General features: G+C 40.3%; 1 protein-coding gene and 1 pseudogene across 2 annotated transcripts; both read right to left on the bottom strand.

Annotated features, from left to right (window-relative positions):
- Nucleotides 1–34,745: 34,745 nt before the first annotated feature.
- LOC308535560 (V-type proton ATPase subunit e 1-like) lies at nucleotides 34,746–34,990 on the bottom strand (annotated as a pseudogene). The gene has a single exon. The product of its transcript is annotated as a V-type proton ATPase subunit e 1-like (transcript).
- Nucleotides 34,991–39,511: 4,521 nt separating this feature from the next.
- Nucleotides 39,512–128,314, bottom strand: ARMC3 (armadillo repeat containing 3). Its single transcript, XM_081104012.1, has 19 exons — nucleotides 128,228–128,314; nucleotides 123,612–123,660; nucleotides 108,086–108,203; nucleotides 103,247–103,372; nucleotides 92,976–93,044; nucleotides 92,561–92,736; nucleotides 89,760–89,954; nucleotides 87,117–87,300; nucleotides 76,523–76,675; nucleotides 76,323–76,428; nucleotides 62,549–62,798; nucleotides 61,003–61,139; nucleotides 60,029–60,197; nucleotides 57,284–57,381; nucleotides 56,483–56,584; nucleotides 55,968–56,084; nucleotides 48,879–49,079; nucleotides 46,574–46,736; nucleotides 39,512–40,678 (listed from the first exon to the last, which is right to left on the bottom strand). Exons 2-19 carry the CDS (start codon nucleotides 123,657–123,659, stop codon nucleotides 40,469–40,471), a joined length of 2,622 nt encoding a protein of 873 aa, XP_080960138.1. The 5' UTR covers nucleotide 123,660; nucleotides 128,228–128,314; the 3' UTR covers nucleotides 39,512–40,468.
- Between the last annotated feature and the right edge of the window lie 15,865 nt (nucleotides 128,315–144,179).

Below are 144,179 nucleotides of genomic sequence, written 5' to 3'. Positions count from 1 at the left end.
AGCAAAACTTAAATCCTTGACATTTCTCTCAACTTTATAAATTCCTAATGTTTGTATTTAAATTAGATTTTATTAGTCATTGTAAAATGGTGCATTTACTTTGTTACACGTTGTTTTTAAAAGCTGGAGAACTGGAATCTTAATTCTGTGTTGACACATCCTATATAATAAAAAGTTAATATGCAAATTGTCCCCTCTACCGGGAGTTGGACCAGGAGTTGGACCAGGGGATAGGGCCAGCCAACCGTCTGTGGCCCCTCCCCCGATCCAGTCCCACCCCTGATCAGCCCCCCTCACCCTGATCAGGGGTGGGCGGCTGGCCAACCTCCCATGCCCCCCCTCCCCGGCCGGCCTGGCCTGATTGGACCCAATCAGGGTGAGCAAGCTGGACCCCAACCGTGCATGAATTTGTGCACCAGCTTCTAGTGTGGCACAAAAGTCTTTGCAATGACTGTTTCATGAGACTCGCCATGAAGGGGGTACACTGTAAATCTTCTGGTTCCACAGTTTATAGATGTCATAACAAACCATGTGGAGGTTAAGTCACAGGTGTTCATGCTACAACAGCAGTAATGGAATTATTATTATTATTTAAAATTATTTGTGAGAGAGAAAGAGAAAGAGAAAGAGATTTGTTGTTTCACTTACTTATGCAGCTGTTTGATTCTTGTGTGCCCTGACCAAGGATCAAGCCCCAACCCTGGCATATCAGGACAATGCTCTAACCAGCTGAGCTACCCCACCAGGGCAGCAGTGATGGAATTAAATCTGAGGCATTATCTATCAAGGAAGAATTTGCCTCCATATGTGAAGCCCAGAGCCCCTCAAATGTTTTGGCAGAGAACAGTGTGGAAAGGAGAAAGAGAGTCTGTGCATGGGTCTCAATTCTGTCCCATTGGATGCCGCCTGCCCCTTTGGAGCTAGCAGTGTCCTTCGTCTTGTTCACCTGTAAACAACAGAAGAAGGTCCTGGGTTCCTCCTTAGCACAGCCCAAGCAGAATGGCAGTTGTTAAAGAGCCTAATGCAAAAGGAAAATCAAAAGGAAACAAACTGAGAACTAAGCCTCCCTCATTCACCTGTCCTCTCCCATAATCTGATGTCACTGAGCCCCGATTCCCCTTCCTCCCGGCTTCCTTTCCACATAACCTCTTTCAATGTGCCCTCTGCAGCTCTCTCTACGATAAACAAACTCCCGCTCTGAGGCTCAGGTTACTATGTCCACAATACTGATGACTTGTTCCTCAGTCCTGCCATCGGTCAACCTTTGGGTCACTCTCGTACATTCACTGAGGATATCTGCTCCTGGCTCATTGTCCTTCTCTCCAGCCCAACTCCTGGGCAGCCTCGGAGGTCATGTAGAGGACTGTTCAGCACCCCAGTGGCAGCTCTGTTTGGCCCCTCTGTTGGCTTTTTATGTTGTTCCTCTTTGGGTTTTTTGGTGTTGCTTTTTTTTAAATAGTTTTTATAAAGAGTACCACACACAGCCTTAACTTATCACAGGCTACTGTACCAATCTACACTAATAAAAGAGAAAAATGGTAATTGGCGTACGACGCTACCCTTTTCATTGGCTAATCAGGGCTATGCAAATTAACTGCCAACTAAGATTGGCAGTTAACTGCCAACTAAGATTGGCAGTTAACTGCCAACAAGATGGCAGTTAATTTGCATATGTAGGCACAATGTAGGGAGGCGAAAGGGAAAGCAGGAAGAAGCCCCCTGCCACTGACAGTGATCGGAAACCCAGGGGGGAGCTAAGAGCTGGGGGGCAGGGCAAAGGCGGCCCTGGGGCCATGATCGGAGAATCAGGTGCCTTTGCCGCCCTGGCCAGTGATAGCAGGCAGTAGGGGTGGAGCCAGCAATGGGAGCTGGACACGGTCGAAGTTGGCAGTCCCAGGAGCTAGGGGTCCCTTGTCTGGGCCTAAAGTGAAGCCCACGATCGTGGGGCTGCTGCAGCTGCGGGTCCCCGCTGCCCGGGCCGGACGCCTAGGCCAGAGGCGTTAGGCCTGGGCAGGGGCAGAGCCTGCAACCGCGGGGAGCTGGGGGTCCCCTGCCCAGGCCTGACACCTCTGCCGGAAGCCTCAGGCCTGGTCAAGGGGCCGATCCAGTGATTGGTGATTGGAGAGTGATGAGGGTCAACTCCTCTGGCCGAGGCATCAGGCCTGGGTGGGGGGCGGAGCCGGGGATTGGGGGGATATGATGGTCCCCTTGCCCAGGCCTGAAGCCTGGGTCAGAGGTGTCAGGCTTGGGCGGGGGGGTGGAGCAAGCGATCAGAGGGAGATGGGGTCCCCTGCCCAGGCATGATTCCTGGGCCAGAGGCCTCAGGCCTGGGCGGGGGTCAGAGCCAGTGATCGGGAGGAGATGGGGGTCCCCTGTCCAAGCCTGACACCTCTGGCGGAGGCCTCAGGTCTGGGCAAGGGGCTGATCAGGCGATCGGAGGGTGATGGGGGTCTACGCCTCTGGCCGAGGCATCAGGCCTGGGCAAGGGGCAGAGCCAGCAATCGGAGGGGTCTGGGGGTCCCCTGCCCAGGCCTGACGCCTGGGCCAGAGGCATCAGGCCTGGGCTGGGGGCAGAACCAGTGAGGGGGGGAAATGAGGGTCCTCTGCCCAGGCCTGACGCCTGTCAGAGGCGTCAGGCCTGGGCAGGGGACTGATCCTGCGATTGGAGGGTGATGGGGGTCAACGCCTGAGGGCTCCCAGTATGTGAGAGGGGGCAGGCTGGGCTGAGGGACACTCCCCCCACACACACACCCAGTGCACGAATTTCATGCACCGGGCCCCTAGTTCCAATATAAAATATTAAACTATATCCATCCAATTAGCACCCTCTCACTTTATGCTGTTGTTGTTATACTCTTCAATGTAGACTACTGGGGTGGTCAAAAGTAGGTTTACAGTTGTTCATGTGGAAAATAATACAGTAATTAATAATACAAGAATAAACTGTTCTATATACTCACACTGTAAACCTACTTTTGACCACTCCTGTATACTCCTCATAGCATTTTTTTTCTTTAAACAGTCAATTTACCAGTAAATAATTTTTTTAAAACAAACAAACAGAAAAGATTTTTTTATATTTACCATTTCTGATATTCTTCATTCCTATGTGTCACTCTGAATTTTCAACTCATATTATTTCCTTCAGCCTGAAGAAAATTCTTTAATATTTATTGTAGGGCAGGCTTGCTAGCAACAGTCTCTCAACTTTTGTTTTTGAAAATCTCCTTTTCACCTTCATTTTTGAAAAATATTTCTACTAGTTATAGAATTCTAGGTTGACAACCCTCCCTCCACCCCACAACACACACACATGCACACACCAGCACATTAAAAATGTCATTGTGTCTTATGGAAGTCAACAATCATTTTTATTTTCATACATGCAATGTGATCCTCCTGTCACCACAACCTACTAATTTTAAGGCTTGGGGTTCAGCATTGTTACTATGGTGCGTGCGGTGTGCCTAGATATGGTTATCGCTGTTAATTCTACTTGAGATTTGTTGAGATTCTTTAATCTTTCGGTTAAAAATTTTGTGTAAGTTTGGCCCTAACCAGTTTGGCTCAGTGGATTAGAGCGTCAGCCTGCAGACTGAAGGGTCCCAGGTTCTATTCCGGTCAAGGGCATGTACCTTGGTTGCGGGCACATCCCTCGTAGGGTGTGTGCAGGAGGCAGCTGATCAATGTTTCTCTCTCATCAATGTTTCTAACTCTCTGTCCCTTTCCCTTCCTCTCTAAAAAATCAATAAAGTATACTTAAAAAATTTTTTTTTCTATAAGTTTGGATATATTTGAGCCATTAAGTTTTCAAAAATTTTTCTGCCTCATTCTTTCTTTTTCCTCTTCCTCTGTGACTCTTATTATGTGTGTATTAGATTACTTATGCAGTCCCCCAGGTCACTGAGGCTCTATTAATGTTAACTTTAAAACTCCTCTCTCTCTCTCTCTCTCTCTCTCTCTCTCTCTCTCTCTCTCTCTCTCTCTCTTTCTCTCACCCCCTCTGTTTTGAAGTTTCTATTGTTTTGTCTTCAGATTCTTGTGCCATGTGTAATCTAATGTTAAAACAATGCAGTGTAATTTACACTGTAGATATTTTATTTTTCAGATCTATAGTTTCCAGGTGGTTTCCTTTTTTATAGTTTTCCTTTCTAAGCTGAGAGATTCCATATCTGTTAACTTTTTTAAGTTCATTTTTTTCCCTTGATAACCTGGAGCAAATATATAAATGTCTTCGAAAATCCTGTCTAGTAGTTCCAACACCTTTCATCTTTGAATCAGTTCCTATTAATATTTTTGTCCAGGTTATGGGTCACCTTTTCCGGCTTTGTATCACATGTAGTAAGTTTTTTAATTATATGCTTTGCAAAGGCTGCTTAGTGCTAACTTGGGTGTTTCTCTGTGAAGACTGTTGGGTTTACTGTTGCCATGCCGGTGACTGACTGCTGGGCCAGTTTGATCCTGCTGAGACATATTTTAGGCTTGGTTGCAGCAGGTGGTGGGCCTTCCTTGCTTTAGAGGTGGCCTTTCTCGACCCTCAGCTGGATGCCTGAGGTCTTCAGCAAGTTCTCTCCACACAGGCCAGTTGGAACGCCAACGTCGTCCAGCCCTGCATGGCTTCTGGAAACTGTCCTCCTGACATCTTCCCGTAGCTATGCTCCGCCCAATAGGGTCTTACTTTGCACCACACCGCTTGGTCTTCAGCCAAAGATCCAAGATTTCTGACGCTCCTTCTCCATGTAACTCCCTCCTCTGTAAGTGTCCTATCCCCCCAATTCTAGGCACGTTAACACCCTCGAACCCAATCTCTGTCTCCTCAGCCCCCACATACCACTGCTGCCTGCTTGGGCTCCGTTTTCTTGCGCCAAAGTTTAGAAAATGCCCCCAGGGTGAACGTGCTGTTTCCTTTTCTTGGAAGATCACAACCTTTGCTGTCTGTTGTCTACTGCTTGGACACAGTGGCTCCATATATTTTGTCCAGTCTTGTCATTTTTATGTTGGGAGGGTGAACCTGATACTTTTTGCCTCATCATGACCAGAAACAAAAGTCAGCTTAGGTTGTTTTTGTTTTTGGTTTTTGTTTTTTTAGAAATATAAACCTTCATATTTGGGAGATGAAATGCTATACTTTCATTTGTTCATTAGTTTTCCTAAGGTGTCTCTAAAAAACTTCCATTCTTTTATTTTTCTCTCCTTTCCCCTTCCCTATATTTAGATCTTTCTTTTAAAAATTCTCCTTAATAGGAGTGTCCAAGGTTTGTTTACATGCAAGCTGGAATTTTGGCAACTAAAGTAAATTGCAGTAGTAAATTAACATATATTAAAGGGAATAAGAGAGTGTGTTACCATATGTATATGGAGCATATAAACAGCTGGGTTTAGAAAACCAGGTAACCGTAGCTCCCAGAAAACCTGTGTATCTTATTTTCATCCTAGTTCCATATAAACAGCTTTATTTCTCACTGTTCAAATTGGTCTCAAAACCATGTCTTTTGCCTGGACAAGGCCAAGGGACTCCAATTCGAGTTTCCTAAGTTCCCTGAGACTTTGGGTTCATTTTCTAGTCTAGGAAAGCATCTTGATCCCAAGCAAATAGCAGGACTTTTATGATTTATACTCTGAATTTGATCACAGTTAAAGTGAAACCCCACCTTTAAAGCTACCCACACTACCACCAAGCTAGAGGGTAGCCAACCCATTTCCGATTCATGAAATAACGTTTTAAAGGTGCAATCATCTTCACATGCCTAATAAAGAACACATAGTACAAGTAGTTTATCCTTCCAAAGTTATGCAAGAATATTAGAGTAGGAGGGCCCATATAGGTCATCGGATTCCAGCTCTTCATTTTAGTCTGATCAGTCCAGAGAGGCTGAGGTTTCCCCCAATGTCACACACGACATGGATCAGAAGCTAGTTGACAGCTTATGTTTTCTGAACTTTAGTGTAGATTCTTTATGCTTCACTTTGCAAATGAATGAGTCACTCATTCTGGCTTCCTTGTTTTATTAGCAGTAGATCTGCTTTTCAGTAAGTTCTAAGCACTAAAGAGCCCAGTAGGAGGGGATGGTGAACTAGAAATGACTAGAATGATCATATCTATTTTGTCTTGAATATACTGATCATTCCAATTTTCTTAATTCTTAGTTTATTGCTCTAAAGGCCTATGTTTTCATTGAATATATTCATTTTTGTTATATTGAATGCACACATTTTATTTAAAAGCATCCATTTTACTGCATATCTTAGCTGAATAAGCAGGTCATTACTGCCTCTTTTGATTACATCTTCCCTCACTTCTCTTGATTTACCCAGATCTGTCTGGGTTTTGGATGACTGAATTGCAAACTACGAAGCAGAATACCACACACCATTTCTCTGAAAGTAAGTTCATGTAAATCTAGTAATTACCCACATGGGATGTCATCTATTTTTATACCTTCATAAATAAATAATGTTCACTTAAATAAAAAATAGCTTGCCTCTTGATTACTTTTTATTTATAATTTTATAGAACTTTACAAGAGGCCCAGTGCATGAAAATTCATGCACTGGAGGTGGGGGGGTCCCTCAGCCCAGCCTGCCCCTTCTCACAGTCTGGGAATCCTCAGGGCGGGAAGTGACCCAGTGATCAGGGGAAGACGATGCTCTTATCACACCTCTGCTGCTGCCACTGCCGGCAGCACAAACCTTGGCCAGCTCTGGTTACCTGAGCCTCGGGAGGCCGTGGGCAGCTGAGCAGCCATCACCCGAAGCTTTCCTGTGCCTCGGGCTCACCATGGGTGGCTGAGCAGCCGCCATCCAAGGCTTGCCTCAGCCTCAGGCAGGCCCTGGGCGACTGGGGGGCTGATGGTTGGTCTAACTGCACCGTGTGCCTGTCCCCCTCTCCCCCCCACCGATGAGGCTGAAAGGACTGGGGGACTCTGGCCAGGCTGAGAAGACTGGGTGCCTCCATCTTTGTGATGGCGTGATGGTCAATTTGCATATTCCCTCTTTATTATATAGGATATGTTCAAATAATGAGTTAAAGAGGTATCATCTGTATACTCTCAGACTATAGCTGTCACCTCATTTAAGGATGTAAGTAAACAAGTATTTAGTAGGGATTTGTGGAAGGTCATAAAATCACGGACAGGATATTATTCCTATCTTCCTGTTTCCCACCAAGGTGGACAGTGAAGATGTAAATCCTCGTGAATGAAAACATAATTGTGAAGAAGCAGGGAAAGCCAGGGATGGTTTTACAGAAGTGATATTGAAGGTAGGTATGGAAAGAGTATTTGTGAAGCTAAAGGGCAAACATTCAAAGCAAGAGGAACAGAGCAAACAGAGAGAGCCAGTGGGCTGGCTATCTGTGGGGCTGCTTTAGGTGAGATAATAAGTAAGAATGAATGAGATCTAACAGTCTGTGAATTCCAGGCACTGCATCGGTCCCTGTGCACACCTGACCTTCTTTAACTCCCCAGTGATGAGGTAGTAGTTGTCATCTGACTTCAATAGGAAATAGATATGATTCCTGTCCCTCTTTCATAGATGAATAAATTGAAGTTCACAGAGGGAAGTGACTTGCCACAGGCATCATACCCAATAGTGGTGGCGGTGATAGTGATTAGAATTTGATATTCCAAATACCTAGCTGCATTTCACGTGCTCTTAACCACTGTGCTCTAATACTGATTCAACAAGGGGATTAGAGATGGTATTTTATCCATTTTCATTAACTGTGAGCAAATGGGACTGATTCCTATTTAAGATTTTGCAAATAACACCAACCTTGTATACTTTCACCCACCTTGTAAACCAGGCTGTGAAGACTTATGCTTATGTAATATTACATTTCAGTTTCTATTTAGTTTCTTAAATTCAGCCTCACACCAGGTTCTAGTCTTAGGTTTAACTCTGACCTATATTATTTTGAGACAACTATTTAGTTGTGGATAAATTTTTTCATTGACCAAACTATGTAAGTCAAAGTTTTTGACACACACACACACACACACACACACACACACACACCACTAATGAAAAGCTTTAGTCATGCTGCATATTAATTAATTTCTCCCTGAGGAATGTTCCATCAATTGTAGCATACTAATGCCTGACAAATCAAGCCAGCTAGGGATCTTTTGGGGCCATGAGGTAATATTTTCCTGTGTTGCAAGGCATGATGCATAAGGGGCTTTCTTTTGTAAGGCTAAGAGATAGTGTGGCTCACACAATTAAAGAGCAGATCATGACTTACATAGTGATAAATGGAAATCTGGAAGGTCACGAGTACCAATGTATTTCCTTTCCTTCTTCATAGTCAACTTTTTAGGACTTACTCTTTCTCAGAGAGTGAAACCACCTTCTGGTTCTTTTCCTGAGGACTTTTATTTTAGTCCACTTATTGATTGGGTCAAATATGTTCCAGAATAGGATTCAAGCAAACCCTGCCTTCCTTTTCTTTAACTTAATTCTCTCCTTTTCTGCAATAAAATTCTTATTTTAAAAAATATATTTTTATTGGTTTCAGAGAGTAAGGGAGAGGGAGAGATAGAAACATCAATGATGAGAGAGAGTCATTGATTGGCTGCCTCCTGCATGCCCCTACTGGGGATCCAGTCCACAACCCAGGAATGTGCCTGGACCAGGAATCGAATCGTGACCTATTGGTTCATAGGTTGATGCTCAACCACTGAACCACACCAGCTGGGCTTCAATATAATTATTTCCAGAAATAAGAGTGCCTGCAAGAAGGGGAGACTTGCCTCTGATCCCCTGGCTAGAGGCTTCACAAGTTGGAGCAAAGAATGGTAAGAGAAATTTTAAAAATACTTGACATGAATTCTCTGGAGTTTGAGGCATACAGACACATGGGAGCTGTTGCTAATTTTTGGTCTAGAGCAAGCATGTCAAACTCAAGGCTAACATGGGCCAAATAAGCAAGGTTTAAGTTTATGTGGGCTGCAAAAAAACAAAAGCTTCAATTTTCATAGAAATGTAGGTTTATTTCAATAGAGACATGCTGAATACAAAGGCTGAAATAAATGAGTAATTGTTAACATAATAGAACATTTTTTTATATTTTATTGATTTTTTTACAGAGAGGAAGGGAGAGGGATAGAGAGTGAGAAACATCAATAAGAGAGAAACATCGATCAGCTGCCTCCTGCACACTCCCTACTAGGGATGTGCCTGCAACCAAGGTACATGTCCTTGACCAGAATTGAACCTGGGACCCTTCAGTCCACAGGCCGACACTCTACCACTGAGCCAAACCGGTTAGGACAATAAAAACATTTTAATAAAAATAAATATTTTTTCTCGAACATTAACTAACCAGACACTGAATAACTCTGCATAAATTAAAAAGTGTAATGCAAATAAACCTATTTTTCTTGTTCTCAGAAAGTGAAATATTTCCTGTTGCGCACACCAAATAAGTCAGTACAAGACTAATGATGTGGCAATCGGCTGCTAAAATATTCGCTGCTAGTATTAGTGGAGAGAAATGGTGCGCCTGCACATAAAGTAGGTAAGGGAAATAGATGCAACACGATTAAGTAATCAGTCATTAGCGAATGTTATAGTTCATTATTAATAATTATATATAACAGGATATTGTAAAAATTAAGTTATGAAATTTTTATGAAAATGTTTCTTACATACCGTTATATTGGCTGGGCCACAAAAATATTTGTTGTGAGCCGCATGTGGCCCGTGGGCTGCAAGTTTGACATGCTTGGTCTAGAGTAGTGGTTCTCATCCTGTGGGTCGTGACTCCTTTGGGGGTCGAATGACCCTTTCACAGGGGTCGCCTAAGACCATCGGAAAACACATATATAATTACATATTGTTTTTGTGATTAACCACTATGCTTTAATTATGTTCAATTTGTAACAATGAAATTGAGGGTCACCACAACATGAGGAACAGCATTAGGAAGGTTGAGAACCGCTGGTCTAGAGCATTCTGAGGGAGGAAGTTCTGGTGAAGTACTCTGCACCAGTAAGTCTTGAACCATGGGTGCTGCCTAGGAAGAAGTGGAGTACAGCCCCTCCCCAACCAACTTCTCTATGCGTCATAAGAGAAGGAAAAAGTGTCCTTGCTATTCCCATACTCCACTTGAAGGAGTATGGAACCTAGAGGAAGGGTGGGAGCTGGGGGGCTTCCTAAGAGGCCACCAAGCCAAATGATGGGGTGCTCCATCCCGAGAAAGTGTCAGAACTGTGGACTGCTGCAGAGGCTAAAGGGAGGTTAGACTATTGTTCTGAGGGGCCTTCACTGATCAAGAGGACTGAAAGGGCATAAACCACCCATGTGGCATCTACACCATTAGTCTAAGCCAGCGATTTTCAACCTTTCAGTTCATGGAACACATCCTATATAATAAAAGGCTAATATGCAAATCAACCAAACAGAGGAACAACTGGTTGCTATGATTAGCACTGACCACCAGGGGGCAGACACTCAACACAGGAGCTGCCCCCTGGTGGTCAGTGCACTCCCACGGGTTTACAGCTGGTGAGCGCAGTGGTGGTGGCCGGAGCCTCTCCTGCCTCTGAGCAGCGGGGAGTGGGTCTAAGCCACCAGGTGGACATCCCCTGAGAGGTCCTGGACTGCGAGAGTCACAGGCCAGGCTAAGGGACCCCCACAAGTGCACGAATGTTGTACACTGGGCCTCTAGTAAACTATAATCACGGACTGATTCCACATACCAAAATATATCTTTTGCCAATCTGACAAAAAAATAGGTATAATTTTGATTCATTCACACCAACAGCTATTGTGTAGGCTGCTGTGATTTTTGTCACTTGAAAGTCTAAGGAAAAAGTGGTCGATATCCCTGACTAATAGTCGGGCATTGCATGTTTTAAACATTCTGTGCCACACCAGTTGAAAATCGCTGGTCTAGGGGACCAGTTTTAGACCAAACAAAGGCCGGTCAGAGAGCTGTCATTCTGAGTTCTACACCACATGCCAAAGTCATCTGGTCACTTGCACCTGAAGGTCCAGCTATTTACAGCGTTATTGCAAAGTCTTCAAACGTCAGCTCCTGAAAAAACATTTCATTGTCGTAATGCTGCTTATCAAGTGCGGTGAGCACAGTGCTGCAATGGTACTTCCCTATCCTCCCTCCACCTGCCCACCGACAGCAGCCAGACCCAGGAGTGGGGCCAGCAGCCCTTCCACCCCCCAGCCACATCCGACGTGCTACGGTGGGAGAAAGAATGAACAAGAAAACCAGCCCCCAGCCCCCAAGCCTTTGGCCCCAAAACCTAGCCTGAAATGGGGACAGAAGGAGCTTTAAATTTATCCAACGATGTTCTTATAACTAAAGTAACCAGAAATTATGGTTTCTGCCTCAGATATCATTAGGAGAAGGGGAAAAATCATGTGACACAACACCTTGAAAGTTGTGGTTGAGGGGAAAATAATATCTTTATACCCTCAAATAATTGACATTCTTGGTAAATAATTTACATATATAATTCATTTTAGAAAGATTGCCATCCAAGGTGGTGTATTTCTTTCTAAGTTTGGGATTTTAAAGAAGCAAGGTTATTCTATCTAGAAAATTAATTTATGAGATATCAACATTTTTTCAGACATATGAAGTATTGCCATACTTTCTTTTTAAAATATATATATTTTACTGAATCCAGAGATGAAGAGAGAGAGAGAGAGAGAGAGAGAGAGAAATGTCAATGATGGGCTGCACACCCTCCACTGGGGATTAAGCCTGCAACCTGGGCATATGCCCTGACCAGGAATTGAACTGTGACTTCCTCGTTCATAGGTCGACACTCAACCACTGAGCCACACTGGTCAGGCCATACTTTCTATTTAATCTCTTGTCTTCAAAAATAGAAGGAAATTACTGGAATCTGGGATGGATATTGTCACACGTAAAAGAAATGTCTTACATAGAAGACATCTTGTCTCTTTAAGCATGAAGAAAGTGCCACTTCTATTCACCTATGTTCAGCGCCTTGGAATAGCATGCTGTTCCAGATGCTGACCTCATGGATAAAATGCACTCATGTATCTTACAAATTCATCTGCAGAACCTGTCCCCAATATGTCATGAGAAGAGGAAGTAGAACTAATGGAAAATTACAGAACAAGAAGTGGATAACCCAATTCTTTTTTCTTGCATGAATTCCTTTGTTTTAGTAAAGAAATTCAATCATCTTAAGTCACCACCACCAAGACCAACATCCAATGATATTAGCATATTAGTTACAGGTCTGAGTCTATTTTTGATGGTCATTTGATGACATTTTCACCTTGGTTTTGTAACCTTTTTTTCATAAATTGCATTTTTAAAAATTTGTCTTTATTGTTGAAAATAGTATAGATGTCCCTCCTTTATCCCCCCATTGAGCCCCCTCCTCCCCATTTCTGTCCTCTCCCCAAGCCTTCACTCCACCATTGTCTGTGTCCATGGGTTATGCATATATGCATACAAGTTCTTTGGTTGATCTCTCCTCCTCACCCTCTCTTCCCTCTGAGGACCCTCAGTCTGTCTCTGAATTTATTTTGTCAGTTTATTTTGTTCATTAGATTCCACATATAGGTAAGATCATGTGATTCTTGCCTTTCTCTGATTGACTTATTTCACTTAGCATAATACCCTCCATGCTGTCTCAAAGGGTAAGAAATACTTCTTTATTAAAGCTGCATATCTTTGGTATTTGGGGATTTAAAATTAAAAACAGTCTTTCCTTATATTGAACCTTTTAAAGTAAGCAATGGACATCATCTTTATGTGGCTTTAGGGACAAATGAATACAATTCTATTTTTTGTATAAATAAATACAATTTATTTTATTTTAAAATGAGTTCACAAACTAAAATTGTATTTATTGTCACTGCTCTGCTTTGGACTTTGCCGTGTGTGCAGAGCCTTTTGAGATGTGTTTCAGGCTGCACCATGAAGGATAGATGGTGAGAAAGGACAGATGGAGTGAGCTGGGCAAAAAAAGTAGAAATTGTGACAAATGAACACATAATGGGTTCCCCAGATTAATCTCTGACTTGCTGATCGAGAATGAACTTGAGAAGGACTGTAATAAATCAGGGACTGCTCACACTTACTGATGACTGAGCACAAGGCCCCAGAGTGAATCAGCTCTCCAGGGTGTAGGCTGGTTTTGAGTCCAGAGACGGAGAGTGTGTGTGTGGACTGCTGAGACCCAGGAGAAAGTGCGAGAGGGCAGACATGACTTTTATGGCAAGGAAGGTTAAAACCAAGGTTAAAACCAAGGTTAAAACCAAGAAAACAATTTTAAATCGCCTTACCTTCAGACAGCACTTTGTGATCTTCATTTACCTCATAGTCATTCTCATGCCAGCTGTGGAGTCTATCTTACTATTTTAAAGGAGGCAAGTGACTGACTCAAGGTCATCTAACTGGAACCACCAGCCAAACCCAGGCCTTCTGGCTCCAACTCCAGCATTCTTTCCTTGATGGGCTGCAAGGATGAGGTTAACCCAACATGGCCAGGGCATCTCCCACAGGAATGTGCATGCAGGAAAGTTCTTTCAACCAAGGATTAGCAGATGAATTGTATGTTTTGTTCTTGAGAACAATATAAATTTTGCATTTCTCCTGTTTTTCTTTGATTTCTGAAAAGCCCAGGGCCCAATTCCTGGCTTAGTCTCCAATTTGGGAAATTGCATAAGATCTTCTGGTCATATCATCTCATTCCACCTATATTATCACTCACCTTGACTTTCAATTCACATTTTTCTTATTTTAACGTGGCATGCATGTTATAAGCCTCTTAAAATTATTTATGGAACAAGGTAGAATATAAATATATAAACAGAAAAGGGAAATATGTGACATTTGACAGGTTTAGGTTTCTGGAGATAGAGATATGATTCTGAGTCCTACAAACAACATCTAACTATCCATCTTCTACCTGCACTTGGATGAATAACCAGCTATAACTAGTGATATTGTGAGCCATTCAAGCGTCGGTGTCTGACAAACATTTCATTATAACAACTGCTTTTTGTCGAGTGCTGTGAGCACAGTGCTCCAACTCCAGCATTCTTTCCTTGATGGGCTGCAAGGATGAGGTTAACCCAACATGGCCAGGGCATTTCGACAACTCCTTTTTGTCGAGTGCTGTGAGCACAGTGCTGCGGCAGCTGAAGGTGGGCTCACGTTCTTCGGTTCGGACTGAGGAAATCCCCACTGGGAAGAGGTATAAGTCTGGACTTTCCAAATAATCACCCCATGGGGGGAAGGGGCACTCATTGAACAGAGTCATTTCATCTGTAGATTCTTATTCCCCTCTCCCCCATACTTCCGCCCGCAGTTCCTGCCCAGCTCAGAGCTCAGAGCTCCATTCATTCCTTCTTGAATCCTGAGATTTCTTCTTTTCCCGTCCTCCTCTCAGTCCCGAAGCACTTGGACCCCATGCTTCATAATCTCTTTAGACCATCCAATCTCACCATAACATATAAAGCACAGCACATGATATATGTTAAATGTGTTGAACAACATAAAGTTTAACTGTGAAATAACAGGGCAGGATTTTTAACACATACCAGAACTTATGCCCACAATTGAATTTGGATATGTTCATTCTGTCATTTAAAAAAACAACCAAATAATCCAGTCACTGAGTCCCACCTAGGCTGTTGTAGAGGTGGTCCTTGGTATATTGTTGCCATCATTAACTATGACCACGAAAAGTAATCATTGAATGAATATGGATTTGGTCTAAGTTCTTTGCTTAGGGTGTCAAATCTTCAAGACCCTGGCTGCAGAACTCATGGTTAAGGGCATCTTCCTGAGACAAAAGACTCAGCTAAAGCTGTACCCTGAGCATATCCTATATAATAAAAGCCCAGCGACCAAAACGGTGGAATGACCAGAATGACCAGAGACGAGAACAACTGTGGCCTCTCACCCTGGCTGGCCCCGCCCCCCAGCAAGGACCCCCAACCCAATCCGGGGCCCCCATCAGGGCAAGCCAGCCAGCCCCCACCCATGCACTGAGCCTCTATCCTATATAATAAAAGGGTAATATGCAAATTGACCCTAATGGTGGAATAACTAGAATGACCGCTCAACCATTCACTATGAGGTGCACTGACCACCTCTCGGTCCTTTTCCCCGGCCGGCAGGCTCCAATCACCCAATGGCGAACAGGGACTGGGGGGGGGGGGTGGCAGGGGATGCAGGCGTTGCAGGCCAAGGCCCCTGCCCCACTGGTTGCCCCACACACAGAGGGCAACCAGCGGGTGGGGGCAGGACTGGTGAGAGGGGACCAGGGATGGGTGGCAGTGGGGGGTGGGGCTGGCTGTGGGCAGCTGGGGAAGATGGTCCTGATCACAGGCCAGGCCTAGGGACTGTACCCACGCATGAATTTCATGCACCAGGCCTCTAGTAATTACAAAGTAATCACACATTAATTATGCATATGATTACATATTAGCCTACCTGTATCGTCAGTCTACAAATCTGGGGTCCCATGAGTGAATGGAGAGTCATTTTGATACAGATATAGGTAAAATTTTCTCTTTTTCAACTTAAATGTCCTGTGCTAAAATGGACAATTTAGTATAATAAAGCTACCACATGCTTCTGAATCTCTGTACTTGCTTTTGTATTGTTGCATTTAGATCATAACTCTTTACTTTCATTCTTTGTCCCAGACATCTCAGAGATTCTGCTGACTTGGTATATAATTTAGTGCATAGAATAAGAAAAAACAGTTGATTATACCTTTCTTTGGCTCAAATGCCCTCAGTGTGGTGGGAACTGCCATTGGAAGATGACCTATTTCTGAATTTAGTGTTTTCCTGGTTCTAGTGACAATCTTTCCAGGGCATGAAGGAAGCTAACATGGATATTCCATAGGTTATTAATGAAGGGACTTTAATTTAGACATTCTCAAAAAGGCTTGTTTTCCTCATTTGTAAGTCAAGATGGTAGCTAACTTTTCAGGAGTGACTGGTATCTGCTGCGTGTCTTGCTACACAAATGAAGGGAAAAAAGAGTCCAGCTAGATTAGGTGGGCAATTTCTTCAGATTCTAGGTTGGTGACTCTCAAATGGTGGCCCCAGGCAGCAGAGTCAGTGCAACCTGGGAACTCATTGCAAATGCAGATGCTCAGGTCTCATCCCAGATGTGCTGAAGCAGAAATGCTGAGAGCGATGTGCAGGATCACCAGGTTACTGGTGCTTCTGATGCCCGCGGAGGTTGGAGCACCACTGCTCTATCTGTCTAGTGTGAGGACAAGTGTCTTGCCTTAAACCACGCCACGAGAGCATGAACGCACTTCAGCTTCTTATACCAGAATGTATCCAGGCTTAGCTAATGCAAGGTAGTAGGTAATGGATAGAATATTAGGAATTACTTTTTTTTTTAAGTGGCTTGTGGTTTTGTGAGCATAACTCCTTGGCCTTAGTTAATGGTGTCAGTAATTACTTAACTGATCATAATTAGACAATGATGTCAACAAATTGAGTGGTTAGTAGCCAGTCTTCTGGAGAGTTGCCTGAACATGGCACAGCCCACAGCTGATTGCCCTGCCATACCCAGGGGCACATCGCAGGCAAACAACCAGATCCTGGAGGGCACATTCTTTCTTAAATGCAGTAAACTCAACACATCCAATCCCTGTCTCCTCTCTGTTTGTCATGTGCTTAAACACAGCCTCCATGGCCCTCGTTTTTAAATATGTCTGTGTCTGAATTTTACAGTGGTTCCTGTAAAATTGTGACAAGAACTTTATGTAAGTGCTGGCATCAACACTTATCCCCCAGGAATAGCCACAATAGTGAGTATACCCAACCTGCCAGGAAGAGCTTTCCCCTTCTTGAGCTTCCTTCAACTATCGAGATGTGCAACTGCCAAAAAAAAAGTTGGTGCCAGGATTGCAGCCCTTCCACCCTGCCCTCAGTTTCCCCGGGTACCTGGAGCAGCCGCCAACACCCTGCCCCAACGATGGCTTGTTCTTCCTCTGGGACATATGTGGGAACTGCTGCTCTTTTGTGGGAAATGTCACCATTCCTTTTTTTAAAAAAATATATATATATTGATTTCAGAGAGGAAGGGAGAGAGAGAAACATCAATGATGAGAGAGAATCATTGATCGGCTGCTTCCTGCACACCCCCTAATGGGGATCATGCCCACAACCCAGGCATGTACCCTTGACTGGAATCGAACCCTGGACCCTTCAGTCTGCAGGCTGACGCCTTATCCACTAAGCCAAACCAGCTAGGGCACCATTCTTCTTAATTTCTCTGTTGTCACTATGAGACCCAGGGACCTCAAATCAAATCAATTTGAACACGGTAGAAATTAGCATGTATCAAATCAGACCCAAGAATAATTACTGCCTGTGTGAATCCATTAAAAACAGTCACACTGGTCACATTATTATGTCCTGCCATTGGTCAGGAATTTGTAAGCCTCTACTAATGTTACCTTAAAATGTCTAAATGGAAATACTATCCCCAACCCACCCTGAACTTGAGCCTGTAGCTGCAGCAAGGCCTCCCAGTCTCCCAGAACAAGCAGACAGTTATTAATGGAGATGCCCCACCAGCTCTTGTATGCACTAACATCTGTTAGAATAGCATCTGTACAGGATTGCATGCCTGATTGATACAGGAACATATCACTTTGGCCATATACAAGCGTTTAAGATTTCACGATGATGTTTCCCAGAGTTCTAGGTTATGACTATCTGACTTTCAATGTTACAAGTTGAAGCAATCTGCTTTCATCCCAGGGGACTGTGCAGGAGAGGTTTTCATTTGGAACAATCTGCTATTTAAAGAGAATGGGGTCTTCACCAGTGGAGGGAGCCAGAATCTGTGGTTGGGACTCCTTCAGAGTCTCTGAAAGCAGTGGGGTAGCCTGATACTCTGAAGGTCTTCAGAAAGAAGGTGTTATGCTCAAAATAGAGAAATTTTCTTTCCAAGTTTATGGTTTGTAGCTCTACTTCCTGGGGAGGGGGAGTGTAGTGAAGCAGTGTATAAAGCCAATAATGACTGTTTTTGCTTGCATATTCCGCCGATGAACATTCTTAATGCTCTTGAACTTGCACTCACTGCTTTCAAACTTTCATGTACTTGGACTTACATTCTTGTATAAACTAGCAAGCTCACAGACAATGTGCAGAGGCTCTTCGCTTAACAAATTCCTTTATTCTCTAATTTCTTGGAAAAATATTTTTGGAAGTGAAGGAACAGGAAAAGTCTCTATGGTTTTATGTATTATTAGAACGGGACCATTATTTTGTCAACCTTTTTGGTCCTAACTAAAGTCATCTATCTACTCCTGTGGATATGATTATTGTGTCTGTGGGATTTGGCATAAATCACCACTAGGGGGCGCGAGGCACCTCAGAATAGTTCACCGCTGAGCAAAGCGAGGCAGGCTGCCAGCTCGGTGTTGGGAGGCCTCTAACTGGGGGAGGCTCTGGAACTGTTCCTGGAAGGCCTTCATCTGTCTATTAATTGGTTTGACAGAGAAGAGCCCTTCCAGCCCCCAGATGGGAGGGTGAGAAGGGGGATCAAGGAAGAGGTAAGGGACTGAGTAAACTGGTGAAAGGAGGGAGGAAAGGAGGAGAGGAGGACTGGAGGAGGGGAAAAAAGATTAAAGGGAAGGAAAGGGAAGTTGCTTTTTGTAGAGGGGAGGGGGCTCCAGAAATATGGGGATATGGTATTTTTGTGGACCATATGGCCTGGCAGGGGGACATGGAAGGAGCCAGGTTTGCACTTAATTAGGAGACAAGGATGTCTCTTAGGTCTAGAAGGTCTTAGCCATCCTATGGGCCTGGTTCTTCCCAGAATCCTCCCAGGCACCCTTGTCAACCTCCAACCTCCATAATTTATCTCTTCCCCGAAGGGAAAGTGAGTGACTCTTCACCACATATTTTCTATGGGTTAGATACAGGGGTGGGCAAACTTTTTGACTCGAGGGCCACAATGGGTTCTTAAACTGGACTGGAGAGCCGGAACAAAAGCATGGATGGAGTGTTTGTGTGAACTAATATAAATTCAAAGTAAACATCATTACATAAAAGGGTACGGTCTTTTTTTTTTTAGTTTTATTCATTTCAAACGGGCCGGATCTGGCCCGCGGGCCGTAGTTTGCCCACCCCTGGGTTAGAATCAAGGCCCTACCATTAATTACTCTATGACCCTGGGCTTGGCAAGTTATCTAACTTTCCAGCCACAGGTTTCATCTCTAAAGGGGAGATAATAATAGTACCCTCAAAGGATTATAGAGATAATTAAGTGAATAATGTATGTTAATGCTTAGAACATTACCTGGAATGTAAGTAAGTATTCAAAATGTTAGTATATTGCCCAGCTGGTATGGCTCAGTGGTTGAGCATTGACCCATGAACCAGGAGGTCACAGTTCGATTCCTGGTCAGGGCACATGCCCAGGTTGCAGTCTCTATCCCCAGTAGGGGTGTGTGCAGGAGGCAGCCGATCAATGTTTATCTCTCATCATTAATGTTTCTATCTCTCTCTCCCTCTCCATTCCCCTCTCTGAAATCAATAAAAACATATTTTTAAAAAATGTTAGTATTATTGCCATTTAAAATGATTCTTGGCATCCTTTATATTCACTATAAATCATATGCTCCCTTTGGCTTTAATATCTATAGTATGTTGGTATGTTTAATCTTTTTAAATAATGTTTTATTTTTCAATTATGGTTGACACACATTATTTTATTAGTTTCAGCTGTACACCTCAGTGATTAGACATTACATAACTTAGTGATCATCCTGATAAATCTCATACCCATCTGATACCCCACATAATTATTAGAATATTATTGACTATATTTTCTGCATTGTACTTTATATCCCCATAACTATTCTGTAACAACCAATCTGTACTTTATCTCTTCACCTTTTTCACCTATCCCCCCCCACCCCCCTCCCTTCTGGAAACCATCAACATTTTATCTAACTATGAATCTATTTCTGTTCTGCTTGTTCATTTATTTTGTTTTTTAGGTTCAATTGTTGATAGATATGTGCTTATTGCCATTTTATTGTTCATATGTTTGACTTTTTCTTCTTCTTAAAGAAGAAAAAACATTTTCAAAAACTTAAACACTTTATATAATACTGGTTTGGTGATAATGAACTCCTTTAATCTTTTCTTATCTGGGAAGCTCTTTATATTTCTTTTGATTCTAAATTGTAGCTTTGCTGGGTAGAGTAATCTTGGTTATTGGTCCTTGCTTTTCATCACTTAGAATATTTCTTGCCAATTCCTTCTGTCCTGCAAAGTTTCTGTTGAGAAATCAGCTGACAGTCTTTTGGGATCTCCCTTATAGGTAAGTAACTGCTTTTCTCTTGCTAGTTTTAAGATTCTCTCTTTATCTTTAACCTTTTGCATTCTAATTATGATGTGTCCTGGTGTTGGCTTCTTTGGGTTCCTCCTGTTTGGGACTCTGTACTTCCTGGACTTATATGTTGACTTTCTTCACCAGGTAGGGGAAGTTTTCTGTCATTGTTTCAAATAGGTTTTCAATTTTTTTGTGCTCTCTCTTCTCCTCTGGTACCCCCATAACATGAATGTTGGTACACTTGAAGTTGTCCCAGAGGCTCCTTACACTATCTTCATTCTTTTGGATTCTTTTGTTGTTGTTGTTCTGATTGGATGGTTTTTGCTTCCTTATATTGCAAATCACTGATTTGATTCTAGGCTTCATCTACTCTACTGTTGACCCCATGTAAATTATTCTTCATTTCAGTTAGTGTAGCCTTCATTTCTGACTGGGTTTTTTTATGTTGTCAAAGTTCTCACTAAGTTAACTGAGCATCCTTAAAACCAGTGTTTTGAACTCTGCATCTAGTAGACTGCTTGTTTCCACTTGTTTAGTTCTTTTTCTGGAGTTTTGCTCAGTTCTTTCATTTGGGACATGTTTCTGGCAGTCTCCCTGTGTTTGTTTCTATGTATTAGGTATAGCTACTATACCTTCCTGTCTTGGTAGAGTGGCCTAATGTATTAGGTGTAGGGTCCAATGGCACAGCCACCCCAATCACGCAAGCTGGGCAATCAAGGTGAGCCCCCCATGTGGGCTATGTAAACCCTCTTCTTGTAGTTGAGCCTTGATTGCTGCTGGCACATCAATGGGATTTACCCCCAAGGTCAATCAGCTTCAAGGACTGGCTGCAACCACTGATCACTGACCTCTGAGCACAGTGGAGGATCAGCTGTACAGGGACCCACCCCACAGAGCAGGCCTTACTTTGGCTGGCCTCTGGTATCTGCTGAATCAAGGGACCTCCAGTGAGGCACCTTGAGTGTGTCACTTGTGAAGGTGGTTGGGTGGTGCACCAACATGGTCTGAAGCTGTCCACTGGGTGTGCTGGTTCTGAGGCCTGACAGGGGGTGCAGTCCAAGGTCAGCTGCCACCTGTGTTTTGCCTGGGGTTACCTGGCAAAGTGATCTGGAGATGGCTGCAACTTCTGCTAGCCTTAGAGGTGCCCAGATGAGGCCAAGCTGCGAACCAAGGCTGGCTGCTGCTAGTGCTGGGTCTGAGGCCACTTAGTAAGATTTACAGGGCAGGCAGAAGCCAGATGCTGCTTGTTTGAGAGATTTTAGAAAAATCTGAAGCATAAGCCTAGATAGGCAATTCATATGGAAATGCCATAGCTTGGTGTAGGCCTGCAAGTTGAATGGGGCTAGGTCTCAGGGAATCACCAGGGGGAAGTGGGGGTGGTGAACAGTGTGAGCCAGGTTGATCAAGATTCAGATATGGTGCCTGCCTTCTGGCTCTGTGTGGGGGAGGACATATCAAAGGAATGATGGCCTCTTCCAGCACTTCTGTTTGGGAGAAAGCTTCCCCCACAGCTCTCATCCTGATGCTGGACAATTCAGTTCCTTCCATATGTCTCTGTTGCTTTTTGAGCTGCTACCCTATCACTGGAGCTCAGAATGAGTGAGTCTGCATAAATCCATGTACAGGCCTTTTAAGAGGAACTGCCTGGGACTCCAGCAGCCCTTTGTCTCATTCAGCCTCAATCCCTGCTGGTTTTCATAGCCAGAATTTATGGGGACTTCTCTTCCTGGCATTGAAACCCTATGTTTGGGGGCCTGGTGATGGGCTGGGACCCCTCGTTCCTCAAGGAGGACCTCTGCAGCCAAAGTATGCATCCCCATTTTTATGTCACAAAGGGGTGTGGGACCAACCTGTGCCATGTCTCTGCCTTTCCTACCAGTCTTGGTGTGGCTTCTCCTTAATTCCCTAGTCGTAGGACTTCCATTCAACCAGATTTCAGATGGTTCCGAATCATGGTTGTTCTTGGTTTAGTTATAATTTTAATGTGATAGTGGCAGGAGGTGAGCACTGCATTTACCTATGCTGCCATCTTGACCGGAAGTCAGTATGTTTTATCTTAAATAACCAGGCAATTCTGGAAACAGAGATAACACCCTGCCTGATACAGTGTGTTCTATCCCAGAAGACCATGATGCCTATTCTGAGTATTATCATTTGCAGTTGTGTTTCCATACAAAGAGTTTCTGATATAGGGGTCAGTGGACTGACTAACTGGGGTTAGAACAGAGAACACATGGAATTTGTGGCCAGAGACAAATGGCTGGGGCTATGGTGCCAGCATAATATTTCCTTGCTCCTTAAAAAAAAAAAAAAAAAGGCCAGATACCCGAGGTTCTCCATCAGTGGTCTTCTCACAGGGCCATGGGTCTCTGCAGATCAGTGACCACCCAGATGCCATCTTGGGGAGATGTGGGGTGAGAGGCAATGTGAGGAAGAAACCTGCCACATCCAACATTACCGGAAAGAAGCTGTGTCATTCCAAAAGAAATATCAAATGACAAGTGGCACATGCAAGTTTTGTCCTTGCTACCTTACTCTGGTTATCATGGTGCATGCTCTTAAGAAGTTTAAACCAGCTCCTGGGTCTGGTTTGTTCTTTCTTAGAACCGCCTTTTTTGTAACATTGTTTCTCTGTTTACTCCAAGTGGTAACAAATATCCGGTTCTGGTTTGCAAAGAGAGACTAACATTCCATGACCCATCTAAGACTTCAGCACACATCTGCTCACCACTACCAGTGAGAGCGTCTTTCTTCAGCTGTTGGCTGTCAGCAGCTCTATGCAGGCTGGTTTCAGTTGTACAGGAAGGACTGTAAGGGAGGGCCATGTGGCATCACCCATATGCTATGTAACCAAAATTGTATTTTCACGGCAGAGAGAACAGAAACAGGGCTCCAAGTGGATTTCGGATCAGTTCCTGATTCTCAGGCCGATGTCCCATATCTGGTTTCCTGGTCCTCGTTTTACATTTCAACAAAAGGCAGCGCCTTACAATCTAAGAGTTTATTTGGCCACCGTCATCTGAGAATGTAACAGGGTGATTTGTGGTGGGAGAGACGAGTTAACTGGGCCTAAACTGCTATCCAATACCCCAAGCGAAAACTGCTTCCTGCAGGGTTGGGAAAGGAGCTGAGTTTACCTTTCATTTTCTGAGGCCTTCCAATTTCTTGGTTGCAGCTGGACATGCTTTCAGAGAAGAGGAGATTCCCTGGGAAAGCAAAGAGATGCCCCGTTGTCCAGCCCAGCCGGGGGCAGTGGGAGCGGGAGCCTCCTGGGTCAGTGTGGCTCTGCCTGGCTCCCAGTTCTGGGGGCAGCTCTCAAAGCCCAGAGATGGAAGAACGCTGCGTTGATTGGATTCTCCAGGAAGAACCTCCTCAAACAAAATTACCTTTCAGCTTCTCTGCATGTCCTCTTCCCAGCTAAGCACTCTTTCCCAAATGTTTATTAAGCACCTCCCAGGCGGCAGGCACCGTGCTGGGTACTCAGGACCCATTTGCCATTATTTACTTGGAGGTTGTTTACCAGGCAAAATGAAATGTGGATGATGAACAACCCTTGCTTTTCTGTGCAGTGCTTCTTGCTGAAAATGCCTGTGACTTTCCCACACGTGCCCAGGGCATAAGTGTGATGGACAGAGCTCTTGCGATTTGTTCCAAATAAAGTTGAGGGCTGAAGGGAGTTGTGAGAAAAGTAGTTTCTACTTTTGAGGTTTCCCCTCAGTAATCGGAAGGAGTTCTGATTGGCAAGGAGGAGTCTCCCCAAATGGGAAAGAAGTTAATGGGGGTGGAGGAGACCTAGGCTTACAGCAGGGAGACCGAGCAGCCAGGGCATGCCTGCAGATTTATCTCCCTGAACTACCAACTCCCATCTGTTCTAGCCCCTATTCACAAATGCGAAAAATAGCTAATTTGCAATGGCATCATTAAGAGGGAAAATATAAGTGATTTAAGAGCTGCTCTATGCTAAATGGTTCGTGTTGTACACACTCACCCAGGCAGAGAAATTGCTCTCTCTCTGAGTTAAGAGAGTTCCCTCACATCAGCCAGTTTCTGATTTGGCAGGACTGCAGGACAATTCCCATGAGGATGCAAAGGAGGAGGAGCGAGCCCCAGGACAGGACACTCCCCAGGCGACTCTGCCCAGGCGAAGGGGCAGCCTCAAGGCCAGTTGTTTCAGAATTATCCTAAACTCTTCCGGGATCTACATGTGTACACAGTACTGTGAGTCTAACTATAATTACTATAAATTATTTTTTCCAACTGTGCCAGTGATGAAATAAGGGAGAGGGTATCATGAATCATCTTGGTAAGAAGAGGTAGGAAGGTGTGTACGCACACAAAGCCATAGATTTGAATTCCTTTTTTTTTTTTCTTTTTGGCTCCTCCTCCTTCCCCTGTCCCTTGCCCTCCTCTATCTTCTGTCTCTCTCTGTGGAAGACCTTCGGAATCACCTGGAGTGGCAGCAGCTTGGGATTGAGGAAAGAGCAAAAGGTTTGGAGTCAGGGGCTGCCTCTGGATCCCTGCCATGCTGGCACCCAGTAATGATGTGAAAATGGGGCAGGTGACAACCTCTCTGAGCCTCACTTCTCTTAGCTGTGGGTAGAGATGAGAGGTACCTGCTCTGTCTCCAAGGTCTTCGTAACCATCCCGTGGATCCCGATGGGACCGTGCTTAGGAAACCAGAAAGCGCTTGTGGGAGTGTGTGCTCTCTGACCCAGCCCTTCCATTCCTAGGTGAGGCAGCAAGGCCCCTGCAGTGCTCAGATGAGAGCCTTCCCCTTCCACCTGGTCCCAGCACTCACCTGCTCACCCAGGATGAATTAGACACTTTCATAGCACCTGACTGAGCTGGTTCTGGGGGAAGGGGTCGGGTGGGAGGCACAAGCTCTGGTGGAGGACATAAAACAGAAGATACTTTCTTTGCTTTTGAGGAACTAGTGGGTCGGGTTTCAGGCCTCCCTAAGGAGTGAAAAGACTACTTCCCTCAAAGTTCAGAGACCTGTACCCAGAATCAGCATTGCCAGAAACTTTGGGCATATCACTCACTCTGTTCCCTGGGCCTCAATTGTTCCCTGCCGTAAAATTAAGAAGTTTACACAAGATGTTTCTAGGAAGTCTTTAACCTCTAAAACTGTACTATTATGATACTATTCAATCTAATTGGGCACCAATTTTTGTTTTATTAACTGTAGATTTGAAACACTCATTTGCTCTGGGATCGTTTGGTTGCTTTAAACATACTATGACTTGTTATTTCCATCTCTAATGATCTTATATGTGTAATAAGGACAACAATACATAAAGTTGGTTCTGAAAAAGTAAACACAAAATGCCAATGGATAATTCATACAGGTAGGCTCTACATAAGCTTTAAGTAGGAGCTTACTTGGGAGGTGCTAGGAAAAAATTATTCTGACATTTGTTAAAATGGGAAGGAAGACTTCATTCAGGACTACTGCAATAGGGGAGAGAGATTGAGCGTAACTCCAACTACAGAAAAGGCATCTGGGAATTTGTAGCAGAGGAGCAGAATGCGGGGGACACTGGTTGGAAAAATCACTGAGAGGAGACGTCCAAAGTAGGGGGATTCTTGCTAAACCCATTTAACAGGATTCTTGCTGGAAGGAGGCCAGAGTGAACAGGGACAGGGATCGGAATTTGATCTGATTTTGAGGGGATCAGATAGCGGTGGAAGGGGTCTCAGTAAACTGACTTCCTACAACTGGACGAGGCCCAAGGACGAGTCCTGGTTGAAAAGAAGACTGTCTAATGCTTGGTCAAGGAAAGAATTCTTGTCAGTGAGGGGAACTCATCTATTTTCTAAGACGATGTAATAAATTTGTGGGTGAATTTTAAGTAATTATTGGATAAGTAGTTCTTGATAATTGTTTTCCAAATGAACGATGGAGTTGGGGGAAGGAGGATGTAGAGCATCGGTTCTCAACCTGTGGGTCGCGACCCCTTTGGGGGTCGAACGACCCTTTCACAGGGGTCTCCTAAGACCATCGGAAAACACACATATAATTACATATTGTTTTTGTGATTAATCACTATGCTTTAATTATGTTCAGTTTGTAACAATGAAATTGGGGGTCACCACAACATGAGGAACTGTATTAAAGGGTCGCGGCATTAGGAAGGTTGAGAACCACTGCAAAACCATCTCAGTTCCCATTCTTCCACTTGGTAAGCAAAGCACCAGGCTCCCAGGATTCGTGCGTTGTGTTTCTGTCACACTTCCTGGGCTGGGAGAAGTTTCTAGGTAATTAGCATGCAAATGTGCATTTCATTGCGAGGAGGGCCCCCCGCCCCCCGCCCCCGCATGCGCGCGCGCGCGCGCGCACACACACACACACACACACACACACACACACACACGCGAGCTCCACTCCCCTGCTGAGGCGTTGATTTTGTTAGAGGGCTCAGGAAGGTGTGTTTTTCCTGGAGACATGCTTGTGTGACTGCGCACAGAGGCTAAATTCCATCTAGGCAGTCATTGATAAGGAGGCTCGTGAGAAATGAGATCCATCCCCACAGCAAGGCAGCCAAACGGTGCCCTGTGCGATCGCCGGTAGATGCGAGCGGCTGGAGGAGTGTCCATTGTGAGCGATTCCGGCTTTTTATGTACTTAAAATGCTGTTGCAAAGGAATTGTTTAAAAAGCTTCAGTGATTATTCGCAGAATAACTAGCAGAGCACTGTATTAAGTCACACGATCTCAGTTCATTTATTATTTCTAAGTGTGACTCCCGAGGGCCTTTGTTCCGTCTTTTCTCCCTCGCAGGAAGGAGGCTCGCTGGAAGGAGGCCTGGCAGGCTTTTCTCTGGTGATACTCAGAAGGGCGGCTTCCTTCTCTCTTGTGAACAGTGCTGCTTGGAGCACTACTAGTAAAATGTGCATTTTTAAGACTGGGTTTCCTGGGATTTCAGTCTGTTGGTATTTCGTGGCTGGGATGACATCTATAGGATTCCAGATGTCTCCCATTTCCCCCTGGGATGACACATCTTACAGCACCTGAATAAACTGAGCAGGGAGAATTGAGCATTTTGGGCACCAAGGCAGTTGGAAGCTTCTGGGGTCATTTTTGGCCAGACACCCATTGCCTGAAATGTGAGCTCCCTGCCTTTGGAGCTGAATTGGCCCCACGGTGAGGGGAGGAGAGAGGAGCGTTGTCCTTGAATGGGTGGTAATGGGGGCAGAGGATGAAAACGGGAAACTTCTTAGCATCCAGGATTATGGGCACCTTAGCTTTTAGTCTATAAGGGGACAAAATGGCTACAGTGCTAGTTATCTCTGTCATGGGACTGTGTGTGACATCTGCTTCTTTACATATTTGTCCTCATGTTTAAAACCGTCTGCAATGAGACTGTTACTTGTAGAATTCAATTAGTTCTAAAGCTCTCCATTCTGAAGGAGGTCAGGGGCTATCATGGAGCTGGGAACCACGGGAAGGCACTGAGGCGGAACACAGCCCCATTTGGGCTAAAACCCCACCCAAGGCTCCCCAAACCCTGACACTGGCAAGCAGCCTGCCTCCTGCTGGGGTGCTCCAGCTGCAATATGACCAGGGCGGGGTGTCTGCTCCCCAAGAAGGAAATCTTCCATTCTCTGCAAGGTGCTCAGAAGGCCACCTCTGCTCCCCATCCCCACCTCGGAGGACAGGACGTGGGGCCTGCGTTCCCTTAGCGCTGCCCTTGACTGTGGTACCAGCTTCTAGCACATTGATTTATGGAGCTATTTGGTGTCAAGTAATTGCCCATCAATATCCTATTTATCACCCAGCTTGTCAGGGATTGTGGCTGCTATTCCACAAAGCCAAGGCTTTTGAGAAAGAGCCAGTGACTCAAGACAGAAAAAGAACGTAAGAAATGCAACGTGTCCAAGCTCTTGTCTGCTTCTTACCGCTGGGCCTTCCCATGAGCAGGGACAGGCCTGTCCCAGGGCAGGAGCTTTAACAGGACTCCTGGAATCCTGGAAGGGAGGCACCTTCTCGCCCCAGCCCTTCTCCCCAGCATCCTTCCTAAATAAATGTGCTCTATGTTGGGAAGAACAACAAAAATCTGTATATGCAGTAGGTGATTATGTTTTTAAAAATTCCAAGTTAATAGACTGGAAAGAAATATATCAAAACATGAATACTCTGTGGCTGATAGAAAACTTCTTTCTTCTTTGCTGTATTTCCCATATTGTCTCTAATGAGCGCATATCTCTTAAAAGGAGAGAATGCGTTTGCCTATGTTTACTGGCTCTTGATATTCCACAATTAAAGAGTCGTTTATTCAGCTTCAAGTTTTTCTTGCTTTTAAAATGCAGAATCTTTGCGAAGGTGTTTTTAGCCTCCAGCTGAGAAGAACATCGGGCTAGAAAAGAGGCTTTGGAATTGGCCCCCAGAGATCAGGCTCTGAGGATCCCCCGGTGAGTGGGGCGAGGGGAGGGGAGGGGCTGAAAGACAGGCCGAAGTGGGCTGGGACACCCCCTTTGCCCGCAGCAGGACTTGCCTGGGGTGCTCCTGGTGACCCGGCACACTGGGGTCTCAGTGCAGAAGTGAGGCTCCTCCCCACTTTGAGTACTGAATTCCTGGAAAGCCACCAGGAGCCCGAGAGATGAGGAATCAGATGGCTGGTATTAAGAACTCTCCAGGCCCTTCCCCTGCCCTTCAGCTTCCAGGGCTCAGTCCAGGGGCCTGGCTCCGTGGGGGAGAAAAGGAAGCCTGAGTAGCTGTGTGTTTCACAACTGAAAGTCCCAGCTGCTGAAGCTGAGTGATTCAAAGTGATTTTTCTTTTAAGAAAATAAAACCACAGAGCCTTTTGTCATACTCCTCGGGCCCTCAGAAACTATTTGGGTAGATTTTCCTGGTCTTGTTTTCACATGCAAAGGTGGGAGAACATACCTGTCCTCACACTGACTCACCACACACACACACATGCACACACACAGAGAGAGAGAGAGAGAGAGAGAGAGAGAGAGAGAGAGAGAGAGAGAAAGATTTTTGGTTCTGTTCCTTCCAGCTCCACCCTCATTTGTGGAAGGGGCTGTGCATGGTATCTGTCCACAGATTCCTCCTTCTGCTGATTTTGTCTAAAATCTAGGTCCCAGAGCACAGGTGTGGCATGAATGCGGTGAGGAGAGCTCACATTCATTGGGTGCTTTCTCTGTGCCAGGCAATATTTTGACTACTTTCTCCATCCATTTAAATCTTACAATCCTAGGAGAAGGGAGCAGCTATTCTCATTGCCATTTTCTGGGCAAAGAAACGGAGGAGGGCCAGAGAGTCACTCTCCTGAGACCACTCACTCAGTGAGGAGCAGAGCCAGGGTATGAGCACGCCTTCACCTGAAAACCATGACCCAAGTTATCTATTTGCAGGTGCTTATTTCAAATTTGCCTACATCTGTGCATAGAGGTTTTAAACAATAATTATAGTGAAATACCTTTCCAGGCACTATGCTAATTATAATGTGCTAACAATTCATATCTGTAATTAGCAGCCTGGGGACTTGCCTAGGAGCCTGTGTTTCTGTTGCTTGAAAAGGGAGGGCACTAATATCTCTCCTTGTGGAAACACATACTCATGGTCCAAGAACAGAAATAGCATGCCAACAGGTACTGATGCCCAGTGGGAGCCCATCATCTAAATATTCTCAAGACCCAAAGATTGCAGTGATTAAATATCCCCACGGCATGCGTCTATAAAGACATGAAGGTGGGCCAAACAACTCAAGTCTGCCCCACTTCAGTGAAAGAGAGAAATAAATATTTTGTACTATCCCTCCTACGTTCTCTGGCTGGGGCCCTGTAAATTGGACTGACAAAATTCAGATTAGCAAAAGAAAAGCATACAGATTTATTTAATGTAAGTTTTATGTGACTCAGAAGTCATCATAAGGAAATGCAGACCCCAAGAAAGGTGAAAGCTGAGGGTTTTTATACGAGGCTCGATGAAGTGTGGAAAGCTGCAGAAAATCACAATGGACAAAAGGCCATGAGCTCATGGTAGTGAGCTGGGGAGATCTAGCAAGGCCTGTTCATTCGAATTCCTCTCCTGGTGCCTCTGTCTTCAGAGATAAGGATGCTCCTTTTTTCTGGGTGTAGGGAGGGCACCTCTCATGTGAGAACCCCAGGATCTGCTTCAGGGGAGATGGAGGAGGTAAGGGAGACCTTTCCGCACATACCATTCCTCAAATTCCTTCAGCTAAACATAGTCAATATGGCAAGGGGCCGTATTTGAAGTAGCGTGTTCTAAACCCTGTCATTAGCAAACGATGAAACGTTTAAGCTATTCACATCTTACAATCAAGCTATTCAGTACAACACAGGCCTCAAATTTCTGAGACAATATCTCTATATATAAAAGCCTAAGTGACCATCCGACTGCAGACCATCCAACCGGTAGCTATCACGCACACTGACCACCAGGGGGGCAGGTGCTCAACTCAGGAGCTACCGAGCTGCAGTGACTTGGCAGCTGCATTTCTCGGGTGACGCACCAAGAACCAGAGAGGAGTGAGCTCGCAATCTGGGACCCCTCGGGGGATTTCGGAGAGCTAGTTTCTGCCCGATCCCCACAGGCCAGGCAGAGGGACCCCACTGGTGCACAGGCCTCTAGTATTTAATATAATTGTCTTTTATAGAAATGAATACACTCATTAAAAAATATTTGGTTCCAAATTTTTTTTAAAATTTTAAAGAACAATAACTTGCAAGCCTTTATATGGATTAATGCCTTAATATGTGGCCTTAACCTTGGACATGGAAACCTGAGCTGAGGGAACACTTCGGATCCACTCTGGCCTTCTCTCTGGAAATTTCTAATTCATCGCTGTACTCTGTGGGGTTTTGCATTCTTTCTACATAGTATCTTTGACAGAGATGACAACTGTACATGAAAAATGGTAACAGAATGTGTCCTTGGGGGAGCCACTCTCAGGCGTCCCCTCCCAGACCTCTGACAGCAAGGGCTCTGAAGCTTGGCCAGGGCCACCAGGCTGAACGCAGACCTGGCTCCTGTCCTGGAATGATTTACATTAAGGCTCTGGGCCAGGTTCCCAGCCTGATGCCACCCCCCTCCCCCTGCCTAGCCCAGGCCTTCTAAACTGTGCCAATAACACGGTTTTAGGTAGCCCTAAAACTAAGGCTAAAAGGAATCAGACAGTCAGTATTAAGAGATTTACCAAGGCCTTCCTCATTTTTTCATTTCCTTTCTGTGGGATTTCACATTCATGGGCATAGTCTCTGATTGTGATGGTGTAGCCGTGTTAGACACGGCCATCCTGATTCTCACGGCACTCATTTTATAAAGAGCATGTGCAAGAGAAAGCATTAGAGGTATCCTGTAAATGTTTTCAACTCACGAATAATGTTTATGCAGCTAGTGAACATGGCTCCGGGCATGGAGAGGGCTTTCCTGTTGCTAAATATGGTGCTACTCCTAAAGCCAGGCCAGATGGGCTCCATATTATCACTTCTGAATGGGGCTCTGAAGTCCATTTCTGACCATTCTAAGCTGTCTTTTTAACTTATTATTGTCTTATTAGCAAAGGAAAATAACAACTGCATAAGGGAAATCTCATATCACTCAGTAATGAACTTTCCCCTCTCATCCTGATTCTCAAAGGAGTAAATAATTGAATAGAAAAGTTGAAAGTCAAGCTTTCTATTCTGTAAGAGGTTAAGGAGTCAGCATATTTCTTTCTCTTTCTCTCCCCCTCTCTTATTTGTATTAATAAAATGAGATCAAAATGTTTTCCCGGAAAGCTGAATAAATGAAATCACACGGCTAGAAAGCTGTGCATACAGGATAATGACTATCAATGATTTCGCAAGATAAATGATTTGATAATACAGACATGAATGCATTCATCTTTTTTCAGAGTTTTCCTACAGTAAAGACCATGGAATCAAGAGAAAATGTACACACTAACTCAGATTTTTCAAAGAAAGGAACCTATAAATAAACTAATTGGACTATCACTTGATTTGTATGTCAGATATGTAAGTACTTAGAGAGACCACTGTTTGCTTCAGCTGTTCTCATCAGGATGATTGATGACTACTTAAAAGTGCTTGCTTCCATTTGTATGCCAGCTGTTCTTGTGTAGAACGAATGGGGACTTGCTCAAGACAATCAGAGTCGGACTGTAGGCAGGATTTGGGGCTGATACCTAGGAGCTGGAAAAGGTTACCAATGGCTCTTAGCTCATTGCTCTGAGATTAGACCACACTCGTGATGAAATGCAGTTGACCTTGAACAACATGTATTTGAACTGTGTGGGTTCATTTTTACACAGATATTTTTAAATAAAGACTGTAAATGTATTTTCTCTTCTTTATGACTTTCTTATCATTTTTCTATTCTCTAGCTAACGTTACTGTAAGATACAGTATAGAATACATATAACATACAGAATATGTGTTTATAGTATTGGCAAAGCTCCCAGTCAACAGTAGGCTATCAGTATTAATTTTGGGGGGAATCAGAAGTTGTATGTGGATTTCTAACTACACAAGAGGTCAGTGCCCCTGACCCCTGTGTTGTTCAAGGGTCAACCATATAACTAAAGTAGATGCTGATTACTGGGACTTGTGAACACAAGATCCTGCTTCTTTGTAGGTTTGGTTGGTGGAAAGGTCTTAGCCAACGTTGAGCCTTTGTTAGCAAGTTAACAAGAACCTAAGTAGTCTTAACTACACGCACTAATAGTCCTTTTAAAGGTAAAATTGCAAGATGAGTCATTCAAGTCACAGACAAGTTGGGCCAAGCAGCAATATGAAAATCATCAAACCATGGAAGCGATGCTATGTCCTTTCATAGGGAAGCAGCTGCCACGGGTTACACCTCTGGGTAGCAAGGTGCTGGCGGTGGGAAAATGCACACACGCACATGGGGGATGGTTTCAAACATAAGCTCCAAGATAGTGGCAGGTCTGCATTTTCACTTCCTGTTGCACATGTTCCAAAGCAGCTGCCAATAGATGAGAGTGATTTTCTTTACCACAAAAGAATTTTCAAAGGCATCCAAATGCAAATAAACACTAAGAACAATCTCATTGTCGTTTTTAAGGTCAGTTAATTTCAGGCTTAAAGACAGTCAGCAAATGCTGCTCAAGCTACTCTGTACTAGCGACTGTACCAGTAGGGTATACACCAGACCTGAAATAGCTCTCCGTCTTATTGGGGGATCAAAGCATAAATGCTAATGGTTGTCAACTGCTTACTATGGTTAGTTAGCCCTGTGCTGAGCATGTTATATGCACAATCTTTTTTATTCCTCAGACCAACTTTATGGGGCGGCTACTATTATTATCACCCCATTTTAGAGGCAAGAAAACCAAGACGTTTTCTCAACATCCCATAGGTAAGAAGGGAGGGAGCAAGATTCAAACCCAAGTTTCTCTGATGCCAAAGAACACCCATGCTCTTTACCCCCACATGCTATATGTGTGCTTTAGGTAAATGGCAATGCCAGGCAGTCAGCTATGGGAAAATGCCAAACTGACTGACAAAAAGTGTCACAGAAGGTCATCAGAAGAGCAAAAGTCATCTGGAGAAGCTTAGGGAGAAGGTGAGGCTTAATCTGAATTTAGATTTGAACTTGTAGACAAAATATTACTAGGATAATATTGAGGGTAACTACCATATCTTCTCACAAATATTCCTTTGGTGCTATCAGACAAAAAAACATTGGCCTCATGAATCATTAAACTGATGTACTGTGACCTTTCTTGTATAATTATATGTATACATATAATTTTATATGCATGTAAAGTATATATAAAATTATAGAAGTACTGGTGAAGGCAAGTTCACATAGCCAGGTGTCAATCATCTCTTTTATAGATGAGAAATTGCGTAGTCTTGTGTACTGTATGAATTGCATAAGGTATTGGGAGGCAATTCTCCAGGTCTTTTTTTTTTTTTATAGAAATCAGGAAAATAATTTATTCCAAAAGATGGCAGAAGTAAGAAATTCATCCTGAAAATAGACTTTGTGTAATTCTGTCGGGACATATCTCCCCTCGAATATGCTCTCCTATGGCTGCCGCACTGGAGTCTTATTGTCTCCTGACAGCTTTTGAACACATCACTGGTCCCCTGTCATGAGCAGGCAGGAGCCACCTTCAGGTCCACAGTCCCGAGGAGAGTGCCGTGTTTCCCAGAGCACCTTCTGTCTCAGAGGAGCACATTACATTTGGTGGCGTCGGCAGCGTTTAGATTGAGGAGGCACGGAATTCATCAAAGTGCAAAAAGGCTAACGGGAGAAACCCTGCACTGGAGAATCAGGTAGTCACCTGTGCCGGGCATGTGTAAGGCAGGATGGCCAGAGCAGGCGAGCCGAGGGAGGCGGCCCCTGTGGAGGTGACTGCACATCTAGAGGGATTCTCGTCGTGACCTCGATGGCTGGGCAGCGGGCCTTCCTCCTCAAGGCCAGTGATACTTGAAATACCAGGTGGTTTCATTTTTCAACTGTGGTCCAAAGAGAAGGCTGAGTTGGGCCAGAACTGCAATCAGCCAAAAGAGATAGCAGCAAACTGAACAGGTCACCAGCATGGTGATGATAACTCCCCGGTTGGGACCCTTGGAAATGAACCAGGGCAGCAGGAGGCCGATGACGTCCAGAACACGCTCATCACCATCAGAGGCCCCGGGAGGCCGCTGTACGCCATGGTGGCCGCGGAGCTGCCAGCCCCTGCCCCACTGCCACCTTTGCATGTCTTATAAACATGGGCTTCCTGACAGCCCCTTGCTCAGGACTGCCTTTTCAAGGTTGTTAGCAAACAGCCTCAGAGGATATAATGTCTCCTCTCTGGTGAAAAGGGCAGGCATGCTTACTCTCCATTATAAAAGATTGGGTTCTCTTAGCACAGGGTTCCTATCCTGTAACACAACCTGCTGCGCTTGTAGGCATCTGTCTGGGTCCATTCACATTGCCTCCAGGAGACTTGAGAGCCCGGAGAACTGACAGGTAAGCTGTCTCATGCCACTTGCTGTGCCATGAGTGATAAAGCTCGTTGTCTCTGACCCAGAAATCTTCTGGCTTCTGGCAGTTAACTCACGAGTAGGGTAAAGCCTCAGGACACTTCACACTTTAGAAAACAGGAAAATTTATTTTCTTTTTTCGATAGGCCACGTCTGTCCTCATGAAAAATAAGGCACCTGCGTTGGTATTCATTAGATGGATGTCAAGTAGATCCACCTTGGAGCCTGGAGAAACCAGGGAAGATAAAATGCCCGTGTGAGAGTCTGCCCTGCATGCTTAGACAAGGTGCCCAGGGAGGAGTTTCAGGAAAGCACAGTCCTTCTGTGTCCACACCCTCAAAGTGCTCAACATCCGAAGAAGCGCTGACAAAGGGGCCCCTGAGCCAAATCGGGCTGACCTTTGTTTCAACACATAAAGTGTATTATCTAGGTATTATCTGTGGCTGCTTTTGTGCTACAATAGCAGAGTGGAGTGGTTACAATAGAGACTGTATGGCTGGCAAAACTTAAAATATTGACCATCTGGCCCTTTAAGGAAAACATTTGCTGACTTCAGATCTAAAAGAAGAGACAGATACATAAAGAATAAAATATTCCCTCAAAACATGCTAACAGCAGAGGCATGAACAGAACATTATATGAGCATCAAATGGAAAGCTGTAAACACACACACACACACACACGGATATATACACATGTACACCCACATGCACACTTGCATACTTGCATCTAGCATTGATTTGCATGGTCTTATTTTTTCCTCACAGTACCTTTTTTAAAAAAAAATAAATATATATATATATATATATATATATATATATTATTGATTTTTTACAGAGAGGAAGGGAGAGGGATAGAGAGTTAGAAACATCGACCAACTTCCTCTTGCACACCCCCTACTGGGGATGTGCCCACAACCAAGGTACATGCCCTTGACTGGAATCCAACCTGGGACCCTTCAGTCCGCAGGCCAAAGCTCTATCCACTGAGCCAAACCGGTCAGGGCCTCACAGAACCTTTATTAAGCATATAGATTGGTTCAAATTTAAAGCTTTGCCACTACTAGCTGAGTGATTTTTGGTAAGTTACTTAATTTCTCTGTGCCTCACCTGCTAAACATGAGAAATGCTACTTATACATCAGAGGGTCACCAGAAGGATTAAGCGAAGGCATCACTAGCCTCTGACACATAGTAAGCAATCTGTAAATAGTCCTTTTTATTTACCCCGCTTTCCAGAAGAGTAAACTGAATGTCAGAGAGGTTGAGCAATTTTGTCAAGATCACACAGGTAGAAAAAGATAGATGCAGAAATTAATCTCAGCGCTGACTCCAAACCTGGGCTTTTTACCTCTGTGATGATACTGCTTCTCAATTCTAAAGGCTTAGTGACTTAAATCAAATCACCACAATACAATCTTTTTACCTTTTCCAACAATTATTTTTATTTTTAAATTATGATTTGGGGTTTATTTATTGGCAGATCCTACAGGTCTCTGGTACCGTGTGAGTTCTGGAAGAGCCTTATTTAAATTCACTATATTAATACATTCACACCGAACACTCAGATGGGTATTGACCAGTTTTATATTAAAATTTTTATATTCATAATTTTAAAAGCAAAGCTTTTGTTAGTAACCTATATAACAATATCCAAGTAACTTTAAATACAGAATAGTACTTTTAAATACTAAGTTCTAGATAAGTGATTTGATACCACTGTCTTCCTCTAAGAAATACCAAAGTGATGTCTTCCATGTAGTTTTCATAGAGTCTGTTTATCCTACTCTTAGTATTTAGCTGAGTTACAACAAAAAAGCACCATCCGTGTGTGGACTACAGCCTTCCTGTGCATGGCTCTAAGGGAAAAGGGGCCACCCCCTGACACACCCGCATCTTATCTCCCGATTACTGCCTTCAGCAGAGGACTGCTATTGACATATCTTGCTGGAAAAAAAAAAAAGGTTACTATTTAAGGAATTGTATGTCAATAAAGAAAAAAGGCCAGTATCCATTTGATTGTCTTTTGAGCTTCAAGAAAAGTATTTTTCATGGATGACAATGCGGTTTCTTTGACCAGGGAATAATACTTCTGAAATCTGCTATGTACTCGCTAAAAGTGCAGTGCAAAACTGGAATCCTCATTTACGATACCTGCTCAAAGGCTGAAAGCCTGTGAAAAGGATTCTATTTAAATGTTCATTTCTCCATTTAATTAATAGCTATTTTTTGAAAGTTAGATATTAACTTTAATGAAATAGTTTGATTTCCAGAAGAGAAACTGTAGCTTTTGAGTCTAACAAGAAGCTTTATATAAATTGTTTTGAAATCTCAAACTACAATAATTGCCACAGTTTCCACAGTTTTTAAGTGACAGGACTCTAACTCAGCTCTCTGTAGTTCTAGACATTGCCCCATATTTCCTAGATCCAGTGCTGACTAAATTCACTTGTTATTCCAGCCCGAAGCTTGTCATTCCTGAAGGAGACCCCTAGCACTTCGTCATCCCACTGCAGTGACCAAGGTCAGGTGTTCCAGCTACAAATGGAGGGGCTGCTCTCAGCTGGGTCCCTGACTGACTGTGTGGAGCAGAGCCTCCCCTATGGACCTGTGTTTGACATGTGATGTGATAAATGACTTCTAGGTTAAGCGACTGATATCCAAGGATTGTTTATTACCATTGTAATAGATGTTCTATTCAAATACAATTTTCTTTGCTTCTTCTCCAAGTGGATCATCTTCTTCGTTGGACCATCTCATTGGTTTATAGAAGCTCTTTGTTTGTTAAAGATATGAACATTTTATTTGTTCTGCAATTTTTGTCCCTATAATTTTGCTTGCAATTTATTTTGCTGAACAGAAATAATTTTGCTTATTCTGTATTTTTCTGAACAAGAATTTAACAGTTTTATGTAGCCAAACTTGTCAACTATGTTCTATGGCTTCTTCTTCTTTTTTTTTTTTTTTTAATCTTATATAGAAAAGATCTTCACTTGCCCAGATCATAATTTTCTGATTGTCATTTCCCTGAGCAGGAAAGCTACGTCTGGACTTAATATTTTCTATTTTTATGTCTGTTTTATACTAATTTATTTATTACTGTGTTTTAAATATATGTTCTGATATATTATGGGGCTAATTCCTCTATATTGTTGTATTTCAAAATATTATTGGCATTCATATGCACTCACTCTTCCAGATAAAATTTAGAATTTGTTAAGTTCTAGAAAAGAAAATGTCTTGGGATTCTATATGAAATTATAGTAGTTAAAAAAAAGAAATTATACTAACTGTATATGTTGCTGAATCTTCTATCAAGAAAATTGTGTGTATCCTCATTTAGTCAGTTCTCTTTAAAATTTTATGTTTTTTCTTGTGTATTTTTTGTTAAATCTATTTTTAGGTATTTTATAATTTTTGTTGCTATTGTGAATATTTTATTTTTATAGTGGATTGTATTATTATTAATAATAAATTTTATGACTGTGTACTTAACTGGTAACACAGAATAGATAAACTTTAGAGACGTGAGAATTTAAACTCATTCCTGTTCAATAATCACCTAGAACCTAGTTAAGACAGGCAGCATACATAATGTCTCAAAATGGAAATGAAATGTCTCTGGCCTGTGCCAGACTGAGAAATGTGGTGCCCACCTGGGCTGTGTCACAGGGGCTCTGCCTGGAGCCTGTCTCATCCCATTGTGGTCTTAGGCCATTGCCCTGTGAAAACTGCTCCCACAACTTACTAGGAGGTTGTTTTCCAAAGATGGTATTTTCTGTGTCACATTTGTTATCTGTACGAAGCTCCAAACAGGAATTCCCCGGTGTTTGCTCCTCCTGAGAAACTGTTTTGTGCTTTTATCTAGTGGCCCCGACTATAACTCATGTCACTTACAGCATTTCCTTCTGCATTGGCTGCTGGAGGGCATAGAGTCAAATTTTCACTCAGCTCCAACAAATGCATAAGTTTTTCATGGATGCATTTGAATTCTACGCTTATTCCTGGCCTTGTTGAGCTTTCTTTACTACTCTTACGCCTTTTTTTTTCTTCATTTATTTTTATTTTGTTACGTCTTGTATATCTTTGTAATCCACTTTAAATATTTTCTGGGTCCAAACAGACTTGAAAATGCTTAGACGAGTATGTATCCTTGGACCCATGCTCTAGTTCATGAAATTGCATGATAAATATAATGACCACACCATTTGACATACAGAACTTTATTTTGAAATAAAGAATTATACATTCTTTGAATTTACAGATTGGTTCACATAGAATAATCTTGGCCTTAATTTCTAAAATAAAATTCACTTTTAAAAACCTTCTAGTAAAATGATTACACAGGAAAACTTTAGTCTTAAAGCCTGACCAAGGAATAAGCACTTCATGAGACTCATCATATTACTTATCTTTATCTCTCTTACCATTTAAAACGTGTGTTTGCTTCATTTTGTGCTTAATACTGAAAACACAACTCAGCAAAGATTTATTATATTTCCATATTTCAAACTTTCACAGAAAAGAAGGTTTTTTTTTAACTGAAGGTATATTTCCAAGTCAACATAGATAGAACAAATACAATTTATGGAAATAGTTTTTAGAAATATTTATATTTCAGTGAAGTATATTAAACAGTGCTCTTAATAAGTCTCAAAAAATGTGAACAAAGTCATTTTAGAAAATAATTTGTAATACTAGAATAGATCTATAAATAGTCAAACTCTAAATAATCTTACTTTAAGCAAGTGAGAAAGGTGACTGAAGACAGTAAAAATCATTGAATTTGCTTAACCAAATGTTCCTGAGGCCTCTGGACGTGAAGAATGCCAGTGAAGAGGCCACAGAATTGCCTGGGATCAGCAGCTGTTTTACACAAGAATCCCAAATGGCAGGGATGCTCCTGGGGGAACAGTGGGCTGGGATAATTTTGACAATAATAAGCTTTTCACGAGGGACTTTTCACAAGCATAAGATGATCTAAACAGACTACACTTTTGCCAAAAGCCTGAAGTCAGAAGCACAACCATGTCAATCCAAGTACCTCATTCTCACACAGAGAGGAGCTTTCTAATACTTTTGTTTAAATAAATAAAATTAACGGGGAAATTTCATAGAAAATGTGTAGATTAAATGTCTTGTTTGAGCCACTTCTGTATTTGCTACTCTAGAGAAATCTGTAACGATCTGCTTCTTTAGTTTTTAGCTTCATCAGTACTCCTGGATGGAACATGAGGTCAACGACGTATTCTTCAGGAGGAGGGAGACCCCCAATCACTCCTTTTTGAGATTCATTCATCAGCTTAACTTCATTCCAAGCTCTGCCGTACTCCCCTCGAACCAGAGAGCAGCCGATGCCAATTCTATCAGCCAGAGCCTGTGGGAGAAAACACAAGATCAACCAAGAGTGAGGAGGGAGACGAGGTGGAAAAAAATTCTCAGTTGTAAGACCCACCTTGGTTGAAGGTGAAATATAGAAGTCTTGCAAAGAAGTGCTTAGAAAGGAGGCTGAAAAATGTGGAATAATGTGATACGAGCCAAGAAAATGTGATATGTTCCCTTGTTCCTCAAGATCCTGTAGATTTAAAATCTCTGTGTAGGTCCTGCTGGGAAGTGACATTTTTCAGGCAGTTACACCGCATTGTATCAGGACAAGATTGATAACGCCATTGGAGAAAAGCTATTCCACAGGCTTTCAGCACTAGTGCATCTATCAATCTTTCCAAGCTCCTAAGGCTGCTCTCTGGGTGTGAATCACAGTGGGACTGAAGGAGGGACCAAATGGGTGGGGACCGGTTTCTAGCCAATTTCTTCTGTGTGATGCACATAGACAGATGCTGTGGAGCAGGAGGAAATGTATGAGTGGTTGGTCCTTCTTGGGCTGCCTGCTGCCATCTCCTCAGGGTCTGTTTATGTTTTGGGGGAGTTGTTTCTTTAATTTGCCTTGACATTGGGGTTTTTTTTTAAAAAAAAAGTACCCTTGAAATAATCTAGAAACTCCTTAGCCACAGTATAGGCTCAGATTTCCTGGGTTTGAATTTCAACTCGTCCACTTTCTAGTTGTCACCTCAAGCAAATGGCCCGGCCTCTGTGTACTTGCATTTCCTCATCTGTAAAATGAGGATAACAACAGTCTAAACCAGCGGTTCTCAACCTTCTGGCTCTTTAAATACAGTTCCTCATGTTGTGACCCAACCATAAAATTATTTTCGTTGCTACTTCATAACTGTAATGTTGCTACTTTTATAAATTGTAATGTAAATATCTGATATGCAGGATGGTCTTAGGCGACCCCTGTGGAAGGGTTGTTCGACCGCCAAAGGGGTCGCGACCCACAGGTTGAGAACCACTGGTCTAAACACGCTCCTCATCGGTGGTTACACAGATGAAGTGAATCAATACATGTCAAGTGCTTAGAGCCGTGAATGCTGGCACACAGTGAGTACGCAGGTATTCCTAGTGCTAGAGGGCGGGAATTGTGTTGTTTCAATAATCTCTATATTCACTTATTAATGTGATTTATCTGAATGTATAGCACTCTGTGATACTGAGATTTCTAATAAGAAATATATTTTAGTCTTCATCAGGGTTTGTGGCACAGAGCTCCTAGAACCCTAGGAATTTCCTAAATGATGAGAAGCAAAAAGGTGCCTTTTGTTATGATAAGGAGGTGACCTGGACGCACCTGAGGATGGGGGCTGGTTGCCTGGAGAATCAACCGCTTAATTAGATGTTTGGAATTTTTGGTCCTACTCCCTCCCCCTACCTCTGAGGAGAGAAGAGGGGCTGGAAGTGGAATCAATCAATGGCAATGATTTAATCGACCATGCCTATGTAATGAAGCCTCCACAAAAACCCGAAAAGACAGGGTTCAGAGAGCTTCTGGGTTGGGGAACAGGTGGAGAGTTGGGGTGAAAGCTCCACACCCTTCTCCCATACCTTAACCTATACTCTTCTCTCCATCTGGCTGTTCCTAAGCTACATCCTTTTAAGATAAAACTAGAGGCCCAGTGCACAAAATTTGTGCATGAGAGGGAGGTCCTCTCAGCCCAGGCTGCACCCTCTCCAATCCGGGACTCCTCGGACAACCCTCTCACAATCCGGGACTGCTGGCTCCTAATCGCTCACCTGCCTGCCTGCCTGGTCGCCCCTAACTTCCCCCCACTGCTGGTCAGGTCGCCCCCAACTGCCCCCTCCCACCAGCCTAGTTGCCCCTCACTGCCCCCACCAGCCTAATTGCCCCCAACTGCCCCCCCTTCCAGTCTGGTTGCTCCCAACTGCCCCCCTTGTTGGCCTGGTTACCCCCAACTGCTCCCCCCACCCTCCCCCCCGCTGGCCTGGTCGCCCCATGCAGCCTGCTTGTTTAGTCGTTTGGTTGTCCCTCACTAACCCCCCTGCTGACCTGGTCATAGGCAGCCATCTTGTGAGGGCATGAGGGTTAAATTGCATATTACCTATTTATTATATAGGATGGTAATCCAGTACGTAAATGTTTCCCTGAGTTCTGTGAGCAGCTCTTGCAAATTAATCAAACCCAAGGATGGGGTTGTTGGAAGCTTCATCTATAGCTGTTTAGTCAGAAGCACAGGTGATAACCTGGGCTTGTGCCTGGCGTCAGAAGTGGGGGAGGAAGCAGTCTTGTAGGACTGAACCTTTATCCTGTGGGGTCTGACGCTGTCTCCAGGAAGAGAGTGTCAGAACTGATCTGAAGTATAGGACACCTCGCTGTTGTTGGAGAATTGCTTCAATGTGTGGAACACCATCCCTCCCATGTTGAAATTAGTACTAGAATAAATTTTGCACTCATAGTCTTGTGGGGTAGAGAGACAAAAATAAACATATAATTATATTTCCCAAAATAACTTTTACTGATCTCTTACTCCATGTCAAAGCACTTTAAATAATCAAAAACCAAAAAATCTGTGAAATACTTTGTATTTTCTGCTTTATAGACAATAAAACTGAGGTCATACTTAAACTGATGGAAAAAAATAGATACAGATGAACAAAGAAACATTGAACAGACTGTCAAACTTCTGGGAAGAAGTGGGAAGGCAGGGGAGGGTTGGGGAGGAGGTAAGAGATCAACCAAAGGACTTGTATGCATGCATATAAGCATAACCAATGGGCACTGACAGTAGGGGGTGAGGGCATGTGCCAGGGAGTGAGGGAGGAGGGGGTAGATCAATTGGGGGGGGGGAGGAGACATATGTACTACTATTTGTAATACCTTAAACAATAAAAACAAAAAACAACAACAACAAAAATACTGAGGTCAAGAAACCATTTGGTCTGGCTCTGCTAAGGCATTAGGGGTGAGTTAATTGAATGTTTGACAAATATAGCAGGCTAATTTTTAAGCTGATAATTTTGTATGGCCCAGGAATGATGTTATAAAGCTCCAATTTTTATGGCCCTTGGCATAAAAAAGGTTCCCCACCTGTGGCTTAGAGAGAAGTTCAGATGTGGTGCACAGTGGCTGAGGAAACTAGAAGCCTGGGATGAGGAGCTGGAAAAGGGTGGCCAGGCTACCCACATGTCACACACGGTGGACACCTGGATCAGCTGTGGCACTCCGCACTGTTATGTGCCGCAGCCTGAGTGTCACTAATGGAAAGGACAGGCAATCAGATTGGTGGCCTGGCCAGGCAGAGGGGTGGAAGGATGGGTAGCAAAAAATGAGGGAAATTAGTGAGCAAATTATAAGTCTGTGGACAATTCATCTAGGCTTCCAAAGGGGCAAAAAGACAAAACAAAAAAGAGCCAAACAATTGGAAGGAAATGGAAGAGACAAAAAATATACGTAAGAGGAGTGAAAGATTTAGGAGGGGTGGAAGGATAAGAGATTTCATCAGCGAGTTAAATGAGTGTTCAGGATTTCAGCAGTGGCCAAGGCCTGGGTAATTAATTGCAAGACTCAGTTGAGGTGTGCAGATAAAGAATTCAGTTTGGCATAATGTTATAACTGAATCTCTCCCCCCCCCAAATTTATATATTGAAGCCATAACCCCCAGTGTGAAGGTGTTTGGAGGTGGAGCCTTTAGGAGGTAATTAGGTTTCGATGAGGTCATGAGGGTGCAGTTCCCATGATGGGATGAGTGCCCTTATAAGAGGAGGAAGAGACCAGAGCTCTGGCACTCACTCTCTCTGACAAATGATTATATGTGAAGAAAACAGTGGGTGCAAACCAGGAAGTGGGCCCTCACCAGACACTGAATCTCCTGGCACCTTGATCATGGAGTTCTGCCTACAGAACTATGAGAAATGAATGTTTGTTGTTTAAGGCAGCCAATCTATGGTGTTTTGTTACAGAAGCCCAGGCAGACTAATACAGTGCCTATGAGATACTTAAGCGTATCCAGCTCAAGGGTTTCAGACATACAGGGGTTTGAAATCAGGAGAGATTTGTGGGACAGAGGAAGGGGTCTGGAAACTTTAGGTGTATTTAAGGCCACATGAGGGGATGTCCTCACACTGTGAAGTACATAAAGGGAGAAAAGGAAAGAGCCTGATGAGGACCTTTCAGGACCCCAACATTTAAGAGAAGGACGGAGGAAAAGAGGTCTCCAAAGGTGATTGAGACGAAGTAGTAAAAGAGGGCACATTACTAAAGAGACTGATGTCAAAGAAAAAGAATGATCGATGACAAATTCTTCAACATATCAAGTAAGATAGACAATAGATCACTCTAATCCTTATTGAGAGGGAGCAAAAGCCAGACTGCAATGAGTTGAGAATAAAAATGAGAGGTGTCCCATTGGAAGAACACGGAGTTGAGATGACTCAGAATTTTGACCAGGAATGAGAATTGTATGGATAGAAGTATTCTGATAGGTTTTGATTCAGATAGGCATGGGCTCAAATTCCAGTTGTACCCCTGGTTGACCTTAGGCCAATTTCTCCTCTAAATATCTGTCTTCTTATCTCTAAAACAAGAAGTCATTTCACTTTGGCATTTTTGAGACTCTTCACAATTACATTTATCAAGTGCCTGGCACATAGCTCAAAATGGTGATGGTCTTGAGAATAGGAGCCACTATAGTGGTTGTGGATGTTATGAGAAAAGAAAAGATACTTACTCTTTAAATATTATAGATTTAAGTTTAGACTTAAAAGGAGAAATAGCTAAGAGAGGAAGAGATTAAAGACAGGAGAGAAGAATTAAGAGAGCAAGACATCCAAGGAATTAGGAAAGACTGACATCTGGATTGTAAATAGAATTAGCTAGGAGCTGGAGGCAAGATACCGTACACATAGATGCAATGAGGCTTATAAGTATTTGGGGGGAGGGTAAGACTTTTATACATTCAGTCTATAGTTTAGAAACCATTTTCTTAGCTCCTATTATATTACAGACACTGGACACAATGGAGAAAAACAATGATCATTCCTTTTCTTAACCCTGATCCTTTTAGTGTCCCTCACTTCAGCCAATAATGCCTTCATTAGCAGATGCCCTGCCTAGAACCTTGAAATCATTGTGCTCTTCTCCTATAATCTCTCACACCACATCTAGGCAGTCACCAACTCCTTTCAGATTTACCTCTTAAATCACCCTCTTTCACATCCTCGACTATGGCTTCAGTATAGGTCACCCATACTTCTGCTCCAGTAGCCTTCCAATTGGTTTTCCTGTCTCCAGATTTGCTCCTGCTCGAATCCATTCTCCATTCTGTTACCTGAATGGTCTTTGAAAATCATGTTACCCATTCAATTCCCCTTAATAATTTTCAGTGACTAATCACATGGTGCTTTATGATCTGGTTTAACCTCATCCAACCCTTCCTCTTTCTTCATCCAAACTATTCTACATCTCCCAAATGGCCCATTGACTCATACCTGTTATTTTGTTTAAAATGTTTACTTTGTTTAAAATACTCTTGTCTTCCTTCCTTCCTTACCTGTCACCTCCACTATATCATTTTCTCTCCTGAAATTTTCCCTGACATCACCTTAGAATCCACAAGTCTGGTTTTGGTATACCTTGTATACAGGAACTGTCACTTTAGAATCTCTATATTCCCAAACCCTAGAAGAAGGCTTAGCCCTCAGTTGGTATATGATAAATGTTGAATGAATATGCTGTCAGTAGTCTGTGACTATATATGTACCAGTATATATGTATATACACATACATATATATCTCAAATACAAGTACATCTAAATGATAGGATTAATATTATCCAGTTAAATACTAGCAGCTGGCTCACTCCATTATGATAAAGAGAAAACATTTTTACCTCATGGCAAATGAAGCAAACGTTTTAAATACCTTGAAAAGCAAAGCTCGATGGTAGAAGATTCCTTTTTTGATCTGTCCAATTGGAACAACATTGGATTTAAGTTGAAATTTTAGTTCACTTATATGAAGTTCCCAGCTGAAATCCTGTAGTTTATCTTTTGGAATTTTACCACCCATTTTTTCTGCCACATACCTGTGTTAATTACATTGAGATCAAATCAATCAAATTTAATCTCACTTTAGACAATTTGAGTGTAACTATATGTAAAATTATATATATATATATTTTCTCTGATTTTATTGTTTACTTTAAAAAATGTACTTACTATAACTAGGTTAACATTCTGCTTACTAATCCAAAGTATCACTTATAAACAGATATTCTAACAATTTCATTCAATACGTGGCAATAAATGAATGCTAGTTTTCCCAATACTTACAAGATACAAATCAGTATCACTTAATTTGTCTCAATGCAGTTTTAAAATTTTATCCTACTCTTGAAAAATATTTGCAAATGATTCAACCTAAAATCCAAGGCATTGTAATAACATATAGTCCTTTTTTAAAGAAATTTAAATTCAGAGATAAGATGAACACAGACATTTTCCCATTAGATCCCCAAATATTTTTAAGTTTTATAATTTTTTTCTTTTAATGTTATTATTTTTAAATTTAGAGAAGGACATGGTATTTATGTAACACTGACATTAGAGGGGAGAGGAAGAGGCAACAAGGAAAAATAAGTAAAAAGGTGAGCAGGTGGGATGGATGTATACTTTGCCTGTGGGCTTCCCTTAATATTAGGCTCTCACTGAAGAAGTCAGTAAACACACTGCAAAAATTCTCTGTAGATTAAGGTTACTACATCTTGGAGTGAGGGTAGAATTGCATTAAAGAAAGAATTTCCCTTGTTGTCTGTAGAACTGAGCAAAGAACAACAGTGACAGACAAGAGAAAGTTGGGAGAGAGTTAATTAGCTGACCTGCAGTTGCCCCTGGCCAGGTGTGCTGTAATGAAGGGTAGCAACCAAAAGCATGGGGACAAATCTCTGTGTCTCTATCTTCATGTGGGCTCAGGGTAACAAGGCAATTATTTGGGAAATGATGAGAAGTATTTCTGATAGGAACAAAGCATGAGGAAATTTGACAAATGTCGAGATACGCTAAATCAGAGTTCTGCTTGAGTCATCACTTCTCAACATTAGGAAAACTTTAGCAGCCAAAAATGTTCTATTCCAGGGCTGGCTGAAACGCAGTCAATGATCTGGCGGCTGTGTTTCTTGCAGTTGTTGCATCCAGGTTTGATGACTGCAGCTCACTTCTATTTGGAGTAGATACGAGCTCCCTTGGAGGCCACAGCTGTTGCCAATCCAGTAGCTCAGCTGCTGGTTGGTGTCAGTCAAGGAGGCTCTCTGCTTCTATCTAGTGATTCCTAATCCCTTACCGCTACCACGTTAAGTTCTCAGCTTCCCTTAGAGCAGTGGTTCTCAACCGTGGCTGCACATTAGAATCAACTGGGGATCTTTTTAAAATCCTGATTTCTGGGCCTCATCCTCCAGAAAGTCTGTTTCTTTGTTACTAATGTTGTGGCCCCACCCCATAACAAAGTAAAAGAATTTCTGGAGGATGAGGCCCAGAAATCAGGATTTTAAAAAGATTCCCAGATGATTCTAATGTGCAGCCAAGGTTGAGAACCACTGTTTTAGTGGAACCAGATTAAATGCTCCAATTAAGAAGGTAACTTCACTGCTTATGCAGAGCGCTGAGCCTGCCCAAACATTTTAGATTACTTACGCTCGCACTTTAGAGCAATGTGAAACATATAACATAAAAGTAAGGGTTGGTTATTTGTATTAGAAAATAACTTGTGGGTTTACAAGTAATTCACAATAGAATTTCTTTAAATTGTGAGAACCCCATATATCCAGGGAATTGTTTCATTTTCAAACTTTTGATTTATTTTAACTTCTTCAAGGTCAAGATTGAAAAGATACTTTTCATGGTTTACCTGGAAAAAATGACAGGAATTTTTTGCCTATACTTATTTATTTATTTTAGTAAAACATAGTTGGCATATACATAGGTATTTTTCTCTAGGCAATTTCCAGCTACTAGTTCTGATTCTTGGCAGAAATCTGATCTAAAATAGAAATTGAGAAATTTCCGCCGACCCCCCCCCCCAATTCATTGTATTTCTGTTTCAGAGTCAGAGGTAGGGAACTATAAAGTTCAATTTTATTATGGCATAGTTGTCTAAAAATTGGCTAAAAAATGCAAACCACCAAATTAAACATATTTTCCACAAATTGCATATGTGTATATAGACAACTTACTTTGCAAGAGCCTCAATCTGTTCCCTTATATTGGTTATGGGAAGTATTGATTTGGTCACTTCATACACATAAGCACAGAAGTCAGGATCAGCGGGAGGGGACCATTCTTTATCTTGGTTTCCTTCTCCAGCCCATTTTAGTACCACTGTAACCTCTTCCTCCTCCTTCTGTTTTTCCTCTTCTTTTTTACCTTTGCTTTTCCTTTAAGAGTAAACAACAATCAAAATCATAAAACGAATAAGCACAAACTGCTCTGAGTTCATCTGAAGAACATCCAGAAATACAGTGTTTAAACCTCAATGATGATTCCATATTGTTGTCAAATTTTCAATGACAATGGTAGATTTTTATAGAGTTTCTATGCTTTCCAGGAGATATTAATTTCAAGAGAATACACGCACACATATTATGAAAATTATCTATTGGTCTTCTGAACAATTGTGTAGCAAGATGCCTGGCCCATCATAAGTATGATATAAATATTTATTGAATTGAAAAAATAGGTTGCCTTCTCATGGAGTCTTTGCCAATTTCATATCATCTCTTGCTTCAGTTGACACCTTCTGAAGGAAGAATGCAGATCACAATTTTTAAGAAAAATTATTGAAAACATAGAAAAACAAAACAAAACAAGGATGCTATAGAATTCTTGTCATGCAGGGACAAAGGCTCACCAAAAGTTTATCTGGGGAAATGTACTTAGTTATTTATTTAAATTAAATTTATTGGGGTGACATTGGTTAACAAAACATACAGGTTTCAAGTGTACAACTCAATAAAACATCCTCTGCACACTGCATCATGCGCCCATTGCCCAAAGACAAGTCTCTTTCTGTCCCCATTTATCCCTCCTTTGCTCACTTCCACCTCCCCCCACACCCCTTGAAATGTACTTAGTTCTGTACTTAGGAAAAATGGCAGATACCTAGTAAACAGTGAAGATGCTACTTAATTAAAAGATAATATTAATTAAAATGTCCAGATTTAGAGAAATTACGAGTTATCATAAAGGTTTTTGTTTACTAAAGATGCAAATTATTTTGTCCAGTGGAAAAGATACTCTCAAAGGTTACAGTTTACTGTTCTAGTGGTTAATATCCTACAGTATGTTTTGTTATGTAATTTGTCAGTCTTTTTCTAACATTTCTTAATTAAATACCTAGCTTCTCAAATGTTCTTTGAACCAATATTAACATCTTACTGATTCTCTCTAATTAATGAGTTGAACAAAAACAATGGCATGGGTTCTTTTTCCAGGTAACATGGAGTAAGCACACTTACCCTGTCTCTCCCACGGAATATAGTCCTAAAACCTGCACAGAATGTATGCAATCACTATTTGAAGATTCTGAAAAGTATTTAGGAGCAGAAAGATCAGAGAAGACCCTGAATCACTAGTGAACTGTTGGTGAATCTAACCCTTTATTTTATAAGCTGAACTAGACGTAGCCCCCAATCTGGAAGTGGGCATCGGCACAGGCAGTGAAAGCTCAAGGAGAAGCCTGTTTGAGAAACAGGGAAGAGACGGGGTGGAGTGGGGAAAAGCCCTGTTTTTTTCTTATTTTTCTCATTCCTTGTGCTCCAGCCCCTAAGGAATCCCGTCCTGTGACAGTGGTGACAGTGGTGTTGCCCAGGTCCCTAGGAGCCTAAGACTGCCGTAGACTCAGTCGTCCTGCTGTTTGGCTGTGTATACGGATGCAGTCATGGCAAAGCTGCATCAGGACAGAGTCTATAAAGGGAAGCCCCAGTGAACCAGCAAAGACAAAGGAGATTATGCAGAGGAAGGCGCTCAGGAGAGCCACCATATACATTTGTTTGTGGATTCCTAGGCTTACTCCCAAGCTGTGTGTGCATGGTTCCGACCCAAAAAACACCTCCGCAGGTTTTGAAGACGGAACTATGAGATAGACCACTGCCCAAGTCCCAAACTGGACACTAGTTGGCACACAAGCAGGGCAGATCCAAACAACACTGCAAAATCTTTGAACCTGAGACTGACTGTGGATGACAGCTCACAGATCACTGGTTGGAATTTGAAGACTGGAAGCAACTGGGTCAATTACCTACTGAAACATACACACACAAAGGAATATCCTCCTTAGAATGCAAAAAAGACGCATAAATAAAAACTGCAGCACTCATAACAGGACATTACAATCTAATTACTCAGCATACAAAGAACCAGGAAAACCTCAACTCAGATGAGAAAAAACAATCAACAGACATCAATGCCAAGATGGCACAGATATAAATGCTGCAATTAGCAACAAATATTCTTGAAATGAATAGAGAGTTAGAAAGTTTTAGAAAGAAATAGGACATACACAAATAGAATTTTGGAGCTGAAAATATAATACAGAAACTTAGAAAAATACAACTTCCTGAATGTGTTTAATAGAGATAGCAGAAGAATGATTCTATAAACTTGAAGGCAGATTAATAAAAAGTAACCAATCTAAGCAACACAAAGAACAAAAGATTGAAAAAAACAACTGACAGAGTCTCAGGGACTTGTTGTAAGATTTAAAAAGACCTAATATTGGTGTCATCAAATACCCAGAAGAGTAGGAGAAAGATGAAGTACAGAAAAAAAATAATTAGGACTGAGATAACTTCCTCAATTTCGTTAAAGACATAAATCTACAGAGTCAAGAATTTTAGTAAATGTAAAGATAAACCCAAAGAATTTCACTCCCAGACACACCAAAATAAAACTATCAAAAACTAAAGACAAAGCAGAAGGCATAATTGTCTATGTAGAAAACCCCAAGGAATCTACTAAAAAAACAAAACCCCAAAAAACTCCTATAACTAACAAGAGAGTTCATCAAGGTTTCAAGATATATGCTCAACATCCAAAAATTGTGTGTCTATATAAAAGCAACAAACATGTAAACAGTGAAAAAGTTTTGGAGCACTTAACAATTGCTCCAAGAAAGTTAAACCCTTAAGTATAAACTTGCCAAAATATGTAAAGAATCTGAGTGCTGAATATTAAAAATGCTATTGAAAGCAATCAAATAAGATCTAAATAAAGGATGAAACATACTGTGTTCATAGATTTAAAGATGCAACATATTAAAGATGTCCATTCTCCCCAAAAAGATTTCTAGGTTTCGTGTAACTCCTGTCACAATCGAGGCAGAGTTTCTTTGTAGACATAAAAATATCTTATTCTAACATTTATACAAGAAGGCACAGAATAGCCAAATCAATCTTGACAAAGAAGAATAAAGTGGGAAGAAACTCTACTTGATATCAAAGCTCACTATACAGTTACAGTAATCCAGACAGAACAATATTGGTGGAGAGAAAGGCACACAGATTAATGCAACAGAACAGAGGACCCAAAATAGACCCAACAATATGCTCAACTGATTTTTTTGACAAAGACACAAAGGTAATTCAATGAAAGAAGTACTAGTATGGCCTTTTCAGCAAATAGTGCTGAAGCAATTAAACATGTACGATCCTTGTGGTGACAGAAATGTCTATTCTCTTCATAGAGACATGAACTTACAGATGTATTAAAATTGTACAGAACTACACACACACACACACACACACACACACACAGTAAAACTGGGGATATCTGAATAAAAAATCATTGGATATATCAACCTAAGATACAATATAATCTAAAATCTCTAAGCAAAATTTAATATTTCTCAGCTGTATCATCTTTACCCTTTCCTTTTATGTAAAATAGATAAACTGAACATATTCACATACATAGTAAATTAGGAAACAAAACTAGGAACCAACACTAGGAAGGTCAATTAGAATGGTAGAGAGCATAGATAGGTTTCATTGCTTTCTAAAATTACAGGCTAACTTTATAAGACTGAAGAGCTCCACCCTGTGATTACACAGAGCCACCTATAAAACAGAGAGGTGTACTTCTCACTGAGTGTGCTGCCTGAAATTAGAGTCAATTGGCATGTAGAAGATTTTATCCAGCACAGGGGCTAAGCATGTCAGGGAGGGCTGTCTCATTGAGTGATTACAAATAGATAATTTACTGGAACCCCGGAACGCTACTTCCCTGCGGATATAAATAGAAGTATTTCATTTGGACTTCTTTCCCATGAAGGCTGCCAAGTTGTGTTATAAGGGATTCAATACCTACATGAATTTCATTTCTAAATAAATATGGAAAAAAGCACTTGGAAATTACAAAATTAATTCCTCTAAAAATAACTTCCAGAAAGAACATCAATTTATGAATAAAGGTAGCAGAACTTTTACCTTTCTTGCAGAGACTTTACCAAAACAAGCTCAGATAGCAGAGACTTACTGTGTGGATCCAAAACAATTAGGATATTATCTATTTTCATAAGAGATGAGTAGGTAGGCAGTTAAGTAGGTAGAGAGAGATTTGTCTGGCCCCAAATTGTATACTGATATTTTCAAAGTTTAATCACTTGCTCTTTTTTGATATCATCAACTAGATAAATACATAAACTATAGGACAAGGCTATAGGAAGAAATAAGTCATGAATCCAATCCATTTGGGGTTTTAATTGAGGTGGGAAGATTTTTGGTAGGTGAAAAGTAATTGCAATACCAAGTAGCAATCAATGAATTCCATTTGAGTGAAAAAATAAGAAATTCAAGGAGTTCAATGTCCATTGGGTGTCCTATTTCCACCCAGTCTATTCCAACAGGATGAGAAGGGAGTATTGTACCAAGTGAAGATATGGTTTATTTGGATTAGGAGGGGATATATATATATATATATATATATATATATATATATAGAGAGAGAGAGAGAGAGAGAGAGAGAGAGAGAGAGAGAGATTAGAATATATAATATATAATATATAGATATATAGATATATATAGATATATATAGATATATATATATTAGAATATTATATATATATTTTTTTAGAAGCCCAATGCATGAAGATTTGTGCAAGAATAGGCCTTCCTTCCCCTGAATGCCAGCATGCTGTGGGCTCGCTCCGGCAGCCTGTGCAGCAGCAGCGGAGGACTGGAGAGATTGGGTGCGCAGTGCGTTTCACTTTCCCATTGTGAAAGTGGGATGCAACTGGCCCTCTTCCTCATCCTCTTCCTCCTCTGCCCTCCGCCTCCTGCCCACCCGCCCTCCCTCCATGCCCATCGCTCCTCCCCTCTTGATTTGGCGAGATAGGGAGGAGGGAGATCTGATAATTTGGGTTACTGTGTAGGTGGCCCCTTTCATCTATTCAAAACAAAGCTGAGCCTCCTGCCGCTGCTGCCACAGCCACCACCATTGCCTCTTGGCTGGCCTGGGGCGCCCGGGGCGCTTACGGTGCACCAAGTGAGCTCCTGCAACTTCTGGTCCGTGCCTCTGGGGCTGCTCCAATGCGAGAGTTTTGTTTACCAGAGCAGTGGGGCAGGGGTGGGGTAGAGGGAGACGCCAGATACCAGGAGCTATGACCTCAGGCACCAGAGGGTTGCCTCTGAGGCCGGGGGCTGGGCCACAGGGAGGCTGCAAGGACGTTTGACAGGTGTGGAGTGTGGCAAGGAGGCCCTGAGGAGGCGTGCTGCCCAGAGGCCCTGTGCAGCTTGGGCGGGGCCACCGCCATCTTTGTCAGGTTAATTTGCATACTTGCTCCTGATTGGCTGTGGGTCATTGCAAAATGATGGTCAATTTACATATTTCTCTTTTATTTTATATATATATATATTGTTTGTTTGGTTTGTTTTGTCTGTCTCCCCACTAGGATTTAAGTTCTATGAGGACAGAATTTTCACTGCTATTTTCCCCACACTGGAACAATTCCTGGAACCTAGTGTAGGGTCAATTAATTTTCTTTTTCCATTTTACTGATGAGGGAACTCAGGCAAGGATGCCAACTAAGCACTGTGCTAAAGAGTGGGGATGAAGAGAGAAATTATTCAATCAGAACATGTTCTTGTCCTCAAAGAGCTCTCAGTCCAGTGAAGGAGAAGCAGAGAGGCCCCATGGGGAGGAGAAGGGAGGTGAAGGGCATAATTGTCAGGGCTGGTTAGAAGCAGAGATCAGAATACTGAGCAACAGAGACTGACAATACAAAACAAGGTCAGAAATGGAAATCAATAGCTCTGAGATCTGGGGAACCTAAACCTTAGGGATCTTAGGGGACAGTCTCAGTTTAGAAAGTAGCTGGTTCAGATGAGTGCCAATACACTCCAATTCCACAGTGGTTTTGAGGGCTTACGTCCTCAAAAGTAAAGGGCCATGGAGTGTGGCAGGAGGTCCAGGTGGATTTTGAAGAGTCCAGGAGAGTGCTCACGAGAGAAATAATGTATTTTAAAATATGTAAACAAGTAGGAAGCATGTTTAAAGTATGGCAGGCCTGCAAAACACACAAGCACAGTCTATAATCAGTGGTTCTCAACCTGTGGGTCGCAACCCTTTCACAGGGGTCACCCAAGACCATCGGAATACACATATATAATTACATATTGTTTTTGTGATTAATCACTATGTTTTAATTATGTTCAATTTATAACAATGAAATTGGGGGTCACCACAACATGAGGAACTGTATTAAAGGGTCGCGGCATTAGGAAGGTTGAAAACCACTGGTACATGTTTCAGCCAAAGAAGAAATTGGTCTTGTTTGCCTTGTCTTCCTCTTGGAGCTCCCTGTGGGGTCAGAGACCTCAGTGAGCAGCTCGGTGGGTGGGATGCACGCAGCAGGGAGAGCGGGAGGCCCCAGCCTGTGTGCTGCCACCTGCAAAGGCAGCCACTGGAAGAGGACATAAATGTTCCTTTTCAATTGATTACTATCCTGGGTTGGACTTTTAAATGACTGACTAGAGACTGCTTCCGTCGTCATTTTCGAATTAAAGTGACTGTAGGACTTAATAATGATGAAAGTGACCTGAGTTCTCACCCGGAGGCAGGAGAAGAAATCCTTCTGGGTAAATTTGAGAGATGGCGAGAGACAAAAATAAGGTTAATTTTAATTGTATGAGTCCTGCTTAGTTCAACATACTGATGCCACAAGAAGAGCTTCCCATTTAAAAGCCACCCCTCCCTTTCACCAACATTTTTGGGTAATGAAAACTTGATCTGATTACAATTAGGAGAAGAATAAGTACCGCATTTCTTACCTGGATCCTTTCTCTTTAGCGGCACTTCTGCTAACAGCAGTATTTCGTCCAGAAGCGGGTTCCGATTTCTCTTCTGTGGGAGATCCAAATCCAGCACTAAAATAATAACTAGCTTTTCTTGTCATATGTAAAAAACCACAACCGCTTTCAATCATATGGAAAATACATTGCATTTAAAGGCAATTAATAATTTATAAGGCATTTTCACTTCTTTTATATGCTTTGATTCCTTTCACAATTACAAAGCAGGGCACGAGGCATTAGTTCATTTACAGATGAAGAAAGTAAGCTTGCTCTCAGACTCTTAACTCATGTGCTCAAGATCTCACTGTGGGTTCACAGCAGAGAGAATGGCAAGCCAGGTTTCCTGCCTCCTTTCCCATAGCTATTTAAAAAACAACTGTGAAGTTGTATTACTCCAAGAAGAATCAAAGACTGGTTGCCAAAACCTAATTTTTGTACTCCCAAATTAAGAGGAGAATTATCTGAGTATAGATAAAAGATCATTTTCTTACCTGGCCTTTTCTTTACTAGCTCTTCTTAAAGAAGAGGAAGAAGAAATACTTCGCCCATAACCAACCTCTGAGGATTTATCTTCCGTAGATGGAGGTGGAGAACTGCAATTTTACATATTTGAAAGTATGGATGAATTAAAATAATTTACTCATCAATATTGGCTTTGTCCTACAAAACAGATTTCTTCCCTGAAAATCATATTTGGAGTTGACTCTTAACAGTGACATTAATTTAAAAGCATAAAGGAGAGGTTAAAATAAGACAATAAATAGTATAAAGCTTTCCATGAAACAGAATAAGACATATTTTTATAAAATGTGTCCCATAAAATGTATTATAGAGATAGATGTGACCATTTAAAGAAGGATGTTGATGCTTCAATTTTTAGCTCTCCTATTTGCCTCTTAAGATATATATATATATATATACACACACACATTGTGCAGTAGTTGGACACCTGCATACAGTTCTAGAGAGTTGTAAACATCACTCTTCTTAGTTTGCTCCTATCTAGTTATACATTCTTCAATTACTTCATGTCACCAGAAAAGTAAGAAGCCCTGGCTGCTGAAATACACATGGGGTTGACTGGTAACACGGAGTCAGAGGGAAAGCTATGGAGATATTCCTGACTTTACTATGTCAGGCTATGAATTTATGCATCAGTGTTTATTTTCATGGTGCTTGATATGCAGGGGAAAGGAAAGATAGCATACTGGGGATCTTTACATAGTCACATGATCATGGGCAAGCAAAAGTGTATGTGCTTCCCTACATCCCTCTTTCCCCCAAAGACTCACACATCAGATTTACTGTTAACCAAGAGTATAGTACGTAGGTCATTTGGTTCTTGTAAGCAGAGATCCTTCAAAGGCCAAAGTTTGGTACCAGGATTTATCTGTGGATAATTTAAAAATTGTAAAGTAATATTGGCATGGGTTATATTTTTTAATATGATTGCTGTTACAATATGTTCTCAACAGTTTGAGGTGTCTGATTTTACACACACACACACACACACACACACACACACACACACACACACTTAGAAATAGGAACCTGGAGTTGTGGACATCTTGCCTTTGAGCGGGATATATCTCTCCAGTTCCCCACAATCTCTGTTGCTTTATTCTCAGCTATTTCACACCATAATTATCAATTTGACCCCTGAAAGTATCTGAGTTTAAAAATCCACCTATATACATAAGGGAGAACTTATTGTCTGAAAGAGAAACTAGTTACTAAACAGATTACAAAAAAATTTGTGAGGCTATCTGAAAAGAGGCTAGACAAAGCTCTACACTAGCTATTTTATGAGCCTGGTGAAGATTAGATCAGATCACCTGCTGAGGTCATTTCCAACTATATAATAGTTAGATTCCTCTCTCACCCAAGATGCTTTTCATGGTCCTTTTAAAATAAGACAGATCATTTCATCCTTCTGCCAAGGTTTCCCAGTTCATTCAGAGTAAAGGCCAAAATCCTTCTGATGGTCTACAAGACTGACATGACCTGGCCCCTCTTCATCTCTCTGACCTACTCTCCACTCTTCTGCCCCTTGGTTCCCTCAGCTCCAGCTGCACTGACTTTGCTATTTCTTAAGTACGCCAAGTGTGTTCACACCCGATGGCTTCTGCACCAGTTTCCTCTGCCTAGAAAGCTCTTCCCCCAGATATCCTCATGGCTAAGACCAGCACCTTCTTCACCTTTTTGCTCAGGTATTACCTCTTGGTGAGGCCCCCCTGACCACAATTTTGAAAATTACAACCATCAACCCCAGTCCTCCCCGGCACTACAGAGCCCCCTTATCCTGCCTCTGCTCTACCTACCTCTCCCTCGTAGCTCTTATTTTAATTATGTGATGTAATTTATTTAGTTGTGATGTTTATTGTTTATTGTCCGCCTCTTCCCACTGGTGCCATGGGAGTAGAGATCCTTGACTCTTTTGTTCACTGACATATTCAAAGCCTACAATACTAGAAATGTAATATTTACTGAACGAATGAATCAGAGAATTCTTCTTTATAAAGGATATTGTTTCCTTAACATTTTAAAAAACTCATGAATAAGATAACATTTTATCATCATTTTCTGATCCATGGCAATGTTTTTCTAATATGTTGTTGATTTTTCTGCTCTTCTCCCTCAAAGCATCTTTATACTACTGTTGTGCCAATTTTTAAAAAATGAATCATCAATGAGATGAGCTTTCTCAGAGCAGTGACTTCTCAGTGGTTTGTACGTGCATTGTAGGGGTTTGTGCCATGTTATGGTGGTGATGGTGGCCAGGGGACGCAGAAGCAAGAGCTAGAGTAAAATTTTAGGCTAGCTATTTTTCATTATTCAAAATACCTCTAATTCTGTTATCATGATAGAGTGTTTCCTGCAAATGTGACTTAGCTATGGGGTTCTTGTTATGGCCCTGTCTCCTCTGCTTCTTTGGACCAACTTGGCCCAAGAGGGCATCTGCTGCCAGCCTTTCCCACCCCAGCTCCTGGTCCTGCACCCACCTGGAACAGAGTTTTCCATTTGTACTTCTGCATTCTCCCATCACCTCAGGAAGTAGATTTAAATATATATATTGATTTCAGAGAGGGAGGGAGAGAAAGAGAGAGAAACATCAATGATGAGAGAGAATCATCTGCACACCCCACACTGGGAATTGAGCCCAAACCCAGGCATGTGCCCTGACCAAGAATCGAACCATGACCTCCTGATTCCTAGGTTGACACTCAACCACTGAGCCACAGAGCTGGGCAGGAAGTAGATATTTTTGATAGTATTTTCTGAGATCTGCTACCCCTAGCACTCTTGTGCTTCCTTTTTCCCTTTCATGCTTCCTTTTGAACAGCTTCTGCCTGATTTCAGGGATTTTTAGTAACTTTTAAATTTGTTGGAAGTCTGAGGATCATATACGTTTCCTAGTTTTGCCTAAAATGGAATCTGTGGATTTTAAAATGTTCTCAATTTTTCTTATTGCTTTTGCTTTTGGTTTCCAGAAGAAGCAGAAAACACTGGCTTAAGCAGCAATGACAAAAAGTCCTCAAGATTCTAATTTTTAGCTTCCCATTTCTCTCAACATTAACACTGAATTGCTTGTTTTAAAAATCATAATCGGAAATGTAGTTAAGTAAAACATTATTCTTCTACATCACATTTTAAAATCCAGTACTACAATTTGATTAATTTCAATTATATGACGCTAAAATTGAAAACTTATACTTATGTCCTTATCACTAACATTGAGCCCTAGAAATAACAGAACCCCAAACTGAAAATGTGGTTCTTTCCTATCTTCTCTGAAACCTGAACTAGCATAGCAAGCTGATTTAAGTAAAAGTAATCATGTTCTAGCTAAAAGTATATACAAATGCAAAATCTTATAGCCACACAAAGTCACAGATGAAGTTCTGATTCCCAAGTGTCAGTCTGTAAAAATTAAACATGTTAGGTGGTTACGAAATTGCAATGTAATGGCATCATGATTAAGGAAGAGACCCTTATCATACATACATACTAAAATACAAGTCAGTGCTCCCACTTACCCGGCCATAATCATAGAAGCCGTCACTGATGATGTTACTTGATGACAAGTAGCCAGTCTGGCTGTATTTCAGAGACAAGTGGTTGTTGAGCAATTTGTTATAAGCTACCTCACTGAATTTATTTTTTCGAGTTACTGATAGGTTGATTTCTTCAAGGATCTCTAAAGCCCTGTCAATAAAAGCAAAAGGCATTATTTGCTTTATATAAGCTACCCAACATTAAGTTCTCACTTATCTACCCAGCCAAGATCTTGAATGCAATGGAAAGGGTATAGCCATCCAACCCTTTTAGATAAAGTAATACTGTCAGTTATGAAGACAAATCAGTCTTTCTGAGAACATATATACCTTGTAGTTAGTCATGTTCAAAGAGTTGAAAAGGACACTTTTTTTTTGGGGGGGGGGGGAAAGGTTCTTCATTTAAAGCAAAATTAATATTCAACTCCAACTTTTGCAACTAAGCAGACAATATATACAGGGAATAAAAATGTTCAGAAATAGGGTAATCTGGTCTGTGAAACCTAACAAACCTATTTGCTGATGTGCTAAAAACCCCATCTGTCGTTGGTAAGGGAACGGATCTGGGGAGGCTGGCTAAATGTTGGGTTCTGATGAAAAGATTCGGGTCGGAGAAGGAGCAAAATGGAGTGGTCATCAGGGCTCACCCATTTTATTTTAGAAAGTTGAGGGACAGACAGGGTTGAGGAAAATGAAGGAAGCATTTCTCAAGAGGAAAACATGGAAAAGGAAATGTTGGACATGATTTTATAAAGGTGGGGAGGAGGGAAGGACCTTCCTTCCACCAGGCAGTCCCTCCAGAGGTGAGGCCCTTGCTGTGCCCTGCAGCACCCTGCGCGCTCTGTAGACCTGAGATGGGGAGTGTAGACTCTGCCTGACCTTCCTTTGGCCTGAAAAGTGTGCTCTTCATCTTCTGCTCTTCATCTGAGCCGGAAACTTGAGACAGCTCCACTCACCCAAGCCTGCACAATTCAGCGGCCATCAGCTCATCGCCGGCACAGACCATCACAGCCCAGCTGGCGTGCCTTCTGACTTCGTCATTCTTGGAGCGCAGGAGCTCTATGAGGGGCTCCAATCCACCTGAATTTCTTAACTAGAAGTAGACATCAACACTGTATGCATTAGGAGTCCAGAATATAAGCATTGTGATTTTAAAAAAACACACACACACAACTCATTATTTGATTGTTTAAAGGCTGTAACTATGTAAAAGCATTTAAAGATGTGTCCATATTAAATTTATTAAATTCAGGGGGCAAAATCAATCACAAACCCTTACAAACAAAATCCCAATTTTCTGTTCAAAGTCAAGAAGAGGCCACAGTAAAGTAATCGAGGGAGGTCACGGTGATTTTGCACAGCGTGGAGGCTGGGGAAAGAGCCGTCTTCTCACTGCCCACACGTGGGATGCCCTGTGGGCTCCTCAATACTGAATGCTCATTTGGCCCTGAGGTAGACCTAGAAGTCCTTGTTTCTGGAAGGGGTCTTGCAAATATGATTACGTTAACAACGATGTCCTGTATTATTAGATAGGCCCAATCCTGTATAATAAAAGCCGAGGTGGCGTCACACAATGTCGTCACAAGATGGCTGCCCCTACGTCTTCACAAGATGGTCGTCACAAGATGGCCACAAGATTTAATAGGGTCAACCACAAGGACTAAACACACTATTATGTGCTGTACTTGTAGGAAATGCAATTCTATGTTTTAAAAATTTGCAATATGAGAAACTAGAGTGTATGTATATAACTCATATGTGTAATTCCAAGAATCACAGTGAAAGGCATACCTGTTCATCTACCACCAGCTTAAGAAATGGCACATTTCAATATCCTTGAACCCCTGGGTGCTCCTCTGAATCACATCCATACCCTTAGTCCCCCAAGAGGAAACCACTTTTTTGAACTTGGGGTTAATCATTCTTTCGCTTTTCTTTATAGTTCTAGCTGGTATGTATGTATGTGTGTATGTGTGTGTGTATATGTGTGTATGCCTAAACAACTTCTTAGCTTCATTAGCACACTTTTCAGCACATTTCTGAATGGTATAAAAATAGAATCATAAGATACATTCTTCACAACTAGCTTTTGCTTAGCATGAAGCTTGTTGTGATTCATCTCTGCTGTTGTCTGTAGCAACAGTTCATTCATTTTTACGGATGTGAGATCCCATTTTTATGAATATGCCATAATTGATTTACCCACTCTCTTAACAGCTGAACAGCTGGTTTGTTCCCAGTTATTTAGATATTAGACACAATGCTTCCTGGAGCATAGAGGCAAGGAACTGTCTTAGGAATACATACTTAGAAACAGAACGGCCGGTCTATAAGGTCTGCTCACATTCTTTGCTAGATAATGCCCATTTGTTTTCCAAAACGTTGTACCAATTTTGAAAGACTTAAATGATGGACCAGTTCAAACATCTGAAAATGTTTCACATGAATCCACCCATAAGTAATGACCAGAAAAATGAGAGCACATGCTATGAAAATACCCACCTCTGCCCGGGCCTCGGCGTCACACGCAGTCGCAGCGATGGTGAGAGCGGCTTTGCTCTGCACGACCATGTTCGCGGAATGCAGCGGGCCGATGAGGGCGTGCATGATGTCGCGGCTCTGGATGCTCACACGCAGAGCCTCCTGCATTGCCATGTTCGTCAGCACAGTGGCGGCGTTGGCCACGGCTCCGTCTCGTTTACTGGACAGGATGTTGACTAATGGATCAATGCCGTCAGCTTCGGCGGCAGCACTGGGTAAACGAAGGCGAAATGAGTGTCATTCGTCCAAATTCAAGAAATTGTTTTTGGAGTGTACAACTGAGCTTATGAAACAAATGAGTACATAAATGCAGTTTTGGAAAGAAATTAATTTACAATGCGAGGAGCCCAGAATTGAGGCTCCAGTCGTTTAAATGAAGTCTGGGGAAATGTCAGAAATGAATGAATTTAAATGATTCTTTTCCTGTATCTACAGCATTGGTTATAGAAAAATGTATGACTACTTCTTAGAAAATCTACTGCTGTTCATTTTTTAAATCAGTGATACATATAAGATCAGGCAATTCTATTCAAATAAAGTCTCTTGAAATATTCCTAACCAACAGGAAAATAAAGCGTTAAATAGGATGAATCAGTGAGCATGGGAACTCTGATTCAGATAAAATACTTTAGTCCATCTTTCCCCTTTTCAGATTAGGTTGCTAATTATAAGCAGAAGTTAACACATTTGAAGGCAGCAACCATTTTGCTTTTATAAGTTAAACAGCAAAAATCAAAGTCATGACATTGACATAAATAAATATATAATTTCAATTATATAGGCATATTCAATTGCTAAATTTCTGATTTCTAGTATAAAAAGACTACATTATCCATTAACATATTAACATTTTCTCACAGTTAGAAAGACTAAATCTCCTTTGAAGAACACCATGTTTTCTATAATCCTTGCTTCATAAATAGTTAAAAAGCTCATAAAATAGAAAAATAAAAAAGAGATCATTTTAATGAGTGGAAAATGATTTAATTATGTGTTATAATGTTTAAAATGGCTTCAAATAAGAGATGTTCCAAGCAATAAGATATATAGAGCATCCTGGTTTTAAAGGAATTCCCAAAATTGTGAGCTAAAATCCAAGTAAGTCATCACGGGAATAGAGGTAATCAGGGCAATAAAAGCATACTTGAGACTTTAATAATATCAACATCTCTTTTAAGTTTATATTTGACACATTTCATTTAAGATCATGTTAATAAGCAACACTGAAAAAAATGTGAGGCTATATGATGTAGCCCATCACCTGTATGCTGATTAACTGATTTTAAGTTGGCACTGTCACTTAAATTTGCTGATTGTAAAGAAGAACTGAAAACTTCAAGAATAGAAGTTATCACAATTGTCCAGAAAACAAATTCTCGCTAAGGAGACTGGTAGTTCTCGGGGAAAGAAGCTATGATGGTGGCCCAAGTCAGCTCTGCAGGAGCCTGAACAGCAGAGACTGGGGACAGAAGTGACAGAAGGTGGCAGCACTGGAGAGTAAGTCTTGGATGATGTTAACCTTGAAGGCACCTCCCACCCTGGTTTTTATAAATCCACCCAGAAAACACACCATACTGACACCAAGGCTAAGCCAGCGCCTAGTTCCATTTCTCTCACATTTAATGTATATTTAACTCTTCTTGTGACATCTCAGACAAGGCATCCCTGAAAACTAAAGTTTGGTTAGATGACTTTTAACCCCAATTTATTGATATAAAGACATTGGGAGGAAGGCCCAGCATCTCACTATGATGACCTGAGGGCTAGCATTTAATTTCCTTTCTTAGGGGATAAAATAAACACATTTAAGATAATTTCACTTTTAATTATCTCTCCTAGTATTAATTGACTTGGCAGTCTTTTGATTTTATAAATAAGGGAAACTTTGGGAGTTCTAATACATTTATTTATCAGAAACTTATATTGAACTTACAGTTGAAACACTGAAAAAAACTTCCAGCAAGAATTTCAAATGATTAATGTTTTCTGATTAATTAACATATACTTAAACCTTTCCAAAAAATCATTTTTCCTTTGACTTATTTTTCAGGTACTTAATGCAATCAATTCCTTAGACCAAATACTTTCTTAGGTTTTATTAATTATTTATTATTGAGTGAAGTTGTAAGCAATCAACTAGAAATCTTCAACTGTGGAATTTTAATATCAATGAACTAATCATCTGCTCCCTTACATCCCTAACAAAATCACTTGGAAAACACTTACATTAGAATAGGCACATTTTCCAAAAAGATTTTTATTTTTTGTGTTCTTCTCTCTCTCTCTCTCTCTCTCTCTCTCTCTCTCTCTCTCTCTCTCTCCATATATATATATATATATATATATATATATATATATACACACACACACATATATACATATATATATTTAAATTCTTTATTGTTAAAAGTATTATATATGTGTCTTTCTTTACTCTCCAAGATGGTTTATAAACAAGAGAAATTAAAATGATGCAGCGTAACCCTATGAACGCCTTCCTTTCCCCCCATTGACCTCTACTCAGTCGCTCTCCCCCCAGCCCCCCAAGCACATGCCCTCACCCCCTACTGTCTGTGTCCATTGGTTATACTTATCAACAGCATGGATGGACCTGGAGAGCATTATGCTAAGAGAAACAAGCCAGTCGGATAAAGGTAAATATCACATGATCTCACCCATTTGTGGAATATAATTATGAACAAAAGTAGATCCAGAGACATAATGGTAGAAGCATCGAACAGACTGGGGGGAAGGGGTGAGAAATCAACCAAAGGACCAAATATTTTTTAGTTGTTAATCTTTATAAACATACTTTGGCTAAAATGCACGAGACCTTTGTCACGGAATAGCTTTTCCTTTGACAATGTTCACCTTGTAAGCCATCTTGGGGAGTAAAAAAAGAGTACACATGCATCCACCACAGAAGTGTGCCAGGTACACGCATACTGAGGAGTTCGCAAAGGCTGTCTCTTGTGTGGACCAGGGAGCTTTTGGGAAATTTAAGGGAGTGCACAGGGTCATGCTGCATTGTTTTAATTTCTCTTACTTATAAATAAACAGCGTCATGGAGATCAGGGGTTTTTCCTCAGGCGTGCCTGTGCTCAGAGCCTTTCTGCTTGGCTTCGTCTCTGCCTTTCTCCTTCACAAAGCCGTGTTTGGCTTTGCTTCACTTATACTCTACCTTCGGCTCTTTTCTTTGCTCTTTATGGAGGCAGTAAAGGGAAGTACATAAAGCCCAGCTGTTTAAAAAAACAACGCTTCTAGTAACACAGTGGAGTAGAACGTTTACTAAATCGAACATAACTGCCAGCACAGAGAGACAAATCACAGCGCACAGCTGGGAGAGCCACTTGCGTGGTCCGTACGTATCTGCCCATAATTCGTGTGCAGTTCTGTTTACGTGTGAAAACCATCACTGCAATTAAATTATTCTGGTAAAAATTCAAGCCCTTATTCTTACCTGAAAAAACTAGTTTTAGCTATAAAAGACATTGTTTTATTTTTCCCTGTCTTATATGCACACAAGCTGACGTCTGTCATATTCTAAAACACATTTCCGTTTCCCAGATAGCGCAGCGTTATCCAAATGAACGGGACAGAAGTCAAACTGCTTTGTTACAAAATCCAGAATTACAGGGCCATATGTCATCACAATAATCTGAAAATGTTTTCTGATATTTAACTGTTATTAGTCTCCATCCAGTTGGAGTTTAATCAAGTCAGAGTTTAAAATGTAAACTGGAAGAAGAACCAAGCTAAAATAAAAAAGGGAATGCACAAAAACATCTGTTTGTACCATTTGATATATGTAAAAAGAAGTCAAGTTTGACATGTCATGTGTATCCAATCTATTACCAAGTCCTGACTGTTTCCCACCTCCATATTTCTCAAGCCTCTCCCGTCTCCGTTTCCATCTCTCCCACTGAATCCAATCCGCTATGCTCTCTGGTGAATTAGTATAGATACTGTCCTGACAGGTCTCCCTTAATCGTCTGCAATTCTTTCTCCATCTTACAGCGAAAGTGACCTTTTAAAATTATAAACATCATCATATTGCTTCCCTGCTTAGAGCTTTCTTGGCTTCCCATTGCTTAGATGAAGCTCCAGGTTTCTCACAAGGCCTCCAGGCCCCGCCTGAGCCAAGCCCGCCTGCCCCACCTGCCCACGATCCCCACACGCCTCCAGGTTTGCCCTGTGCTCGGGGCCTCGCCAACGGGCCAGGCTCTGTCTCACCTGAGGGTGTTCCCATATGCTGTCTCCACCTCCTGACACTCTTCCCGCTGGATATTCCCATTCATCTTTCAAGGTTTGCACACATGACTCAGGAAGAATGTCCTGATCTCAAAACTCGGTTAGGTGTCTTTTTTTAAACATGAACTCAGAGTATTTATTTGCTAAACATATATACAATTATTTTTGTTTTAAAAAAATGATGTTTGGCACTAATGTTCACAATCAGAGAATAGCAGCAACCTTGAAATATTATTTTCCAGCACTTGTTATAGAAAGGAATTCAGCACAAAGTTTTTATATAAGTGCCCTTACACCCTGGGCACTAAGAACATCATTAAGGAAAAACTCAATTACAAAAATAGTGTTCATTTATGGCTCACTGAAAATACTGTGTGATTTCATGTCTGTGAGCCTTTGCATTCACGTTCCCTTTGCCCCAAACACCCTTCCCTACTCCTCCCTCACTTCTGCCTGCGGAAGCCTAGTTCACCCTTCAAAACCTGCTCAACCACCCTTTCCGCTAAGAAGCCATCTGTGGCATCACCGCCTCTCCTTGTTAATCACTCCCTCCTCTGGCTCTGTCTGCACCTCTTACTTACTTCTTAGAGGCAGAGTTTGAGTCTTATTTATATCCCAAGTGCTGACAAGTCAATATATTTTAATTGACTTGGATCAACTCAAAGAAAGTGACGAAGAAAACCTCTGTGGGTGTTGAGAAGGGGTCAGGAAAAAGTACTCAGCTCAAATTTAAGTTTGCAAGAAGGGAGAGGACCCAACAACATTGCGATCCCCACTTTTACCCTTTACAACTGCTGTTGAAATCAGACTATTTCCTCTCCACTCCCAATGCTCTGCAGTTATATCATGAAGTAACTTTTATATGAAGTTTAATAAATGAAATTTTTCACTTTGAACAACTTTTTAGGAATCCGCCTATTTCATATATCAAGGGATGTCTATGTTTTGTCTTTGCAGACATTGTTGACTCCGTTTATTTTGGTTGTGTCATCAGACGACACCGTTTGGTACCTCCCAGAATTTGACCCTTGCTGCAGTTTTGAGGTTCCCATTTACCACATCTGCAAAGACTGGTTACACGAATCAAGGGTGACCTTGGGCAGTGTAGAAATCTGTTTAACAGAGCCCACATACAGGGTAATACGTGGAACCTGGTGGAACAGATGGTAATATTGGCAATCAGAACCTTGTTTGCTAACAGTGATTGCAACCATTCCCACCAGCATGGATTTTCATATGTCTCCGTGAGTTTTGTCACACCAAGGAAGACACATTGGCAGCAGACACACTGCAAGTGGTCAGGAGAGGTGCATGTGCAGCAGCCACTGGGGGTTGGTGTGTTTAAGCCTGCGCACTCCCAGTGTGTCTATACAGGTGTGTGTGTGTGTGGGGGGGGGGCACAGTCGTCATGAGAAACAGGTCGCCTGCTTCTCACAGCCAGATTTGGAATGCTGTAAACAGGATTCCTGACTCTCATCCCAGCCAGTTTTTCAACAAAGGTAATGATCCAAGATGTCTAGTGTGTTCCTTAAATTGATCAATTTCAGAGTCCAAAACAGCTCTGACCCCACTGCAGCCCCACAGCTGCAGAGACTGGGATATGTGCCCCTGAACTCTGGCTGAACTCCAGGACTGACAAAAGTAGCCAGGAAACTTTCTCCTTTTTAAGAAATATTATTTAAAGAAGCTTATCGGTAATAAGGGGGAGAATCACAATTGGTTGCAGGCAAATGCTTGAAGAGTGTTTAAGTAACATAATTAATAAAGTAAAGCCTAACAAAAGAAAGAAATGCATGAAGTTTTCCATCCCACAGCAAAATGAGAAAAATGTAAAATTATTTAAAAGTCTGTGAAACCATACTGTTTCTATCATATTGATTCTCTGTAGTGGGCACGACTTTGAGACTTTCAGAATGTGCTTTCCTGTTGTAGTTGCTGTGACTTTTCAACAGAGAAATACTAGCTTTTCAACACTGGCTTTTCAACAGAGAAATACTAGCTGCAAAGAGGCTAGTACGTGCTAACCTCCACACACAGCATCCAGTTTTTATCTAGAGAAATCAAATGTAATTTTCTTACAAGTGACATGGAATCCTTATTGACCTATCTGTTCAATCACAATACTTCACATCTATACACACCACCTTCTGTCTCTAGAGCTGGAAATCCTGCCAATAATTAACCAGCTGCCATCAGGAAAGAACAACTGTCTTCATTTTACATGGCTGACTTGTCTCCTGATAGAATAGATATAATGGTTAAGGTGTTATAGTCATAATAAATGGCTTGTGCAGTAACCGAATGTTTCTGTTCAGCTTGGAAATCAGTCTATTTACATATCTGGATGATAAGGGACACAATCCCAAAGTAATTAGAGATATCCTGTTGCTGATATTCTTAACTAAATAATAAGGACACTGAATGCTTTAGTGAGGCAGCAAATAAAACCCCCTGGGTCCTTGCCAGGACTGGCTTAGCCTCATCAGCTGTAATGTCACTTCTTCAGAAAGGCCTTTTTTGATGAGCTCCATGCCATTCTCTACGACTCCTTTCATAGCTTCAGTCTCATGCATGCCCTCCCTATGACACTGTGCTGCTTTATTAAATCTACTAGAGGCCTGATGCATGAAAATTCATGCAAGAGTAGGCCTTTCTTCCCCCGGCTGCCAGCACCGGCTTCCCTCCAGCACCCGGGACCTGGGCTTCCCTCCTCTGGCCGCCTGCTAGCATCCGGGACCAGGCCTGGCTTTCCTTGGGCTGCCCACAGGCACCCAGGACCCGGGACCTGGGCTGGCTTCCATCCGGTGCTGGCTTTGTCAGGAAGGACATCCGGAATGACATCCAGAAGATGTCCAGTCTAATTAGCATATTACCCTTTTATTATTATAGACTAGGGGCCCGGTGCATGAAATTCGTGCACTGGGTGGGGGTGAGGGGGAGAGTGTCCCTCAGCCCAGCCTGCCCCCTCTCACATACTGGGAGCCCTCAGGCGTTGACCCCCATCACCCTCCGATCGCCTGATCGGCCCCTTGCCCAGGCCTGACGCCTCCGCCAGAGGTGTCAGGCTTGGACAGGGGACCCCCATCTCCCCCCGATCACTGGCTCTGGCCCCCGCCCAGGCCTGAGGCCTCTGGCCCAGGAATCATGCCTGGGCAGGGGACCCCCATCTCCCTCTGATCACTTGCTCCACCCCCCGCCCAAGCCTGACGCCTCTGACCCAGGCTTCAGGCCTGGGCAAGGGGACCATCATATCCCCCCAATCCCCGGCTCCGCCCCCCACCCAGGCCTGATGCCTCGGCCAGAGGAGTTGACCCTCATCACCCTCCGATCACCAATCACGGGATCGGCCCCTTGACCAGGCCTGAGGCCTCCGGCAGAGGTGTCAGGCCTGGGCAGGGGACCCCCAGCTCCCCGCGGTTGCAGGCTCCGCCCCTGCCCAGGCCTAACGCCTCTGGCCTAGGCGTCCGGCCCAGGCAGCGGGGACCTGCAGTGGCAGCGGGGGGTACCGCGATCGTGGGCTCCGCTTTAGGCCCAGGCAAGGGACCCCTAGCTCCCGGGACTGCCAGCTTCGACCGTGCCCAGCTCCCATCGCTGGCTCCACCCCTACTTCCTGCTATCACTGGCCAGGGCGGCAAAGGCGCCTGATTCTCCAATCATGGCTGGGGGGCAGGGCAAAGGCGGCCCCAGGGCCGCCTTTGCCCTGCCCCCCAGCTCTTAGCTCGCCCCTGGGTTTCTGATCACTGTCAGTGGCAGGGGGCTTCTTCCTGCTTTCCCTTTCACCTCCTTGCATTGTGCCTACGTATGCAAATTAGCCGCCATCTTGTTGGCAGTTAACTGCCAATCTTAGTTGGCAGTTAATTTGCATATAGCCCTTGATTAGCCAATGAAAAAGGTATCGCCGTACGCCAATTACCATTTTTCTCTTTTATTAGTGTAGATAATGTTATCACTTCTGAAATTACCTTTCTAAAATTTCTCAAGTATTGATTCTCTCCCTGACTAAAAAAGTAAGTTTCATGAAAACAGTTTCATGGAACCTTTGTCGTGTCCCCTGCTATAACCCTACAGCCCAGAACGGTGCCTGGCACATTAAGAACACCCAAGTAATGGTGAAGGGATTACGAAAGAAGCCTGTGTTCAGAGGTAATGGGTTTCTTGGCTTTAGGAATAAAATGATGACAGTGGTAAAGTTCCTGGTAGGTGTGCTCTAGGCTCCTTGTGACACTGAGTAGAGGGCAATCACTCAGGGGCACAGAATATAACAGATAACCTAGATTCACTTTTTATTGTTTGTTTTATCGTTAAGAAAGGTAAAATTGAGAGAGGCTAAGAACTTATTCACCAGGCAATTCCATCAACAGACACAGGATCCGAACTATGGTGTTCTATCAGCACATTACCTTTTTCATGATTATCAATCTCTTAAGCTTTAGAAAGTAGAGTGTTTTCTAGAAGAAACAAAAAGGCCAGAATCTACTTGGTTCACGTCATCATTCCTCAGGGAATGAGAAAGGAGGCAGACCATTTTAACTTACAGTATAGTGGGAAATTTTTACTAGTCATGGGATGTATTTTTTGCCTTGTCTTACTCTCTGTAAGAGGGGGAAGAGGCAATAGAGGGAGAGAGGAGGGACGACAGGGAGAGGAACGGGAAGCAGAGTGGAAGGAGGGGAGGAAGGAGAGGAGAAGGAAACTCACTCCTCCAAAGGTGCTCATTGGAGTTCAAGGAGCCAGGACCTTCCGCTCTGGAGAAATTCAGAGAGATTAGGAAACCAAAGGGAAACATTTTGGTGGGAAGGATTTGGAGAAGTTCAGAGTCAAGGAGGCAGTGAGCAGAAGGCAGAGAGAGAAGTTGCAAAGGTGAAACTAAGAGCTTCGACCCCTGCAGCTCCCTAGGGATGTGCAGGGCTGATTCCCTGGGTTTGAGAGTCCATCCCACCTCTGTGACCTTGAGCAAAGGCCGTGCCTCTGTTTCCCTCTCTGCAAAATGGAGGTGACAATAATATTCCATACCCCATAGGACTGTTTGAGGATTTAATGATATATTCCATTTCAATTACTTAGCTCAGTGCCTGGCACACACATGCCAGCCATGATGATCATCATCATCTGCTCATACTCTGTGAGCCACAGGGCAGAGATTTCCCTATATCCTGTCACAATTTCTTGGATCATGGGAAAATATGATCATAATTCAAAATTTGCATGTGTGTGTGTGTGCAATTTTCATTTTCAGACAACTCAGCTAGACAGCCAAATCTCCAACATCTGCAGGGCTAGAGCTGGGGCATTTCCTCAGGAATTCCACCCAAGTTTTTCCATTTAGGTGAAATCATTGAGCAACAAAGGCCATTTCCGGAGGGAAAACAAATCTTGGGAAAAGGCAAATATAAAAGGTCAAAGATGAGTAAAAATGGGATTTATGTAGGTTTTTAAAGTACTGCTTCAAATTGAGAGAGTGAGAGAAAATTCACAAAATGTAAAGAGAGGCAAACTGATCATTTCCTCTAAAAATTAGTAACAATGGAAATTAAATCTAAAAGAGGTACCAGCAATTTAAAAATAGTATTATGCAAATGTCAGCCTCTGAGCTCTAATAAGAGCACATGGATAATTTTCTAATTGAACATTTCAAGGGATTCACCTAGCTTCACAAAATGGGTAGCTAATAAAGTTCAAATTGAGAAGGTCAAGTGGGCATCAACTGACACAAAATGGGGATGTGGAGTCAACTTGCTTTAATTGCAAAATCCAGCTTTTCATTTTATATATTTCTTCAAATCCAGAATAATTTTCTTAATCCAGAATAGTTTATGTTATGACAAGATTCCATCAGGCAGAAAAGGAATAGTAACCATTCAGTAAACTTGGCTAGAAATAATGCAGAAATAATTCTTAAATTTACCATGATGACTGTGCCCATCCATTTAATCTGTTCATTTCAGAAGCCTTTTAAAATAATGAATAACACTTTGTATAGTTCTTCGAGGAATCATCCTTATACAAAAGTTTGAAACATCCTTAATGTGAACCTGAACTTCCTGAGATATTTTGGAACTAGCTCAAATGATCTCGTAGGGCACTTAGATGGTGAGCATTCTAATTCAAAGAACAAAGCATCTTTCAACAAAGCAATATACCTAGAAATTTTAAAACAAAATAATCTTTTCTGTACAAAGTCAAGAGCAAAAAAATCAACCCTAGGATAACTACAGTAACAATAAGATTAACCCACAACAGATATTCAGCCACCAGAACAATGAACGTGTCAACACATTTTGAAGTGGTTGGACCTTAAAAAAAGGACAAAGACAAACCCAAACAGCTATTAATGCACATGTAGCAGTAGGATATTATCTCTCTAAAGGCATCACAATTAAATGATTTCCAGATCATTATCTTTTAATAATGCTTAAAAATATTATTTTAGGCACATCGGAGAGTGCTTCCAATTAAATCATTGTGCGGTTCACCAAAATGCAGAGCAAGCAATCTTCCATTACCTTTTTTGCCCCTCCCCCAACTTCCTCCCAAACTGCCACTAGGGGTCAGTATAAAGACACAGTTCCCCTCAAACATTCCCCTGTGAAAAATCCTAGGCAGCAAAGACAATACACAACTGTAGCATTACTAAGTCCAATTGATACATCACGTCTATAACATGAGTTTACACTTACCATAAGACTGCATTTTAATTTTGTAAACCACCCTGGATTATTTCTATGGTAAATGTTTCTTTAATAATAGTTTAGAGAGCATTCTAAATGACAAGACTACTTAGCTAAGTGAATCTTGGCCTATTGGCCAAGGCCTATGATCTGGAACAGACATTAAAATTTATTTTCAAAGGATGATAGTACACCTCTCTAGTCATCTCAAAGGTAGATATTCCATCTCTTCCTCGAGGAATGAAGAGTAGGGGAGTAAAATTGTGGTGTTTTGCCAACTTTAAGAGAGGTAGGGCTTTTTTCCTTCAAAAGGACGATCAGTTCACTGAACTACATACAGTCTTAAGTGCACAATAAAATGTAGGCAACTCTAAGGAATAACATTAGTCTATACTTATATCTACAGAATGAAAGAAATGAAAAGAAACAGTAAAAATAAATATATACTATCTCTTCCCAATTCTATTTAATGGGGTGGGGATGAAAAACAAATACACACAAAAGCCTTGAAAAGCGCCTTCTGTACACATTAGAGAGATTTAACATTTCAAGAAGTTCATTAAGGTCAGGCCCTTTGCTGACGATACTGAAATGTCCTAGAGAGTTTGGGTTGCTGTGAATAAATAAAGTACTGCCCTTTCTTAAAGTGCTTACTGTGTGAAGTGCTGTATGCGGCATACCTTGTAAATATTTTTTTTCTACAAATTTCATGGCTTTCCTAGGCATGGTACTCCATGAATAATTCTAGTAGGTATTAAAATTTAGTTAATGCTTTATTTTTATAATGAGGATATTCAAACGTTCCAAAAGCTCTCAAATACACATCCACGTACTTGGGGGGCATTCTGCCTCTTTCTGGGGTCCTTTTGGGATATACTCCTTTCTGACTCTTCACTTTCTTTGTTGTGGTACTGACCTTATATCACAGTAGCGGGACAGTCCCCAGAGAGAAGCTCTTTGTCTTTGCTATTGTGGAGGCCAGCATTGGCCCAGCAATCAATCAATTTTTCCCCAGTAACCAATATATATGCTGCCCTCAGAACTATATTGAGTCAATACTGTTATGGGAAATCAAGAAGGGGTATAAAAAATAAACAATAAAGAAACAAGGACATTGAGATAAAAGGAGTCAAGATTTCGGGAAATCATCCAGTTTTTCATGGAGATAATGTAGAATAAGGATGAAGAATCTGAGCTAGTATGATCTATATGTAAATACTAGACTTGATTACTAGTATTTTCTATAGCAAAACTGCAGTTTTGATTTATCTATAGGCATTAAAATAATTATAGGTATTACTTTTTATATTTTTTATTTTATTCATTGTGCTTTATTTCCTAAAATATTCATCTCTTTTGAAAAACATCTAGTTAATAATTATAATATTTTGTAGTTTTTTCATAGTTTACCAATAGCCAAAATTTAGCTAGTGTTGGCAAAGGGAAATGAAAAACACTGACCACTTTTCATTCTTGGGATAACTTAGAAACTCTAATTCTGATCAAATCCAACAGATGGCGGTGATGTTATAAATTAATAGTTTAAAATTTTCTTATAATATGTAGGATCTGCCCCTTAGATGAATGTCAATCAAGAATAATTCTCTTATTGCATAAATAGTGTAAAACTTTGATATGATGAATTGGATAGAAGAGTATAGATAAATATAATATGAAATTTAGCTGACAATAGCATTTTCTCTTTTAAAAAGCATTATCTTTTTCCTTTCCAAAAAGCATTACAAATTGAGAATTGTCAAAAAGGTTAGCAGTGAGTCAAGAAAGGATAAAGGATAAAGGATAAAGGATAGATAAAGAATCCATACTAACTGTGTGGATTATATTTTTACATAAAAGTCATTATTGCTCTTGGATTCTATTTTTATTTTCATCTATTTTTTTATAGAGAGTTGTTTTAGCCTCCTCACTTTTTATTTACTAACTTAAAAATAATTTTACTTTTCTTTCTCTTTCTATCATTTTAAATAAGTGAATCTAGTTGTTTTTACCCTGTTTTCCTATTTCCTATTTCCTTTTCACACTTTTATCCATTTTAAGTGATAATAAAGAATTCTGCAGATAATAAAGAATGAAAAGTATGAATAGAAGACTCCCAAGACCTTCAGACTTGGACTGAATTACCCCACCATCTTTCCTGGGTCTCCAGATTACAGAGATCAGATCATGGAACTTCTCAGCCTCCATAATCAAATGAGCCAATTCCAATATATAAAATTATCTATCTATCTATCTATCTATCTATCTATCATCTATCTAATTACCTTCCTCTTGGTTCTGTTTCTCTAGAGAACCCTGACTAATACACATATCAATTAAGATTTAGGGATGATAAAGAATTATTACTAGTTTATTTATAAAAGTTTCCTTTAAGAAATTCTTCCTGTTTTATAAGGAAACTAGAGGCCTGGTGCACGAAATTTGTGCGGGGGCGGGGGGGGGGGTCCCCTCAGCCCAGCCTGCACTCTCTCCAATCCAGGACCCCTCGAGGGATGTCCAACTAGGCAATGGGATTTGTGTAATAGGAGCTCCATTATAATCTTTGGAGACCACCATTATATATGTATGTGGTTGGTCATTGACTGAAAAGTTCTTATTGGCACATGACTGTGTCTTTGCAAAACAGGCTTATCTGATGACTTATTTTCACATGGGTTTTGAAGGTTTCCTAAGAGTTTATCCCAAGGTAGATCATCTGAAAGAATGTAAACTTCCTTGAAAGCCAAAATATTAAAATGTGCACTTCTTGCACTGTTAGATTTCCCATACAAGGCAGTGTTGAGTCTTTTTGTACTTACTTTGCATTAGTGGGATTGCAAGTGGTCAGATTAGCCAGGGCCAGGGCTGCAGCTTCCCTTACCTCTTCATTGTCACTTTTCAGCAACTGAACTAACTGTGGGATCCCTAGGGAAAAAAAAAGAAAGGTAAAATGTAACTTTGTCGGCAAAGAATATGGTAACCTAAAAATGAACAAAATGGTTTTTTCTAGTTTGCTTACCCTGATGATTGAAAAATTCTTTGCTGGCTGAATTCTCACACATTACCGAAATAGCTTGGGAAGCAGCAATTTTAGTTCCATCGCTTTCAGAGCCCAAAAGGGTTATAAGGCATTTTTCAACCTCTTGCTCATGAAAAAATTTTCTGTTTTCAGCTTTCATTAAAAAAAATAAATAAATCAGAATTTTGCTGCAAAAAAAAATTGTCCAAAATATAATAGGAATTCAAATTATTTGCTAGCTTTAGTCACAGAGAATCTAAACTACACAAAAAATATACCTATTTAACCTTTAGAACATAGCGGTTACACAAAATGAGTCGGGAACACTGATTGCTCTTTTTTCTATCTCCTTATATGATATCACTTTGGGAAAGAAGATTCTATAATAAGAGAGAGGCGAGTTTTAGATTTAGCAAGAACTTACTTAATACCAATTATGTGCCTGGAATGGTGCTGTGTTCACATACACTATCGTCTCACTAAGAACAAATACCTGTTTATTTGATGTCTGTTTTAAATAAAATCCCAATATTTGAAGAATAGCTAAGATGTACAAACTGGTGAGCTAGAGAAGGTAAAAATGAAAAATAAACTATGATTTCAAGTCTTAGGAATTTATAAGCTTATATTAAAAATTGTAATCATCTTTTACTTAAGTTACAATACATAGTGACATCGCAAAAGTTAAAATAATTAAATTGCTAAATTACTATACACATAATCTAAACATATATCAGCATAGTTTTCTTTATCTGAAAACAAGTAAAGTTACCAATCTAAGTACATACCATGATAATTCACCCCATTATAAAATAGTAAATTAGCCGAGACCGGTTTGGCTCAGTGGATAGAGTGTCGGCCTGCGGACTGAAGGGTCCCAGGTTCGATTCCGGTCAGGGGCATGTACCTGGGTTGCGGGCACATCCCCAGTGGGGAGTGTGCAGGAGGCAGCTGATCGATGTTTCTCTCTCATCGATGTTTCTAACTCTCTATCTCTCTCCCTTTCTCTCTGCAAAAAATCAATAAAAATATATTTTAAAAAAAATAGTAAATTAAAAACCAAAGTAGTTTTAATGTTCTTTTCATTCTTTAATGTTTTTTCTTTTTTTCCATTTTATTTTTTAAAATAAATTACAACCTCATTACTATACTAAAGAAAATATTTTATTCAACTAAATTAGAACATTAAAACCTAATTTTTTGCTTTATGTTTATAGTTCATTCTAAATAAGCTGCTATCTATTAAAAAGCGTGTACTATAAAATATATATTAAACCAAATTCAGTTTTAATGCCACAAGAAGTACCAGAGACTACTCTGAAAAGAAACAGCTTACAAATAATTTTTTGCTAATTTATTTAGCTCCTTCGTTAAACTTTGTTGTAGGTTTGATTCTCTATTTAACCTTTATAAAGTCAATTTACATGATTAAAATGGAGGAATGTGAATATATGTTATTAGGATGCTGATAAATAAGAGAATATTCTGTTAAAATAAAAATCTCTGCAAAAAAATGCTGATGCTTATATTAATTGAAATAACAGCTACTAGTACATGTGGAATTAATTCATTACTTATACATATTTTAATTGTGTTTTTCAGAAATGACTGCAACTAGGTTTTCATTTAAAAGTTAATATATGATTTGTCTTTTTTCAACCATAACTTTTAAATCACCCCTTTCACAGAAACAGTGTCACATTTAGATGCCACCATATTTGCAAATACTTTGGCCTTTCATCTGGGTATCTGGCCATAATAAATGGCACAAGCTAAATTTCTAACACTTCTGTTCATTCGTCTTAAACCATTCATGAACCATATCCTGTAATCCTATCATTTAAATCCCTTGTTCCTTTCATTTAAAATTAGAATTCAGGCAGTCCATAATGGTTTCAGTAAAAAGCTGCAATTAATAGTTACATCGAAAGTACGTGGCTTAAAAATATATATGATCCTTATTTGTTTTTCTGAATAATCAAGATCTGAAAATTTTCCAGTCTCTGACCTAAAATGCTTAGAGTTATAATTAAGACTTCTCTGACGGCTCTAAGTCAACTTTACTAAACACAACAGGAAAATCTGCCAAAAGAATTAATTTGAAAAGACTAAGTTTGAAGTATGTGATTGTTGCATTAAAAGAAAAACAGTACATATGCAATTATTGGAGAGATTTTAAAAAATAATTTAAATAATTTAAATGGGCAATTAGTTTCTCAACCCTGCTGATAGTGTTCTCAAAATCCAGCTGTGTTCACCAAACCTCAAAAGTGCTGACTGCAGCGTGGCTATAATAAATTTAAAAGATGAATTAACATAGTAACCACGCACCTTTATTGAATTGCTACACGGAGAAGTGAAGTATTTATGTTTTAATTATGCAGATAATAAAGATGGGAAGGTAAATACGCTATTAAAGAGGAACGTCCTTTAAAAATTACATTTGTTCAATATCACTAAAATAAAAAGCATGAGGTTTTGTAACTGAAAATACATCTGTATGTAAGGCTGCTTTTCTTCACCTCTTCTCCTAAGTCGCTATGGTGCCACCTCTGCTCCTGCTGAGATGTTAATGCCAGTTCATAAACCTCCTGGCAACGTGGTAATTCACACCTTCCTCCTCCTGATGCCAAGTCGCAGGCATACAAATTTGGGCTTTCCATGGTTAAAATGCATGTTAAAACTTTATTTAACAAGCAAAACTTAAAGAATGTGTGCTATGTGTTTTGTATTATTGAGCCTACAAATTTTCTGATGATGATGAAAAGTAAAAAAAAAAAAATGTTATACATAAGCACTGATGGGTACATTGTTCTTAACAAAAGTATAAGGAATCATATTTGTTAAAACTTAGTTAAGAATGGAATTTTCTATAGGTGGAAAATTATTTTAAAACTCATGATTATCTACTTTCAATACAGAAATATTAGAAGATAACTTTGTTAATCCTTATAAGCTTTTAGAGTTTATCTTTGTTACTAATGTCAAATAAGGCATGTCTAAAATAAAGCAAGGCATGCCAACCTGGCTGGGTCTGCGGGAGCGGGCAAGGCAGGCAATGGCTGATATAAAAGGGGGGAGACAAGAAACACAGGTAGGGCCTGAAAACAAGGTACGGTCTAGCATGGAGGCGGAAAGGAAGAGGTGGGGATTGTGGAGCTGGCCCGGTAAAGAGCATTACAAGGTAAGTAAATCAACAAAAATAGAAGAAAATAGGTAAATGAGGAAGACACCAGTCTGTCCTCCTGCACGGGCCTCGGGGAGAGGATTGGTTTTGAGCACAGTGGGCAGCTCCACCCACAAATGCTATGGCTAAGGCAGTTCAGAGTCCTGAGGGGAATTCTGCTTCTGCGGAAGTTTGGAATAGAGAGATGTTCTCAAAGCCCTGTCCTGCCAATCAGGAGAGGCCTCACTCTTCGGGATGTGTACAGAAAGGAAGCTTGGATCTTTGTGGAATCATCTCTTTCTAGAGGCTCCAAGAATCAAGTTGCCAAACTCGACTATAAGAAAATTAAGCCACCTGTGCATCCATGAGATTTGCAGATTCATTTGACTCACTTTTCCAGTGTTTGCACAATAACCAAAGGTGGAAACAATTTAGGAAGGAAGGAGACCATGCCAGAAATTATAGAAAAGGTTTCCAACTGTAAGCTTTTCAGTAACAGATGAAACCTGTAAGACAAAGTTGAAGGATCTCTACTGCAATACACATGGGCAGTGGGTCAAATGATGTCAGGGTAGCTGTAAATCTTGTTCCATCTGGAAGATGGGGGTTCTACTAAGCAATGGAAGTTAATTTTTGTCTTGTGCTTGGTTGATATTCCAAAGGATCAGGTCAAACTACCTGAATATAGCACAATGGAGAGTATCTGAGCAAGAAAAAAATGACAACCAGTGGCCATATCATAGTACAAGATGGAAAAATCTCTGATTCCAAGCTAGGGCATCTGGACTTGATCCTATTTATTCTAGTTCAAGAGTTACTAACTGGAGTCCTGAATCCAGAAGGCATAAATGAGCTTCTGGCAGCCTATGAACTCCCTGAAGTTATAGGCAAAATGTTGAGTACTTGTGCATTTGGGAGGTGAGTCTCTTTCATTAGATTTTTCAAAGGAATTAATGACCCCTCAAAAATTGAATTTGGGTAATGTAGTTGAATGTGCTTGGAAGTCATCAGAAATATAAGCTGCAATTCAGAATACAGGTCATAATTAGACACAGATTCGGGATTAATAAGCAAATAAGGAGTCAGCTGAAACATGAGTTACAAGTATGATTACTCGAGGAGATTTGAAAGACAAGACAGAAGTTGGGAAGGCAAGTTTAATATTGAAATGATAGGCAGATGAGAGAAAGCTGATAAAGGCAAAGGGTTGGTCTGATGATTAGAATCACACCAGGGAAGAGGAGTGCTATGGAAGTCAAAGGATATAAGAGGTTTCGGGTGGAGGGGGCAATCAACAGTGTGGGATGCCACAAAGAGATCAATAAAGAAAAAACTGAAAATGTATCTGTAGGATTTAGGAGTTGGGACGTTAATGGAACATTCTACAAGGTCCGTTTTTGCAGGATGGTGGAAGCAGGATGTTAAGGGATGGAGATAAGATGAAGAGGTGAAATTATTTAAATTGACTAGTCTTTTTTTTTTTTTTTTTAATCCTCACCCAAGGATATTTTTCCATTGACTTTTAGAAAGAGTGGAAGAGAGAGGGAAAGACAGAGAGAAATACTGATATAAGAGAAACACATCAATTGGTTGCCTTCTGCACAAGCCCTGACCAAGGCCTGGGCCAGGGAGGAGCCTGCAACCCAGGTACGTGCCCTTGACTGGAATCAAACCCGGGACCCTTTGGTCTGTAGGCTGATGCTCTCTATCCACTGAGCCAAATCGGCTAGGACTAAATTGACTAGTCTTTTGGTTGAGAGGTTGATTGAGAAGAAAAGAGGGCCCTAAAGCAGGGGCAAGAGAGGAAGAAACAAATTTCCATAAATACCCCTGGTCAATGAACAATTATGGGCCCCACCAAATGTTCCAAATTTACATCAGCTTCCTCCTATATAACCAATGGGGCCAGGAGGAAAAGAGCACATTAGTGTTGCAATGCCGCATTAGAGAGGAGCTTCATCATCATCCAAATCTGGGCAAAAGTATTCTATTATCATCTGAACTGATGAGGGAAAGACAAAGGACACCCCTGTCTGTTTATTAAAATCAGGTGTAGGCAGAGCACTCCTCATTTTGGAGTGTGGAGTAGGTATAGAAGAAAGAGGACAGAGGTGTTCTAAAGTTAATAAATATTCCTGGGGAAAATATTAAATAAAACAAAGACAATAATCAAAAGCATAATAGAAAAACAAACAAAACATGATTCTGGAGATCAAAAAGCTTTACTATGTAATAGGCAAAGAGATAGAATCTCAAACATATTTTGGCAAAAAATTTTGACTCATAGGATAAAGGATTCTACTCAAATACAAAAAGAAAGCATCCTATATAGCAAACAGGCTGGCCTTAGACTCAGACTCTACAAAAACAAGGTTCATAGAACTTTGAGGAGAAAATGTTATGGCAGAAGAATTCCAAACTCAGCTACACTGTCATAAACAGGGTCGGGCAAAAGTAGGTTTACAGTTGTGAGTAGAAGTAACAGGGTTTATTCTTGTATTATTATTTATTAACTAGAGGCCTGTTGCATGAAGAGATTCATGCAATAGGCCTTCCCTTCCCCTGGCTGCCAGCACCAGTTTTCCTCCGGCACCCGGGACCCAGGCCTTCGCTCCTCCAGCCAGAGCCTTCCGTCTTCACTGCTCTGGCCGGAGCCTTCAGGGACGGTCGGTTTGCATGTTTGTCTATTATTAGGTAAGATTATTGTATTCTTTTCCATATGAACAGCTGTAAACCTACTTTTTCCCCACCCTGTATGTATAAAGGCAACAGACATTCACAGGTAAGGACTAAAAAAATATGCCACTATTGACTATTCCTAAAAAAAAAAAAAAATACTGAACTGAAAAAAATATACTCTGGTTAATTGAGAAACAAATGAAAAATAAAATCTTGAAATCTAGCCCTGGCTGGTGTGTTTGGTAGTTAGAGCATTGGACCTCTCACTTGAGGGTTATGGGTTCAATTCCTGGTCAAGGGCATGTACCTGGGTTGCAGGTTCAATCCCCGGCCCCTGTCGGGGTGCGTGCAGAAGGCAACCAATCAATGTCTCTCTTACATAGATGTTTCTCTCTATCTTTTTCTCTCTCCTTCTCTTCCTTTCTCCCTCCCTCCCACGCTCTGTAAAATAAAATTTAAAATAAAATAAAATAAAATAAAAATCAATGGAAAAAATATCCTCAGGTAAGGATTAACAATAAATAAACAAAATCTTGAGAAATTCACAATGTATACTGAAAGAGATCTAATATGTATAAAACTCTAAAATTGTAAATGTGAATAAAATTGAATGTAATGGCAAAGTGATTCTTAAAAGAAGAAAGGTTTATATAGATTTTATTTTATTTTTTAAATATATTTCTCTTGATTTCAGAGAGGAAGGGAGAGGGAGAGAGGGATAGAAGCATCAATTATGAGAGAATCATTGATTGGTTGCTTCCTGCACAGTGGGGTTCGAGCCCACAACCCGGGCATATGCCTCGACCAGGAATTGAACCATGACCTCTTGGTTCATAAGTCAATGCTCAACCACTGAGCCATGCTGGCCAGGCTATATAGATTTTAGAGAGGAGAAGCTATAACCCCTATGAAATGTACAAATATCAGGAAGAAAAAAAGTTTCCAAAGCAAAAATGCTAAATATATTAAGGTAGAAAATTTATCTTTAAAATAGCCATGATTTTAAAAATCTGTGTAACAAAAAGAATTAAAAGGAAATCAAGGAGAGAGCATAGAAAAATAAAAAGCAAAAAATCATAAAATGTGATGTCAGAAATAAGGCCAAATACAATAATTGTAAAAATAAGTCTAACAACGTTTTATCCCTTGCCTTTGGATCTAGTGGTGAGGATATCTCAATATTGCTAATTTCTGGGGACCTTACCATCTCTTGTTTATTCCCTTGACTACTTGTAAAATAGTCTCTTTATTTTCTCTTTATTTAAACCATCTGGAGTTTGCAAAGCTGTGTTCTGCCAAGACCATTTTTGATAATAAAATGGCAATCTTTTTTTTTAAGTGATTCTTTTTAATTTTTATTGCTTTCAGAGAGGGAGGGAGAGGGAGAGATAGAAACATCAATGATGAGAGAGAACCATTGATTGGCTGCCTCCTTCACACCCCCTACTGGGGATCAAGCCCACAACCCGGCCAAATGCCCTTGACCGGAATCAAACCCAGGTTGATGCTCTCTCTATCCACTGTGCCAAACCGGCTAGGGCCATGGCATTCTTAATATATATTATAATTTAAAGCTAAAATCAGTAAGTGAGGTTTTAAAAAAAATGAATAGTGGATATAAAATAATATTAAATTAAGCAAAGTTAAAGTTATAAGGAAGAAAATCAACAGAAACAACATAATGGGAAGCCTCTAACATACCACTTTTCATCAGTGATAGATCAAAGAAAATAAAATATAAAGACAAAAAGGGCTGTACAATATAATTTATTAAGTGGAGCTGAAAGATAAATAGCAAGCTCTACAAGAGTGATCTTTCTTTGAAAAGTGAAAATCTGCCATGTTCCCTCCTCTTTCTATGTCAATTCAAGGCTCTTTGTTGCTATCAATATAAAGTTCAAAGTCCTTAACTTGACTTATAACATCCATTAGCATTTGGTTTCTCATTACTCAACAACCTTAACACTCAGTTTTCTGCTGCATTCTATTCACTAGCCATTCTGAAAACGTTCAGTTCTGGAACTTACCAGCCTCTGTCCCCCTCTGGCTTTTACACACACTGTTCCATCAGCTTCAAGTGCTACTTATCCTACCCCCTTCCACCAGCAGCTCCTTTGCCCAGCCAATTTCTATTATTTACTCTAGGTTCTAGCCTGAATAGGTCCTTTCTATTTCAGGAAGACTTATCTGATCCAAGTCTGCCTTAGGTGGCCCTCCTGGGGTGACCTCATTCTTCCATCATCAAATCCATTTACATTGTGATTGCCTATTTATTTGCCTGTTCTGCCTTTATGGACACCAAGGGGCTAAGCTCAGTAAATCATTAATAAATGAATTAATAAAGAAATTTTTTATTAACATTTAATATGCCCAATAAATATGAACCAGAGTAAATAAAACATTAATGTATCCTGGGGAAATCACAGAACAGCTATGACCAAAAGGCCTTCCAAGTAACCAGAAAGAAAACATTGCTTTCAAAAGAGTGACAATTACCTGACATCTGACATCTCTAAACGATTTCTGTAGGCCATGCTCACGGAGGGAAAAAACATCATCAATCAAGAATTCAATTTCTGGCAGAAACATGTTTACAGAATGTAGGCAAAATATAGAACACATTCAAAATACAATGGGGAGGAGGAGGTTTCTCTGTGTGATATTGAAATGGTTCTCTTTCCTTTTATTTTATTTTATTTTTTCAGGAGATTCCCAAGTCCATAGCTGAGACAGAAAGATCTGAATCTCATAGTTGGTGTGGCAGATCCTTACCCATAGCGAGGGCCCTGAAGATGCTGGATGGCCCAGAAAGGGCAGCAGCCACAGAGGGCCCCAGTGGCACACAAGGCTCCCCGACCAGAGGAGGAGAATCCCAGGGCCTGTTCTCCCCCAGTTGAAATGCAAGATCTGTGGGAGCTTTGGGCACAAGGAAATCAGCCTCAGGTGTCCCATGAAGCGTTGAGATAGGGCTGAGCACCCCCAGCCCCGAGGATCCAATAAGATGAAGAAGAATCAGAAACCATTGGCTCCCCAGGATCCTCAGAACCCGTGTCGTTCTTACATGACTGCTAGGGATATTGAACAGAAATCAAGGCTCAATGAAGAACAGAGCCTGGATCAGAGCGAGAGAGACAAAAAGAGGCCCCAGGAAACCTGGGAGGACGAGACAGAACTCTGTGGCTGTGTGAGACACCCAACCCGGCCGATGCCCATCCCCACAAGCAAGAGAAAGTATGTGCAAGACCCAGACATCACCACTGAGTGACCTGTCAGAAAACCTGACGTGACATCCTCAGCAACTGCGATCAAAACACTGAGGGAAGCACCCGCTCACCTCCTTGACTAATCATGGGCAGGGAAGGCCTGTAGCAGACACTCTTCACCCAGCAGGCACGCTTTGTCCAGAATCCCACCCACAGTGTCCACCAGAGGAAGAACAGGCCCTATTTTGCCTCCGGCATCCCAGGCTGCCACATGCTCATCCCTCAGGAACAAGCCAGGTTCCCTGAGGCCCAGAGAAGCTGTCGCTCACTCATAGTCACACATCGAGGCCAGTGCAGTGCCAGCAGTGGAACTAGTAGTAGAACGGAAACACCAGGAACTCTCCATGCGGTGTTCTTTCCCCTACTGTGTCACATGAAGGTGATAAACTCATGAAACTCACTACCCCAAAAGAGGCTGACACAATCTTTGAACAGCCCAGCCATACTAATCCAAAGAGAAGTTGAGATATCCACAAATTTTAAGTGTTTCCTGTCTTCCAACTACCCTCTCTTTGGGTCTCAAACAGCTAAGGTCTGCAATAGATAGAAAAAAGAACTGACCAGATATGATAAGGTCTAGTTCCATCGGACAGAATGCAGAATCAACCAACTTTTGCCAATATTAAAAACCTTGTTTTTTATAGCCAGTCTTTAGATATGGCACATATACTAGTAACGTAACTCAAAAGCCACTCTATATCGACTATGTACTGGACAGTGAAATTTGGCTTACTGTATTAAAACCTCGCCTGAAGAAAACCAGTATGGGTTGAAAAGGAAATGTTTCCCATAATATACACAGAGGCATATATACAGATATGAGTATATTTGTTTAGAATATAACTCACTTAAACTAGTCAAAGTTGTTGTCATTCATTTGAGGAATGATGTGGAAGGGGAAAAATAAAGTCACATCTTTTCCTAAATCATATACTCCAAATATACATAAATTAAAACTATAATTTCATCTTTGGTGCTTGTGATATAATTAATCTCTCATATTTTACAGATTTATGTCAACATAGCTTGCCACTGAAATGAAATTGTGTTATGTATAGTATGAGCATATTATTTTTCACAGCTCTATAACATGGCACTGACTCAGCTGAAATCTGAAATTACTATATAGATATCACTCTAAATGTGGATTTATTGAAATAATGTTTTCAGGATCACAAGCAATGTGCATATTCTGCATAACTCCAAAATCAAGAAAAATAAAGACTTAAAACTTAATTTAGGACTTATTCATTTAAAATAGATAGGGTTATAATTAAATCATGTTCAGTTTAGTATATCCTTGACAAAGCAATATCTATTTTAACTCACTGGCACTGAGATGAATTTTGGTCTTAAATAGTAAGTATAGCACTATTCTCAAATGGTCATTTAAAAGCAGACAAATACTCTAGTGTTTGCTAGTGCTAATCAAAATCAAGAATACAGATGGAATATGTGTGCTTAGATTACATAAATTGAGACATACGTTCATAAGCTGCTTTAGTAATAGCTTTTGCTGCATTCTTCTGAATATCAGGAATTGTAGAGTTTTCTGCAAATACTAAGAGCTTCTTAAGACCCCCTGTCTGTTGAATCTGCACCATGGTATCCATATCTTCAAGGCAATTGGCTATCACTGAAAGCGCTTCTATATGAAGGTCATTTAGTTCCTAATAATAAAAGCAAACACAATTTTAGAAAGTTGTACTAAAATAAATTTATACTTTCCAAATTCTACACAAGAGGAACTACGGTCAGTCAGAACATAATGTAATTACTTTTGTTGGGACAGAGGCCCAAGGAAACAGTTCTGCTTATTAACATAACATCACTTACCCTAACCCAGTGGTCGGCAAACTGCGGCTCACGAGCCACATGCGGCTCTTTGGCCCCTTGAGTGTGGCCACGAAGTTTTAATCGCACTGTACGTGCGTGCCTGCACTTGGTATTTTGTGGAAAAGCCACACTCAAGGGGCCACAGTTTGCTGACCACTGCCCTAACCGTTTGCCCCGTCTTTTCTCATCTCCCCTACTCCAAAGGGTTTTATAGATAAAAATAATTACTGGAAACTTCCGGTAATGGTATTCAAGTGAAGGTGCTCATACGTTTCACCAAAAGTAATGTTCAAATCTGGAGAAAAATTGTTTTAAAAAAGCAGACAGAAGCTGAAGGAAAGTATATTCCTTAAAATCTCCAACTGGTAGAGAGAAGCATGTGAGTGCGTGGCTTTCTTGCCTGAGGAATCTCCCAAATCCCCACAGCAGTGGAAAACGGCAGCCTTAACTGAGCTAGAGATTTAAGATGGAAATCCTTAAAGTGAAAGAAACACAGAAAGATGTGTCACCGTCATGGTATTCCACACAGCATTGCTTCTGGTCAAGGAGCTTACTTCACAGCAAAAGAAGTGTGGCATTGAGCCCATACTCCTGGAATTCAAGGGCCTCACCCTGGTCTTCATCATCCTAGAGCAGCTGACTTGATAGAATGGCCTATTTGAGGTTCAGTTACAGGGCAGCCAGGTGGCAATAACTTGTAGGTCTCGGGTGAGGTCCTCCAGAGGCTGTATAAGTTCTGAACTGGTATCTAGTACTAGTATATGGTGCTGTTTCTCCCACAGTCAGGGTTCATGGGCCCAGGACTCAGGAAATGGGAGGGATACCACTCATTATTATCTCTAGTGACCCACATACAAATATTTTGGCTGTCTATGTGACCTTATGTTCTGCTGATCAAGAGGTCTTAGCTCCAAAGAGAGAAATGCTTCTATCAGAAGACACCTAAAGAAAAGATTGCTGCCTGGCCAGTTTGGGCTCCTTATGCCTCTAAATCACCAGGCAAAGAAAGGAGTTACTGTGCTGGCTGGGGTGATTGGTCCTTACACCAAGAAGAAATTGGATTGCTCCTCCACAATAGAGGTAAGAAAGAGTATATCTGGAATACAGGAGATCCCTTGGGGCGTCTCCTATTATTATTATGCCTGGTGATTAAAGTAGATGGAAAGCTACAATAACCCAATCCCGGCAGACTACTAACTGGCCCAGACACTTTAGGAAGAACGTTCAGGTCACTCCACCAGGAAAAGAACTACGATGAGCCAAGGCCCTTGCTGAGGGCAAAGGGAATATGGGATGGGTATTGAAAAAGGCAGTCACAAATACCAACTATGACCGCACAGCCAGTTATAGAAAAGAGGCTATCATTGTTATGAATATTTCTTCCTTATTTTGTTACGGCTATGTGTGTATATGCAGCATCTTTAATTTCTTTCCACTTTTATTCCCTTACATAAGATACCTGACTTGAGAACTACTAGTAGTATTTAAGTATTGTTCATTTTACTTCGCAGTATTTAAGTTATGGGATATCAAGGAGAAGAGCAAACATCATCCAAGGACTCTGCATCCTTTTCTGGGAGACGTGTCAGTGCATCTTCAGTGGCACACAGGATATCGGTACATGTTAGGCAGAAGTGGGACAATGTTATTGTCTTTATTTGGAAATTAAGTGTGATTTAAGATGTGTACGGGTGCCAAATTGGCAAGAGTGAATTTGTGATGGTTAATTTTTATGTTTTAACTTGGCTAGGCCTCAGTATCTAGATATTTGATCAAACATTATTCTCAATCTAAAAATATTAATTATTTAGATATAATTAATATTCAAATCAGTAGACTGAGTGAAGCAAAGTACCCTCCATAATGTGGGGGTAAATTACTCATCTTGCTTTACCCTAGAGAAAGTTACGGCAGACAAGGTTAAAAAACGAATTCTAGCCATTTCAGGAAATCATGAAGATCATAGACAGTACTTTAAAACCTTAAATTTTCTTAACCAGAAGATTTTAATTAAGGTATAATTGACATATAGCATTATATTAATTTAAGGTATACAGCAGAATGATTCAATATATTACAAATATCACCACAAGTTTAGTTAACATTTGTCACCTTACATAGTTACAAAATTCTTTTCTTGTGATGATAACTTTTAAGATCTATTCTCTTAGCCACTTTCAAATGTGCAATACAGTATTATTAACTATAATCACAATGCTGTACATTACATTTCATAGAAACATTTAGGAGAGATACATTTCCTCATAGACAATTGAATAAATGTTTTAAATACCTTAGCTTCCAGGATCTTAATAAGGTGGTCCATCCCTTGATTGTCTCTTAGCATTGCTCGTGACGCCTTATCATTTGTAATAACACCTAAGGTTTTGAGAGCCAACAACTGAATAATTGGATATTCTGACTTAAAAAGCTCTAATATAGGAGGGATTGCATTTAGTTCTGGAAGTGTAGCTCGACACTTAAAATCCTGCCATGAAATACAAACGATCAAATAAGTAAATTTTAAAGCAAAATATAGCCTCGATAATCTAGAATTTATATTTTCTTACAAAGAATATTCTAACTTATAGCTTTGAAATCTTTCATTCCAGATTCCCTTCTAAAATAATTCATAAACCAAAGTAAGCAAACCCTCAATCGACAACACCAAAATATTCCTTGTAACTATGCAGGCATTGTCAATAACAGGAAATAGACATATCTATGGCTTATGCAGTAGCTATTGTTTCTTTATTTCATAGCAAGTTCTTATTACCATGAATAGTATTACAATGAAAGCTATGCATAATGAAATTCTTTTCACATTCTCTGTCCTGTGTCAAATAGTATTTGATAAGATGAAATTATGGCATCAGTTCTTTATTATCTTTATTCAAAAGGATCGTTTCTGAAATGCAATGCTATTTGCAGGCTCTGGGCATGCAAATTCACATCAGGTTTAGTTCAGACACATGACCTTTATTTAAGACATTTATAATATCAAGGGGTCATTAGAGTCTAGGCAAATTGCTCTGCATTGTCTGTAATTTCGTGTGTGTGAGTTGGGTAGGAAGGGGTTGGTTAGAGTGAACAGTGGAGAAAACAAGACAAAATGCCATGAAAAGCTCCCAAACTCTGACATTTTAAATCAAATGTGTAAATGTAAAAAAGTATTGAAAGTGGAAAAGGTCTCACTTACAGCTTAGCTTTCCTCTATCCATCCTTCAACTGTTAATATTCAGCTTCCTTCAGATATAAAAATTGGAGGTTTCTGTGGGGGTTTTTTTGTTTGTTTTGTTTTGTTTTTGGTTGAATTGTATCCCCCCAAAATATAAGTTGAAGTCCTAACCCTCAGTTCCTAAAAAATGTGACCTTATTTGAACAAGGTCATTGCAGATATAATTAAGGTAAGGCCCTAGTGGCTTAGGGTAGGTACTTAATGGTGTCCTTATAAAACTGGTGTCTTTATAAAAAGAGAGGAAATGGAAGAGGGAGAGGTTGCAGTGCTACAGCTGCAACCCAAGAGACAGCAAGGATTGATGCCATCATCAGCGGCAGAGTCAAGGAAGGGTTCTACCCAGAGTCACAAGGGGAGCACGCCCCCCTGACACCTTGATTTCAGAATTCCAGCGTCCAGCACTGTCAGAGAATAAATCTCCATTGTTTGAAGCCACCCAGTGTGGTACTTTGTTACAACAGTCCTAAGAAATTAATAACACGATTATTAACTAGTGCTTCTGTTATGAATAGTGGAGGTCTTTTCATTTCTGTTTGATTTAAAAAAAAATATATGGGGAACCCAGCCAGTATGGCTCAGCTGATTGAGCATGGTCCCCTGCACAAGAGGTCACCCGGTGGTTCCTGGTTGGGGCACATGCTGGGTTTTGGCCTCGGTCCCCAGTAGGAGGCGTGCAGGAGGCAGCCAATTGATGTTTCTCTCTCATCAATGGTTCTCTCTCTTTATCTCTCTCCCTCCTCTCTCTCGAATATCAGTAAAAACATATTTTTTAAAAAATAAAGGCAAAAAGAGCTGGAAAGAGACTTGGGATGTAAAACACACACACTCTTGGAGGATTATTTTGGCCTTTTGAATAAGGTAAAGTCTTAGGTAACCAGAAAAGGGAAACAAAGCTGAGCTGTTTTTCCAGGATGCCCTTTTAGGGAGAAGCAATGGTAAAACCAGTCACTGCCCAGCCAAGGGCAAGGACTGCTAAGGCCACAAATGAATGCTTTTGCTGCCTTTGGCATAGTCCTCCGGGTCTCTCTTTTTCTGTATGATTCGTAGAGACAGTTTACCCAGGACCCTCCCTCATCTCTGCTTTGCCATCTCTTCCTTTCACACTCTACTGATAGCTACTTAGAGTGGTATTTTTGTATTTTCAGTTGATCTAAGCTGATCAAATGTGCGTGGGAATTGTTCAGAAACCTGAGCGAGGAAAGAAGCAGCGAAGGATGTCCATAGAGTCAGGGAGCTGACCTGCTGTGGGTGTAAGAGTGCGAACGTTGCGCTGGGAGGTAGGGGCAGAGGTGGGGGACAGGGGACAAGCCAGATTGGGGAGGAGAAGGTAGTCAGTTTCCATTACAAGAGAGAGCAGCACAGTGAGGTCACATCTTGCCACTGTGACTGATGAGTTCTGTTGAGTGTCCTCAGCTCACTAGGCTTTCACCAGTACACCTGTCCCCAAACCCTGGGACCCTGAGGAGGGCGTATACCATACCCACTGTGCTTAGATCACCAAGGTTAGGTCAATAGTAACTGCCCAGGTCAAACCTAGTTAAACAGGAATATTAGATTTCCTGTTTCAGAAGAGATACATCTTATCTAGTATAATCCCACCTTAATTTGTAAACCATGCCATTCTTTTAAAATTTAAATACATTTATAAAATGCCCTTTCATGGGAGACAAATACTTGTAAAACGCAAAAACTGAAAGGAATCTACACTCAATGTCCTTTATATCTGAATGATCACTATTAAATAGTACTAAGAAGTATTAATTAAAACTGGCGAGTTTCAGGCTTTTTCTTTTTAATAGGAAAGCAAATCCTACAGTCAACTTTTGGTCAAAACACATTTTAGGAACGAAACTTACCTGCACCAGGTTGTAAATGCACTCAATGGAATTCTTCTTCACATCGGGGTCTGGGCTGCTCAGCAGTCTGATGAGAGGCTCCAGGCCACCGTGTTCAAATATTTGCACTTTGCTGGTGTACTCCGCAGACATGTTTGCTAGGCAAAGACTAGCAAACTCGTGGATAACTACCTCTTCTGCATACGAAAAATAAATGACATGAGTATGCTAAATACCTATTCAGCCATTACTTTCAAGCATGTTCTGAAAACCAAAGTTCCACAAATCTTACCTTGGCTGGAGCCCATCTTGGCTTGAGAGAGTTTAATGACAATTCACAATTGATATTTCATAGGCAGTTTTAATAAGTAGTGTATTCAAGTGTGAAAAGTACACCAGCCCCATTTTTAAAAACACATATAGGATGCCAATTTACCTTCCGGAGCAAGCTGCGCAATAACAGAGTTCATGACATCTAACTCTCTTAACAGTTTTTTAACATCATCTACAACAGAAGCAAAATATTAATGTTTATTATTAATAATGATAATGGCCATGCCTGTTGAATAGTGTTAATGAGATAGGCTCCATTATTATTTTTTACAGAGAAGGAAAACGAGGCTCAAAACCACACTGTAAATCAGTGGTGGGGCCAGGTCTCACACCCAGGTCTGCCTGACCCCGGTCACACTCTCCCTGTGCTCCTTGATCACTGAGCTATTATGCTACCTTCCAAAGCACTAGAACAAATAACCATAAAGCTGCAAAATGTGATTAGAACATATGCCCACAATTTGAGTTATGGTGCCCTACACTTGTTTAGTATATAATAGTAATTCTTTTTTTGTATTGTCGGAACAGTGTTTTTAAAGCTTGATTTTAGTAAAACTTATACAGAATTCACATAAGAATTATCTTCAGCCTTTTTTGGATTAACACATCTTGTTTACATTTCATTTCATTTCATTATCAAAATGCCAAAAATGCTTAATGATAAGTACACTGATTTTTTTTAGAGTTCACTTTTGTACTATTTGTTCTAGAGGCCCGGTGCATGAAAATTCATGCACTAGAAGTGGGGACCCTCAGTCCGGCCTGCCCCCTCTCACAGTCTGGGAGCCCTCAGGGTGGGAGGTGCCCGGCAATCAGGGGAAGGCGATGCCCCATCACACCTCTGCTGCTGTCACTGCCGGCAGCGCAAGCCTCGACCAGCCCTGGTTACCTGAGCTTCGGGCAGCCCTGGGTAGCTGGGCAGCCAACATCCGAGGCTTACTTACATCTCTGGCCTGCCCTGGGCGGCTAGGCAGCTGCTATCTGAGGCTTGTCTGTGCCTCGGGCCAGCCCTGGGCGGCTGAGGGGCTAAGGGGACTGGGGGACTCTAGAGGCAGGCATGCCAAGCAGCCAGGCCCACCTAGGGGTGGGCCCAGCCTTGCCGCACGCCTGCTGCCCCAGCAGGGCTGAGGGAACTGGGCACCACCATCTTGTGGCTGTGGGCACCGCCATCTTTGAGGGCGGGGCAGTCAATTAGCATATTCCTTCCTTATTGGCTGTGGACGCTGCTATCTTTGAGAGTGGGGCAGTCAATTAGCATATTCCCTCCTTATTGGCTGTGGGCACCGCCATCTTTGCAATGGTGTGAGGGTCAATTAGCATATTCCCTCTTTATTAGATAAGATGAGCCTAAGTAAAGCTAGACAGGTATGGCCATGCTTCTTTTTTGCCATCCATAACCCCCCTTTTCTGAGAAATAGAGCATGGCTGCTACTTTAGTTTTGCAATTTTTCTTCTTGGTCAGTTAACTTTGTCTGTAAGCAAAAATTAGCATTACCAAAATTTTGGAAAAGTTCACTTTGCAGCAGCCGAAGCAGATGGTTACTGGATGAATTCTTCCACATTAATTGCTGGATGTTTTTGCCTTTTTTTTTTTTTTTTTGACACCTTTTCCTGTGAAATTCAGGGATGTGGCTATTCTTCAACTTATCTGTTTCTGTTCAAAATGGCTAAATGAGGGCCAGCAAAATGATAGCCAGCTACATGTATGTGAATATGCCTGAAGTACAAAAAAATAATTGAGCTTCTGAGAAGTGTTGTGTCCCAAGGTGGAAGAAATCATTTTATAGTTGAAACTCATTTTAAAAAATACATTATCTCCACAGGCTAAGAAATAATAGATCATTCTAAGTGTTCCAGTGAACTGTGGAGATGTGCACCCTCTGGAAGAATCTATTGGTACTCTCTTCTCTTACGAGTCTGGTGTGTATGGCCAGGAATGGTTTTGGGGAAGGCTGTAACAAAGCCTCCTCTTTTACTGGGCTTCTAGATCTCCAGGTACATTCCCCATTTGGTATACAAAATAGCCTTCCACCAAGAAAGCTTCAAAGTTTCTGCTGCAACACTGACCATGAGGTCCAGAAGATTCATGCTCTGTGTGCTCTCTGCACCTCTGACTTCTCTGCGGGAAGGATCTGCTCCCCAACCCGGGGAGAGGCCACCTTGCTGCATCTGTGTGATACCAGGTCTTGTCCTGTCAGAGGATTCTCTGTGCCATGAAATCACTTTCCACCTTGAATGTAGCCCAAGTCTGTTCAACAACAGATCTCTTAAGTCCATCCACTAAACCAGTTCCTTATGGTTCAATGGACAATTCAAATTCACCGGCAGCTTTTGTAAATTGGTGGCATCATTGATCAACTTATTATTCTGCCTTTTGGCAGCAGCTTATTCAAAGAATCTTTTCTTGAGGTCAAATCTGCAAAACAAGAATAGATAAGCTTCTACTGCCATCACTTTAAACACAGCATTGATCTCTGTCCCCTTCTTTCTAAACAGGGGAAACTCTCAGATATGACAACTGAATAGAATTTCCAACTTGTGGTTTGGCTCATGAACATGTTCTAGCTAAACAGTGTGACACCTTCAAATTTAGTTGTTTCAGAACTGCCAGCACCTTATTTCCTGAAGCACATTCATGCAATCTGTTTTACTTGCATTTTTATTTACATTTTTTTTCCTTTTTATTTAATTCACTGGGTGACAATAGTTAACAAAATTATACAGGTTTCTGCCCTCACTGGTTTGGCTCAGTGGATAGAGCGTCAGCCTGCGGACTGAAGGGTCCCAGGTTCAATTCCGGTCAAGGGCATGTACCTTGGTTGCGGGCACATCTCCATTAGGGGGTGTGCAGGAGGCAGCTGATCAATGTTTCTCTCTCATTGATGTTTCTAACTATCTCTCTCCCTTCCTCTCTGTAAAAAATCAATAAAATATATTTTAAAAATTATACAGGTTTCAGGTGCACAATTCTACAACACATCACCTGAACATCTCCTCCCATGCCATTTATCTCCGCGATACCCTCCTCCATCTCTCCCACCCTCCTTCCCCCTGGCAGTCACATTGTTGTCCGTGTCCATTAGTTTTTCTTTCTTTTTTTTCCCCAATGCCTCCCCTCCCCACCCAGGCTCCCAATACCCCCCATTTCCCGACAGCTGTCAGCCTGCTCTCTATCTATGAGTCTGTCTCTATTTTGCTTGTTAGTTCATTTTGTTCATTAGATTTCACATGAGTGGAATCTTATGGTACTCATCTTTCTCTGACTGGCTTTACTTGGCATAATAGTCTCACAGTCCATCCATGTTGTCCCAAAGGGTAATATTTCCTTCTTTTTTACAGCCGAGTAGTATTCCATTGTATACATATGCCACAGCATTCTTATCCACTCATTTACTGATGGACACTTGGGCTGCTGCCAAATCTTGGCTATTGTAAATAATGCTGCAATGAACCTAGAGATGGCATACATACTTTCAAATTAGTGCTTTGGATTTCTTTGGATAAATTCTCAGAAGCAGAATCGCTGGGTCATAAGGCAGTTCCATTTTTAATTTTTTGAGATAACTCCATACTGCTTTTCCGCAGTGGCTGCACCAATCAATCTGTATTCCCACCAACAGTGCCTGAGGGGTCCCTTTTCTCCACATCCTCACCAACACTTGTTAATTTATTGATGGTAGCCATTGATGACAGGTGTGAGGTGATATCTCATTATGGTTTTAATTTGCATTTCTCTAATGACCAGGGACACTGAGCATCTTTGCATATGTCTATTGGCCATCTGTATGTCCTCTTTGGAGAAGTGTCTATTTGAGTCCTTTGCCCACTTTTTAATTGCATTGTTTGTTTTTTTGGTGTTGAGTTTTATAAGTTCTTTATGTCAGCAAATACGTTCTCCCATTCAGTGAATAGTCTTTTCATTTTGTTGATGGTTTCCTTTGCTGTGCAAAAACATTTTAGTCTGATGCAGTACCATTTGTTTATTTTTTGTTTTGTTTCCCTTGCCTTAGGAGATATATTAGAAAAAATATTGCTATGAGAAATGTCAGAGATTTTACTGCCTAAGTTTCCTTTTAGGATTTTTATGTTTTAGAGTCTAACATTTAAGTCTTTAATCCATTTTAAGTTTATTCTTGTGTATGGTGTAAAAGGTGGTCTAGTTTAACTTTTTGCATGTGTCTGTCCAATTTTCCAAAACCATATATTGAATAGATTATCATTACCCCATTTTCTGTTTTTGCCTCTTTTGTCAAAGATTAATTGACTATAAAGGTGTGGGCTTATTACTGGGCTCTCTCATTCTGTTCCATTGATTTATATATCTATTTGTATGCCAGTACCATGCTGTTTTGATTACTATAGCTTTGTAGTATAGTTTGATGTCAAGTAGTGTGATTCCCAAACTTTATTCTTTCTCAAGATTGCTGTGGCTATTCAGGGTCTTTTGTGGTTCATATAAATTTTTGGAATATTTTTTCTAATTCTGTGACATATGCCATCGGTATCTTGGTAGAAATTGTTTTGCATCTATATGTTTTGGGTAGTATGGGCATTTTAATCCATGAACATGGTATGTGCTCCCACTTATTTGTATCTTCTTCAATTTCTTCAGTGTCTTAAAATTTTCTGAGTACAGGTCTTTTACATCATTGATTAAATGTATTCCTAGGTATTTTATTCCTTTTGAAGAAATTGTGAATGGGATAGTTTTCTTAGTTTCCCTTTCTGATAGTTCATTATTGGCATATAAAAATGCAACTGATTTCTGGATATTTTGTATCTTGCTACTTTACCAAATTTATTTATCAGTTCTAGTGGTTTTTTGGTAGAATCTTTAGGGTTCTCTATATATAGTATTATGTCATCTGCAAATAATGACAGTTTTACTTCTTCCTTTCCAATTTGGATGGTTTTCATTTCTTCTTGTTGTCTGAGTGCTGTGGCTAGGACTTCCATCACTATACTAATAAAAGGGTAATATGCTAATTAGACCCATGTCTTCCAGACAACCTTCTGGACATCCTTCCTGACAAAGCTGGGCCTGGGAGAAGCCACTCATGGCCCCGGGTGCCTGGGGTTGGACTGGTAGTCAGACATCCCCTGAGAGGTCCCAGATTGGAGAGGGTGCAGGATGGGCTGAGGTACACCCACCCCCCATGCACGAATTTCGTGCACCAGGCCTCGGATGTTTAATAAGAGTGCTGAATGCGGACATCTCTGTCTTGTTCCTATCTTTAGGGAAACATTTCTAGTTTTTGCCCATTGAGTACAGTAAACCCTCAAATTTGCAGACCTCAATGTACTGGATTTTGAGTTTAATGGATTAAATTTCCAGTCCATATGTCATATGTGAAAAATAACACCCTGTTATGTTAATCTTAAAATGCTTTTAACCAAAATTTGCTTATAATTAACAGGTTATTTTTTTGTTATTAATTCACTCTTACTTTTAACAAATTATAGCGAATAGGCCATATGTTGGAAAAAACACTGTAGTAATTTTGCCAACATAAATATTACTAGTACACATCTACAACTACAGGCCACATATTTAAATCCAAGAGTCACCACTCATAACCAATGTTTAGGGAATGATCAGCACGTGGTCACACAGCATCACACGTGGTAATTGGGTTCTGATGTTGTGTGGCATGATCTTCTGCAGCAATTTTAATGCCTGCTGGCCGGTGTTCCTACGTATGCTGAGATGTGCCCCAACCATGTGCATCTGTTTACTCCAGTGACTGATAAATACACACATTTACTAGCCCTACTCAGTATTAATTTAAAAGTATTGTAATACATATAGAAAACTTTTCTGTGAAATTGAGCTTTTCATACATACTTAATTTTAATTATAAAAGTGTGTGTGTACATAAGTAAAAACAGATAACCTAATTTGTCACATTTTTAACATGCGCATTCCCGAAAAACCTACTTTATTATATAATGGACTTTGGGCTTTAACGGGCTCCCTCTTGCCCAAATTAGTCTGTTATACTGAGGTTTTATTGTATGATGTTGGCTGTGGATTTGTGATATATGTATGGCCCTTGCTACATTGAGGTATGTGTTCCTCTATTCCCTGCTGAGAATTTTTATCATAAATGGGTGCTGGATGTTATCAGATGCTTTTCTGCTTCTATTGATATGATCATGTACTTTTTATCCTTCATTTCACTTCTGTAGTATCATGTTTATTGATTTGTGAATATTATACAATAAATCCCACTTGGTCATGGTACATGATCTTTTTAATATATTGCTGGATTTGGTTTGCTAATATTTTGTTAAGGATTTTTTAAATTGATTTTGGAGAGAGAGGAAGGGAGAAGGATAGAAAGATAGAAACATTGATGAGAGAGAAACATCGATCATTGATCGCCTGCCTCCTGCATGCCCCTCTCTGGGGATCGATCCGGCGACCTGGGCATGTGTGTGGGCTTGGGTACAGCAGCCCAGCGCCAGCCCGAATGCAGCTGGGCACAGAGCCTAAGCTAGCAGAATCGGGACAGGGACTGAGTGGGACTAAGCTTTGGCATGGACTGAACTGAGGCACAGAATTTCTGGACCCTGGCCCTTCTCCCACTGCGGGATGGATGGAGATGAGATACCAGGAACCTGGGGACAGTCTTTTATTTCTACTCCAATTAAAGACCGCAGTCCATCTCATTCTCAGGCACAGGCCACCGAAGTGCTTTTCTCATGACCCTGTGGAAGAGATCTACTGGCACCAGCAGCACTACCAGGCCCAGTGTGGCTTCTTCTGTAAATTCTTGGTTATCAGGCTAGGCTTCAGTTGGTTATTCAGAGTGACTGTCATATAATTCAGTTGTAATTCCATTTTGGTCCTGGGAGGGGGTGAGTATAGCTTCCATCTACTCTGCTGCCATCTTGGATTTCCCTATAATTTGTTGGTTGCATAATATTGGCCATCTGATTTATCCTTGACCTTGTATACTCTTACATCAACCTTTTCCTAAGATGGCAAGCTCTTCAGATTGCCTTAAGTGGTACAAAGTCTAGACTTCGAAAGCTACTTCTCACAGGGATCTTGATGAAATCTCCCTTTAACTGACTTCATTAAATGAGTCTCTGTTATAAGACCTCATCAAACTAAATACAAACTTTCAATTAAAAGAAGACAAAAGCTCCGTTTTGATAAAAAAAAAATATGTTTAACAAAGTAATTTAAGTGCCTGTCTCAAATGACTCAGGCTTAGTATAGGCACATAGCTCAACCACTCTAAGGAAAAGAAAAAAGAAGCTGAAACCGGTTTGGCTCAGTGGGTAGAGCGTCGGCCTGCGGACTGAAAGGTCCCAGGTTCGATTCCGGTCAAGGGCATGTACCTGGGTTGCGGGCACATCACCAGTAGGAGATGTGCAGGAGGCAGCTGATCGATGTTTCTCTCCCATCGATGTTTCTAACTATCTCTCTCTCTCCCTTCCACTCTGTAAAATATATTTTTTTAAAAAAAGAAAAAGAAACAGGAATTTGTTTCAACTGCCAAAGGGAAAGATGGCTCTCATAACAATCCTTTAAGCACCTGGAATTCTGCTGGAACTTCTGTTGGTTCATCCACTGTGAACATAGTTATTTTACTGAGTGCATGAAAAACATATGAAGAGACAAATTTCTGAAGAAGCAGCCATTTTTTTAAGACTTCCCAAGGATGATAAATTAACTGTGTATTTATAGATTATTCTGAAAACATGACTTTCATTGAGATCAAATGACCTCTGCCAAAACCGGTTTGGCTCAGTGGATAGAGCGTCGGCCTGCGGACTGAAGGGTCCCAGGTTCGATTCCGGTCGGGGGCATGTACCTGGGTTGCGGGCATATCCCCAGTAGGAGATGTGCAGGAGGCAGCTGATCGATGTTTCTCTCTCATCGATGTTTCTAACTCTCTATCTCTCTCCCTTCCTCTCTGTAAAAAATCAATAAAATATATTTTAAAAAAAATGACCGCTTATTTTTTGTTCTAAGTTTTCCATGGGCATGTGTGAAAAATGAAACAATCGCTGTTAATGGTTTTGCTCTCTTAACAAAAAAGGAAATTCACACGCATTTGAGGATGCCATGTGTTTTTTCCATGTCCACAGATAGATCAAACAGAAAATCAGTTCTGTTAACCCCCCAAATGGTTTGTGTGTGTTGTTTTTTCACCCAATTCATAGAATCCAGGGAAAGCTCTTAGAAGTTCATTCAGCATACCTGAGACTCCAGCACTCAATGGAGACCTTGAAGGCAGTAAAGTTCTCTCCAATGTTAAGCTTGGCGGTTGCCGACTGCACTGGCCCTAGCACTGGTCCCTGTCCAGCAACAAGCTTAGTACAGGATATGGCTTGGCAGGTCTAAGAGGGTTAATTCATTTAGTGCCTGAATGTAACAATAATCCTTAATATTTTCAGGTCACAGATTCCTTTAGAAACTCATGAAATTCCTCTTATAAATCTGCTCAGAAAAAGTTTGCAACCAATTTGGTGGGCTTCCCAGATTATAAACTTCTCATATATTGGAACATGAGGATACAAAATAAAGTGAATAGAAATTAAGAACTAAGTAAGCAGGAAAAAGTCATAGAGAACTAGACTTTAAACTAGAAAATATAAGTATAAACAAGAAATAATAATTCTCCTTTCCAAATGAGATGCATTCTCCCCCAATATCATTTAGAAGGAGAACCTGACTTAGCATTCACACTAATGTTAAGGGTCATAAAAGATTTGGTGAATAGAAAGTCTGCTAAACTATGAGTCAGAGGGTAAAGTTCCAATTCTAGAACTAATCTTAGTTCTGTTAATAGCCACCTGCATGACTTTGGGCCAGGAACCTAATCCTTTAGGGATAATTCTTATTTTTAAAATGAGGAGTTGTACAAGAGGTGTTACAAAGCACCTTTGGTTCTCAAATTCTGTGGTGTGTAAACAGAATAAAAACAAAAGAAAAATTTTAGTTTTCCTTTTTTTTTTTGGCTATAAATACATTCAACACAGCACATTCAATATAGCAACCCTTGAGATAAATGTATGAAGTCCCCGCAATATAAATGATTACTACTTTATTTAACTTCTCTGTGCCTCAGCTGCCTCAGCTGTAAAGGAAAAAATAATAACACCAACCTCGTTAGTGATTTAATAACATAAACAGCACATACAATAATGCCTGTAAGTTCTACGTTAAGTGTTGACTAATGTTATCATAATCCAAGTTGGTGAAACACCTACTCCCTCACGACTGTCCTCATCCTGCTGTCATCCCCAGAAATACTCTCAGAGCCCCAGCACAGCCACCATTTGGAACTCCTGCAAGTGCTGCCAGAATCCCCTCCACTAAAACTCCCAATGGAATCCGGCTTCTTCTCCACACAGGTGCTGCTGGTGTAGTCTCCGCAGCTGAGGTGGTAAAGACACGGATGCCAGACAAAGCTTTCTTCCCCAGTCCCGCCCCAGCCTCCACTCATAACTGTCTCTGAAGACACTAAGGCCACGGTCCTGCTGGACACCACAGAATGAGGAGACCCCTGCCTCCCACAGGGTCCAGGGAAAGTGAGGGAGAGGGGGCAGGACGTTGGGGGAAAGTATGATACAGTGAGAGAGTCTGATAGTTTTAGCCAAGTACTATGATAGAGACATGTTCATTCCTAGCAGCCTGAGGTTCATGTTAGAATTCAGTCTCCACCAAGAATATAATTTTTTATTACAAATTACAACGCTTTTGTTGGCTAACTCAGAAACCTACCATTATAGCATGAAAATGACTTACAAATGAGAACCTATCCTGTTCATTAGTCAGGGACTGCCTTTATTTGCATGATTTGGGTCAAACTGATATTCCAATAAACATAACAGCATATTTTAACTAATATTATTGCTCCATCCTATTACGTATATGAAAATATTCAAACAAATAATAGATCTGATGTAAATGCATGTCTGAATTTATTTTTGGCAAAATATAGTTTGTGGCTTCCAAGAATAAATGTATCAAAACTCTTTACCCTGAGTTTCCTTCACTATGAAATACATATGAAGAGTAACTTACATATAGGCAAACAAATTACATTATACGAACTCAAGAAAAAAAACTAAATTTAAAAATTTTAAAAGACAATGATTTAAATTGTCAATTTTAAAAGACAATGATTGCTCTCCTAACTAGTAAGTCTGGGACACCACCAACTTGGAGAGCATTTGCACATATTTTTATATTTTAAAAATGTCCCTTAAAATATGAAATCATACATTTGATACATCATACTTAACTTTTTCGGTTAACATTAAAGTTAGTTTAAATAAAATTAAAATAAATCCCTTAACATTAAATTTACAAGGCATTTATGAGATTACTTATTTTAAAAAGTCTCTACTTACTATTAGAAGCCATGATTCCAAATATCATAGTGGCATTTCTTCTTACAATTTTGTCTTCATGGGTGAGCAGTTTAGTTAAAGGTTCCACTGCTCCCAGTTCAAGGAGGGTTGTTTTATTTTCCTCACCTGACATTACAGGTAAAATAAAATAATGCATGGCTACCATCAATTTCACCAAAACTTCTTTGTGTTATTCCAATTCCTTATTTGCCATCTGCCTTCCCCGTTCCTCTGCCTCCAGGTGTCTTTCTGCCGACTCAGCTTTAGAGCACAGGTATCCTGGGGGTCTGCTGCTCTCCCTTCCCCCATGTTTACGAAGCTGGCTTCCTCTTGCCATTCCGTTCTCAGCTCGCCCTGCGCCTCCTGAGAGGTCTCCTTCCACTATCTGTCTGATGTTACCACCTCCAAGACTTCCTTCTCTCTCTCTCTCCTGCTTTATTCTTTTCATGCCACTCACTGGCCTCTCTGCAATGTTTGCCTACTCCACTATAACTTAACTTTCCACGAGGACAGATAACCTTTCTGTTCTATTCCCTCATATCCTCACGCAGTGCCTAGCACAGTGCCAGTCATGTGATGACATAATTAATTGAATAATTGCTTAGTTAGTTATAAAATTAATTAACATTCACAGGAGTATATTATTTATTTTCTGTTGCATGATGGTCTCGAGTTCTTTGTGCTATTGATTTTTAATTTAATTCTATTGTGGCATGGCATATTTTTTATCATTAGAACTCTTTTTAATCGATTAAGGCTTGTTTATGGCCCAGAATATGGTCTATTTGAAAAATGTTCTCTATGCACTTGAGAAGAATGTATATCCTGCTATTTTTGGAGTGCTCTATAACTATCAATTAGGTTAAATTAATTAATGTTGCTGGTTCAATCTTTTAGTCTTTTAATGATTTACTATTTACTCGTTTGTTTGTTTTTCATTAACTGGGGGGTGGGCATCAAAATCCCAGCTACAATTGTGACTATCTATTTCTCCTTAAATTTCTAGTTCCATGTATTTTAAAGATGTGACATTAAATAATGACTGTTTAGGATTTTTCATAGCCTCTTGATTAATTGATTCCTTTATCATTATAAAATGACTTTCTTTACCTCTATACTATCCTTTCTGTCTACTTTTTAAAAAATATATATTTTATTGATTTTTTACAGAGAGGAAGGGAAAGGAATAGAGAGTTAGAAACATCAATGAGAGAAACATTGATCAGCTGCTTCCTGCTCATTCCCTACTGGGATGTTCCCGCAACCAAGGTACATGCCCTTGACCGGAATCGAACCTGGGACCCTTTAGTCCGCAGATCGATGCTCAATCCACTGAGTCAAACTAGCTAGGGCCTTTCTGTCTACTTTTATGATAGTAATAAAGCTACTCCATCTTCCTTTTGTTTGGTGTTATCATAGGATTTTTTTCATCCTTTTACTTTCAAATAATTTGTGTTATTATATTCTAAGTGCAGTACTTGATGGTGGCATGTAGTTTGGTCCTGCTTTTTATCCAAGATAACACTCTCTCCCTATTCACTGAAGTACTTAGACCATTTTACATTTAATTTCATTTCTGATAGAGTTCATCTTGTCTTTTGTTTTTATATGCCCCATTATTCTTTGTTTTCTTTTTCCCTTCTTTGTATAAACTGAATATTTCTTATGATTCCATTTCATTTCCTTCATTAGCTTATTTCATATATTTTTGTTCTGTTATTTTACTGTTTGTATTAGCATTTGTAGTATACATCCTATGACAGTCTACTTTCAAGTGATAATCCAAGAACCTTATCATAGTATACTTCCATTTTCCCATTTCTACCTTGGTGCTGTTGTTGTCATATATCTTATTCATATGTTTCAGACCAGAATATATGACTATTATTTTCGTTTAAAATAACCAAGTTGCTTTTTAAGTGATTTCAATAATAAGAAAAATATCTTAAATGTTACTATTTCTAGTACTCTACTTTTATTCTTTGTGTAGATCCATATTTTTATGTGGTATCATTTTGCTTTTGTCTAAACTACCTACCTACTGAACCATAGTTAGCCGTGTGGGTCTGCCCTCAATGAACTGCTTTTACGATTTTTCTCTTTATCACTGACTTCAAGCAATTTGATTATAATGTAAGCTGGTGTCGTTTTCTTCCTAGTCATTGTGATTGGTTTTTTATTCCTAATCACAGTTGACATACCTTATTATATTATTTTCAGGTGTACACCCCAGTGATTGAGTTTTGGTGAGCTTCTTGGATCAGTGGGTTTGGAGTTTTCATCAAATTGGGGGTATTTCTGACTATCATTTCTTCAATTTTTTTTTCTGTCCTTTTCCTCTTTTAGAGATTCTAGTCACACATATATTGGTTTACTTTCAATTCACATATTGATTTATATCCTCATTATGAGTTATATTTTCCTGCTTCTTTTTCATGCCTGGTAATTTTTTATTGGATGCCAGACATTGTGCATTTTACCTACTTGGGTAATGGATATTTTTGTATTCTAGAAATTTGTTCTGGGACACAGTTATCTGGAAACAATTTGAACCCTTTAGATCTTTCAGAACAGTGCTCAATCTAGGGTTAATTATTTCTAACTACCAAGACTCTGTATTCTGCACAATGGTTCGTGCATCCTGAGGTTTTTGTTCTGGCCGTGAGGACAAGCACTATTTCTGGCCCTGTGTGAGCACCGGGCACTGTTGCCACTAATCCTGAGGGATTCTTTGTCTGACTTCAAGTAGTTCTCTCACATGTACATGCTGATCAGTACTCAGCTCAGTACCTGACTGGGCTGCTTTAAAGATCTCCAGAGTTCTCTCTCGGTTAACTCTATGCTGAAAACTCTTGCTGCCTTTGTCCCCTGGACTCTCAGGTCTGTCTTCTCAATTCAGAGAGTCCAATAGGCTCTGCACAGGCTACCCCTTCTTGTCCTGTACTTTGGAAACTCTGAAATCAGTAAGCTCAGGCAGTCATAGAACTTGTTTCCTTTGTTTTCTGTCTCTCACTGTCCTTCGTTGCCTAATAGTCAATGTTTTGCCAACTGCTACTTTATATATTTTGTCTACTTTATTGGTTGTTTTGGTTAGAGTGTAAATCTGGCCCCTTACTCCATCTTGGTCAGAAGGCAAAGTCCCATCATTTATCTTAAAAACTATTTCAGAAAATACTGCTAGTATAAAACACCAGAGTTACAATAACTTCTATATTGATTAAACATAAAATACATGCCTACCTATTTATTTATCTCATGTCATATCAAAGATGATATATAATTAGGTACATAGGACAGCCAGGTGACTTATGATGGCTGAAATGGGACTTATGCTACCATAGATGCATAATCCAATGTCTCCATGAAATTGACCCAGTATTCTATATAATCTGTTCATAAACTATACCTTCCAGAACCACTCTGGATTTTGTCTGGATTCTCAATGATGACAAGAGTGACATAACGAGACGAGTATTTTACCATTTGCTAAATGAATATTTTTTTGTTCTATCATACAAGTCCTCAACCAATGTTTAATCATTTCTTTAAAATCAGACTGTTCCTTAGTTTAACAGATCTTGTTAGATATACACTAAACTCTTCAAATAGTCACAATTAAAATATTATACAGTATAATAAAAATCTAATCTCATCACCATTGGAATGAGTTAAAGTATAATCATCTTTTATGTTTATAAATCCTCAATGAATAAATATCTCAATAGAATTATATTTGAAATATTTACAATGTTTTAATAAACTTTATTTTTTACAACAGTTTTACTTTCACAGAAAAATTGCAAAGATAATACAGTGAGTTCCCACATATCCCACACCAAGTTTCCTCTGTTATTAATATTTTACACTAATTTTGGTATATTTAATACAATTTGAGCCATTATTGGTGTTCTTATTATTAACTAAAAGCAATAGTTTGTTCAGATTTCCTTAGTTTTAGCCTAATATTCTTTCTCTGTTCCAGGATCTTATCTAGGATTCCCCCATGAGATTTCTTACCACATACCCTTGGCTATGAGAGTTACCCAGGATTTCTGGCTACATATTTGTAGAATGTCTCTGAGTGGGAATTTTATTCTTTTTAAATAATAATTATACTGAGGTTATAGGTTTTGGGGTTAAATAACACAGAAGTAAAGTGCCATTTTCATTACATTCTGTCAAGGGCACTTGACTTACTGACAAGATTATTAACATGACTTATCACTGTTGATGTTGATTTTGATCATCTGGCTAAAGTAGTTTTGTCAGGTTTCTAACTATAAACTTATTATTTGTTGCCTATTTCCTTACTGTACTCTTTGGGAAGAAGTCACTAGGCACAGCCCACACCTAAAGAAGTTATATTTTGCCTCTTTGAGGGCATAGTATCTACATAAGTTATTCAGAATTCTTCCACTTGGGAGATTTATCTTTCCTCTTCCATTTATAAACTTACTCAATCATTTATGTATTGCAGTATACTCATGGATATTTATGTTCTACTTTGGGTTATAATCCAATACTACTTTATTTTGTTGCTCAAATTGTTCGGCTTTGACCACTGGGAGCTCTTTCAGCTCCTGTGTCATTTACAATTTTTTAAACAATAAAGTCTTCAAAATGACTCTTCTACCCAGTGAAAAACATTACTCCTTAAGATTAAGTTAGGCACTTAGGGAGATACACTATTTTCAGGTAATGCGATAAATATCTGGTTGTCTGAAAGAATTCATCTGACAGGAAGTAAGTTGAAGACTGGGGAGAAAAGTGCCCCTTATGTAGTAAATATTTTAAGCATCTAATGACATAGAAAGACAAAGTAAAAAAAAAAATTCAAACCTTTTAAAGCAAATTTATAAATGGCTTCACATGCTTTGGCCAAAATTTCTTCTTCTGGAGAATTAAGCATTAGCACCACAGTTGCTACTTTTTTGCTTTCAATTGTTAATGGATCAAACTGAAATGCAGAGAAAGAAATATCAGGTTCACATTTGAGCTTTGAAGAGCACATAAAAAATGAATGGTGTCTTGAGACTTAAATAGAACACAATCTTACAAAAAGGATGTGGTCACTGCTCAGGAAATGCACTGTAACATTTTTACTTAAAAAGCGTCACTAACACAGAGACAGCTACCCACACTGACAGCTTTGGAATACCTGGTGTATGGTGGAAAAGCAAAGCATTTTGGAATCTGGAAGACTTAGTCTCTCAATTTAGCTATGTGGAATCAAAAAAGTTCTTAAGCCACTAAAATTTCAGTTTCCCTTTCTATGTAAAGGGCAAAATAATTAAGGAGAGAATTAGATCATCTATATACTGCACTGAGCACATTAGCACATAATAGATGCTCATTAAATAGCATATGATAGTATAATTCTTAATCAATACACAAGAATCCTTGAGTACCTGTATATATTAGATGCCCTGACAGTCTCAATAATCTGTACCTGCTTTCCATACTGCACTCTTTCTGGGAAAGCAGCTATTATAATGGAAAACCAGTAGAAAACAAGGTATAAAAAATATAAACTTGGAAAAAGTCTGGGATAGAGGAAATGGTAATATAGAATAAAGAAAAAGTATACGACTGTAAGAAGACCTATATCTTGCTGTGATCTTGAGAGTCATGAGAATTCATGTGCAGCTGAAATGAACAATAACAAACTCATGACACCTATGGACTTCCTTTATCAAGGAGAAAATAAATTATTACACAATTTCTATTCATTTCCAGAGACTGGTGGAGGAGGGAGTTCTGCTTATGTTAAAAAAAAAAAAATAGCCCTAGTTGGTTTGGCTCAGTGGATAGAGTGTCAGCCTGCAGACTGAAAAGTTCCAGGTTTGATTCCAGTCAAGGGCACAAGCCCAGGTTGTGGGCTCGATCCCCAGTAGGGGTCATGCAGGAGGCAGCCAACCAATGATTCTCTTATCATTGATGTTTCTATCTCTCTCTCCCTCTTCTTTCCTCTCTGAAATCAATAAAAATATATTTTGAAAAATAAGAATTTCAAAGCTTTAGCTGATTCTTACTGGCTAGCTTATTGTATTTTAGGATAACAAAAATCGATGTTCAGTTATAGGTAGAGGATGGAGAGATAGATTAGTATGAATAAGGAAACAATTGTGTGAGGACATTGCTAGGATAAGAATTCTCCTTGGAGGGGGAATGGCTATTGTATTTTAGGGCAGCATTATCTAACATCCAAATTAAGCTTTCATTTGTGTATGTCTGACATTATACTAGAACAGGGGTGTGCAACCCCTGGCACGCGTGCCAAACATGGCATGCCAGTAACTTTTGCTGGCACGTGAAACCCTCTCTTATAATCTTCCATTTACAATTTTTGTGAACATTTGAATGACTTAAATGTTAAATTACAAGGAACTGACAAGACACTTGATGTTATGTTTGGATACATAAACGCTTTTGAAAAGAAGCTGGAAGTCTTTAAGAGGGATGTGGATGGTGAGAGATTTAGATATTTCCCAAACCTTAAGAGGCACATCAAAGACCTCCCAAAAGATGACAGAACAGACTGTCAAAGCCTTCAAAAGCTGTTTTTAAACATCATCGAGTCAACTATTGAGCAGTTCTTCTCAAGATTTGTGAAATTCAGAGAACTGGAAGAGACAGCAAAATTCATGAGGTTTCCAGACAGCATGAAACTGGAGGAACTAAACTTACAAATGTTTTCATGGATAGACATGGCTGACTTTGAAATGCAGTTGATTGAATTTCAGAGTAGCTCAATTTGGAAGCAGAAATTTATTGACCTTAGAGTTGACTTGGAAAACATTAAAAAAAAGTGATTAGGGACAGTACCAGAGAGAAGTGTTGAAAACGAACTATTGAGGACTTGGAATGCCATTCCAGAAAATTTTTTCTGTTTAAAAAAACTTTGCAACAGCGTTACTCTCCTTGTTTTCATCCACATACACTTGTGAATCTTTGTTCTCAGTGATGAATTTTGTTATGTCTTGTAATAGGAGTAGCCTGACGGATGAAAGTAGTAGCTCGTGCATATCTCTGAAGGTCACGAAATATAAACCTGATGTAAAATCTCTGTCATCAGCGATGCAGCAGCAAAGGTCCCACTGATAATATCAAACGGAGTCATAAAGTTTTCTGTCGGACTATCAGTGTACATGTATACATTAAAAAATGTATTTTTCATCATCATATACTGTGTTTTTGTCGCTTGGATGAATTTTATTATTTCTTCAAGGTTCTTCACATACATACACCTTAAGAGATATCAAGTAGGCCTAACATGTTCTCAAAAAATTAGGGTTGGCACGCAGAAGAATTTTGAGTCAGAGATTTTGCTGGTTTTGGTACGTACTCACAAAAAGGTTGCCCACCCCTGTACTAGAAGCTGTAAGAGTTATAAAAGTCATGTTGTTCATTCTCAAGCCTTTTAGACTCTTTTTGGAGAGACAAATCTTCAGTAAAAGTTGGCCATATACTCCAGGCTTGTAACACTTGCAGGTGTCCAGTGGCATGACCAGTGAGGATAAAATGGCCTCTAGCAGAGCCTACAGCAATGGCTTGGCTGCAGGCTGCAACCCTGATCAGGGGATCATGAGGACCTGCAAACCCGCAAGGTTTTTCAAGGGAGGATATCTGTAAGTATTTGGGGATTGAAGCTTGAGAACTATTTTATTTAGGTATTAAAGGCTAGCCCCAGAATGCCAGGAGGCTTGGGGTCTCTGGGTTACAAATGTGGTTTAGTGACCACCTCTTTTTTAATCTGAAAAAATGAGGGAATTGGATTATATCTCTTAGATCTCATCCAGATATAAAATCCTAGGATTCTAGGAAGTACAAAAACATGTGGCAGAGATAATAAATGTTGTGATGAGGAAGGGGAAATTATTATGAATTGGGGTAAATGGAGAAAGATCCATGGAGGTGGTAGAATTTAGATATAATTTGAAGAATGGATAAAATGGAGTAGGATGAGATAAGGAGGAAGGATATTTAAAAGGGGAAAACAATACTAGGAAGGTTTAAAATAGGAATGAATATTGTATTTGTAGTGATAGAACAGGAGCTTGACTAAATAGAAAATACATAATAGAAAGCAGAAATAACACTGAATAATAAAGATGATGTATCAGCAAATGAGCTAGCTAGACCCTCCCTTCAACCAACTTTATATTGAGACTAAGCAACAATGTTCAGAAGGAAAAAGATTATAACACTAGAAATTTAAACCTGGCTAAGTGATCATTCATACATGAAAAAGACATGTTCAAGCATTCACAGACTCAACAAGTATATCAAAAACTCCAGCCAGAACTGGGGAGGACAAAATATAAAAATATTAGTGTTGAACTGAGACAATAAAATAAGTAGTTTAACTCAATGATACTGATGCTGTGAATCATAATGTAATTTTAAAGAAAGGGTTCCTGAAGTAATAATGACACATTATAAGAAAGGGAAAAAAAGCTAGATTCTAGGTTTTTTTCAACAAAACTCAGGTAAAGGAAATTTTTGGTAAAGGGAACAGGACTGTTGTCTATTATTGCTCATTCTTTACATTGAAAAAATACAGGTTTAGATATGTGTCAGGTTTAGATATGTGTACTTTTAAAAAATATAGTTTTATTGATTTCAGAGAGAAAAGGACAGGGAGAGAGAGGAACATCAATGATGAGAGAGAATCATTGATAGGCTGCCTCCTGCACATTCCCTAATGGGAATCAAGCCAGCAACCTAGGCATGTGCATGACTGGGAATCAAACTGTGACCTTCTGATTTATAGGTCAAGGCTCAACCACTGAGCCACACCGGCCAGGCTAGACATATGTATTTAAATGCTACAGATGAGTAGTAGGAGTTCCACAAAAAGAAAGGTTAACAAAGGAAAGTTGCTCAATTCAGAAAAAGAAGATACAAAAAAATACAGCATAAAAACATAGCAAAGAAATACCAAAAATGTAATGTAAAATGATAGAAATAAAATAAATCAATAATCTAAATAATCATCCCTATGGCAAATAAACCTTATAAAATAGTAAGATTGGGTTAAAAAGCAAACTCGACTCTGTTTTTTGTGTACTGACAGATATTTCTTTCACTTGATCTTTCAGAATACAATACCTCTCTGACCAAGTTACAAAACATTCCTATCCTGAATATTTCCTCAAACTCCTTCCCCAAAACCCTCCCAGAAAGATAACCATTGTTCCTACTTTCAAAGTCATAACTTAGTTTTTCCTGTTCTTGAACTTCATATAAATGGCATTCTTTCACATCTACCTTCTTTAGCTCAGCACAGTGTCCCTCAGATTCATTCACATTTCGTATAATTGAGTCATAGTTTTATGGCTATTTGGTATTCCATTGTATGGATATACCAGTTTGGCTTCTTTTATTTCAGATTGAGGCTATCATAAATAAAGCTGCAATGAATATTCTTGTTCATGCATTTTTGTGCATATATGCCTTCATTTCCCCGGGTATATTCTGAGGAATAAAATTGATGAGTCACAAGGTAGATATATATATTTACCTTTCACAGGTACTATTGAACAGATTTCTAAAGTGGTTTTATCAGTTTACATTCCCAACATTTATTAATAAGAGTTCCATATCTTTACCAACACTTGGTATTATCAGTCTTGTTAATTTGCCTGTCCACACACACCTCTTCTGATATTTTTAAATCCATCTGCTTTTTATTTAATTAAAAAAAATTATTAATGCTGACATTATTGCAGGAGTCTCCCTCCCCACCTTTGCCCTCCTCTCCCCTCCCCCCTTTCCCCGTCCTTGGCCTTTACCAAATTATTGTCCGTGTCCATGGGGTATACACATATGTTCTTTAGCTATTTCCTTCCCCATCTTTATCCAGCCACCCACCACCCCTCTCCCCTTGGGCACCAGACAGTCTGTTCCATGTATTCATGCTTCTGGTTCCATTTTGTTCATGAGTTTTTTTGCTCATTAGATTCCACATATTAGTGAAGTAATATGATATTTATCTTTCTCTGACTGGCTGACTGGCTTATTTCACTTAGCATAATACTCTCCAGGTCCTGCATGCTGTCTCAAACAGTAAGGCTTCCTTTTTTTTTTACGGCTGCATAGTATTGCATGGTGTAGATGTACCACAGCTTTTTTACCCACTCATTTACTGATGAGCACTTGGGCTGTTTCCAGATCTTAGCTATTGTAAATAACACTGCTATGAACATAGAGGTGTGTACATTCTTTCTGATTGGTGTTTCAGGATCTTAGGATATATTCCTAGAAGTGGGATCGATGGGTCAAAAGGCAGTTGCATTTTTAATTTTTTGAGGAAACTCCATACTGTTTTCCACAGTGGCTGTACCAGTCTGCATTCCCAGCAGCAGTGTACTTGGGTTCTCTTTTCTACACATTATCACCAGCACTTATTGTTTGTTGATTTATTGATCATAGCCATTCTGGCAGGTGTGAGGTGATAGCTCATTATAGTTTTCATTTGCATCTCTCTGTTAGTGAGTTTGAGCATATTTTCATGTCTCTTGGCCTTCTGTATGTCCTCTTTGGAGAAGCATCTATTCAGGTCCTTTGCCCATTTTTTAATTGGATTGTTTGTTTTCCTGGTGTAGAGATGTGTACATTCTTTATATATTTTAGAAATTAACACCTTATTGGATATATCATTGGCAAATATGTCCTCCCATACAGTGGGCTCTCTTCATTTGTTGATGGATTCTTTTGTTGTGCAGAAGCTTTAGAGCTTGAGTTGCTATAGTGGAGGAAGTGCCCTACTGCTACCCACCACTACTACATCCTATCCAGAAGCAGAAATGTTCTCATTACTTTTGAGAATTCTCTTCTATGTCCTCTACTTAATTCCGACTCAGTAGCATTCGTCTATCATTCAACTTTGTTTTCTGCTATTATGATATCCCACCAATTTCTCTTTACCTACTCACTTTGCTTTCTTAGCGCCCACCATATTCAGACTTTAAGGATTTCTTGGTAGAGAGACAGCTTCATTATTTGGCTTCTCCTACTACAGCTATCCTTCAGTTTCATTGGGATACCCCCACCCCCATTTCTCCCTCTACTTTCACTTCATCCAGTTTCTCATTTCTTCAATTCTTATGCTGCTTAGATTTTATGATCTATTATTTTAATAACACTCCTAATCAAACCTCAAATCTCCTTGTTCCTCTATCTTTTCTTCAAATTAATTTTCAAAAACTCAAACCATGAATGAACACTAGTTTTTGCTTTCTTTCATTTGCATCCAGTCATCCCTTTCACTGTCAAAAATCTTATGAACTATTTACTTTTATTCATTTTCTCACTCTTACCTCCAGGTAAACAGTTTCTATCTGACTTTCACCCTCACTGACTCACCAAATGGTTCTCAATAAAGCCATCATCTGTGAGGTGATGTCACCTACCACTTTTTGATAGTTTTATTTCATTTCTAAAAAATTAAAGTAATAAAATAATACTTGAAACTATAGAAGTTTATGGCTCATTTAATAGTAAGGAGTCCATCTTTCTGGATACATTTTCTATTGTTTTTTTATTCATAGTCATTTTGGTGTTAAAAACCCTGGGGCTTTCTTTTCTTTCTCACAGCTATATTCCTCTGAATTTCTATATAATAGCACTTAGCACACTGCACTCTTTCTTTGTTTTACATGTATACTTTAGTATATTTTACCATAATTTACTCAGTTGCTTAGTCCAAGAACCTTGAAATATCTCAGCTCCTCTCTTTCTCACACCCCACCTACAATCCATCACCAAATTCTGTCAAATCTACCATCAGCATATGTCCTCAGTCTGGTCACTTCTCACCTTCTCCACAGTTACAGCCTAATCCTAAGGGTACTAATGAACACTACCCTCAACTATGTCATTAATAACAACAGCATTTATTAAGCTCTTAACTAGTGCCAGGCACTGTTCTAAACATCTTACATTGATCTAACCTTGCTTCTATGAGTAGACAGTAGCTGCCCTACTGTCATAGCCTCCAAATTGGTCTTCCCGTTTTCACTCTTCTTTCACATTGTAGCTAGAATGGTCTTATTTTTTTTGTTTTAAATGTAACTTAGTTATTGCTACTCCTCTATTTGTAACCTCCTAATGAATCCCCTATTTTGCACAGTAGAGGGGAAAAAATCCAACCTCCTTAACATAGTCTAAAAGGCCCTGTCACTACCACCCCACCACCTTTGTGACCCACCTCCTGATCCCTTGCTTAGCAATCTCCAAGCACACCAACTTTTTTAGCATTCCTCAAACATACTAAGTCAAGCCTTAGTTATTGTTGATCGGCTGGAGTACTCTCACCCACATATTTGCATAGCAGATTCCTTCATTCCATTTAAGTCTTTCTCAAATGTGACCCCACTGGGAAGGCTTTCCCTAATGTAGATCCTATTTAAAGTGGTGCAGGTACTATCACTCTCCACCCTGTATGCTACTTTTTCTTTATGGAGCTTATCACTACCTGAATTATATTATTATTTATTAACTGAATATTTCCCCCACTAGAATGGATGCTGCCTTGAGGCCTTAACTTTGTTTTGTTCTCAGGTATATGCCCAGGGTGTAGAACAATATTTGTCCAATAAATGAATTAATTTCTTTGGGCAAAGGACTATGTTATTTCTCTATCTCCATTACCTAGAATAAGTCTGGCGTATGGAAACTCAATACATGTCTGTAAGGTGCCTCTGGAAACTTCTTTTTTATGATTCTGGCCTAAAGTACCTTAACTGTGTATTGCTTGTTGATGTGAGGAGAGAAGTTTCTAAATCAGAGATTCATGGAACCATCCATGGGCTGCTCTAGGGATACATTTGCCCACTGAAACTGCATGCAAAAATTTTGGTGTGCATTTTTGTGGGGATGGAGTCCACCATTACCATCCTACCCACATAAGCTCCCCGCCTCTTTACACCCCCTCCAAACCCTTGAGAATCACAGCCTTGGATCAGCTTCACCACTTAAGACAGTTTCCCTAGCATTCTAGCAGGTTACCTTCTCCATCAACCCCCCCATTCAGAACAAATTTCCCTTCCATTTTAAAACTCTCACTTCAGAGTCCTCTGACATTTAATATTTTTAAAGCTGATTTTATAAGGTTGTGCATAAATATACTAAGTTGGAACATGGATATGTCATATCTTCGCAGAATGCCTACAATGCTTAAAAGACTAGAGTACATGAAAATACATTTAAACAACAACTGTAGTAAGTATCTTTCATCCTTCTTCAAGTGTTTAGAAAACACTTCAGTATTTTGCCACATCTTCCGGTCATCATTAAGAAAAAGGTGATATGGCGTCTTGAGACGCTGAAAAGGAGACTGTGGCTGTGAGACACACAGACTACAGAGCTGTCAAAGGAGAGACATGTCAGTGTTTGGCAGACAGTGGAGAAACTTGGCATGGCATTTGTTTCTCCTACAGAGCCTACAGCATTATAGTAATTTTTTATTAAAAACGGCGCTGAGAATAAAATGATAGCTCTGACAGAATGCCACACAACTAAATAAATAATACTGTGCTGTAATTACACATCCCATCTGCTTTCCTGTGAGAAACTCACAATCAGTCACCGACAAGCTGGCTGTGAAATTATAATTTCACGCTCTGCACAAAATAAATGATGAACCCAATTATTTACAAAAAGAATGAAAGAAAGGGGGACTGTTTTGGCTAAGCTTTGAATTTTAAGCTCAGTCCATGAGAGAAGCCATCGATTTATAGGGATACTTTTATATGTCGGTGAAGAAAATGAGACTACCTAGGGTAGTGTTGTCCAACACAACTTGGACGGTGGCATTGCTGACCTGTATCTCTACTACGGAAGTCACAGCCTCATGTGACACTTGAGCACTTGAAGTGTAACTAATGCGACTGAGGAACTGAATTTTTAATTATTGTTCATTTTAATTAGCATAAATTTATTACTATAAGTTTAAATGTAAATAATTACATGTGGCTAGTGATTACTGGATAGCACAAGTCTAAAAGAATACAAAATTACAAAGCTGAACTCAGTGAAAAGTAGATAAATCATGACAAGCGAATGATTTTTATGGTGCTGGTTAAGTGCAAATAAAAGGCCCTTTTTTTTTTTTTTTTGAAGGTGTTAACCACATCAGTGGTCTTGGATCACATGGAATCAATTACACAGGAAAAGAGAAACAGATACAGAAGGAAGTATGAACTTTCAGTAAGACTACATAGATTTTAAATTGCTAAAAATCATAAAGGTTAAAATGAAAATAGCTAATTTGTTTGGCTTCTAGTTTGCTTTACAACATGATTTAAGGTAACAAACATTTAGAGCAAGGGGAGCAAGCTGATAATTACCATATATGTGCATATTTGTGAATTTATATTATATTTCTTATTCATGATGGCTTGTTTATCTGTGATGAGGGAGAAAAATAGGAAAATAAGTCCCTATGATGCTTCATTTCTAGGAAAAAGTCTGGGCAGTTTGGGCAGTCTCTGACAAAGTGTTAAAGGTTGAGTTCTAAGGTTGATGAAGAAGGTTGAGGAAAAATAAGCCCCAGGAGACATTGCAGTCTTCCAAAGAACTGAGTTTGGTCACCCAGTTGAGGGAGCAGGTTCTACTATTGTATGTTGCTTCGATTCAATACTCACCAAGCATACTAAAACCATTTCTCCTAAGAACAGGAACAAGACAGGGATGCCCCCTCTCACCACTCCTGTTCAACATAGTACTGGAAGTGTTAGCCATTTCGATTAGACAGGAAGAAGAAATAAAAAGCATCTAAATTGGAAAAGAAGAAGTAAAACTGTCCTTATTCGCAGATGACATGATATTGTACATAAAAAAAACCCTAAAGACTCCATCAAAAAACTATTAGACTTAATAAGTGAATTCGGCAATGTAGCAGGATACAAAATTAATGCCAAGAAATCTAGGGCATTTCTATACACCAATAGTGAACTTACAGAAAGAGAGACTAAAAAAGCAATCCCATTTATCAACACACAAAAAAATTAAGATACCTAGGAATAAACTTAACTAAAGAGGTAAAAGACCTCTACTAAGAAAACTACATGACGTTGGAAAAAGAGACAGAGGAAGACATAAACAGATGGAAGAACATACCATGTTCTTGGATTGGTAGAATCAACATCATTAAAATGTCCATACTACCCAAAGCAACCTATAAATTCAACGCACTTCCCGTTAAAATACCAACGGCATATTTCACAGACCTAAAACAAACTCTCCAAAAGTTCGTCTGGAATAAAAAAAAGACCCCGAATAGCTGCAGCAATCCTGAGAAAGAATAAAGTAGGTGGGATCTCAATACCAGATATCAAGCTGTATTACAAAGCCACTGTTCTCAAAACTGCCTGGTACTAGCACAAGAATAGACATATAGATCAATGGAATAGAATAGAAAAGACAGAAATCAACCCAAACCAATATGCTCAATTAATATTTGACAAAGGAGGCAAGAACATACAATGGAGTCAAGACAGTCTCTTCAATAAATGGTGTTGGGAAAATTGAACAGATACATGCAAAAAAGTGAAACTAGACCACCAACTTACACCATATACAAAAATAAACTCAAAATGCATATAGGACTTAAATGTAAGACAGGAAACCATAAAAATACTAGAGGAATCCAAAGGCAACAAAATCTCAGACATATGCCGAAGCAATTTCTTCACCGATACAGCTTTTAGGGCATTGGAAACAAAGAGAAAATAAACAAATGGGACTACATCAAAATAAAAAGCTTCTGCACACCAAAAGAAAGCATCAACAAAATAACAAGAAAGCCAACAGCATGGGAGAAAATATTTGCCAATGTTATCACCGATAAGGGTTTAATCTCCAACATTTACAGGGAACTCATACAACTTAACAAAAGGAAGATAAACAACTCAATCTAAAAATGGGCAATGGACCTAAACAAGTACTTTTCAAAAGAGGACATTCAGAAAGCCAAGAGACATATGAAAACATGCTCAAAGTCACTAATCATCCAAGAGTTGCAAATCAAAACAACAATGGGGTACCATCTCACACCTGTCAGAATGGCTATCATTAACAAATCAACAAACGACAATGCTGAAGAGGATGTGGAGAAAAGGGAACACTTGTGCACTGCTGGTGGGAATGCAGACTGTTGCAGCCACTATGGAAGACAGTATGGAGTTTCCTCAAAAAACTGAAAATGGAACTCCCATTTGAGCCAGTGATTCCACTTCTAGGAATATATCCCAAGAAACCAGAAACACCAGTCAGAAAGGATATATGCACCCCTATGTTCATAGCAGCACCATTTACCATAGCTAAGATTTGGAAACAGCCTAAGTGCCCATCAGCAGACGAGTGGATTAAAAAACTGTGGTACACAATGGAATACTATGCTGCTGTAAAGAAGAAGGAATTCTTACCATTTGCAACAGCATGGATGGAACTGGAGAGCATTATGCTAAGTGAAATAAGCCAGTCAATGAAAGAAAAATACCACATGATCTCACTCATTTATGGATAATAAAGACCATTATAAACTGATGAACAAAAATAGATACAGAGGCAGAGCAGCATCGAACAGACTGTCAAATGACAATGGGAAGTCCGGGGAGGGTTGGGGAGGGCGGGTGAGAGATCAAACGAAAGACTTGTATGCATGCATATAAGCATAACCAATGGACACATGACACTGGTGGGTAGGGGAGGCCGGGGGAATGTCAAGGGGGAAAAAAAAGCAGACATATGTAATACTTTTTGTAATACTTTAAGCAATAAAACAAAATTTTAAAAAAAATTTTACACTAGAAAAAAAAAATACTCACCAAGCTTAGTTTCCCCATAAACAATTAACTATGGAGAGAAGGTGCTGACCCATTAACATAAATGTTCAGTTGATACTTAATCATTGATACTTGAAAACAGGGGTGGGCAAACTTTTTGACTCGAGGGCCACAGTGGGTTCTTAAACTGGACCGGAGGGCCGGAACAAAAGCATGGATGGAGTGTTTGTGTGAACTAATATAAATTCAAAGTAAACATCATTACATAAAAGGATACGGCCTTTTTTTCAATAGTTTTATTCATTTCAAATGGGCCGTAGTTTGCCCATGGCTGCTCTAGAACCAGGTCATGTTCTCTTTTGAGTTTAGATACTGTGATTTGTCCACTGGAGCTCAATTGCCTCTGAAATATTAAGAGAATAAAATGTCCATGCTCATAAACTCAAAGACCTGGCCATGAATCATGATGGCCATGCACCAGGCCCCCTGGAACTTTAGAGGCCAGCTGGTCTTCCACAGCTGATCACCTGCCTCCTTTGACAGTTCAAACTTCTACAGTGCTATAGAATAATGAACAGTACCCTCAACTATGTTATTAATAACAACAGCATTTATTAAGCTCTTAACTAGTGCCAGGCACTGTTCTAAGCATCTTACAGTGATCTAACCTTGCCTCTATGAGTAGATATTAAGTGGATGTCCTGTGAAGTGGATATCACTATATCCTCACCGAGGTATACAGAAGTTGGGAAATTTGCCCCAGATCATGGATGGTGAGTGATGGAGTGATGGTTCAGGTAGTTTAACTCCAGAACCTTACTCTTAGCTGCTGAATATCCTGCCTAATAATAAATAATTCCCACTAAGGTAATTTCTATTAGTAATTATTTTATGCAATCATTCCACAGTAAGTTTGCCTTTTATTATAGCATCACTGACAGCCTTTCAACCAAACATGGAAATAATTTGGGGGAGCAGGATATACTAGTAGTTGTATTGTTTGTTCAAGCCACATCTTCCAACTTCTAGGCATCTTCTTAGCTAGTGTTCCCTTTTATGAGGAGGGATGGAGGTCAATAAACCATATATGCACATATGAATGTATGTTTTGTCAAGAAGAATATTAAGAAAAGCAAAAGGAGCTTTTTGTTTTAACCATATCACTAAGCACTCCTCTTCTCTCTGTCCATATTGCCCATTTTAACTAGTAGTTGAAAGACTAATGAAAATAAAATGTATTGACATGCTCTAGAATGTTCATGCGTACACAATTTATAACACCCCAAATGGGAAACTACTAAAAATGCCTATCAGTGCTAGAATAGATAGGTAAATTGAGGTATAATCATACAATGAGATGTCATACAGCAATAAGAAAAAAAATCACAATTATATGCAATAGTATAGATAAATCTCAAAAATGCACTATTAAACAGAAGTCAGACAAAAGAGAATATACTTTATGGCTCCATTTATATATTTCAAATACAGGTCACACTATTCGATGATGTTAGAGTCCTTGGCGGGCATGGGGGATTTCTGGGAGACTGGTCATGTTTTGTTTTGTTTTTTATCTGGGTGCTGGTTACATGGGTGTGTTCATTGTGTAAAAATTAATTGAATTGTATCTTTCTGTGCACTTTTCTCTATGTATATTATGCTTCAATAAAAACCTTAACAATTGGGGGAAAAATAATATCTTTGGAAACAATGGTTTTAGGAAACACATAAAAAGCAAAACTACCATTAGTTGACACAGAAAAGTTTATTTTCTCAGGCAGTTATGTATCCCTCTTTTAAAACTGGTTTTCATTTATAACTTGTACATCAAACCTTGCCTACCCTTTGAAGAAGAATGCCTTGCAACAAATTCCAAGTTCAGATGCCTTAAATCATAGTATACTGCTTTAAAGTATTAGAATTTACAAGCCAGAAAAGTAGTTAGATATTTTAATACTAATCTATCAACTTTTTAGCATAAAGACAGAGAAGGGGAAAGATGGAAGGACCTAGGGCAATCAGTGGTCAGGGACCACTGGTAATTGTGGCACATTGCCTCTGGCTGCCCCCAAGGCTGTTGTGAACTTAGAAAGCAAGAGCTAGACTTCTGTTAAAGCTAGGGTTGGCTTGGTTTCTCACATCTTGACACCCAAGGATTGGGATACAGAGAACAATACCAGAAATGCATGACAAAATTACAGAATGAGTCAGACTAATAGTTCCATCAATAGTCCCTTAATTCTCATTTTAATCCAAAGTGTTTGTCATCAAGTTCTATGTTCATGAGTTCACTTTCTAGTAATAAAATATCAATAATGCTCTTTTTCAGCAAAAGGAGAGGTAATGAAAACCTAGAACATAATGAAAACTAAGAGAATTTGTTATGTTTTAAAAGTATGTCCAACAGAGAGCAGCCAGATTGATGAAAATACATCAGGAGACCACAATGCAAAGCTTTTTTAAACCTGGCAGATAGGTGCTTCCATAGCCTCTGTTCCCAACTGTATTGAAGTGTGTGTGTGTGTGTGTGTGTGTGTGTGTGTCAGAGTTTAAAGGAACCCATGATTCAAATTTAATTAGTATTAACTATGTGCCAGGTAATGAGAACTTTATACATTTTATTTCATTTTCATTCATACAACTGAAATGAGTCAGTCATTACAATTCCCATTGAAGAGATGAAAAACTGAAATAACTTGTTCAAATTTGGCAACTTCATAAAACACACACACACACACACACACACACACACACACACACACACCCTGTTTGTAAGAGACAGAATAGGGACCAAGCTTGCATTTGTAATCTTGACGCTCCAGTGCACTAAATTCCATTTCTTTCAAACTATAAAATCCTGTGAGTTGACTATACATGCTTATTTTTTTCCATTCATGTTTTATTTGAAGAAAATCATACCAAGTATCTTTCAAAATAAATTTCTAAACTAAAAATTGTCCAGGGTCATTTTCTCTTTTAAACACCATTTTTCAGTAATTCAAAAAATGTGAAGATAGAAGATAAAAACATGCTTTTAAAAACAGAAACAGAGCTTTGTGTTATAAGGAATGTATTACTTAAGCATTTGGAATAGAAATTGATGATGAATCCAGACTTCTCTCTCCACAGAATTGGAAAATACAATTTTCCAATTGTATTTTGACGTCCAAAAGGTCATCCTCTGACAACCTTATATGCATATATAATAGCTGTAGCATAATTCCCAGTTAATTGTGAAAATTCACTTGGATAATTAACATTAATGAGAGACTGGTAAGGTAAAGTATTTAAAAGAACAAACCAAAACTATTTATTCATTAACTTGGCTTATAAAGATGCCATCCACATACTAAAAGCTAATAATTACTCTCTAATTGTGCTAATTAGGTAATGACAATGTTGTAAATGTTTGTTTATATAATATTAGATTTCTCTGACTAATGTTATCATTAGTCAGAATTTGGACTTCTGCCACCATGTACGCATGTATATACTGGTACATGCCAAACTGTTTGAACAATTTCTTTTTAAAACTGGTTGTTGACATGCTACTAGTATTCAAATCAGAAACTTACCACATCCTTCGGAGGAGGTTCTGCTTCCTTCTTTATCTTTTTACCCATTCTGGGAAAAGATGCAATAAATGGTTTAAATGTTGTTTACATATTATATATGTACAAATTTCTCAGTTATCTATACCTTTATGAGGCCTATTTCCTTTATATTTTACCTAAAAAGTGACAATGCGATACATGTAGAAATGACTGAAAACATACAAATATGTTACCTACGTCCCTATTAAAACCGTGATTTTAAATGAATTGATTGAAAAGATTGTTGGGAATTAGTCCTGGCTTCTAATTTGGAAAGGAAGAGAATATATTAGTGACAATATTCACTTTTTAGTTTACCATGTAGGGCTTGGGAGATAAAGTCCAAGTTACTTTTGAGATCTGCAAGAACGTTTTGCCACAAAAAGAGGGATTTTCGTCTGCTTTCTTGCATGGATCTATCCCAAGCATCTAGGACAGTGTCTGGCACATAGTAGACATTCAGCATTTATAAAAATAATTAACTCTGTTTTCCCGGGAGTAATGGTTTTGTGAATTATATCCAAGATCTATCAATCCCAGATGAACATTTGTGTCATTTTCCCAAATAACAAAATTGTATCTGGTAATCCAAATCTCAATAAAAACTAATTGAGAATCTAAAGAAATGTATTCTTGGAAAAATAAGGATTACTCCTTGCAAAACCCTCTTCTACCTGCCCTCATGTATCCATGCCTGTGTGGAAAAAGGTAAAAGGAATCGTAGATATAGTTGATATACCACAGAGGATTAACTCCACCTGGGTACAGAAAACTTCAAGATGTTGGGGACTATTAGAATAACTCTAGAAATCTTCCAAATTTTCTCCAGTGAGAGTTTGTGGGATTATGTTTAGCATTAGGCAATCCGACTCAGAGGGTATATTCTAGTTTTAAGAAAATTACTACAGTCTCAAAAGAAATCCTGAGAAGTAGAAAATCCTTGGAGAGAATCTACAATGTCAGCGTTAGTTCAGGTAGCTTGTCAGGGGAGAAAAGCAGCTCCTAGCATGAGAGACAGTGGCCAGAATTGATCACATATGTGATAAACCACACGTTCCTAGAAACTCATAGGGACTTTTGAAAGACATCTACTCCAAGTCCCTAACTTCAGTTCACATAGATTTCAAGGCCTTTGATGGCCTGGACAAGCTTACTCTGTGAGGCACTTCCTCACACGATAGCCAATATATTAAAATGTTAAAATACACCTCCACATCCCCCATTATATATAATTATCATCATAAACTGTTTTAAAATTTTGCAGTTGAAATCACTCAGCAATCAGTTTGTGCACTTGCAAATTCTTGCAAAATTAATTATTTTAAAATGTAATCAAAATTTAATATTAATGCAAAACATTTAAAATTAATTTTCCCTTGTCTTCATATTTTAGGGCCATTTTTCCCAAATCTCAAACACCTTTCATAGATACTTAAAAAGCACACAGGCCCTAGACTTTGTGCCTAAAATGTTTCATGAAACTATTCTGGATAAATAAAAATCTATGCAATGATTAACCTCTAGAAAAATGAGATTTCATAGCTCTTTATAATCAACTAGAGGTCCGGTGCACAAAAATTTGTGCACTGGGGGAGGGGGGCGAAGGGGGGTCCCTCAGCCCGGCCTGTGTCCTCTCGCAGTCTGGGACCCCTCGGGAGATAACGACCTGCTGGCTTAGGCCTGCTCCCGGGTGGCAGAGGGCAAGCCCAATCCCTAGGTGCAGCCCCTGGTCGGGCTCAGAGCAGGGCCGACTGGGGAGTTGGGGAGCCGCCCCCTGTCATGCACAGAGCAGGGCAGATCTGGAGGTTGCGATGCCACCCCTAGTCATGCTCAGGGTACGGCCGATTGGGGGGTTGGGGCACCGCCCCCGTCACACTCAAGGCAGGGTCGATAGGGAAGTTGCGGCGCCACCCCCTGTCATGCACAGAGCAGGGCCCATCAGGGGGGTTGGGGCTCCGTACCCTGTCACACACAGAGCAGGGTCGATCAGGGGGTTGGGGAGCTCCCCCCGTCATACACAGAGCAGGGCCGATCAGGGGGTTGAGGAGTTCCCCACTGTCACTCACAGAGCAGGGCCCATCAGGGGGGTTGGGGCACCGCCCCCCGTCACACACAGAGCAGGGCCGATCAGGGGGTTGGGGCGCCGCCACTGTCACACTCAGGGAAGGGCCGATGGGGAGGTTATGGCTCTACCCTGTCACACACAGAGCAGGGCCCGTGGGGGGGGGGGGGGTTGGGGCGCCGCCCTCTACCACCCACAAAGCAGGGCCGATCAGGGGGTTAGGGCGCTGCACCCTGTCACACACAGAGCCGCGGGGCGATCAGGGGGTTTGGGCACTGCCCCCTGTCACGCTGATCGCGGTGCCGGGAGGCACATTACCCTTTTACTATATAGAATAGAGGCCTGGTGCATGGGTGGGGGCTGGCTGGTTTGCCCTGAAGGGTGTCCTGGATCAGGGTGGGAGTCCCCACTGGGGTGCCTGGCCAGTCTGGCTGAGGGGCTGAGGGCCGTTTTCACGCTGACCGGTGACTGAAGCTCCCAACTGCTCCTTTTTTTTTAATTTTTTTTTTATTCTGGGCCAGCTTTAGCTCTGAGGCCTCGGCTGCTGAAAACAGGTTTCTGGCCTTTGTTTACCATCTGTATTTGATACAATGTTGCAGTCCGGCTGGCTGAAGCCTGGCTGAGTAAAGCAGGTTTCTGGGGTTTTGTTTAGCTTCTATATTTGCAACATAGTTGCTTAGAGTTCAGCTGAGAGGCCGGCAAGTCAGGCAGGGAACGTTGGAGTCCTCCGTCACTGAAGCAAGCAAGCCTCCCTGTTCGCATCAGCTGCCGGGCTGCCGGCCGCCATCTTGGCTGGCTGTTAATTTGCATATCTCCCTGATTAGCCAATGGGAAGGGTAGCGGTTTTATGCTAATTACCATGTTTCTCTTTTATTAGATAGGATTCTGAAATATAGCAGTCTTATATTTAACAAAATTATGCAAAATTATGAATATTTGAGAAGCAACTAAATTACACCAGCATAAAGTTGCTTTAAGTCATCTGATTTTCACTGAGGAATTCATTTTTCCTATTTCAGGTTTTGAGTAACTGCATATTGAAGAGTATAGAGGCAGGGAGAGTCTAAACATACAGAATTGCAGATAAAGCTGGTCTAGGCACTATTGTGAAGTAGGAAGTGTTTAGTTTGTGTTTGTATTATAATATTGTGTGTAATGGTTAATGGGGGAGAATGTATAAAGCTGACATAGGCCACAGACAAGGAGCCTCAGAGATGATCCTAAATTTAAAAAAAACAAAAAACTTTGTAAACTTATTTCACTTAACATCAATATGATACAATTAAATTACCTTATATTATTTTATTCTTTGAAGATTTGTTTTCCTTTAAAGCTACAGAGATGTCGAATTATGAAAATAAATCCCTTTGACTTTTTGAAGCAAACTAACCGTTTCCCTTAACTATTTAGCACCTGCCCATAGATTTCTTTTATTGTACTGAAACACATAAAATTACCATTTTAACCATTTTTGAGTATGCCACTTATAAAGGTAATACATTTCACTATAGAGACTCTGTAAAACCAAGAAGGCCACATGGAATAAAATAAAAATCACTCATAAATCAGCTCTTTGAGGTAACACTATTTTAATATAGTTCTTTGTGTGTGTGTGTGTTTTCTACAGTGATTTTACCATCCTACTTGGATTTCTATCCCTTATTCTCAACTTCCTTTCCTGGGACCATTTCCCACTAAATTCTTAAATTAATGAGCAGGTTTTGAAATCTCTGCCTCAATTTATTGCTCCAATCATAACCAATGAATCAACATGTGTCATTTAAAATAATACTTAAAAAAGCCACTGTGTATCTAGCTAGTCTCCTACTATTGAGCATTTGTTTACAATTTTATGGAACTATGGGCAAGGCAACAATGAACTTTAGACATAAATGAATGAATCCATAGATATAAAATTTTCATCCACATTTACAACTGTTTCTTTAGAATAAAACCCTAGCTGCAGAAGAACTAGATGAAAAGGTATGAACCTCATACTCAACGCATTGGGTATGAAAACAAGTCGCCTTTAATTTTGCAGCTTTTTTATTTTTTTAATTATTATTATTATGATTATTATTATTATTATTAATTATTATTATTTTAGTTTATTGATCATTCACATTTCTCCTTCGTGAACTTTCAAGTCTAGGCGACCTTCATTATTTTCCAGTGGGGAGATTTATTTTGAGAAGACCTGAAGGGGAGGAGGAGGGCTAGAGCAAGTCAAGACCCACTCCCTGAGTCAAGTAAGGGAACCCTCAGATCTCTTCTCGGGGTCTCAGTTTTGTTGTCTGTTAAAGGGGAGGTGATCAGGCTGCTTATGAAACCCACTCCTAGCCCAGCCTAACACTGCGGGTGTAGGCTAGGGACCGACCACCCCTCACAAAGGGTTCCCCTTAGTTGTCCCTGATGTCCCCCCCACCCCTACCCCCTTCCCGCGCGGCAGCTGCTCCAGTCCCCAAGTTTTGCTGGGACTTCTACCCTGGGCCTCTCCAAACCGCGTGGTAGCCATGCAGCCGCCCCCTCCCGTTACCTGCCAGGAGATCCCCGCGAGCAGCTGCTCCCCAGACCCAGCGAACTGCACACGCCAAGGCTACTCCTAGTCCAAGGTTGTCCCCGGTTGCTAGGCGACTCCGGGCCGCGCCTGCGCACGGGAACCCACGTCCTGTCCTGGAAGCGCGCTGGGCGGTCCTGCGCCCGCTTCGTCCCGCGGGAATAGCGGTCGCTACCCGAGGGGCCACGTTCGTTCTCAGTTCCCAGAGTCCCTGGTTCGGGGACAGGATAGAGATAGACCCTGGAATCTCCTCGTCGTAGCTGTTGAGTGCCGGTCCAGGTAAAAACTGTACATTGGGACGCGGTGCGGCCGCAAATGCTGCCCAGTGGACTGGCTCTGTCTGGGTTCACCGCGCCCAGATGCTCCCAAGAACCGCCTCCGTCAGAATCCGTGCGGACAGCCTACACATCGCCACGTCCTGCCAGGGCTTCGCTGGGCTGCAGACGCGCACTGCCAGCTCCCCATGCACGGAGCACCCAGTTCCCTTCGAAACCCTCACTTCTTTCCTCTTTCTGCATTCCTCCCAAAGGTCTACAGCGGTTCTCAACCTGTGGGTCGCGACCCCTTTGGGGTCAACCAACTCACAGGATCGCCTAAGACCATTGGAAAACATATATACAGTGGGGCCTTGACTTGCGAGTTTAATTCGTTCTGTGAGGGAGCTCCTAACTCAAATTACTCCTATGTCAAATCAAAAAGTGAACGAGTGAGACACGTGATGCTGGGCTGATGTTGTGGCCTTCACTGTGACGTTTGCTGCGCCAACTAGCGGTGGTGTATCTGAAGATGGCTCCTAACCCGAATTTTAGCTCGCAACTCAAAGCAAAAAATCGGCAGAGAGATGGCTCCTATCTTGAAAAACTCGTTAGTCGGGACGCTCGTAAGTCAAGGCCCCACTGTAATTACATATTGTTTTTGTGATTAATCACTATGCTTTAATTATGTTCAATTTGTAACAATGAAAATATATCCTGCACATCAGACATTTACATTACGATTCATAAGAGTAACAAAATTTCAGTTATGAAGAAGAAACGAAAATAATTGTATGGTTGGGGGTCACCACAACATGAGGAACTGTATTAAGGAAGGTTGAGAACCACTGGTCTAGAACCTCCTGCTCCCCTCATCCTCTCCTGCTGCCAGCTCCAATCAGCAGCTGAGCCAATTAGCCATCTCTGTTTTGGCCCCTGTTTTGGCCCCTCGCTACGTACTGTCACCCAACCCAGGCCTCCTTACTGATGCCTGTGCTTTCTCTCTCCTTCCAGTTCTTTCTACATACCGCAGACAGATCAACTTCCAGAAATCATTGCTCTAGCCCTGTCACTCCCCTACGCAAAGCTCACTGGCTTCCCCAAATAAAGTTGACACTCATCAACCTGGTGTTCAGAGCTGACGGCCTCACCCCTAATCTTTCCGGACAGCCTATTTCCCGCTGCTCTCCCATCATACAAGCCCCAGCCAAGCTTATTGGTCCCCCAAAACTTTTCCCTATTTCTCCTCTAGATTTTTGCTCACTCTGTTGCTTCATCATCTATTCAACAAATATTTGTGGAGCAATTACTATTTGCCAGATTATATGCAACTTTTAGAATATTCTTTCTTTCCTGTTTAAGCGCTGTTCAAGGGATAGCTTCATAAAATACTCTTTGATTGACTTTGGCAAAAAATCTGCCCTTCCCTGGAGTCCCCCTTGCACACTCCATCTTCTACCTGCTCCTGTTGATCCCCCAACCCTGAGTGCTTTTTACAGTTGCAACTTTCACATCCCTTTTTGTCTCCTCTCACCTTTTAAATTACCTGATAAATAGCTTTCTACATACTTAGTGATTCTTTTTTAAAAATGTGCCTTTATTATTACAGATGTCCCATATCGGCCCCCCCCCCCCGCCCCATAGACCTTTTTCCTGCCCACTTCCTTCCTCTCCCCAGGCCTTCACCCCACAATTGTCTGTGTCCATGGGTTATTCATATAAGCATATAAGTTTTTGGTTGATCTCTTCCCTCCCACCCTGCCAATATTCCCTCTGAGGATCCTCAATCTGTTACATGCTTCTTTATATTAAATTTTCTGTGGTCAAATAACACTTAATTTCTGTCTTCTGATTGGACCTTAAATATTACACCCCTAGAACTTCAGCTTCTCCTTTGCTTCCAGGCCTTTGCCCTTCAGTATATGTGAAGTTTCTCCTATGCCTTATGCAAAATAATAATAATGATAGCAATAAATAAAATAAACCTCTTTTGTCCTGTATCTCTTTCTAGCTATCATTATATTTTTCTCTTCTTGACCATGACTTTCCAAAAAAGTAGCCTGCATTTGATACTTCCATATTTTTAACATCTAATTCACTTTTCAAACTATAGTCATCTAGTTTGATCCCACCACAGAATCTATCAAAATCTATTGGTTGTTTCTTAGTCTTCATCTTCCTTGTCTTCACTGCTGCATATAACCGTCTTGATGATACCTCATTTTTGAAACACCATCTTTGGTTTCCTTGATACTATTTGCTCTTGACCTCTTATTTTCATGACTACTATTTAAGGCCTTTTTTTTATAGGGTCTAAAATGTTGATATTTCCCAGGGATCTGTTCCTGACTCTCTTCTCATACTATATGCATTTCCAGAGTGATCTTTTACATATTTGTGACTTTACTGCCAGATATATAGCTCCAAATCAGACTCCAATACTGAGCGTTAGGCTTATCCAGTCCTCTTACTGGATGCCTCCATCTGCATGTTCACAGGTACCTCCAATATCAACATTAATCCACCTAAACTCATAATTTTCTCAATCTAAACAGGTTTTTTTTTCTATTTATCAAGAGGTAATACCATCTACCTAAATACCCAACAAGAAGCCTAACACTTATCCTAGAATCATTATTCTTCATAAACAGTCAGTTATTGGATTTCCCAAAAGTCCCTTGAATTTATTCTGACTTTTCCATTTCCATAGCCCAACTACAGAATGTCACCATCCCTTACTGGATTCATCTAACAAGCCTTCTGACAGGTCTTCCATCTTCTAGCTTCATCCGAACTTCAATCCATCTTCTCAGGATTATCAGTTATCTTTATATTATAACTAGGGCCTGGTGCATGAAATTTGTGCACAGGAGGAGGAGGGATGTCCCTCAGCCCAGCCTGCACCCTCTCTAATCCAGACACCCCTTGGGGGATGTCTGACTGCCGGATGTCTGACTCCCTGCAGGATCGGGCCTAAACCAGCAGTTGGGCATCCCTCTTGCAATCCAGGACCTCTGGCTCCTAACTGCTCACCTGCCTGCCAGCCTGATCCCCCTAACTGCTCTCCCCCACCTGACCTGATCCCCCTAACTGCTTTCCCCCACTGACCTGATCCCCCTAACTGCTCTCCCCTGCTGGCCTGATCCCCCTAACTGCTCTCCCCTGCTGGCCTGATCCCCCTAACTGCTCTCCTCTGCAGGCCTGATCAACCTTAACTGCCTCTGCCTTGGCCCCACCATCATGGCTTTGTCCAGAAGGACATCCAGTCTAATTAGCATATTACCCTTTTATTAGTATAGATAGAGGCTTGGTGCATGGGTGGGGACCGGCTGGTCTGCCCTGAAGGGAGTCCTGGATCAGGGTGGGGGTCCCCTTGGAGGGTGTGGCCGGCCTGGGTGAGGGGCTGAGGGCCATTTGCAGGCTGGCCATGCCCCCATCAGGGTGAGGGTCCCTGCTGGGGGGTGTGGCCAGCCTAGATGAGGGGCTGAGGGCTGTTTAGAGGTAGTTTTCAGGCCAGCCAACCCCCCAGCTTTGTCCAGAAGGACGTCCAGAAGGTCTCCAGAAGGACTCCCGGTCTAATTAGCATATTACTCGTTTATTAGTATAGATATGTCTCTCTCTTTTCTGGCTCCCAATTGCTCTACCACATATATGATGAAATGCAACAAGATTCTTTTTTAAAAAATCTTTATTGCTGAAAGTATTACAGATGTCCCCGTTTCTCCCCATCCTTTCTAGCCTGCACCCGCACTCCTACTCCAGGCCTTCACCACACTATTGTCTGTGTCCATGGGTTATGCATATATGCATGTAAGTTCTTTGGTTAATCTCTTCCCATCCACCCACCTATCCCTGGAGCCTTCCCTCTGAGATTCATTAGTCTGTTCCATGCTTCTTTGTCTCTGAATCTATTTTGTTCATCAGTTTATTTTGTTCTTTATTTTCCACATATGAGTGAGATCATGTGATACTTGTCTTTCTCTGACTGGCTTATTTCACTTAGCATAATACTCTCCAGGTCCCTCTGCTGTCTCAAAGGCTAAGAGATCCCTTTTTTACTGCTGCATAGTATTTCATGGTGTAACAAGATTCTTAAATTGGCATTCAAGACCTTGTTCTGGCTGACTGCACACTATTGCAATAGCTTCTCTAATCATACACACACACAAAAAAAGCAAATTGCTTTAATTCTCCAAGTATACCATGGCATTTTATGCCCTTCATCCTCCTAATTGGCCTGAAAACCATCTATTGATCTTTCAAATTTTCAGTCATGATTTTCTCCAGAAAGTCTTCATTGACTTCTCTAGACATAACAAAACATTTCTCATTTTATGCCATCACTGTATTTTACCCTTGCTCTATTTCTGCTGATTTCACATGATACTGTAATTTATTTGCTTCTATATGTCTCCCTAATTAAGCTGTTTCTAAATGTTCTTCAAATAACTAATATTTATTGAATTCTCATTATGAGGCAATTATAAAGTGGTTAAAGTGCATCATTAAATTCCCACAATAACCTAATGAGGGATGAATGAAATAATTGGCGCAAGTTCTCTCTCCTGGCGACTGGCAGAGGCAAGACTTGAACCAAGGTCAGCTTGACCCTTATAGCCAAATTCTGAACCAACACAATGTTATAACAAATTGTAAAAAGCTTTCATGAAATCATTAACACTGCTGTTTTAATTTTTTCCCACAGATTTATTCTTTACTACAAATGTCTATTTTTTGGTCCTATTTATTTTACTATACACGGTTGGATGACTTTTGACAAATGTTTATGGTTGTGTAACCACTACCACAGTGAAGGTACAGAACATTTCCATCATCCCAAATTTCCTTCCTGCCCCTTGGAAGTCAAACCTCTCCCTCCACCCCTACTAACCTGGGAACAACTGATCTGGGTCGTCCACCCCTCCCCACCCCTCACACACACACACTATAATTTTGCCTTTTCTAGAATGTCTTATACATGGAACCACACAATATGCTGCCTTTGTGTCTGCTTCTTTAATTCAGCATAATGCTTGTGAGATTTGTCCATGGTGTTGCTTGTCTCCTGATTGCGAGTAGGAATACACTACATGGGTGCACAACATCCATTCACTGGTTCATGGACATTTGGTTTTTTTTCCAGTTTTGGACTGTTATAGATAAATCTGCTCTAAACATTTATATACCGGCTTTTGTGTAAACATATGCTTCTCCCTTCTCAGGAAAATACCCAAGAGTGGAAATTCTGGGTCTTATGCCATGTGTATGAGAACTTGCCAAACTGTTTTCCAAAGGAATCTTATCTAATAGAAGAGAAACATGCAAATTGACCATACCTCTGCTATACTCACAAGCCACACACACAAGCCAATCGGGAGCAAGTGTGCAAATAAGCCCAACCAAGATGGCTGTGGCCATGGAGCTGGAGCAAACAGGAGGCTTGGGTTGTCCCTGGTGATGGAGGAAGCCAAGTTTCCTGCTGGCTCTGCTCAAGGCTACAAAGTTTCAATTACAGAAGATAAATAAATCCCAGATACCTGCTTCCAGCTGCTGTGGCCTCTGCTCAAAGAGGGTCTGGGAGCCTGGGTGGCTCAGGGCTGTCACCAGCCTGCAAACAGCCATCAGCCCCTCACCAGGCTGTCCAGGTACCCAGTGGGGACCCCCACCCTGAAGGGGTGTGGCCAGCCTGCAAATAGCCATCAGCCCTTCACCAAGGTTGGCCAGCCTTCCCAGCAGGGACCCCCACCCTGAAGGGGGTGTGGCCAGGTTAAAAACAGCCCTTAGCTCCTCATCCAGGCTGGCCATGCCCCCCCAGTGGGGACCCTCACCCCATTAGGGAATGGCCAGCCTGCAAACCACCACAGGCCCCTCTCCCAGGCCACCTCACGCCCCAAGGGAACCCCCACCCTGATCTGGGACACCCTTCAGGGCAAACCAGCCAGCCCCCATCTGTGCACCTGGCCTCTATCTATACTAATAAAAGGGGAATATGCTATTTAGACTGGGAGACCTTCCAGGAGACCTTTTGGACATTCTTCTGGACAAAGCCATGGTGGTGGGGCCAAGGTAGAGGCGGTTAGAGGCCAAGAGTGGAGGGCAGTTGTGGGTGATCAGGCTGGTGGGGGGCGGGGCCGTTGGGGTTTGCAGACCAGCAGGGGTGCCATTTGGAGGCAAGCAGGCCATCAGTGGGGGTCAGTTGGAGGTGATCAAGAGGCAGTTTGGAGTGAGCAGGCCAGCAAGGGGGCAGTTGGGGGTGAGCAGGGCAGTGGGGAGGGAAGGTGGAGGCGAGCAGGCCAGCAGGGTGTCAGTTGGAGGTGATCAGGCTTGGGGGGGGGGCATTTAGGGGCAAGCAGGCTGGCGGTGGGGGGCAGTTTGGGACAAGCAGGCTGGCAGGCAGAGTGTTTAGGGGCAATCAGGCAGGCAGTCAGGCAGGTGATCGGTTAGGAACCAGCAGTCCCAGATTGCGAGAGGGATGTCCTACTGCTGGTTTAGGCCCGATCCCTGTAAACTGGCAGTAGACATCCTTTGAGGGGTCCCAGATTGGAGAGTGTGCAGGCAGGGCTGAGGAACACCCCCTCCCCTGTGCACAAATTTTGTGCACCAGGCCACTAGTTATATTATACTAGTATTTGCACACCCACCAGCAATAAGTGAGAGATCCAATTGCTTCATTTGCTCTACAGCACTTGATATTGTCAGTCCTTTTAATTTTAGCCAAACTAGTGGGTGTGTGGTGGTATCTCCATCTGGTTTTAATTTGCATTTTCTTTGTGACTAGTGATAAACTCATTCTCTGTACTCATTCTCTGTACTTGTTAACCATTTCTATATCTTTTTTTTGTATGAAGTCTCTATTCAAGTATCTTTTCTACTTTTAATTGAGTTATTTAACTTACTACTGTTGAATTGTAAGAGTTCTCTAAATATTCTGGGTATAGGTCATTTATCATATTAATGTAATTTGAAAATATTTTCTGAAGTATATGCCTTATTTTATTTCTTAAAATTGTCTTCATAGACCAGAAGCTTTCCATTTTGATAAAATTCAATTTATTCATTTTTTTTTAAGGTTAAGACTTTTTGTTTTGTTTTTGCCCTAAGAAATTTTTGCCTAACCACCACCAAAAATATAAAATAAAAAAGCTTTGCTTATGGTTTGTTTTAGAAAACAAAATGTAAGAGTCTTATTATTTTGACTCTTACATTTAGATCTGTGATCTATTTCAAGTTAAATTTTGTAAGTGGTACAAGATGGAGGCTGAGGGTAACAATTTTACATATGGATGTCCAAATGTTTCAGTTCCATTTAAAAAAAAAAAACTTCTATCTATTTTGAATTACTTTGGCATCTTTGTCAAAAATAAATTTATCCTTTATATCCATGTCTATGTCTGGACTCTATTCTGTTCCCTTGATTAATATATATATCCTTATACTTATACCACAATCTGGGGATTAAGCCTACAACCTGGTCATGTGCCCTGACCAGAATCAAACTGTGGCCCCCTGGTTCATAGGGTGACACTCAACCATGGAGCCACACCAGTTGGACAGATTCCTTAGCACTTTTGAAATAGATATCCATGTAATCTATAAATACATTTTTACTTCATTCTTTCCAGTCTGAAAGTCTTTCCTTTTTTCTTGCCCCACTGCACTAGGTAAAATCTCCAGCACAATATTGAATAGAAGTGGTATAAGCAGACATTTTTGCCTTATGCCAAATCTTAGGGAAAAAGCATTTAGTCTTTACCAGGAACTGTAAGTATTTTTGTAAATGCCCTTTGTCATGTTGAGAAAGCTTCCTTTTACTCCTAGTTTGCTGAAGGGTTTCTCTCATAAATAAAGTTTAATTCTTTCATGTTTTTCTCTGATTATTTAGATGGTCATATGGTTCTTTTTTTGTCTCTTAATATGAAGGCATTACATGAAATTCTTTCCAAATTTTGAACTAACCTTGAATTCCTAATATACACTCTATTTGGTCATTATGTATTACCATTGTACATAAAACTGAATTGATTTGATAACATTCCTTTAAGGATTTTACATCTATGTTTGTGAGGAATATTAGTCTGTAGTTTTTTTTTATTGTAATATCTTTGTCTGATCTTGGCATCTGAATGATGCTGGCCTCATAAAATGAATTGGGGAGTGTTTCTTCTTTTTCAATTTTCTGGATGTGTTTATGTAGAATTGGTAAGATTACTCCCTTAGAATTTATTAATGAAGCTATCTAAGCCAGGAATATTTTCTGTGGAAAGGTTTTAAATTATGAACTCTTTTTAAAAATAGATGCACAACTATTTAGGTTATCTATTACTTTTGAGTGGCCTTTAGTAGTATTTGTAATTAAAGGAATTTTTTATCGTTTACCATATTTATTAATATAAATGTTCATAATATTTCTTATTGTTTTTATGTTTATAGTATCTATACTGATGTTCTCTCTTTCATTATTGATGTTACTACTTTGAAATTGATTTTAAATGATATATTCATACAAAAACCTGCACATGAAAGTTGATAGCAGTTTTAATCTTGGAAGCAACCAAGAAGTCTTCAATAAATGATTGAATAAAAAGTATATCAAATATTCTTACAATGGGCCCTTGCTGGGTAGGTCAGTTGTTTGGAGCATCATCCCATACACCAAAAGGTTGTGAGTTCAATTCCGGTCAGGGCACATACCTAGGTTGCAGGTTCAATCCCCAGTCAGGGTACGTATGAGACGCAGTTGATTGATGTTACTCTCTCACATTTATATTTCTCTCTCTCTCTCTCCCTCTCTCTCTCTTTCTCTCTAAATCAATAAAAACATATCCTCAGGTGAGAATTGAAAAATATTTTACAATGAAATTTTATTCAGGGATAAAAGGAATGAACTATTAATTCGCACAACAAAATTGATGAATCTTAAATTTATCTTGCTCAGTAAAAGAAGATGACCCAAAAAGGCTAGAAAATGTCTCATTCATTATATATTCTGGAAAAGGCAAACCTATGGGGATAAAAACAGATTAGTGGTTGCCAGGACTTTTTGGAGAGGAGAGTATTTGACTAGGGAAAGCATAGGGAATTTTTAGAGTGATGGAACTAATATGGTACTGTAGTGGTAGATACATGATACCATGTATTTGTCAAGGCCCATAAAACTTTATAGCACAAAGAGGGAACTTTAATGGATTGTATGCAAATTAAGCAAAATTAATCAGGAGGTTGAAAGCTACTAGTATTTAATGCAGACTATAATAAAATAATTTAACTGTATTAAAAATGTATGGCATAACCTGAATGAAAGGGGTGAGGGAAAATAGAGCTGACCTAAATAACTTTGGAAAATTGTGTTTTGACTGAAAACAAAAGAACTATATATAAATAGTGTATTCTACTTGGTAAGGTTGTTTCTCACAGGGATTTACAAAGTTTAACAATTCTGAAATAGCAGTACATTTACTTTGGGGTTAAGCAAATAAACATGAAAGGCAGCCCTGCTACTAATACGTAAAATTTTTAAAGATAAATTATCTGATAAAAGTCAAGAAAGCAGGTTTCATTCACATAAAAAAAAAGTGATAATCTGCTATTTGCCACCTCTACTATGTAAATATAATTCTGACCAAGGTGACTATGAAGAATATGAAAGGTTTTGACAAGGAATTACACATAACAATTTTGAGCTGTAAATCAGATGTGTGTGTGTGTGTGTGTGTGTGTGTGTGTAAAATATTCACAGAAGCAAACTCAATGTTTTCATTTAAAAATGTAAGACTATTTGGAAACAGCCCAAATGCCCATCAGCAGATGAGTGAATAAAAAAGCTGTGGTACATCTACACCATGGAATACTATGTACCTGTAATAAAAAGAAGGATCTCTTACCATTTGTAACAGCATGAATGGACCTGGAGAGTAATATGCTATGCAAAATAAGCCAGTCAGAGAAAAAGTATCACATGATCTCACTCATATGTGGAATCTAATAAACAAAATAAGCCAATCAACAAAATAAACCCAGAGAGATAGAAGCATGGAACAGACTGATGAAATTCAGAGGGAATACAGGGCATGGGAGGGAGAGAAATTAACTGGGGAACTTACATGCATCTATGCATAGCCCATAGACACACACAATAGTGTGGTGAAGGTCTCAGAGGGGCAGTTGCGGGGTGAAGGGGGTCTCTGGGGGGGAATAAAAACAAAGGGACATCTGTAATACTCTCAACAATAAAGATAATTTTTAAAATAAAAATTAAAAAAATAGAAATGTAAGACTTATTTATAAATTTTTACAAACTCAATATTTAATAGCTCTACTAATTTTCCTTTATCATATGTACTATAAAGAAAATGTAATAATTTTTTCACCTAGACCCATTCTGACTCCCACAAATCTCCATTTTATCTCAGTGTGATTTATAAATGTTATCATTTTCTGAATTTGCCATGTGTGAAAATGTTTGAAAACCACTCATCTGAAGTCTCGTTGACCACTAGAAGTTCTGTTCTGGGTCTATAGGATTTTGTCTCCAACAGTCCCATCCAGTAACTTGACATTATCCATACACCGAGAGATCATCAAACACTTATTAAACAATTTATGAGAGCTATTCCCTCTTCCCCTAAATCAGTGTACTTTCTTTCCTGGTATTGCTATCTGAATATTGTCAGTGAATATGAACTAGGATAATGAGAAATCTGATGGATGTTTCTACCCCACCACAGACATCTGGATTATTACTGACCTTCAGACTCATTTCTCCCCTGGACTCTGCTCCAACCTAAGGAGTTATTTCTGCGGCTAAGAGATCTTCTGTCTCCTCATATTAAGCATGTTTTAAAATCGGTGTCCTTAGGTACTGTCACCTCATGCACCACCCACAGCGGTAAAAAACAAACAAACAAACAAAAAAAAAACCCACCGCTGTGGTTTTGGAAGCTAATTAACCTCATAATACTATCATGTCTCCCATGCTAACAACTTGAGAGTCTTTAGCATAACAAACTTCATTTGATTCAGCAGATATATTCCAGAAAATATGATTTTGAAAATAATTTTCGAAATCTTATTATGCTTAAAGAACATTTAGAGAAATTTGAAGATGCATCACTTTATATAGAGAAAGAAGAGTCCTTCAGTAAAAGAAAGCAATTATCTATTAGTTATTTATTTTATAAATCTAATGTTGCTTAAAGTGAGGGGGTACATATGTGTAATATTAGGTAATTTATCATAATACATTCTTTTTATTCCATTTGAATTAGTCATGTAGTTGAGTGTCATAAATCAATTGAAATTGGTTGAAGGTAAATAATAAAATTGTAAAACTTTTGTTTATAACATTGATGACAGTCTTAGCAATGTAAGAAAACCCATAAACAGCATGGTAAACTTTCACCTTTTCTAGAGCTTAAGCATATATACTTTGCCAACATGTGTTGTAAATGCTTGCTCTTTTTCTCAACAGTGGATTGCCACAGGCAGTTTCTTCTACCACACTGTGTTATTTAAAAGTTATCTGCTTTTTTGGCTGTTGTTCAAGGGAGTTCTTTGCCTGTAAATCCTCTTTATCTGATGCTCTAGTTGAAGCAAAATCTTGGCACAATTTCAGTGCATTTGTCTTGTACCGAGGAGAAAAAAATGAAGGGCCCCAGAGACTGACACTGTTCTGCAAATGGTCATGAAACAGTGGGGAGCCCTGTAGACTATTCAGAAGGGTAATACTGCTAAGCACCCACTGTGAAAAATAGGATCCCCTCACATAAAGGCAGCCACACTACAGAAAAGATCGTTACTAGCCTGGAGGATAGAGTTCCAAAGTAAACAATGCTCATTGTGTACTTGACTGGGGGCCTTTAAAACCAGCTTAACTTAGTGGACCGGGTCCATAAGTAGCTGTCATTTAGTTGTCAGTCTAGTTTTTACATCTTCGACTCTGAACTCAGCTTCTGTAATTGCACTATTGAGGTATTCGCCAGTTTGCTAGAGGTCATGAGGTTTAAGAGAAGTCAGTGCGCATCCCACTTGAAGAAAAAGAGTGATCACAGATGTGTTGAGACAACATATGCCTTCTCTCAAATGAGAGGGGGTCGCCTTCAGACTGGTGGAAGATGAGATGTCTGTGGATCTTAGACAACGAAGACCCAAGCTCTGTCCCTGTCAGTGTCACGGGAAGCTGCTAGAACCCGAGAGGAATGGCTGAATTGTTTATTTAGGAGAAAAAACTAGAGGCTCCGCCTTTCCGATCTTGTTGCTGTCAAAACAGAGTTAGATGTGCAAGAGATTTACTGGGGAAACACTTGGGAGCGATAAAGCAGAGAGGAAACAGGAGTAGGTGGACCACCAGGCAGGACTGAACCTGTGAAAGAAGAGGTGGGTGGAAAGAATTGTGTAGGGAGAGCCTGAGACTGCAGTGCAGCTCTGAGAAAGTCCCCAGCAGACTGACAGGGATCCTCAAAGCAAACACTGTCCTGGCTCACTGTCTCCACTGTGTCCCCATCAAAGGCCAGGAGGGACCCAGGACAGCATGAAAGCAAGACTTACTTACCTTTTCACTGCAGCTTCTCTTGAAAGGAAATCTGAATAATACATCTCCGCAGTCACCGCCATGATTCTAAAATTTTAATGATGGCAAAATAAAAAAGCAAGAATAGCCAGGAGAATTTAAAGAGAATAGTGAAGTTGGATTAACTTTATGAGATTTTTTTTTTTACTTATTTATTGAAATACAAATTACACACAGTAAAATACAGCAACGTGTAATTTGATGAATTTTAACATACATATGCCTATGTAACAACCACCCACATCAAGCCAGAACATGTTTAGCACTGCAGAAGGCTCCCTAGTACCCCCCCAGTCAATACATTCCAAAGGAAACCCTTATTTTGATTTGTAACATCATGAACAATTTTGACTATTTTTGAATTTCATATAAACAGCATCACATGACATCTACTGCTTTGTGTTTTTTGTTTTTTAAGTTTTTTAGATGTGACAATGCTTTACCTTATGTTGTTGTTTTTTCTTTATTGATTAAGGTATTACATATGTGTCCTTATCCCCCATTGCCCCCCCACCCCACTCCCGTTCATGCCTTCATCCCCCTGGTGTCTGTGTCCATTGGTTATGCTTATATGCGTGCATACAAGTTCTTTGGTTGATCTCTCCCCCTTATCCCCACCTTCCCCTACCTTCCCTCTGAGGTTTGAGCATCTGATCGATGCTTCTCTGTGTCTGGATCTGTTTGACATCTACCGTTTTATGTATAGCTTTTTTTTCACTAAGCGTTATGTCTGTGAGATTAATCCACGTTGTTGTTTATAGCAGTAGTTCAATCTGTTTCATTGATATAATTATTCCATTTTATGTATTCTTCCTATTGTTGATAAATATTTTGGTAGTTTCTAGGATGAGACCATTATAAATAAATATTTGTAATATATGCATTAAGAGCACACTGCTTGCCCTGGCCAGTGTGGCTCTGTTGGTTGGGCATCATCCCTTGTATCAAAATGTTGCCGGTTGGATTCCCAGTCAGGGCACATGACTAGATTGCAGGCTCAATCCCCGATAGGTGGCGTGCAGGAGGCAGCCAATCAATGTCTCACTCTTTCATTGATGTTTCTCTCTCTCTCTTCCTCTTCCTCCTCTCTCTCTAATCTTAAAACAAAACAAAACACTGCTTTAACTGTATCCTAAAACTTTTGACACATCATTCAATTAAAAGTATTTTCCAATATTTTGTTTTCTTCTTTAAACTATGGTTTACTTAAAGGCATCTTGCTTAATTTCCAAACATTTCAAACATTTTTAGGTATTTTTTGTTGATTTCTAGTCTATTTTCACCTTGATCAAAATACACACTAAAATTGTTGTCTTTTGAAATTTGATAAGACTTGCTTTGTTATGAACTAGGTTATGCTCTGTTTTGATAAATGTCCATGTGTACTTAAAATGAATGTGTATTCTGTAGTTGTTTGTTAATTGCACTATTCACATCTTTTATCCTTACTGATGTTTTGCCTACTTTCCCTCCTAGTGACTGAGAAAGGTTTGTGAATCTCTAACTATAATGGTGATTTGTTAGTTTTTTCTATTGTATTTTCAAATTTTGTTTAATATATTTTCAAACTATGATATTAGCAGCATAAAAAATTAGGATTTTTATGTTTTCCTATCAAATTAATCCTTTTACCATTGTGAAATATCCCTCCTCAAATTTACCTTTTTTATTAATATCTAATTTAGCCTTTTTTGATGATTGCATGGTATATCTTACCGCAACTATTTATTTATTCATTTATTCATTTATTCATTTATTTATTTATTTATCTACTAGAGGCCCAATGCGCGAAATTCATGCAAGGGGCTCGGCCCTCGCAGCCCCAGCTTCCTCTGGAAGGTCGTCCAGATGGTTGTTCTGCTGTTCAGTCTAATTAACATATTAGCTCTTTATTATATAGAATTTATTTATTTATTTATTTTTACTTTCAGTCTTTTAGTGGCCTTCTCCCCTATGTCTCTGTGTTTCTGTCTTCACATAGCATTCTCTTCCTTGTGTATTTGTGTCCAAATTTCCTACTTTTTATAAAGACATCAGCCATTGGATTAGATCCCATTCTCATTCAGCATGACATCATCTTAATTTAATTACCTCTTCAAAGACTCTATTTCCAAATAAAACCACCTTCACAGTTAGGATTGTTACATATATTTTGGGGGGACACAATTTAAATCCACAGCAAACTGTACTGTCCTTATTTGCCTCTATGTAAATTTCCCTTAGCAGACTACTAGCTTCTTGAGAGCAGGAACTTTATCATTACACTCTTAGAGTTTAGCATAACATCTGACTTATATTCAGGTAATTAATAAATGTATATAGAAGGTAACTCAACTGAATTAGAAAAAAAATGTTTGCTCTGCTAAAAATGAACTTGGGAAAATGCAGGAGGAAATATAGAATACTCTGTAAATATTTCAGTTTTTGGCTGTGAATACAACTCTGAATGTAGTGTTTCACATAGGATACAAATTTTGGGAGCTGGCAGCAGAAAAACCCAACTCATACTATCTTAAAATAAAAAGGAAATTTATTGGTTCATGTATCTAAAAGTCCAGCAGTATAGGTCATTTTTCATGTGACTCATAGGCTTAATGATATAACCAACAGAAAATGGAGAAGATCTCTTTTTTCAGCATGATATAACAACTGATATTGGACTAGCCATAAAGAACTAAAAGTTGAACAAAAATGTCTGAAACAAGAGTTTTTAGATGTTGTAAATAGTCGGGACTGTAATACTTTAGAAAAATGAAACAAATAATGTGAAACTAATAATCAATCACCTCTGGCTTCTGCCTAGATGCACTTCCCAGATTGCAACACAGAGAGGGGGAGCCAAGCAGACCACAGTGGTTTAGCTGAGTTAAGAGACAAGAATATGAATTTTGGAATGCTAAGATGAAGGAAATTTGCAAGGCATAAGACTGAGGAAAAGAAAACTGGGCAGAGCTAGAGCTCCAGAGATCTGTAAGTCTGCACAGACTGTTGAATGTTTGGCTGAATGCTGAGTTGCACATGTGCAGAGCAGAAGAACTTCCGGAGGCCCTGCGAAGGAGCTGTAAAATGAAAAATCCCAGAGCTCACAGGATATTGAAAGGTGTTTGACTTT

This window comes from Myotis nattereri (assembly GCF_964212035.1).
Source record: "Myotis nattereri genome assembly, chromosome: 1".
Taxonomy (NCBI): domain Eukaryota; kingdom Metazoa; phylum Chordata; class Mammalia; order Chiroptera; family Vespertilionidae; genus Myotis; species Myotis nattereri.
This window is presented reverse-complemented; position numbering and strand designations above follow the sequence as displayed.

Coding starts and splice junctions, on each gene's coding strand:
- ARMC3 (XM_081104012.1), bottom strand. CDS start 123,659: ATGGGTAAAAAGATAAAGAAGGAAGCAGAACCTCCTCCGAAGGATGTG. Junction 108,204..123,611: donor AACCTCCTCCGAAGGATGTG/GTAAGTTTCTGA, acceptor TCTGCATTTCAG/TTTGATCCATTAACAATTGA. Junction 89,955..92,560: donor GCATTTACAACCTGGTGCAG/GTAAGTTTCGTT, acceptor ATTTCATGGCAG/GATTTTAAGTGTCGAGCTAC.